The sequence below is a fragment of the Drosophila rhopaloa genome, unplaced genomic scaffold, assembly GCF_018152115.1.
Source record: "Drosophila rhopaloa isolate 14029-0021.01 unplaced genomic scaffold, ASM1815211v1 contig_203, whole genome shotgun sequence".
NCBI lineage: Eukaryota > Metazoa > Arthropoda > Insecta > Diptera > Drosophilidae > Drosophila > Drosophila rhopaloa.
Genome location: NW_025335088.1, coordinates 2,464,126 through 2,608,304, shown reverse-complemented (window position 1 = coordinate 2,608,304; position 144,179 = coordinate 2,464,126). Strand labels below are relative to the sequence as shown.

Sequence of the window (144,179 nt, the reverse complement as noted above, 5' to 3'; positions counted from 1 at the left end):
GATCTGAAACTTTCACACTCGTCCTAAAACAAGTGTACGCAGATCAAGTTTGAAAACCGCCCCGATCGGATGTCTATATCCTATAGCTCCCAAAGGAACAATCTGATATAACTTGCAAGAATGGAAAATATTTCGCGCAGTGTAAAAGCTATTGACATAAATCTTTCCAAATCTTATTTTTTTTATGCGTACCTTGATCAGGGTAAAAGCGCGTGACGATCGGACGTCTATATCCTATAGCTCCCATAGGAACAAAAGGGTAAAATCGGTTAAAATTTAATGATTTTTAGGATATTTCGCGCAGTATACAAGCTATTGACATGAATCTTTCCAAATTGTATTTTTTTATGCATACATTGATCAAGGTGAAAGCGCGTGCCGATCGGACGTCTATATCCTATAGCTCCCATAGGAACAATAGGGTGAAATCGGTCCAAATTTGATGATTATCAGAATATTTCGCGAAGTGTGTAAGCTACTATCATAAATTTTTATTTTTCATTTATTTACGCATATCTTGATTAGGGTAAAAGCGCTTGCCGATCGGACGTCTATATCTTAAAGGAGATAGGAAAAATTGTTTAAGGCTGCGAAAGTATCCCTTTTTTTCCATTTTTATATGACATTTTTGCAGTATAAAAGCAATTGACATCAAACGACGCAAATCTAGTTTATTTATGTATACCTTATTCCTTTCGCTACTTTTTCAGTTTTAGCAATTTCGGCAAAGTCTGCAAGGGTATTAAAACTTCGGCTTGCCGAAGTTAGCTTCCGTCCTCGTTATAAGTGAATTTGAAAATTTTGAGAAGAAGTCAAGTAGCTCGAGTCCGAACATTTTAATTTACGCTTGAATTTTTAAAGTGCTGCATAGGTATTGCTATCTTTTTGTTAGTGTGATCTTTTTTTTAAATTGAATTGAAGGTACTTAATGATAATCGAAACGAAAAAATTCAAGAATGCTGCGTGCATTTGTAAATTACTAAATTTTGGTTTATTTTGTATACTCTTGCAAAGGGTATTATAATTGTATTTAAAAGTTTGCAACGCAGCGACCCCATAAAGTAAAGTACATATACTCTTGATCAGCATCACTAGGACAGTCAATCTTGATTTGTCCGTCCGGTTCAAAAAATATGGTTAAATAAAAATGAATTATGGCAAAATTAATCTACGTAAAATAGTCCCTCTGTTTTAAAGCTATCTGCTTGAAACTTTCCCAAAAGTTGACTTTCTATTGCAGGTAGTATATAAATCAGAGTGAACCGGATCGGGCGACTATATCATATAGCTCCAATAGAATTAATAGAAAAAAATTGTCTGAAGCATAACTTTGTTATTTTTCAGTTTGTTTTTGTTCTTTGGGATTGGTTAAATTTAAATACTAAGCAATTACGGTTGTAAATAAATTAAAATCGAACATCTATATCATATAGAATAAATATAAAAATACAACAAATTTTTATTTTGCCATTTTTCTATTTATCAAAATATTCCTTTGACATATAGTAATTATTTACTATATCAGAATTACGCTTTTAGATTTGTCCAAATCTGACAACAATATCATAAAGCTGATTCTTTGTTTTTAGTAACATAGGCATAGAAATCGAAATGAAGTCGTTTTGTAATAACTACAAGGGTTTATAAACTTCGGCTTGACGAAGTTTACTTTCTTTCTTGTTAATAATGAGAAAATGAAGTAAGCATACCTAACGATATAAGGCAGACGTGATGTTAAACCACATTCAAATAAATTTTCAGTTTAAAATGAATAATCTCGGTTTTAAGAAAAACTACAGGTTAGTACATTGTTGCTGTCATCAGGTTACCGTGCTTGTTGGTAAATTAATCATTTAAAATTATGCATAAATAATTTTAAGTATAAAACGCTATAATTATAGTGCGCAAAAATAAACAACCAAATATTAATTACAATCAAAAACAAAAAGTTATGATTTCAATATATTTGCGCAGTTGTAAGTACATGTTTGTATGTGCTCAGCTAACAGATGTAAATACATTTACATGTAGATATGAACAGCGCGCGCAAATCCTTTATCACTTATATTTCAGCTATTTAAATAATAAAAATTAAAACTTAATTATTACTAGAAATTTTCTGTTAGGAATTTAAGAATTAAATCATTTTATTTATTTATAATAATATATAAGTAATACACAAATAATAAGTAAATAAAATATGTATTGCAATTTTAATGGGAGCAATATGTATTCTGTAACATTTCACTAACATAGCTTAAAATGTATACTACATCTGGCTAACATAGTATTTTATTTATACTTAATAGTATGACAAATAAACTAGATGTGTCAGTATGAGTATTCCGAGTGAATTCGAATCCTATACTCGGGAGTATAAAATTAATAACTTCGAAAGTTTAATTTGAATAATATCGAAGATATTTATTTAATATTCATCCACATGATTTTACTGGATCTCTTTGTTTAAAAAAAATGGTTCAGTTAAAATTTTTTAAGGTAACTTAAGATTAAAATTTAATGAAAATCTGTTTTCAAGAACAACTTTTATATTCAGAATTGGATGCGAAGTGCACTTACAGAAATAATAAAAAACACAGAAATAAATATGTAAACAACAGTATGGTAAAATGAATCCTCTGCTAAGGTAAGGTGGGGCTGTGGTACAAAATCGGTATTTTAACGAAATTTTATTGGCTTTACGGAGTCTCAGTTAAATTTGTATTTTCCCATGATAAAATAACATTTAAACAATACAATCACAACGTGAGTGGGTATAAGCAATCTCCGCCGGCATCGTAACTAATCACAGAATCATCTGAATTAAAAAATCAAATGTAATTTTTAAAAGGAAAATTTTTCCCAGGTAACGCTGTCGAGTTTTAATTTTTCTTTAGGAAAAGTCAAAAACCTCGATTTTCTCACAAAAATCCGAGTTATTTGTTGTTGTAAAAATAATATATTTTCACAAAAACCAAAAAAATTCGACAGGAATTAAGTAAAAAAGTACTGTGTAAAATTTTAAAACGATTTACCCATTGGATTTTGCAGGATAGTCTACGCCAACTTTGAAAATGTCACCTTTTCAGGAGAGCGTTTTAAAGTTTTGGTCACTCAAAAGTCGAATATAAAACGCGCTAACTTCCTACGTGTAACTGACCATAACTTCGAAAGTTTTCTGATCAATCTAATTTTAATTTTAAGTGTGTAATTGTTTTTTGTATATAAACTTAAGGCCTACGAAGGTTTCAACTTACAAATCTACGAAAAATCAACGAAGGAGATGGCTATCCATCGCTCACTTACTAACAGACTGCCATAACTCAAAAAAGCTATTAAAAGTCTAAATTTACATAGGTCTCATGTGAAGATGGCAGAAGTGAAGCCAGTTTTAACAAATGTATGAGCAGTATATTCTGCACCGTAAGCCATTAGGACAGTCTGGCAGTAAGTGAGCGATATATACATATATACGTATTTATCATTACGGGAAGCGGTAAGACTTTGGGGGCGGCACCTTGGGCGCTTCGATGTGTGCACAACAATAGACGGTTTTCATGTCTTTTGAACGGAGAACGGCCATTTGGGTTACGGAAAACAATGATCTTCCTATCGCCATCAATGGTACTTGTGCCCGTGGTGGTTCATGGCACTGTTGCTCGGGTTCTCCAGCTCCTCGAAGTACTTTCGGGCGTTGCGAATGTTGACCAGAGTGGCCTCAGAGGGCAGCGTGGGATCCGACATGACCACCATTACATAGGTGTTGCTGGTGAAGGTATCAATGAAAGCGGCGAAAGCACTATTGCGCACCTCCATCGATTGGAACTTGGCGCCCAGCTTAGAGCAGCTAAGCTTAAACTGCTTAATGATGTTTGACACCTTCTCGAAGCGATGCGAATCGCGGTTTTTCTTGCTCTGGCAATGGGAAATCACCAGGAAAGTGGCCTTCTCGAACAGCAGCACCTCATCGGCCTCAATCACATTGGCGAAGTGAGTCACTGAGTTTTCCAGGGCGGCCACATTTGGTATTAGCATGGTGACAATGGAAGACCAAGCTTTGTATAGTGTTTCGTCCCAAATGCTGGTGCGGAAACAAGTGACATTGCCGGGTTTCGACAGCTTGATGAGATCTTCCATGCGCTCCGTGAAGACGTTCTCGCGATGCTCCTCCGGGACCAGATCCATTTTGTGCACCAGGCAGAAGATCTTGGCCTCCGGCGAGTTCTGGAGCAGTGCCTCCAGGCAGCTCTGATAGTAGTGTATGTCGCGCTCGATCTCCTGGCTCTCCACGTCGAACACATAGATGAGCACCTCCACATTGCGAAAGATGTTGTCGCGCTGCTGGGCAAAGTACTGCTTCATGAAGCCCTCCTGACCACCGCAGTCCCAGAGATTGAGCACCAGGTTGCCCAGAAACCGCACATGCGAGTGCTCCACATCGATTGTTGCTCCAAGGCGTGTCGTATCACGGGCGATATAGTTGGCGAAGATAATGGAGCGCATGCTGGTCTTCCCCGATCCGCTCTTCCCCATTAGCAACACCTTTTTCTTCATTGTAGTGCCAGTTTTTTAGATCTCCAGGAAAATAATATAATCAACAATAAAAACAAATAGTAGAGAGAGTAGAGATGTCCCACCTCCGATGACCCAGTCGAAAATTTAACACAATATTCTTGAAATGTTGTGCATACAAAAAAAAATGAAAAAAAATGATTACTGTAAAAGTATATACTCGTAAAAGTTTCAAAGGCATTCTGGTTTAACAAAATTTAAATTTATTTTTTTAAAGGGTGTGGTATAACATAAACTAGGCAATCAAATAATACTTCCTTCGATTCGAAACACACAAAAAATGTTCTACCATGGTAGAAAATTGGTTTTAAGCTTCGGGAATACATCTAATGTTAATTTGGTCTTAATATATGTAATTTCCAGACTTGAAAACTAATTCAACAATTCAAAAAAATATTACTTGCCTTTAGTAAAAAACCATTTTTAAGATACCAACGCTGGCAGCGTTATTCTGTTTGTTTGATTAAGCATGCAGCTCCCCCAACTAAAAGTTATTTTGAATGATTTAAGTTAAATAACAAGAAAGGAATGCTAGCTTCGGGCGGAGCCGAAGTTGATATACCCTTGCAGAATATTCTGTAAATTGATTGATTGGCCAAAAATAAAACCACTTCCTAACTTTAAAAACACAAAAGTTATGGCATTTCCGTTCGTTCAGTTATATAGCGGCTATAGGATATAGTCGACCGATCCCGGCCGTTTCGACTTATATTCTGCGTGCAAAGGATCAAAGGGTGTGTGCAAAGTTTCAATTCGATATCTTTAAAACTGCGTAGAAACAGACAGACGGACATGCTTATATCAACTCAGGAGGCGAAAAATAAAATAAAATTTTTGAAAAAGGTTTATCCACAAAGCTCAGAAACGGACAGGTGGACAGACGGACTTGGCTAAATCGATTGTCCTGGCTATGCTGTCTGTCGCACAAGTGTTCTTTACTGCGTTGAAATTAGCAACACTCGAACTTTTCGAATTTCGGATCTCAAAATGTTGCCTAAATTAAATTTTAAATTTAAATTTTATTAAAATCTATTTCAAAAATAGTCAAAGATCGCCGTATATTAAAAAAATAATATAACAAAAAACCGCGAAAGAGAATAATATTTTATTTGTGTACAAAAACGTGTCTGTATTCTATGGTCTCAAAAAAACTACAGCTTTTTATTACATCGCCGTATATTATATAGTCAACGATTAAAAAAAATTGCCTCAATGTAGGTTAGCAATTTAAAAATTTAGAATGCCGGAGGAGTCCAGTGCATCCCGGTCCATGATCTAACAGTACCGCGCTGGCCCGTGGATCCTCACACGACAAGGATAAAGAAGTCGAACGGTTTATTAACCGCACAAAGAAGAGGCACCATGACTTAACGGTACGGCAGGGGATCTCGAAAATCAGAACGTGTTCGTGAAATCAAGTCAAGCCAAGGGACAAGTGCCCATGATCAAGACAGGAGGCCGAGTAATGATGCGTCTACAAGGCTGAGGCTACAACTCTAAAATCTAATGGTGTTAGGTCATGGTTAAATCTAGTTTTAAGTGTTCTTGCGTGGAGTCAGTAAAAAAGGTGTCTGAGCGAAAAGGCGAAACTTAGTTCTACCTGCTTAGCGACGAAATCTAGACCGAACATTGAAAGCCTGCAGATACCTAAAAAAAGTTCAAGTCGTTATTCCCGCTAAACTATAAAAGATAACAGAAACATTTAAATGCAGTATTTTAATAGGGAATCTTAACATGTTTATTAAACGAAACCGATTTTCAAAAAATTGAACATTTAGTCTTAATAATTACATAAAAAATAAAAATATATATTTTACGAGTTTCCGAGCTTGGTCATACTAATATAAAGAGATACCGGGGAATTACTGGGATACATATTATGAAAGTTATATATTATTCCCTCTTCCCATACGTTCGAAACGGTTGGGATTTTTGACAAATGTAAAACTCCGACTCCCACAGAGCACATCCACCATCCGATAACAGCTGATCTGAACAGCTGTGGCTAATCATTCTAGCATTTTTCACAACATTTAAAATGAGCACAACAGCGCTAAAAATTTTACCTGGCAACAGACTGCAAGTGATCTACGCGAACAACCAAATCGGACTAATATGTCTTCAGATTTTTGCCAGCCTGCAGAAAACATTGTCTAACTGGTAACAAATCAAGTTCATTCAATATAAATATGTTTGTTTTTGGTTTTATAATAATTTTAAATTTCATTTCATTTTGACTGTCATGGATAGCAGACAGCCAAGCTCAATTCAATGACATGATCTTGGTCTGCGCTTGCTGATCCTCCAGCCTTTCTCGAGTGCTATCTCCATAAGCTCGGCCTTGTGGTCAACCTTTGCGCGCTTTGCAAGGGCGTTGACTTCCGCTGCAGAGGCTCACAGATCAGCGGGGTCCACATCTTAGGCCGTCACAAATTATTCCCGAGTACTAGAACTGGGAATTTTCGAAACGACAAAACCGTTCAATGGAGGGTGGATGGATCTCTGTGGGAAGACGGCATTAGAAACAATTTTTAAGCTCTTATGCCGTTTTCCCTCAGAGATCCATCCACCACCCGTTGAAAAGATGGTCCATAAGGGTTTGCCGTTTCGAAAATTCCCAGTTAGTTCCCCATCCAATTTTGACGGACAAAGGAATTTTTCAAAAGTTCGAATGCCTATCATATCCTGATTTGGCATACGCTCTGAGAGGGGCGTAGGAATTATTCAAAAGTTAATCCTAGTACTCAGATCGAAAAACGAGTTCGATAGCGTAAAAACATTAATCTTTCAAGTGTGACCAAAATTTCGAGAGTTCATCAGAATTAAGTCTGCTACGGTCGTACTGCTAATCAGCTGGGTTTGTTAACAATCAGTTGGTATTTTTTCGTCGATCTGAATTATCGAGGTTAAATAAAACGTTGACGAAAAGTGTACGCCAGCTGTTTGCCTGTCGCTCTCTCTCATGACTGGCGGACAGTTTTCGTCGATCTGCGTACTAGGCTTACTGCTGTACTAAACTTACTGCGTTTCTTGTTTTGCCGCCGCCAAGTCCAGCTTAGTTTATGTTGGCGGAACAGTTTTATTATAAGCTCATCTTAAATTATTAATAAATATATGTATTAGCAGTATAGGTACAGTTTAAGCGATAGAAAAACCAAAACAATAATAATTTTACTATTTGCTAATATTTTTTCAGAAGTTTTTTTATTTTAAACAGATTTAATTGAATTTCTCCAACCTTTTAACATTCTGTAAATATACAAAAGGTTTGTTATTAATTCTTTGTTGTTTACTTTTATTTTATTTTTTTTATGTTAAAAGGGGGAGAGCATTGCAAATTTAACTGTTTAAATAAAAAACACTCACATAAATTTCTGATAAATTTAGTTTATAACATTTCATAAAAAATCTCACCTTCGATATGTTCTCTCCGTTCTCTCAAATGCAAGTGCAAGTAAAAACCGCGAAAGCAACTTCGGTTAAAAACACGGGTACCGTTAATCCTATTGTTCTTTCCTTTACCTAATTTGTCTTTACCTGTTTTGCTTCGTGTCAACGCAGGTGATGTAGGGGGGCGATCCTGCCATTAAAAGACTCCATTGTAAAAAATACCACGGCGCGAACACAAAGTGAAGGAAAATTAAAAGGTCGGGTTCGACCTGGTACTTCAAACGGTGGTCAGCTTTATTACGCTTTACTACGCTGAAGCGAGATCGGCAGCGGCCGATCGAGGAGTTCAGATCCGAAGCCCGAAGCTCGCGCTCCGAGGCTCCGGACGTTGCGAGAAAGCGAGCGAGGGAGGGCAAGAGGGGCGAGAGCGAAAGCTCGGAGAGCTCAGTGAGCAGCGGTGCTGCAGTGGGCCACTGACCCAAACATCCCGCCCCCTTGCAACTACTCGGGTTGCAACATAGGCTGGTTACTCTTCTCACGGCTGGTGGCAGGTTCCGGACACAACCCACCCAAACACGGTGCCCTGGGACACCGGTTCACAATCCATCCTGTATTTTAAGGAAGCCCGGCGGCATCACGCTCGGATACATATCCGCGCCCAGGATAATGGAGATCGTCGCGGGGAGGTAGAAACGCTCGTCTGCCAGCGTAATATCCCGGAAGTGGGTCCGCACCGCGTCGCTCAGCTCCCGGATTGGAGTGCGGGTGCGCACGTGAGCCTCTATTTTGAAGATGAGGTCGAGCCGGACAGCGCTGTCGATCTTAGAAACCACGGTTGTCGAACAAATCTGATCGCCCCCCACGTTGGTAGTCGGCAAGCGGAAACTCTCCGCTAGCGAAGCGTCGATGCAGCTTGTAGGAGGTCACGGGTGCTCCGCGACCGGCGTACCGCGTGTGGTGATCATGGCCGCACGTTTTGCAGCGATCACCTCGTCGACACGCTCCGTCGGAGTGTTCGTGGGCCAAACAGCGATGGCAGTACCGGTTGCCATGGATAGCTCGGAGCCTCTTCTCGGCACTCAGACGGAGGAACCGTCGACATTTCCGAAGCAGATGGATCCCGCTGCAGACTTGGCAACGGTAGGAATGCATACCTCGAGTACGTCTGTTTTCCAATGCGACAATGGAGACATCATGTAAGATCTGATTGGCGGAATAGGACAAATGAAAAATTTGGATCAGTACTGATAAGAACTACGAATTGGAACTACGGGTTGAATTGAAGCTACGAATCGGAGTGATGAATTAGAACATCGGAGTGGAGGGGCGACTGGTTGTTGTCCCCGGCACGGAGATTTCTTGTAGGGGTTCGCCACTTATTCTGCTTATGGAGTTCCTTGAGGTACTCCTCCTTCCATTGCAGTCGAAATTGTTGATGAAGAGCCTTCAAATGTTGGCAGGGGTTTATAATAGATGTGGTGTCGATTTCAACCATGGCGAGGAGGGGCCCTCCAACAAGAAAGTGCCCAGGCGTAAGTGCCAACAGGTCAGTGGGGCGCGAGCGGACGCGAATTCAGGCATGCTTCGATCCTAGCCAGAAGCGTGGATAGCTCTTCGAACGGGTATTTTCGCGTCGCCGTAGACTTGTAAAACAGGGTCTTGAATCTCTTAACACCTGCTTCCCACAAGCCTCCCATGTTGGGGGCTCCCGGAGGAATGAACTACCAGAGCAGCTGCTGGTGACTATAGGCTTCTTTGAGAGCTTGGAGAAACTCGCGAAGAAGTAGGGCAGCCGCACCCACAAAGGTCTTTCCATTGTCCGACTGAACTCGACGGGGGCATCCTCTTCGGGACACGAAAGGAGCGAAGGCGGCGAGAAACTTCTCAGTCGTAAGGCTCTAAATGAATGGCCTTAGTGGCGAAGCACACGAACACCAACACATACAACACGTGTATTTTTTGATGTGGAAGGGACCGGAATAGTCCACACCAGTATATGTGAAAGGGCGCGACCGTTCTTTGGATAAGTCTCCCATGAGTTGCTATTGCAACTTATTTTTGTGAATGAATGCACGAATATATGACGGAGTTGACCAAATTACTCACCTTCGGGATCCAGTGCTTGGAACGGATCAGACGGATCATCAGCTGATTCCCACCTTGCAGCGTTATGCGATGCGTAAAATGGACGAGGAGTCGAGACAGATGGCAGTCGTATGGAAGGATAACAGTAGGCCGTTCATCATACTGGAGAAGTTTGGAGTTCGTGACCCGGTTTTGGACAAGGCTGGATGCTGGCACTGGCCGTTTTTGGCTTAAGTAGCCAATCTCAAGGACAAAATTTTAGCCGTGCTCTCTGCGTCGATTTCAAGGAAATCAGCGCGTAGGAGATGATCACTCTGGATGTTGGCCCAAATCGCCTTGCTATTGGATGCCCATCCAAGGGTCAAATTGCCCATCCCAATCCCAAGTCTCGACTTGAATAGAGGACATATCTAAGGCTGCCAGGCAACTTTGGATTGTGCCTTGCAGCTATTTCAGAGCGGCTTCGGACTCTTGGGGTACTGCCTGAATGTTGAATAGGATTTTCAACTGGCTATTGACTAATAACCGCCGATTTTCGAAACGGTTTTCAAAACACTTGTTTTGTTTGTTTTCTCCACCGGTGTAAGGCGCGAGTTGTGGATGTGAAAAGATCTCTAAAGGTGGGCCAAGATAATGGCCAAGGATAATGACCAGCGAAAACATCGGTGTCCACTGGTGGTAAACGACAACCCATAGACGGGGGTGTTGGAAAGCAATAAACTTTTTGAGGGCGACGTCTATCGCAGTTTGAGCCATCTTGGACACCGACCGAGAAAGCCTTGACGGGGGACCGGGGATAATCTCGACGGACTCGTCGCTTTTTGCCCTTGGAATGGCAATGGCAGCCTTTGGCGTTCTTTGAGACGGCCGCGGAGACGTGGATTGGGACCTATCCAAACAGATTGATGGGATCGACCGCGGTTTCTTGTCGTCTCCCGATGAGATTCTCGGACTCGAACTCTGCGGATCAGCTCTGGTCGACTGACCTGAGCAAGGGGCGTCTCGATCGAAACGTGAGGATATTCACAGTTAAGCGATCTGGGTCGCCAACGAGTTGGTCGTTGCTGCAAATGAACGAACGAGAAAAAAACACAAGTCGAATGCTGGCACTGGAGGAGCTATTCGGCGTATTTGACGCCGGTTAATTTTTTTTAGTATGAAACAGAGCTTAAAACGCAACCAGAGATGGAAAAAATCCCTCACAGAGAACAGTCACACTGTTAATTTGTGCGGAGTAAAAGGCACAGTGCCGTAAAAACAAGAAGAATCGGAACATATATTTGGAAATCGACGAAAATGCGAACAGGGAAACTCCCGAAATTAGTTAAAAAACAAGAGAGAACGCTATAGTCGAGTGCCTCGACTATTAGATACCAGTTACTCAGCTAAAAAAGTTCAAATTATCAATTTGAATTCGGCGATCTCTTAGAGCTGGCAGCTTAACAGCACGAGCATCAGCACCAGCGCTGCTTTAGCGCAGGCAGCTTTTGTCCTGCACCAGCAGCTGTGTTTATGTTTATGTTTTTGAGTGCAATAAATTGACTAGAAATATTAAACATACATACTTATATTGGCTAAACACATACATTCTTAAATAGTATTATGTATATTAAAGTCTAAATGTTTGCACAACACTAGTAACGGGTATAGTGAATAGCTTTCTTTGAAAGGAGTTATCTTTGCCGGGCAATTGCAACTGTGTACAATGTAAATACATACATATGTATATGCTTACATACATACACACATACGCCATTGTTTGACTCAGACCTCCAATTTTGCTAACTTGATTTGATTTGCATAGTTCTTGGGATATAGTTCGGTATTGACAAATGAAAACCATCGCAATTTCCTTTAAGGGGGTATATACCTTTTTCATTTTCAAAAAATCGAAATTTTTTTTTGCTTTATCTTAAAGAACAACTTCTTGAGAATATTTCCCAAAATTTTCATAGAGATTTGAGCTGTAGAAAAAAAGTTACAGCGCTCCTAGCCGCGCGCCTCGTCCCCGCCCAAACCCAAACTTGAAACTTTAAACGCAAATATCTCGAAATGGTTTTTTTATACCCTTGCAGAGGGTATTATAATTTTGGTCAGAAGTTTGTAACGCAGTGAAGGAGACGTTTCCGACCCTATAAAGTATATATATTCTTGATCAGGATCAATAGGAGAGTCGATATAGCCATGTCCGTCTGTCCGTCTGTCCGTCTGTTTCAATACCGTTTCCGAGCTCAGTTTAAAAACTAGCGATCTGAAACTTTCACAGTCGTCCTAAAACAAGTGTACGCAGATCAAGTTTGAAAACCGCCCCGATCGGATGTCTATATCCTATAGCTCCCATAGGAACAATCGGATATAACTTGCAAGAATGGAAGATATTTCGCGCAGTGTAAAAGCTATTGACATAAATCTTTCTAAATCTTATTTTTTTATGCGTACCTTGATCAGAGTAAAAGCGCGTGACGATCGGACGTCTATATCCTATAGCTCCCATAGGAACAAAAGGGTAAAATCGGTTAAAATTTAATGATTTTTAGGATATTTCACGCAGTATACAAGCTATTGACATGAATCTTTCCAAATCCTATTTTTTTATGCATACATTTATCAAAGTGAAAGCGCGTGCCGATCGGACGTCTATATCCTATAGCTCCCATAGGAACAATAGGGTGAAATCGGTCCAAATTTGATGATTATCAGAATATTTCGCGCAGTGTGTAAGCTACTAACATAAAATTTTCCAATTCTTATTTATTTACGCATATCTTGATTAGGGTAAAAGCGCTTGCCGCTCGGAAGTCTATATCTTAAAGGAGATAGGAAAAATTGTTAAAGGCTGCGAAAGTATCCCTTTTTTTCTATTTGTATATGACATTTTTGCAGTATAAAAGCAATTGACTTGAAACGATGCAAATCTAGTTTACTTATGTATACCTTATTCCTTTCGCTACTTTTTCACTTTTAGCAATTTCGTCAAAGTCTGCAAGGGTATTAAAACTTCGGCTTGCCGAAGTTAGCTTCCGTCCTCGTTTAAAAATGACTTTGCGGTGATATGGATTGGCGAAAAACTACTAAACCGATTTTCTTCAAATTTTTTTTTAAATGTTCGTAATGAATTTTATTAGTACTTGAACGATCGTTTTTTCATGTAAAAATTTTTATTTCGCCGAAATAAATAGTTTTGTACGAATTTTTGCGTCCAAAAACGTCATTTTTTGCATTAAACGTTCCCGTATGCACAAAAAAAAATTTTTTTTTAAAACGTTCGTTCAAGTACAGGATACTACTTTAAACTAATGAAATATTTTTAATTTTTCGGTATCAGTTGACCCATTGACCCATTGAATTATCACCGCAAGGCTCTTTAAAAAAAAGGCGTTTAAGGGAAACAGCCACACCTTAAAAACTATTGAATATTTTTTCAAAAATTTTTGCATAAACATTGTCAACAATCTAAACTTTCAGAAAATATAATCATTCATTTAATAAAAACAATAGTTACATACATAAAAAAAATCCAAACTTTCCTATTTTTTCGACAAAAAAAGGTATATACCCCCTTAATATAAATCCTTATCGAGAATTAACGTTGACTCTGTTGAGCATCCGTTAGATGGCGTTATTGTATTGTACCATCTACCGCAAGACATTGGTACCACGGGCCATGAAAGGCGGAAATGTAGGCGCTAGCCAGGCTTAAGCGTTTAATGGGTTTTTGGGCGTTAGAGTGGGCGTGGCAAATTTTTATTAGGCCAATCGATAACCTTTTACTCTACGAGTAACGGGTATAAAAACGGCAAGGAATATGGCGACGCACATAAAGCGGAGACGGTATAGAAAATTTGTTGGAATCGAAGGAATATAAATTTCTCGACACGAAGAAATTGATCTTGCAGCAGTGTGAACGAAATTCAATGTTCGGACCACTGCTGAAGACCGGCAGCGAGAGAGAGAGGATTTCGGATACGAAGCCCGAGGCTCACGCTCCGGAGCGCGGACGTTGCGAGAAAGCAAGCGAGGGCAAGAGGGGCGAGAGCGAAAGCTCGGATAGCTCAGTGAGCAGCGGCGGTGCAGTGGGCCACTGACCTAAACAGCGGGGTATTAAAAAGCATGTTGAACTATTCAAAATAATTACATTATTTAAATTTATCTAATAAATAAATCCATTTCTTTAAAACTTATATCCATAAAATAATATAATTAATAAGTATCGATAAAATATTTATTATTATTTTTTAATTGCAAGGGTTTGCACTGAGCTCATTTTATGGGGAGAGAGACGATCGTCGGTTTCATGATACAAAAAAGGGAGTCTCTTCGCAAAATCTGGTACCTCTACAATCATGGCAATGAGTGCACTGTTTAGTAAGTGCGAGCAGAGCGACAATAGAATGCATGGATTAGCCCTTAGATGTTTCAGGGTTTCTTTGCCTTTCATAATAAAAGAGGCTTAATTTTTTTCATAATTTAATTTTTAATAGTTTTGGATTTGAAATTGGGGGTCGTTTTTGTTTTTGAATGTTCAATCTTTTGTTAAGATTCTTAATCTTATATGCCAAAGAATCATATTGCACAAGGGTTAATTCTTTAAAAATTTCGTCCGCAGACAACCTTTCTCTTCAAAAAACGAACACGCACTGACTAGACTACCTTAGGTATTGTATCATAGTCGGTTTTCAAGACTTGCCTTTGGCTCTTTCCCTTGAAGGAAAAAAAAATATAAAACGATATCATTATTTCGATTTGGCACCTCGTAATACCCTCTTCCCAAAGAGTCCATCCCTTTGAAACAGTTGGGATTTTTGACTCCCAGAGAGCACATCCACCATCCACCATCCGATAACAGCTGTGGCTAATCATTCTAGCCTTTGCAGTTTGCACAACATTTAAAATGAACACAACAGCGCTATAAATGATACTTAATAAAATACTGCAAGTGATCTACCCGAACAACCAAATTGGACTAATATGTCTGCAGATTTTCGCTAGTCTGCAGAAAAAAAATATAATATGAAGATAGTGCCCAATATTGTCTAAATTGTAACAAATCAAGTTCGTTGAATATAAAAATGTTTCCATTTTATTATTAATGTCAAGGATGGCAGACAGCCAAGCTATGAGAAAGAGCGTGAGGAATACACTTTTCGTCAGGTTCTTTTTTCACCCCGATACTCAGATCGACAAAAAAATACCAGAAAATTACATCGCGGTGTAAAATTTAAATTGTATTGTTTTTTTTTAATTTTGTAGACCGGCAGACTTTTCTTGCCAAGGTAGTTGATAATATCTTTAAAAGGCTCTTTTTTTGCAAATTTAACTGCAAAAACTTGAAACTTTCCCAAAAGTTGTCTTTCTATTGCTGGTTTTAATTAAATTAAAATTGACCATCTACATCTGATATTGATAAAATCTGTTTAAATTAAATAAGTTTTTTATCCAAATAGACGAAAAAAGGATGTATAGCCAAGTAATGTGTTTCATTATCTTTTTAATGGAAGAATTTACAGTTCTCTTAACATGGATTACAATAAAGTTGAGAATATTATATATATTAATAGCGTTTTACATATGTATATTTTCTTAGTTGCATTTAACACAGAGAGCAGCGTACATAGTTATTAATAACAGAAAACTAGCTGCAAATAACTAAAATTTCGTTGTTTATTATTATTTGTACATATTCGCAAGCGATGACCTATCATGTTCAAATATGTATTCAAATACAGATTCAAATATGACTACACGAATGGGATACTAGATTTAACTTGAATGTGGCTCGTCTAAATGTGGCGAATAAAATATTTTGTTTCTAAAAATTCTCATTTGCATTGACAAATGTTTATTTTCTTCTTTAGCTAAAACATCTACGTAATAAGCTCAGTAAAAATCTTATTTAGAGATGGATGTCTTATCTTGGATGCTAGTAAACAATACATGGCGAGGGCGTCAGCGGTGTAAGTTCATTTATTCACAAAGAACGCTGGATTTGGTGATAAGTTGGGCGGCATAGTTATCATGTTTCCCTGCTGCTGCTGGTGCATCTGCTGTTGTTGCTGGCTCCTGGTGTTGGTTGCGTATAATTGCTGCTGGAAGCTGTGATATTGCTGCGCATACTTTAGATCATTTGATGAGGGACCCACGAAATTAATGCCAGAGACGCCGTTAGTAGGACCAACACTTCCGGAAGCCGACATTAAGTTATTATTGCTGGGTCCTATTAAAGATTGACCCTGACCCTGGCCCTGACCTTGACCTTGTCCCTGCAGCATCTGTCCTTGCGCCACTGCTGGGCCTACTCCCATTCCCGTTTGATTTTGACACATTCCGCTGGGCATAGTTTTTAGGTGTTGAGGCTTGGACTGATTAGACTGTTGTGATGCTGCAAACATGGCTTGTCCAGTGCTGTTGCAGGCAGTGTTATTAAAAAATGCTGTGGGATCCCCGACGCAATCCAGACCATCCGATGCATGTGCAAACTGAATCTGCCTGTTGACCGAAGCTTGCATTCGTGGACCCATTGTATGTGGTCGCATGGTATGCGGACGCATGCCCCGTATCATCGACGGTTGACCAATATTCATTGCCACGTCATGGCCTCCCTCTTCGTCCATGATGGCCAGTTGATTACAGTTCTGGAAAAAGTTAATTCCACTGCCTGCCCCAGGGTTGTTTGTGATCTTGTTGTGGTGCTGCTCGCCTGGAGAGTTCATTAGCATGGCTCCTGATCCAGATCCTACCATCATTCCGGGCATTCCCGGACCAACATCGCCAGAGGGCGGACATATGGAGGAACCATTTCCTACAGCAGCCATTTGAGGATTAGCGTACCTCTGCAAAAACTCAAGACTAGGTGGCATTCGCACATTGCTAGCTCCATTGTTATTGTTGTTACTGGCGTTCTGCGGCCTCACTGGCATGTACTGTATTGTGTTTGGTGTACTCGCCCTAACTTGTATATTGGGATTGAAATTTGAACCAAAATTGACTGGCATTCGACCCATCATTCTAGCACCAGGTGGTACAACGCCTTGGAAGTTTGGAGAGTTTGCTTGCCCAGGACCAGGAACTGGACCAGGACCCAAAGGACTATCTCTTAATACACTATTGGGAGAATTGGGGTTAAAGCCAGAAGGACCACTTGGACCACCTGGAACGCACATTTTAGGATTCAACATTCGCTGACCCATAGAGTTCATGACGGCATTCATTGGATGGCAGTTATTTTGATTAATAGCATCAATTCCTGGTCCATCTAATCCCGAAATTATTGCATGCTCAATGTTAATGTCTACCGGTCCCGAACCGCCCATCATAGCCACCCCACCAGTACCGGCTGGACTCCCCATACTGGAAACACAGCTTGTTAACTGTTGGGACATCTGCGCCAGTGAAGAGATTGGATCGAAGTTCTGTGTCATCTTGTTTGGTGGCGGCCGATTGCCACTGTTGGGATTTAGCGGAATATTATCGGAACGCCGAGAAAATTGTACGGATCCACATTGGGACGAAGCTTGGCGCTGAAACCGAATTAAATTAGAAACAATTATATAATTAAAATAAACTTAATTTGTACCTCCATCTGCATATTGGGAGTGCCTATTTTATAGGCATTTAATGTTGAATTCGGATTGCTTTGCATATGAGGATGTGGATTGAAAATAACGCCAGGACTGGAGTTAGCAAATCTAGATTCTATATTTGCCTCTATAACAGCATTTCCTGGCGACCGTTGACCCTGTGGGCTTGTCCGTCTACTTTTTATGTTATCACCTGTAAGAAGAAGTTTGATTAGAAAATATTCTAAAATTTGATTTTGTTTTAAAAATGTTCCTGAATAAAAAAGAATATGTTTTTGCGACGTTAGATTAGTCCTATTATGGTTTTCAATATATGGGAAAATAGCTTAAGAATAAGATTACTTTGATAAGGGGTAATTATAAGTAAAAGCAACAAAAAACTATATTTAAATTGAAATCAAAAATTCCTAACATAATTTGCGTGGATGTATGTTGTTACACATATTCATTGTACAAACTCTTATTGCTGTTACAGTATATCAAATCGGTTCGTTTGAACAATCGAAAAGACAAATGAACCGATTTTGCCGAACCCTTGTAGTAAACCCCACATATCTATCCGTAAAGCTGACCCTCTGTCTATCCATTCTACCTATTCTAAGGAATACCAGAAAAATTGTGTTCTTCTAAGTTACTCAAACGACCTGTTTTGTTTGATCAATTTTTATACCCTTGCAGAGGGTATTATAATTCAGAAGTTTGTAACGCAGTGAAGGAGACGTTTCCGACCCTATAAAGTATATATATTCTTGATCAGGATCAATAGGGGAGTCGATATAGCCATGTGCGTCTGTCCGTCTGATTACCGTTTGCGAGCTCAGTTTAAAAGATAGCGATCTGAAACTTTCCTAAAACATGTGTATGCAAATCAAGTTTGAAACCGATCGGACGTCTACATCCTACATCTCCCATAGGAACAATCGGATATATCTTGCAAGAATTGATGATATTTCGCGCAGTGTAAAAGCTATTGACATGAATCTTTCCAAAAGCGCATGCCGATCGGACGTCTATATCCTATAGCTCTTAGGAACAATAGTGTAAAATCGGTCCTAATTTGATGTTTTTTAGAATCAGCAATGTATTAGCAATTGACATACATTTTTTCAAGTCTGCAAGGGTATTAAAACTTCGGCTTGCCGAAGTCAGCTTCCGTCCTCGTTATAATTGATAACATTTACTCAACCAGACATACAATTTACATGTATAAAATATTTTTACGTTTCATCACGAGTCGTAAAGATTTATTGGTCAATAATATTAAAATGCCTAAACAATGTAAGTTCAACCTTTATAGGTTTGGGAACACATAACTTTCAAGGTGTTCTTAAAGTCAAACGATTAAATATTTTCATGACCGTGAAGAAGAAATTTGAGACTTAGGAAACATGTTATGTTACGAAACATATTGTTTCTATAGCAGCAATACTATATAGTAGTCCGATTTTTATAAATGTTAAACCGTAATTCTGAAAATGTCTATCTTTCGGTGTATGCGGGTATATGTTAAGAAACAAGGAAGTTACAATTTTGTTCCTCTTTTCTCCCGGTTGTTCCTATGGAAGCTATATGATACAGTAGGCCGATCCAGCCCGTTCCGAATTATATACTACCTAATACAGAAACTGGACATTTTGCAAAGTGTCATCCAAAAACTTTGCATTAATTTGGGTAGAATCCGTCAGACGGGCAGGGATATATATACTTTATTGCGAATGTAAACTAACTTTTTAACGAAATTTTTAAAGTTCGGTTTTGGTCACAGTTTTATATCTTTTGAGTTAACGTGTACGGAGTTTTGGAATACTCGCTTTTGCGAAAAATGCTTTTGTTTATTTGTCATTTGGTGTTCAACAATACAAATTTTCGTATTTTAAGCCAATTTTTTTTCAAAAACAACAAGTTTAAACCCGATCGCACAAAAAGACGTGTCCGATCAGAGTCGATTTAAATCATGATGTGCAAACACATTTATAATGACGATTGCAAAAGTCTTTAGCTTTTATACTGACCTTTCAATTGGAATAGAGGGTCGGCAATATCACAAACTTATGAGCAATGTTACAATACTCTCAGAAAAATATATCTTTTTTATACCCAAATAATAAATTTTAGAATTACCAGCAGAGGACTGACCGAACGGCTCCAATTCCTTCGGGGATAAATGGGATAGCGGTGTACTCGGGTTACTATTAAAATTATGAGTGGGTACGCCTGATGATCCGCTATTTCGATTTCGATTTGGATTTGATGGCGATGGGGTGTCTGCCTGAAAACAGTTTTTGCTTGCAGAAATCACTCCCGTTGTGCCTGCCTGGGAGGATGATGTGATTGCCGGGGGAGCCGATCCCGACAGTGATGCCGAACTATCCATGCTGGGTGAGTTTGTTGGCAAACCCATAACTGCGCCAGTTGTGCGAGGTGACGGCAAGGACAGGTTGTTTGGACTCGACGGATTCGGCGATTGAGTAGCTATTGGCACTGAAGCAGATCGCTGAGTGGAATGGTATGGCGGTGGAGGTCCCTGCAGAGAACGCACTTGGCTATTTGACGAATTTCCGCCAGTTCCAGATGGCGGCTGTTGCGGTGCGATAGGTCCCGTCGCTTGTCTGGCTTTCCCACCCTTGAGGCGGTCCTCGAAAAATTGCTGTTGGATCTTCGTCCACTCCATTTGAGCTAGTCCCCCTTGGTGTGGATGCGTTAGGCTATCTTGAGTCGAAAGTTCTTTAGACATATCTACTGATACTGATCCGATGACATTAACGTTGCAGTTCGTGTTGCCAAACGAAGCTAGCATATCGGTTGAGTTTCCCATCATACTGCTATTTGAAGCCCCAGAGCTTGAGCAATGCATATTTACATTTAACGCGCCGGCAGCATTTCCAGTTACAGTCCCAGCTCCGCATTGCATGCCGCTTTTTTGACTATTATTGCATCCCATTACAGCACCGATATCCGATATCACATCACTGGGAAGTATTACCTCCTCGGGAAGTCCTGATGTCCCCGCTAAGTGCTCCGGTTTCACGTTTCCGGGTAAATGCATTTGTCGCAATTGCGGATTTATTATAGATCCTCCTCCACTCGGCATGCCCATAACCAGGTCTCCTGGTATTTTCGGCATTTGTGAGCTTACATTGGCTCCTACTGAGTTTTCATTTTCGGGAAAGAGAAATTGGTTCATTTTCTTTATTTTTGCCAGCTGCTCTTCCCGATGCTGACGCTGTTGTGGTGTAAGGTTTTCGTCTGGGACCTTAACTCCTTGCAGCGAAACAATGTTGTTTTCGTGAGACAGACTTTGATCGCTTCCCTTTGTGACCTGCCCTAAGTCAACACCAGCAGCTTCCAATATCTTTATTGCCTGGGACTCGCTGGAAGCGCTGATACTGTCTATATTGTTTCGCGAATTTGGGGCAGGGCCACCACCACCACTGCCCCCGGCTCCGCTCTCCCAGCACATAAGTTCATTTTCATTGGCCAAGGGATCGGATTGGTCGACAAAAGTGTTGCTGGGCACATTAACAGAACTGCGTTTGCTGTTGTCATTTTGATTGAACTGGCTTTTCAAAAGGCTTACAGGTTTTGAATGTGACGGCTGCTGTGTTATCTTTGATACAGAATTGGGTGCACTTTGTGCCATCGGTCCTCCCGGTCCCATGCCTAGCCACGGCATTCCCAAGTTACTGTGCCGCTGCAACTTGTTCATCTTCAGGGGATTTTTCATAAAAAAGTCTTCGAGAAAGTTTTTTGTCGCTGGCTGGGTACAGTGATATGCAATAATGGTTTGGAATTGACCGCTTAAAACCGATTCGGCCCCTTTGTTTGCAAGTTGAGTTGAAAACACGAATATGTGATTCTGTTGTTGCATGAAATCCAAGCAATTGCCACCACCGGAAGTGGGGCCATTGCCATTACCCGCCAGAAGATTATTTGTTGCTCCAACTACCGTTCCTGGTCCTCCTCCACTTACGTGAGACGCATTCATTCCTAGAGCTAATATGCTTGAGATAGGCGGGTTACCTAAAGATTCACTGATAATATCGCTTAACGGATTGCAGCTAACGCCTCCCATTTCATCATTACTTATAGCCAAGGATGAATTCTTTTTTTCCGTGATGCTATCGGTTGTATTTCTTTCTATTTTCACTAAATGAGGTAAAGGGTACAGATTTTTATTAAACATACCTAGGCATATTCAACCATGCTCTTCTTATCGCAAATTTAAAATATTTTTGTTTGGTTATCGAATTGGGCAATTATAAACTCATAAGTTTACTTGCTCTTAAATATATTTTATGTTTGTGACTATTAAAAAAATAAGAGTGGTTTTGTTTAAGTACGCGCATTTATGAATAATTAACTAGAAAAGAAGCAAACTTCGGCAGGCCGAAATTTATTTACCTTTGCAGTTGTTACAACTCTATTAGATTTCGATTTCTCTGCCCATATTACTAAAAACAATGAAGCTGTGTCGATTTTGCGCTGCATTTTGCCATCGTTTCTATGGCAGCTATATGATATTGTTTTCCGATTTTAATTTAATTAAAACCGCAATTCCATAATATTTAAATATTACCAAATTCCAAAGAATAAAAAAAAATTGAAGACAACAAAATTATTATTTTTTTTTAATTTTTTTCCGTTTGTTCCTATGGGAGCTATATGATATAGTCGCCCGACTTATATACTACCTGCAATAGAAAGAAAACTTTTGGGAAAGTTTTAAGCAAATAGCTTTAAAACTGAGAGACTAGTTTGCGTAGAAACGGACGGAAGGACGGACGGACGGACGGACAGTCGGATATGGCCAGATCGACTGTCCTGGTGATGCTGATCAAGAATATATATACTTTATAGGGTCGGAAATGTCTCCTTCACTGCGTTGCAAACTTTTGACTGAAATTATAATACCCTCTGCAAGGGTATAAAAATTAGAAAGGCTCGATAAGTTTGTGTTACAACTATCCAATAGCTTACAAAGGGTGATTGTCTAAAACTTGCATACATTTTGAATCATCCCAATTCGATTTAATCGGTATATACGATTTTAAAAATAGATTTTTAATTTCATATCGGATACTGTAACATTAAAAACAAGAAAGAAATCAAACTTCGGCAAGCCGAAGTTTATATACCCTTGCATTTATTACAAAACAACTAAATATCAATGCTTATATTACTAAAAACAATGAAGCTTTGTGGATTTTGCGATGCATTTTGCCAGCGTTTCTATGGCAGGGTATAAAAGAAAGAAGCAAAACTTCGACAAACCAAAGTTTATATAACCTTGCAGTTATTAGAAAACACAATTTTGTTTGTTCGGCATATATTTTTATAGCCTTGCAGAAGGTATTCTAATTTCAGTCAAAAGTTTGGAACGCGGTGAAGGAGATATTTCCAACCCTATATATATATTATATATATTCTTGATCAGCATTGGCAGGAGAGTTGATCTAGCCGTGTCCGTCTGTCTGTCCGTTTCTTCGCAAACTAGTCCCTCAGTTAGCTTTAAAACTGCTTGAAACTTTCCCGAAAGTTGTCTTTCTATTGCAGGTAGTACAAAAGTTTGAACGAGCTCATATAGCTCTCATAGGAACAGTAGGAAAAAAAGTATAACTTTGTAGTTTTTTTTCTTGTTCTTTGGGATTTACATACTATGGAATAACGGATTTAGATAAATTAAAATCGGACATCAATATTGTTGCGAGGCTAATAAGAAGGTTTAGCCGCGCGCTAACTGTCCAATTTCAAAAGTCGATTTATTTGAATTTATCTGTTAGTTTAAAAATACTCTTAAGTTGTTCAACACTGTTAGTTTCATCATTTTATTGTTAGTATTGGAAAACTTAAGAATTTAAGGAGAAGAAAGTGTCGCTATTAAAGCCTAGTATCCAGATCGACAAACGAGTATGCTAGCGTAAAAACTTTAATCTTTCCAGTGTGACCAAAATTTCGAGAGTTCATCGGATTTAAGCGTGCTACGGTCGTACTGACAATCAGCTGGGTTTGTTGACAAGCAGTTAAAATTCAAATATCGTATTTGCGGGAAAGAGCCTTTAAAAGATATTATCAAATACCTTGGCAAGACAAGTCTGCCGCTGTACAAAGAAGTTAAAAAACAATACAATTTAAATTTAACAGTTGTTTTTTTTTAATTTTATGATAATTATTTGCTAATTTAAAGTTCATAGCTGCACTTTTATTGTGTTTTTTCGTACATTCTGGACCTAAAAAACATTTTGCTCTGACAAGAGGCACCCCAGATAGTATTAATGTTATTTTGTCCTCACATGTAAACACCTGCAATCGACTTTTGTGAGTTTTTTGAGTTTTTCCCTCCATTTCTTATAATGGTTAGTGAGAAGCGCACGCCAAAAGATTAAATTTTTTAATCTTTCCGCTAGGGTTCACCCAAAGTTCATTTCCGCAGACTGGCAACGCTATGCAATTTTCTGGTATTTTTTTCGTCGATCAGGAGACCGAAGTGAAAAAAAGGCCCGACGAAAAGTGAACGCCAGCTGTTTGCCTCTCGCTCTCTCTCATGACTGGCGTACGGTTTACGTCGAAGTGGATACTAGGCTTAAAAGCTGAAGAGTGGCAAACCACAAGTGTAAGAAAAAATGTTAATAATTTGATTAATTGTGAATCCATTTGAATTTAAATAAAGATGTCAGCTATCTGTATGCTGTGAACCAAAGCTCGAAATAAGTGGAAACCCTCTTGGACCGTGAATGTCCCAACAAATATCATATATGTAGCTCCCATAGGAAAATCAAAAAATGAAAATAAATTAAAATGAAAAAAAAATGTTTTTGCTGTTTTTCTATTTATCAAAATATTCCTTTGAGATATAGTAATTATCTACTATATCAGAATTACGCTTTTAGTTTTGTCAAAATCGGACAACCATATCATATTGCTGCCATAGAAACGATGGCAAAATGCAGCGCAAAATCGCCATAGCTTCGTTGTTTTCAGGCATAGAAATCGAAATGCAGTCGTTTTTTAATAACTGCAAAAGCATATAAACTTCGGCTTGCCGAAGTTTGCTTCCTTTCTTGTTGATCTAAGAAACACTATACTTTATCAACAGAGGCTTCAAAAGATAAAGTAAAGTTTCGATAGGGCCTTAGGAATATCAGGAGGAATTCTATTCAAAATTTCCTCTTTAATATAAATTTGTTCAAATCGGACCGATTTTCCTTTCTGTAGTCTTCCAGGCACATTTGTTATTACGTGGTCATCAGGTTAAAAAAAAATTTTTTTTTTTAAATATAAAATTTTGAAAAAATTAAAAAATTATCTCTTATATCGTATAAACCGAACAAGCTTAAAAAATTATATTCTACTAAGAAAAACAGAATTATTAAAGTTTTTATATGTTTGTTTACCAAGCAAGTCTTTTTGGGGATTTTAAAATTTTCGGTATTCTACAGAATTCCTGTTTTGAAAAATCTTCGTATTCGATAACTAGAGCATGGCTGATAACTTTTTTTTATAAAGTACTAGGTACATGTACAAGACAATAAGATTATCAATTTACTTACCGGGAGTAGCGGAATTGTCCTGCGCATTACCAATTGAACCGAACCCAACAGGGGACATGTTTGGCGATTGATTTTCCCTTTCTTCCCTTTTCATATTCACTAAGCTGCTCAGCACGTCGGCGGGTTCTTCCTTAATGGCAACGCCTATGGAAAAACCGGAAGCGGATGCTGTTCCGCACCCTGCGCCGGCAGGTAAGCCTTTCGGTTTATTAGATCCTTTTTCTGTTGAGAGGCATAAATAGGTGAGCTTTCAATTAAGTTTTTAGAAAACCTCTTATTTTGATTTTATAACAAACTACTGTTACGCGTACCTTCTAGCCTGTCCTATTGAAACCAAACCAAGCAATGATTTCCATATATTGATGCAAATGTAAGTGCAAAATAGAAGGAAAGTTTCTCTAGTCGATCTAGCCATGGCCTATCGCTTAAACAACTACACCTTGGAATAATTTAAATTCAACCCATCTATTAAAAAGTAACCATGTGTGATCTAAGTAGTAATATTTGCCTCGCGTAAATAAGATTAGATCGCGTTTTAGCTTTACGCCTGCGTACTCCCGGAACATTTTTTCCCCGTTACAACGTAAATTTGAGTACTTGCGAAAGGGAAAGCCAGAGCCGTCTGAATTCATGTTTAGACTGCCTTACCGACATCCTCATCCTTCACACTGGGCTTCTTTTTCTTCGCCTGCTCGTCGCCGTCGACCATTTGCGTTAGTCCAACTGTAGCAGACACACTACTGCTATTCGAGTGTTCACTGGTGTTGTTTGGAGAGGCGACCAGGCACGAATTGATGCTGGTTGAAGAGTTCTGTCTGAGCATCGGCGGACCAACGGCAGCGCCTACGGAAGACGACTGCGATGGTTGTGCGTCAGTCGAAATACCTCCTCCCATTCCGCCTCCGCTGCCTCCAGTTGGAGCGGATATGCCTTTCTCAATACTTGATAGGCCGTTTTTCTCTGCCACTTCTTCTGGCATTATTTTTATTTGATCTTAAAATAGAGCGAATTGATATTAACACATTAAGTGTAAAATAAAAGCGATCGACTTACCCGGAGACAGAGTGGAAAAGGGTTCGCTTTTCATACTCTTTGGAGAGCTCCTGCTAGAGCCTGCCACCCCGTTCCCAATCCCTATTCCAGCGTTAGCTCCAGATGCACTTGTTGAGGCATCGGTGATTAATTGAGTCTGTGATTGGGTCGGACTGCAGGGCATTGTTGTCGACATCATTGTAGTTATGCCTACATGGAACCAATATGTTTGCCTGTCCAAATCGGTTTAATGTATAAATGCTTACATTAATTAAAAAGTCATCGTTTACCTATTTGTGGTTTCTGGCAATCGCATCCACTAAATGCCAGGCTTATGTACATCAATACAGACCGCACGCACACTACAACACGTATGCATGAGTTTCGAACTCACGAATTATTCGCGAAACCGAGCCCATTAGTTCAGGTGCGATCATTATAACCATAGGCACTTAATCTATTTTCTTGTTTGCTTTGAAATTATTTCGTGTACAACTTGTTTCACCATGTTTCACAATTTTATGTATACATATTTACTATTAACACTTATGAACAAATCATTCCCTCATAATAGTTGTGTGCTGTAAGTTGATGAATTTCGTATCTCGACTATTAGTTAAGAGTTGGCATTGCCAAATATTGTTTAGGTTCTTCGGAAAAAATATATTAATGTGCATAAGTAACGAAATAGTATCATATAAAAATAAGAAATTACTGCCGCTTAGAGTAACCAGACCGCGGCAATTCCACACCAAACTTAAATACTGAAAGAATAAATCTGGTAGATTTCAGTAAAGCAACGTACTCGGCCAATGGTAAGGAAATAATCGGGTTCCACTGCAGCATTACCACTAGGTTGTTCGTGACATTCGAATGCATATAAAGCAATATATAAAAACGATTTTAAATTTGACAATAGGCTTCTTTCGGCAAGCCATTTAGTTGTTGATTTCTTACCTTGCTTTTTATAACTGATTCAACTCCATCGACTGCTCTGTGAGCTTGCAACACAATTCCATTCCATTTATTCCATGCTATTTACAAAATCAAATAGTCTTAAAAAAATTATTTTATTTTAAGACTGCAGTACTGATCTGAACAAATATAGGTTATTGAAAGACATCCGTCCAATTATACCCGTTACTAATAGAGTACTAAAAATCAGAAATCGTCAAAAATTTCCAAAATTTATTTTAAAATTGCTTAGCTGAGTAACGGGTATCTTATAGCCGTGTCGTTTCTTCTTAATATATTATTTTAATAAAAAGATTCATCTAACATAGTTTCATCAATACAGCAAACATCTATTTTCGTTCTATCAGCCAAGCTACACGATTAAGAATAGTTACTTGGCGATAGGCTGATTTTTGCACATGTCGCTTGTGCGCAGCCTGCCCGCCGTTCATGCTTTGGCGGTTAGATTTAAATTCACTTCTGTCATTTGTTTTATAATACGTTATGAAGTTTAAGAAATACAAATATGAAAAATCTAAAAAAATAGGATGAGAGACGGCGAGCCATTTTATAAACATCCTTATAAAAATAAAACTTTATTAGGGGAATTTTAATATATATGAGTGCAAATTCGTTATTCAATAATCTCGAGACTGGAAATCTTTATAAAACCAAAATTTATTTGTTGTGTTTCGGGGTAAATATTTGCGCTGTTTTTATATTGGCTGAATAATTTGATTGCCTGATGGCTTAAGAGTACAGGGAAATTAAAGGCAGACATTTACAATAAAAATTTTAATGACGAGTTCCGCACGGAATCAGAGATAGTTAGGAATTAAATCAGCGCGTTAACAAAGTAAGATCCCCATGTGGAAGTCCTCAGGCTATAGAAGGGTGACCTCTGACCCTAACATAAAATACGAGGTTAAAATAGTTATCGTGAAATTACTTCCAACCTTCAATGGACGTCAAATACGTATCGTGGAGGCAAGTTGCTCTTGATACATAAAAACTCACCAAAAGATACACACACTATCACTGAGCACGACAGCACGAGCGTTGCTCACGTCTGATAATACAGCTTGAACGTGAACTAAATCACAGCAAGGATTGATTGCAAGGACGCGGACAAATTTAATGTACTGCGTCCAAATTTAGAAATGGTCACAAAATTGGACGAAAAAAAACACATTTCATAAGACAATGTAGCCAAATGTAAGAAATGTATTGCGACAATAAAGCCTCTTTCAACTCTGAAAGCATTAAAATGACAACAAAAATGGATGATACCGTCGGTCATAGAACGATGTTTTTATATTCTTGCAGAGGGTATTTTAATATTGGTCAGAAGCTTGTAACGCAGTGAAGGAGACGTTTCCGACCCTATAAAGTATATATATTCTTGATCAGGATCAATAGGGGAGTCGATATAGCCATGTCCGTCTGTCCGTCTGTTTCAATACCGTTTGCGATCTCAGTTTAAGAGCTAGCGATTTGAAACTTTCACAATCGTCCTAAAACATGTGTACGCAGATGAAGTCCGAAAATCGGACGTCTATATCCTATAGCTCCCATAGGAACAATCGGATATATCTTGCAAGAATTGATGAAATTTCGCGCAGTGTAAGAGCTATTGACATGAATATTTCCAAATCGTATTTTTTATGCATACCTTGATTAGGATAAAAGCGCGTGCCGATCGGACGTCTATATCCTATAGCTCCCATAGGAACAAAAGGGTGAAATCGATCAAAATTTGATATTTTTCAGAATATTTCGCGCCGTTATCGCTTATATCCGATTTTAAAAATTTAAATATTTCGGAAAAATACAAATGCAGTTTTATTTTGTTTATCAATACCTTTCGAAATGTAGAAAAAATTTTTCAAATCGGAACATTCGTTAAAAAGTTAGGCGTGATCAAAGTTTCTATCTCCATCTCCCTCGCACTCCCTTTACCTGAGTAACGGGTATCTGATGGTCGGGGCACGCGACTATAGCGTTCTCTCTTGTTTTTTTTTGTAGATATTTAAAAATACTATTGTTAAGTTTAAATTACTCCCACTAACGTTAACACCTTTCTTGTACTAAATAAAATGAACTGCCTTTTTTAAATATTAGTTTAATGTGTAAATTAATAATGACTTGATAAAATTATACTACGGGGAACCTGGCGCAAAAGAACAATGACATAACTTTTAACGGACGACATTGCAATTGAGGATCACACGAAGACAGATGACAAACGAACCAGAAGATTCATCCAACTTTTCTTAGTCACGAGTCCACAAGAAACAGAATACTAATTTCTGAAATTTAAAACATAATGCAGTATAAAAAAAAAATATTTAATCAGAAAAGTGCCCATAGTTACCTTAATGGGATTTATTAATGTATTTCAATCTAATAACTTTATACACATTTTACCCCAAGGTAATGGTTAACTGTAAGAAAATTCTTTTATTCCCCGTGGAGCGAATTCGAAGAGGAAATCCTAGCGAACGAACGAGCATAGGCAACAAAATATAAAGGAGCTCAAAAACGAAAAAAATCTGTTTTGGGAGTACCCTTTACATAGCCTCTTGTAAGGCGCTTTAATCGAGACCAAAAGCCACCAACGAGTTAGGCATCCCCGAGGACCATGTTAAACTTAATAGGGAAATATTTACAAAATATGAGTAGCCTGCCATTTACGTCTCAGATAGTTCATTTAAGTTAAATTCTGTATGGGAATATATTTTTTTTATGCTGCTTTTCGGTATACAAAATAAATTTAATAAGATTATGCGAGGTTCGTCCGTTCAGTTGAGCTTTTATTTCCTAAAAAACTATAGTGTATAGTAACTGTAGTGTAGTACTTGGATCGACGTAATATGATTGTCAGCTCTAAGATCTCATCTTGCCAAGGTACTTGAGAATATAAGATAAATTCTTGAATTTCAACTGCTCGTGCAAAGCTCTGCATTTTTCTGGCATTTTTTTCCGTCGATCTAGGTACCGTAATGCAAGCTGGGCTTGTTGACCAACAGTAAAAAATCTAAAATCTTGTTTGCCGGAAAGAACCTTTAACGGATATTCTTAACTACATAGCCACGTGTCTGCCACTAACCAAAAAAAATTAGAAAACAATATAATTTAAATTTAGCATTGGGTCTTTTTAGTTATTGATAATTCTTTGGTATACCGGAGGTACCGGTATACTCATAAAAAACGCATAAAACATCATCCCTTGGATACATTCGCTACTAACTACCTGCAGGCCACATCCCTACGTATAAACCTAATTGGCGCCCCACCTATCCGCCATATATTGCCCCCCACGCTTCAGTATTGCAGAAAATGAGTTTATGAATTTCTACAACTCACTAGGACGCTGCTTTATAGCTGCCGGTGATTATAACGCAAAGCATCCCCACTGGGGATCTCGTCTTATCAACCCCAAAGGCCGCCAATTATACTACGCTATCATCACTTCTGGTAATAAGCTTGGCTTTGTCTCATCAGCTAGGCCTACATACTGGCCCACAGATCCAAATAAACAACATGACATTATCGATTTCGCTGTTATTGGAAGAGTTTCGCACAGGCTGATAAACGTAAAAACCTTAGAAGAGCTTACATCGGACCATTCGCCAGTTCTCCTCTGTCTATCTGAACAGCCGCAGACTCATCGTTCCCCAGCTACTAAGAAAAGAATGAAGCATCTCGAAAATTGTCGGAGGCTCTCTCTACCGAAAAGAACCAGGCCCAACGGGCCTACATTGCGAAACTATCCCTAACGGGTAATAAATTCCCACTATGAAGAGCTCACCCAAACATGCAACCACCAATAGATCCCGATTGGCCAATTCTATCACAAACAGGTGCCTGGGCGCACAGTGACGAAGAAAGAGCTAACACCTTTGCCCATCACTTGGAAAACGTCTTCAAGTCTCACCCGCCATCCAACCAATTCACTCTACCGAGTGTATCGCCAGCGTCGCCGTCCTCCCCAGTTACCCTTGAAACCAGCACAATACTTAAGGCCATTAAAGAACACATAGACCCAAAAAAAGCGTAATACATCTTCAAAACAACAGAACGATCCCTCTGCACAAATTCGGATTTAGGAAAAAGCATGGAACTATCGAACAGGTAAACCACTTAACATCTGAAATTCGCACGGCTTTTGAACACAAGCAATATTGCAGTACCTTATTTCTGGACGTAACACAAGTATTTGATCGCGTCTGGATCGACGGTCTGGTATACAAAATTAAAACCCTCCTACCGGAATACACCCACAAGTTGCTTGAGTCATACCTCAGAAACAGAGCTTTCACCGTGAGACGTAAAACCTTTACTTCAACCATCCGTAACATAGAAGCTGGAGTACCCCAAGGAAGTGTGCTTGGACCAATCTTGTACATCCTTTACACGGCAGACATTCCAACAAGCCGCCAGACCCTCATCTCAACCTTCGCTGACTACACTGCCATTATCAGCCGCTCGAAATGCCCAAAAACAGCAAAAGCTCATTTAAAAGAACACCTGGTAGCTGTAGAAAAATGGCTCGCAGACTGGCGTATCAAAGTCAACGAGCAAAAGTGTAAGCACATTACATTTACACTAACCTTGCCGAAATGCCTACCACTGGTGCTAAACAACAAGCCGGTTCCACAAGCAGACGAAGTCACCTATCTCGGCATACACTTAGACAAAAGGCTTACCTGGAGAAAGCATATAGAAGCAAAGAAGACCCATTTAATATTAAATGCCAGCAGCCTTTTCTGGCTCATGAACTACCGCTCTCCCCTTCCACTCGAATATAATGTACTACTGTATAACTCGTGCTAAAAGCCGATCTGGACCTACGGTTCCGAGCTCTGGGGAAACGCAAGCAGCAGCAATATAGAAATTATTCAAAGAGTACAATCAAAGACCCTACGAAAAATAACTGGAGCCCCTGGTACATCCGCAACGCAAACATTCAGGGAGACCTGGATATAAATCCCGTAAAAGAAGAAATTGTTTCCAGAAAAATTAAATATGAAGCCAGACTATCAAATCACCCAAACCTGCTAGCCAGACAACTCAACCGGCTGAGCTATCATTCCCGTCTACAGCGGAATGATTTCCCATCCCTTTTCAATAACATAAATTAACGTAACATAGATTAAGATTTGAAAACTTATTGTTAGTCTCTTAAGTAATAGAGAAGATCCAATAAATAATAAAGTATAAAAAAAAAAAAGAAATCATAGCATCTTGTAGGTGTGCATCTTGTAGGTGTTTTCTGTGTTTTTCAGTCTATTTTTGACATAAGAAACACTCTGCTCTAACAACTTTCTCTAACAACATCTCTTCGCTGAGCTCGACGAACGTTCACGCCATGACATGATACAATAACATAAGGTAGTCTCGTCGGCTGTCTAAACGTTCGGGTTTTGATCAGTGCGTGTTCGTTTTTCGAAGGAAAAGGTTGCCTGCGGACGAATTTTTTAGAGAATTAACCCTTGAGCAACTTTTTGCAATTTGTGCCGCAAACACGTCGATGGCGTAACATTTTTAAAAGCACCGAAATGTTTGGAAAAAAGAGCGCTGTGGGAGGAATTAAGAATCTTAACAAAAGACTTAGCATTCAAAGACAAAAACAACGCATATTTTCAAATTCCAAATTATTAAAAATAAAATTATAAAAAAAAATTAAACTCGTTTTATTATGAAATGCAAAAAAAAACCCTGAAACATCTAAGGGTTAATCCACACATTCTATTTTCGCTCTGCTCGCACTTACTAAACAGTTCTCATTTCACTCGCACTCATTGTTATAATAGTAGAGGTACCAGATTTTGCCGACGAGATTACCTTATGTTATTGTATCATGGTTCACGCAATGTGCTGTTTTTGGTTTTTTTTTTCGTCGATCTGAACTACTAAGCTCTTGCCCATGATACAATAACATAAGGTAGTCTCGTCGGCAAATTTTGGTACCCTACTATTATAACAATGAGTGCGAGTGAGATGGGAACTGTTTAGTAAGTGCGAGCAGAGCGACAATAGAATGTGTGGATTAACCCTTAGATGGTTCAGGGGGTTTTTTTTTGCCTTTCATAATAAAAGGAGTTTAATTTTTTTTATAATTTAATTTTTAATAATTTTGAATTTGAAATTAGGCGTTGTTTTTGTCTCTGAATACTGAGTCTTTTGTTAAGATTCTTAATTCTAAAATATATTCTAATCTTAAAATAAAACTTTTTTATGTCTAAACTTATATTAACATTTTCGGCTGCGATTATTAAAGTTTCGTTTACATTCTTTGTTATTTTAAAAGTATCACAGCGATTCCTCCCACAGCGCTCTTTTTTCCAAACATTTCGGTGCCTTTACGCCATCGACGTGTTTGCGACACACATTGCAAAATGTCATGTTGCTCAAGGGTTAATTTCCTAAAAAATTCGTCCGCAGACAACCTTTCCCTTCGAAAGACGAACACGCACTGACCAAAACCCGAACGTTTAGACAGCCGACGAGACTACCTTATGTTATTGTATCATGCTCTTGCCTAGTACTCAGATCGAAAAACGAGTTCGCCAGAGGAATATTTTTAATCTTTCCGGGGGCATCATTTTTGAGAGCTCATCAGTATTGAGCGTGCTACGGTCGTACTGTCAATAGTCAGCTGCGCTAGTAAACAAGCAGTTACAGTGCAGTTAAGAATAAGTACTGTACTTGCAGTTCAAGGATACTGAATGAAAAGTATTAAATTGAATTTAATAACTTATTTTATAACATAAGAAAAAGCATCTTGTCCATCACTAAATTTGTACAATACAAGTAAAATCGCCTTGCTAAGTAAATTAAACTACAAGAGATTTCCGTAACAGCGAGATTTTATTTTGTGTTGAAAAAAGGTTGGAAGAGATTTTTGAGACACCCACAGATAACCGATATTGGGATGGAAAATATAACTATCGATAGCGCAGTCTTACTTGGTGCATTTAATTTAGTCGAAATTTAGCTTTTTTCGACGTTAAACAAGCTGGCTTGGCAACACTGCAACAATGGTTGCGCCAGCGCCTGAATAAAATCAATAAATCAATACTAAAAGTAATTGTAATTTTTGGCGTGTGTGCTGTTTAATCTAAGCATCATTGAGCTGCAATGCACAAATAAATGCACGCCATATGCTAATCCGGGAGTGGACTACAAAATCGTGATTTTGATATTCTTATGTTTGTATGTAAATACTGAACTCGAAAAGTACGTACAACGAAATGTAAAATACTAATATTTTTTTTCAGAGAGTAGGCTTAAATTTTTGAAAATCAATTTGTTTCATTAAGTATTTAACAAGTTTTAAATTGCGAGTACCCTGTATATACACTTGCATAAACATTAGGAGTGAAAGCTTTCCTCAAACGCTTAAATTTTTCTTTTAGCCAAATGTATTTGCTCTAAACAACGTTGGACTTAAATGTTTAATATTGGTGTTATTTATTGAAACGTTTTTCCGATTAAAGACTGTAATATATAAACATAGGTGTGTGCGTTTTAACTTAAACAGCTGTAACCTTAAATAAAATTTTGGTTAATATAAAACTCCAAGAATTACTGGAAGATGAAAATACATAAATGTAATTGGGTACACAACTATAAATGTACATACATATGTCTATACATACATCCGTACACACGTATATTACAAGCTTGTTGTATTCGACCACATAAGGTAATCAGCTAAAATTTAACCTTTGGCAGCAGAGCTCATTAGCTGCTGAGAACATTTAAAGCCTGAAACGAAAACAACTGCATTGCTTTGTGTCTATGTGTTTATATGGCTGTGCCGCGTTTTTTGATAAGGTTCATGTCATTCAAATCTTTTTAGAAATCAGTAAGAAGTCTGACTAGAACTGTCGAAACGACAATAACTATGCGCCATTTGTGTGCATTTTGACAGTTACCGTCTTTAATAAATCAAAACCAACTTCGCTAAAAATGCCATTGTTTGGTAAGAAGGATTCCGGCAAGAAAGCCAAGTCGAAGGACATTAAAGAGATGAATAAACAAGTGTCAATCGAGGAAAAATACAATCTTCATGGACTTTTGGGAACGTACGTAAAAAAAAAGTTAAAATCTTAACGTGTATTAATTAATAACCTGTTCTTATTCTAAACGCATCCAAAGTGGAGCATTTTCAGAAGTCCGCCTAGCCGAAAGCAAAGATACACCGGGCGATCATTTTGCAGTGAAAATAATAGATAAGAAAGCTCTAAAGGGCAAGGAAGAATCTCTGGAGAATGAAATACGTGTTTTAAGAAGGTAAGCTGGAAAAAAAATTAAGTTGTTTAAGGTTACAACAAAATTTCTTTCCCGTTTTATCTGAACGTACAAGTTTATAAAAGTTAAAATGTGAAGTACATCGAATTTAAAATATTTTGAACCAGTTTTTCTACGAACATAGTTTTTTAAGTCTCTTCACCGACTAAACCCGTTGCAGTATGATGATCACCACAAGATAAATATTTTTCAAATTAGCTTCGAAATTGGCCGAAATCTGTTCTGCAGCTATAACAGCGAACACTTTTCGTCTGACCATTTTTTCATCGACGAAAAAATACCAGAAAACTAAATCGCGTTGTTAAAGGCTAGTACTCAGATCGACGAAAACTGTACGCCAGTCATGAGAGAGAGCGAGAGGCAAACAGCTGGCGTTCACTTTTCGTCAACGTTTTTTTTCACCTCGGTCCTCAGATCGACGAAAAAAATACCAGAAAATTGCATAGCGTTGCCAGTCTGCAGAAATGAACTTTGGGTGAACCCTAGAGAAAAGATTAAAAAATGTAAAGCCTAGTATCCAGATCGACAAACGTTTACGCTAGCGTAAAAACTTTAATCTTTCCAGTGTGACCAAAAGTTTGAGAGTTCATCAGATTTAAGCGTGCTACGGTCGTACTGTCAATCAGCTGGGTTTGTTGACAAGCAGTTAAAATTCAAATATCGTATTTGCGGGAAAGAGCCTTTAAAAGATATTATCGAATACCTTGGCAAGACAAGTCTGCCGGTGTACAAAGAAATTAAAAAACAATACAATTAAAATTTAACAGTTTTTTTTTTTAATTAACTGATAATTATTTGCTAATTTAAAGTTTATAGCTGCACTTTTATTGTGTTTTTTCGTACATTCTGGAACTAAAAAACATTTTGCTCTGACAAGAGGCACCCCAGATAGTATTAATGTTATTTTGTCCTCACATGTAAACACCTGCAATCGACTTTTGTGAGTTTTTTGAGTTTTTCCCTTCATTTCTTATAATGTTCAGTGAGAAGCGCACCCAAAGCTCATTTCCGCAGACTGGCAACGCTATGGAATTTTCTGGTATTTTTTCGTCGATCAGGGGACCGACGTGAAAAAAAGGCCCGACGAAAAGTGAACGCCAGCTGTTTGCCTTTCGCTCTCTCTCATGACTGGCGTACGGTTTTCGTCGATCTGGATACTAGGCTTAATCTTTTAGCGTGCGCCTTTTACTGAACATTTAAAAAAAGGGAGGGGAAAAATAAAAAAAACCAGCAAAAGTCGATAGAAGAAGTTTATATATGAGGACAAAATAACATTAATACTATCTGGGGTGCCTCTTGTTAGAGCAAAAATAAAATAAAAGTGCAGCTATGAACTTTAAATAAGCAAATAATTAAAGTAATTACTCGTTTGTCGATCTAAGTACCAGGCTTAACCACCAGAAGTTAAATCCGGGTGAATTGAACTGAAAAGAGCAGTTTAAATTCAAAAATATTATTTGCGGGAAAGAGCTTTAAAATGATATTCTCAACTACTTTGGCAAGACATGTCTACCGCTATTCAAAGATTTTAGAAAACAATATATGTTAAATTTAATAGTGGTTTTTTTAAATCTATATATATATAAATGCTTTGTGCGTATGTTCGTGGCCGATGTATAGGATGGCATAGGAAAATCGAAGTATTTTTTTTTATTATGCTTTGCTATCTATTTATTGAAATTCTCCTTTCGGATACTAACAACATCTTATAGTAATCTAACTAACAGTCAGTTATAGTACTGAGTTATGGGGCCCTAAGAACTATTGCTGGAATAACTATTCTGCTGGAAATCCGAGTCAAGCCTCTTGCGAGATGATTTGGGTGCACAGCTTTTCTTTGTAGGTCGTTTTCTGTTTGTCTAGTTTATCTTTTACTGCAAGAATGCCGAGGTATCTGAGGATGTTTCGGTTGCGAATATATCATGGTGTCCCAGTGATAGTCCTCAGGATTTTCGAATGTGCGCGCTGTATGATATCAATGTTGCTGCTGCTCGCGTTCCTCCATAGCTGGAAGCCATATGTCCATATAGGCTTGAGAGCGGAGTTGTAGAGCAAGACCTTGTAGTCCAGAAGCAGGGGCGATCGAGCGCTTCATATCCAGTGAAAGCTGCTGGCTTTTAGTTTAGTTTCTTGCATTCGATGTGTATTCTTCAGGTTAGTCGTCTGTCGAGGTGGACTACAAGATACGTTACTGCGTTGACTTGGGGAATCGGCGTACTATGCAATGATTGTGGAGGGGGTGTTTGTCTGTTGAGAGTAAACGTTATGTGTTTACATTTTTTGTTCATTTATTTTACAACGCAAATCAGATAGCCACCTCTCAACTGAGGTGAGGTGGTTGTTTAGTTGTGTTGTTGCTTGCCGTGGGCACTTCGAGCGACTTGGGATTGAAGTGTCGACAGCGAAGGTAGATGTTGTTAGCGGCTCGTATATAGGACAGTCAGAGTAGGCCCAAGTGCTCATCCTTGCAGGACTCTAGCTTCGATAATGTGGTCGTCAGATGTTGTGCTGCACGTTACTGCGGAGACTCAAGTAGCTTATGAGTGCATGTAGGCAAGTGTGTTTTGATCTTATGCATGAGGCCAACGAGCCAGACTCGATCAAAAGTTTCAAATACATCAAAGAACATTGCGCAATATTTCCGATGTGCGTAATCTAACTAACAGTCATATGACTGGTACTGAGTTATGGGGCCCTAAGAACTATTGCTGGAATAACTATTCTGCTGGAAATCCGAGTCAAGCCTCTTGCGAGATGGTGCACAGTTTTTCTTTGTAGGTCGTTTTGTGTTTGTCTAGTTTATCTTTTACTGCGAGAATGCCGAGGTATCTGAGGATGTTTCGGTTGCGAATATATCATGGTGTCCCAGTGATAGTCCTCAGGATTTTCGAATGTGCGCGCTGTATGATATCAATGTTGCTGCTGCTCGCGTTCCTCCATAGCTGGAAGCCATATGTCTATATAGGCTTGAGAGCGGAGTTGTAGAGCAAGACTTTGTAGTCCAGAAGCAGGGGCGATCGAGCGTTTCATATCCAGTGAAAGCTGCTGGCTTTTAGTTTAGTTTCTTGCATTCGATGTGTCTTCTTCAGGTTAGTCGTCTGTCGAGGTGGACGTTACTGCGTTGACTTGGGGAATCGGCGTACTATGCAATGATTGTGCAGGGGGTGTTTGTCTGTTGAGAGTAAACGTTATGTGTTTACATTTTTTGTTCATTTATTTTACAACGCAAATCAGATAGCCACCTCTCAACTGAGGTGAGGTGGTTGTTTAGTTGTGTTGTTGCTTGCCATGGGCACTTCGAGCGACTTAGGATTGAAGTGTCGACAGCGAAGGTAGATGTTGTTAGCTGCTCGTATATAGGACAGTCAGAGTAGGCCCAAGTGCTCATCCTTGCAGGACTCTATCTTCGATAATGTAGTCGTCAGATGTTGTGTTGCACTTTACTGCGGAGACTCAAGTAGCTTATGAGTGCATGTAGGCAAGTGTGTTTTGATCTTATGCATAAGGCCAACGAGCCAGACTCGATCAAAAGCTTCAAATACATCAAAGAACATTGCGCAATATTTCCGATGTGCGTATTTCTGATGTTATTCTTTTAACTAGTTCGGTTGTTCCATGGCCTTCACGGAAGCCAAATTGATGTGCGCGGATAATAGTGTGCTTACAGATATTATTCGTGTAAGGAGGCATTTTTCCAACAATTTAAACAAACACGATAATAACTTATTGGTCTGTAGGATGACGGAATTGTGTGGTCTTTTCCGGGCTTCGGTATCACTATGATAGTAGATTTTTCCATTTGCTCGGATAGTAGCCAATACGTATTATCCCATTAAAGAGTTTTAAAATGTGAATTTTCAGCGGGTTTCTTCAGGGCTCTTTTTAGTGTGCAAGTTGCTTCCTTAAGTCGTTGTTTTGAAGATGGCGATCTGTTGGTTTGCCAAGCACGTCCCAGACGCCTCTTTTCCGGTACAAGCCGTTCCAATTGCAGATTAGTTTTGTAATGGTTGGTTTGCACGTCCTTCAATTGAGGTGTTGAAATAGTAGCTGCAACGAGTACATCTTCAAGAGAATCGGTGGAGCAGTCGATGTCCGCTTCGATGTTGAGCTGCGGGGTTAGTTAGTTCGAGGTGGCCTGCAAGTAATTAGTTGCAAACCTTTGGTGAAAGTGGTGTTTGATGCGTTCTTGATCCTGATTAGGATGCCGAATCCGCAGTGGGCTTCGCCGTCTAGATGATTTGTGCTGTAAAAGGTGTAGCCACTTATTTGGAAGTTGTTAAAGTTAGGAAGTTGTGATTTTTTATGAGTATTAAGAATGCATCATGGGAATAATTTTGGAGAATATAGTTTACGGAATATTCTGCAAGGGTATATTAACTTCGGCTCCGCCTGAAGCTAGCTTTCCTTTTTTGTTTTTATACCCTTGAAGAGGGTATTATAATTTGGTCAAAAGTGTGCAACTCAGTGAATGAGACATCTCCGACCCTATAAAGTATATATATATATTCTTGATCAGGATCGCACCCTGAGTTGATATAAGCATGTCCGTCTGTCTGTTTCTACGCGAACTAGTCTCTCAGTTTTAAATATATCGAATTGAAACGTTGCACACGGAACGTGTGCGGATATATATTACTATGGGTTTTCTAGGCCAATCAATCCGACCTACCGAATTCCATAAGGATCGGCCGACTATATCCCATATAACGCTATAGTCGAGTGCCTCGACTATTAGATACCCGTTACTCAGCTATAAAAGTTCAAATTATCATTTTGAATTCGGCGATCTCTTAGTGCTGGCAGCTTTACAGCACGAGCATCAGCACCAGCGCTGCTTTAGCGCAGGCAGCTTTTGTCCTGCACCAACAGCTGTGTTTTTGTTTATGTTTTTGAGTGCAATAAATTGACTAGAAATATTAAACATACATACTTATATTGGCTAAACACATACATTCTTAAATAGTATTATGTATATTAAAGTCTAAATGTTTGCACAACACTAGTAACGGGTATAGTGAATAGCTTTCTTTGAAAGGAGTTATCTTTGCCGGGCAATTGCAACTGTGTACAATGTAAATACATACATATGTATATGCTTACACATACGCCATTGTTTGACTCAGACCTCCAATTTGGCTAACTTGATTTGATTTGCATAGTTCTTGGGATATAGTTCGGTATTGACAAATGAAAACCATCGCAATTTCCTTTAAGAGAAATCCTTATCGAGAATTAGCGTTGACTCTGTTGAGCACCTTGGCCAGCTGTTCCAAAGTCATCCGTTAGATGGCGCCATGAAAGGCGCAAATGTAGGCGCTAGCCAGGCTTAAGCGTTTAATGGGTTTTTGGGCGTTAGAGTGGGCGTGGCAAACTTTTATTAGGCCAATCGATAGGTATTGACGAAACAAATACATATCAATTCAAATTTTCATAATATCATCAAAACTGTGGCCACAGCTTGTGGCTTGTGGGCGTCAGAGGGGGCGTGGCACCATTTTGAAACAAACTTGCGCTGCGTAGGAACTCCTAAAATCTACATGCAAAATGCCAATCTTCTAGCTTTTATAGTTTCCGAGATCTTAGCGTTCATACGGACGGACAGACGGACATGGCTAGATCGACTCGGCTAGTGATCCTGAACAAGAATATATATACTTTATAGGGTCGGAAACGCTTCCTTCTACCTGTTACATACTTTTGCACGAATATTATATACCCTTTTACTCTACGAGTAACGGGTATAAAAATTGTAAAGTAAAGGTTAATATCCTAAAGGCATTTAACTAAATGTATCTCTTTGAAATGACGTACATCAAAAACAAACGAAAGTTTGAATTTAATAAGCCTGAAACTATAGAAAGTTTTAAAGTATAAGTATTAATTCAATACTAAATATGTTAAGGGTATACTTTATAGTTTTAATTATACTCTAAAAGTCTACAATTATGATCTGAGATTATATTTTAAAACCACATACAAATAAATTTTCGCCATAGACAGGAACAGGAAGTAATCACCTGGTATTAGGTTCAGACCTAAGATAGATCCGGCCACCAAGCTCCCAGAACTTCTAGCGACGCACTACCGATGTGTGTGGCCTGGCATTGTCCAGAAAAACTATTTCACTAATACTGGCCAAAGCTGAATGCTTTTAGTCTTCCTTCTGATTGTCCAAACGTTGGCAGTACAGGGCCGGTTATGAATTTGGCAGGAAAGCATCTTATACCTTCCTGTCCGTCAATCCTGGCTTAGCCAGATTCGATCTCATACACATTCATTTCTAGTAGAAACACCACGTCAGGAATGTATCAATTTTGTTGCGATTTGCAATCGAAACAGAACTTATATTTCGGGCGAATCCAACGATTTCGATTATTATACCGATATTTTCGACAATGGAACTTTGATAGCGTGCATCCCTATTTTTTCCTTTTTTCAAATTGGTTACTATATCCTTAAGCTGTCGTATTAAAATTTGTGTACGCTCTTCATATCAAAGTTTGCGTAACACACACTCTACTTTATGCAAAAGCTTTAGTTTTCCTTTTAACAAAAAAGTTATCGGAGTTATGTTTGTCAGAAGCTATTCCTTTTAACTGAGTGGTCAAATGAGTATATCTGTGTTTAGTATAATTTAATAATTTAGCCTGCCAAAAAGAGATTATTTTGTAGGGTATAGTCTGTCAAAAGTTTGAGACATTTCCAACTCTATAAAGTTTGCTTCCTTTCTTGTTTATTTTTACTAACGATTAAAATAAACAATGTTACCATTGTCTAAATAAAAAAAAAATTATTTATAGTAAATAAAATAATTTATTAGACTTTTAAAGAATTGTTTATCTCTTACAAACGGGAATAAAGCCAGTCTTAACTTGAATAGAGCGTGAATGAATATTTTTATTTTTATGTTCTTGCCTTTTAAAAAAAAATTTTTTTTTTAATAAAAGTAAAATAATTTATTAAATATTTTATTAGATTAAAGCCAGTCTTAACTTGAATAGAGCGTGCATGAATATTTTTATTTTTATGTTCTTGCTTTTCTTTTTTTACGAACTCTTTCCTGTTGTTTGCTTAATTTATTTTCTTTTCATGTTTAGGTTCAGTGCAAATCATTTCGATGGCAAATGTCCGAACGGAACGCGGTGAGTTCATATCCCGATCCCATTTCGAACTAGCTGTGCAGTCGCATATGTACATAGAAATATTTAAATGAGTTTTAGGTTAGTTGTTGATGAGGTTTCCATTCAGGAATCTACATTTCCCTTTTCTTATTTACCTAAAGGTGGTCCCGAAAATAATGGAAAATTAACATTCTTAAATTATTTAAATAATTGCAAAGCTACACACAATATGAAGTGATTACAACTTTACTTTCAGATTAACTCATCCAAATATAGTGCAACTCTTGGAAACATATGAGGACAAGTCGAAGGTGTACCTAGTTATGGAGTTGTATGTGACTCTAATCTATATCTGTCCCTAGTGCAGCAAAACTTTCCGTTTATTCTTATCTTCGGATTTCGCAGGGTTACTGGAGGTGAACTCTTCGATCGCATTGTGGAAAAGGGATCTTACACTGAAAAGGACGCCTCTCATCTCATAAGGCAGATTCTAGAAGCAGTTGATTATATGCATGAGCAAGGTGTCGTCCATCGTGATCTTAAGGTAAAACAAAAAATCTTATAAAAATAAATTCACAAAATAAATAATATCTGTTAACTAAACAAATTCTACAATTATCATAAGTGACACAGTGTTTTGGTAGAGAGATAACAATTTTGATAAAGCGTGAAAAAAATAAAAAGGAAACACATTTTCACGCTGTATGTACTATATTTACTTAATCAGTACATTCAATTTTCCTCGTTACTTAAGGCAGGCTTGCACCTTGTTGGCGCCCAAAACCTGATTTTTTTCTGGAATTTATTTCTTGGGAAGTATGGTAGGTATGGGAATAAAATTTTAGCCAGTTGTAGGGTACAGTTTATTGAAGCTACACAATTTTTTTGAGTGCGATCCAAGCGAAGGTGGGAGGGGGAGTACCCAACAATGGCGGCATGTCTGCGAAAAACTCGTCCTCATGGCGGATTTTTTGGAAATATAAAAAATAATCTGAAACGCAAAAAACGAATATATTCTTAATCTGTACACTTGTTCGCATGGCTTGAACTAGGATAATTGAAAAAACATGAAAAATGCAAAAATTATGAGCTTTTGAAAAAAATCGGTTTTTTCCTAATTTTTTCGTTACTCATTATTTTTTTAAATAAACAATTTTTAATATTTTCAAAAGATCCTAGTTCTAGACATGCACATTCTTCTGAGGAACATGTATAAAAAATTTCATGACGATTGCTCAATTTTTGCGACTTGTACGACTTCCGCCAACTCGGAAAACATGGTTTCGAGAAAAACGCGTTTGAAAATTTGCCCACGCGCTTGACACCGGTCCACCAAACGGCCGATAACTTTCGTAATTCAAGAGATTTCGAAATTTTAGGAGACTAAAATTGAAACATGTATCTATCCGAAACTGCCAAAAAAAAATAGATTTTTTGACCTCACAAGGTGCAAGCCTGCCTTAAATACTGTGCAGCAGGTATAAAATAATATTTCAACAACATAAAGTTTATGTGGGCCAATATTCTTGTGGTACCCTTGCCGAGGGTATTATAATTTCTGCCAAAAGATTGCAACGAAGTTAAGGAAAAACTTTTGACAAAGCTAGTCCCTCAGTTTTAAAGCTATCTGTTTGAACTTTCTTTCTATTAGCCGACTATATCAAATAGCTCGCCTATGGGAGTATAAATTTAAAAAAAAAATTGTATTTTGCTGTTTTAATATTTATCAAAATATGACTTTCATTATTATAATTTTGGTCAAAAGTGTGCAACGCAGTGAAGGAGACATCTCCGACCCTATAAAGTATATATATTCTTGATCGCGTTTGAGTTGATATAAGCATGTCCGTCTGTCTGTTTCTACGCAGTATATAAGTCGGAACGGCCGGGATCGGTCGACTATATCATATAGCCGCCATATAACTGATTAATCGGAAATGCCATAACTTTGGTGTTTTTAAAGTTGGGAAGTTGGGATTTTTTATGAATATTAAGAATGCATCATATGAATAATTTTGGAGAATATTACTTACAGAATACTCTGCAAGGGTATATCAACTTCGCTCCCTAGCCAACCGTAGAACGATGCTTGAATGAAGAGCTTGAAGAAGAACTTCATTTATAACCTTATACATGGTGATATTGACTCCCCCGACTTGGTAAGTCGGTTAAACTTTTCTGTGCCAAGTAGATTAACTAGAAATTATATTCCCTTAATATTAAATCATTGTAGATCTAACTATGCCTTGCATGAGCCTTTCAGAGCATTATGTTCTGACTACAATAGACTTTTTCCTATAATCTCAAATCTTTACAGAGAGTCGAGTGCCTCGACTATTAGATACCCGTTACTCAGCTAAACAACTTAATATAAATATGCCTTCTTGTAATAAATTGACTAGAAATATTAAACATACATACTTGTATTGGCTAAACACATACATTCTTAAATAGTATTATGTATGTATATAAAAGTCTAAATGTTTGCACAACACGAGTAACGGGTATAGCGAATAGCTTTTTTGAAAGGCAATTGCAACTGTGTACAATGTAAATACATACATATGTATATGCTTACATACATACACACATACGCCATTGTTTGACTCAGACCTCCAATTTGGCTAATTTGATTTGATTTGCATAGTTCTTGGGATATAGTTCGGTATTGACAACTGAAAACCATCGCAATTTCCTTTAATAGAAATCCTTATCGAGAATTAACGTTGACTCTGTTGAGTACCTTGGCCAGCTGTTCCAAAGTCATCCGTTGGATGGCGCTATTTTATTGCACCATCTACCCCAAGACATTGGTACCACGGGCCATGAAAGGCGGAAATGTAGGCGCTAGCCAGGCTTAAGCGTTTAATGGGTTTTTGGGCGTTAGAGTGGGCGTGGCAAACTTTTATTAGGCCAATCGATATTTATTGACGAAACATATACATATCAATTAAAATTTTCATAATATCATCAAAACTGTGGCCACAGCTTGTGGCTTATGGGCGTCAGAGGGGGCGTGGCACCATTTGAAACAAACTTGCGCTGCGTAGAAACTCCTCAAATCTACATGCAAAATGCCAATCTTCTAGCTTTTATAGTTTCCGAGATCTCAGCGTTCATACGAACGGACAGACAGACAGACAGACTTTACGAGTAACGGGTATATTAATTAAATTTAACCAATTTAACATGAACGTTCCTATGGCAGCTAAAATATTAGGTTGTCAAATAACTCCCTTCCTCTTTTTATAGCCGTTACTCGTAGAGTAAAAGGGTATATTGTATTCGTGCAAAAGTATGTAACAGCTAGAAGGAAGCGTTTCCGACCCTATAAAGTATATATATTCTTGATCAGAGTCACTAGCCGAGTCGATATAGCCATGTCCGTCTGTCTGTCTGTCCGTATGAACGCTGAGATCTCGGAAACTATAAAAGCTAGAAGATTGGCATTTTGCATGCAGATTCTAGGAGTTCCTACGCAGCGCAAGTTTGTTTCAAAAAGGTGCCACGCCCCTTTTAACGCCCACAATCGCTTATATACGATTTTAAAAATTTAAATATTTTGGAAAAGTAAAAATGCAGTTTTATTGTGTTTATCAATACCTATCGAAATGTAGAAGAAATTTTTCAAATCGGACCATTCGTTAAAAAGTTATGCGTGATCAAAGTTTCTATCTCCATCTCCCTCGCACTCCCTTTACCTGAGTAACGGGTATCTGATAGTCGAGGCACCCGACTATAGCGTTCTCTCTTGTTTGCTCTTTATTCAATGCTTTATAAAAATTGATACATTGAATCCGCTTTAAAAATGTGTCGAGATCATTCCGTTTCAGCAGCATATCGCAGGAATTGATTCTGTCCAACAGGTTTTTTTTTGCGTCAAATTTGCACCCAAACATCCAGATTTTTTGCTCTCCAGCCTTCTGCAGATGGTTTAAAACGGTTTGGTGACTAACTCCTATCTCCTCGGCGATGTCACGAGATGTCACATGCCGGTCAAGCTCGATCTTTTCCATGATTTTATCAGTATCATCATCGTCATCACAGGTCTTCCGCCGGCTGGCTAATCCATGGTGTCGTTTTCGCCGGCTTGAATCGTCGAAACCATTCCTCCGCTGTTCGAAGTGATAGATCACCTAAAACAACATTAATCTCACGGAATGTTTCTCTAGCGGATTTACCTTTTACGAAGGAAAACTTTAAAACAGCGCGAATTTCAGCGTTAGCGAACTCCATGTTTACACATATATAACTTTTCAACGCAATAACCAAACTTGTTATGAATAGTGTCGTTTTGTAGGTTATGTCGAGACCTTTCAATCGATATATAGAATTGCCCGATACCGATATGTAGCGCTTTGCACAAAGCCGCCAAATTCAAAAACCAAAAAAAGCGGAAGGGAGATATTTGACAACCTGATATTTACTTTATAGGGTCGGAGATGTCTCCTTCACTGCGTTGCACATTTTTGACCAAAATTAAGAAGCAAGAAATTAAATAATTTTTTCAAAAATAGTAAACTAATTTTAAGTAGAACTTCGTTTCTATTGCAGCTATAGGATATTAACGTCCTATTTTGCAAACCTGCTCTGCGTATGTATTCTGTTCTATTTATTTTTGGGGAATTGAAAACTATTGTCAGTAGCTAAAATGTGGCAAACCCTTAAGGGGACCCCCATTCTCGATTTTAAATTTTGACGGTTTTCAATGGGCTGAATATTATTTTTTAGGCTTCTAACTTTGAAATAAGAACAAAAAAATTTAACATAATTTTTTTTTTTTTTCGGCGTCGCATGGGATTTCGATTACTGGAACATCTGAAACCAAAAATTCCAACGGGATTAGGAAGAGTACATGTATGGCTATAGCATTAACTAGGATTATTAAATTCGCACAAAAATTAACAAAATGGCGGACCTTTGAACATTTTTTTTTTTAATCGCCTTCTTTTCAGCCACAAATCAAGTTGAAAAGTAAAAAAGATCTTCGCCGATTTGATTTATCCTAGTTCATGCTATAGATATATATGTATAGAATAACGTATTAAAATTTGCGCCAGTCGTAAAAATACTGTTTCGAGAAAAACGCGTTTAAAAGCGCTTCCACCATAAATCGGCTATATCTTCAAAAGTTTTTGAAAATTTCACTCGAAATAATAAAAAATCGATTTTTTGAAACCCGTGCAAGTTATGGGTATATCCATCGTGATCTTCTCGGGAAGGATACGGGCGGACGTCTCCTGTCTGGCTACTTCAATGTCGTCTTGTCCAGCCACCCACAATAGGCTGATACTGAGATTGTTTCTGAGGTTCTCATGTAAGACTCAAGAAAGAGTAGGCCATTTTGGAATTTCTCTACCAACTGTTCGAGTCGCTTCCGCGGATCTCATAGTGCTCTCTGCCAATAAGCATTGAGACTCACAAATGCCTAGGTTGGTCAGTACTCCGTTGAAGACTGCTACTATGTCAAGAAAAGACGTAACAATGTATTTTTATACCCTTGCAGAAGGTATTGTAATTTCAGTCAAAAGTTTGCAACGCAGTGAAGGAGACATTTCCGACCCTATAAAGTATATATATACTTGATCAGCATCACCAGGAGAGTCGATCTAGCCATGTCCGTCTGTCCGTCCGTCCGTTTCTACGCAAACTAGTCCCTCATTTTTAAAGCTATCTGCTTGAAACTTTCCCAAAAGTTGTCTTTCTATCGCAGGTAGTATATAAGTCGGAACGAGCCGGATCGGGCGACTATACAACATAGCTCTTATAGAAACAAACGGAAAAAATAATTCAAAACAAGAAAGGAAAGCTAACTTCGGGCGGAGCCGAAGTTGATATACCCTTGCAGAATACTCTGTAAATTATATTCTCCAAAATTATTCATATGATGCAAAAAATCCCAACTTCCTAACTTTAAAAACACCAAAGTTATGGCATTTCCAATCGTTCAGTTATATGGCAGCTATAGGATATAGTAGGCTGATCCATATGAAATTTGGTAGGTCGGATTAATTGGCCAAAAATAAAACCCATAGGAAATCCCAACTTTCTAATCAATCAGTTATATGGCAGCTATAGGATATAGTCGGCCGATCCCGGCCGTTCCGACATATATACTGCGTGCAAAGGAAAGAAGGGTGTGTGCAAAGTTTCAATTCGATATCTTTAAAACTGAAAGCCTAGTTCGCGTAGAAACAGACAGACAGACGGACAGACGGACATGGCTATATCAACTCAGGAGGTGATCCTGATCAAGAATATATATACTTTATATGGTCGGAGATGTCTTCTTCACTGCGTTGCACACTTTTGACCAAACTTATAACACCCTCTGCAAGGGTATAAAAATTAGAACCTTGTTGTTTAGTCGTTTTTGTAATAACTGCAAGGGTATATAAACTTCGGCTTGCCGAAGTTTGCTTTCTTTCTTGTTTATTATGGTATCATTATACCCGTTACTCGTAGAGTAAAAGGGTATATTGTATTCGTGCAAAAGTATGTAACAGCTAGAAGGAAGCGTTTCCGACCCTATAAAGTATATATATTCTTGATCAGGGTCACTAGCCGAGTCGATATAGCCATGTCCGTCTGTCTGTCTGTCTGTCTGTCCGTATGAACGCTGAGATCTCGGAAACTATAAAAGCTAGAAGATTGGCATTTTGCATGCAGATTCTAGGAGTTCCTACGCAGCGCAAGTTTGTTTCAAAAAGGTGCCACGCCCCCTTTAACGCCCACAATCGCTTATATCGGATTTTAAAAATTTAAATATTTCGGAAAATTAAAAATGCAGTTTTATTGTGTTTATCAATACCTATCGAAATGTAGAAGACATTTTTCAAATCGGACCATTCGTTAAAAAGTTATGCGTGATCAAAGTTTCTATCTCCATCTCCCTCGCACTCCCTTTACCTGAGTAACGGGTATCTGATAGTAGGGGCACCCGACTATAGCGTTCTCTCTTGTTTGCTCTTTATTCAATGCTTTATAAAAATTGATACATTGAATCCGCTTTAAAAATGTGTCGAGATCATTCCGTTTCAGCAGCATATCGCAGGCATTGATTCTGTCCAACAGGTTTTTTTTTGCGTCAAATTTGCACCCAAACATCCAGATTTTTTGCTCTCCAGCCTTCTGCAGATGGTTTAAAACGGTTTGGTGACTAACTCCTATCTCCTCGGCGATGTCACGAGATGTCACATGCCGGTCAAACTCGATCTTTTCCATGATTTTATCAGTATTCGTCATCACAGGTCTTCCGCCGGCTGGCTAATCCATGGTGTCGTTTTCGCCGGCTCTGAATCGTCGAAACCATTCCTCCGCTGTTCGAAGTGATAGATCACCTAAAACAACATTAATCTCACGGAATGTTTCTCTAGCGGATTTACCTTTTACGAAGGAAAACTTTAAAACAGCGCGAATTTCAGCGTTAGCGAACTCCATGTTTACACATATATAACTTTTCAACGCAATAACCAAACTTGTTATGAATAGTGTCGTTTTGTAGGTTATGTCAAGACCTTTCAATCGATATATAGAATTGCCCGATACCGATATGTAGCGCTTTGCACAAAGCCGCCAAATTCAAAAACCAAAAAAAGCGGAAGGGAGATATTTGACAACCTGATATTTACTTTATAGGGTCGGAGATGTCTCCTTCACTGCGTTGCACATTTTTGACCAAAATTAAGAAGCAAGAAATTAAATAATTTTTTCAAAAACAGTAAACTAATTTTAAGTAGAACTTCGTTTCTATTGCAGCTATAGGATATTAACGTCCTATTTTGCAAACCTGCTCTGCGTATGTATTCTGTTCTATTTATTTTTGGGGAATTGAAAACTATTGTCAGTAGCTAAAATGTGGCAAACCCTTAAGGGGACCCCCATTCTCGATTTTAAATTTTGACGGTTTTCAATGGGCTGAATATTATTTTTTAGGCTTCTAACTTTGAAATAAGAACAAAAAAATTTAACATAATTTTTTTTTTTCGGCGTTGCATGGGATTTTGATTACTGGAACATCTGAAACCAAAAATTCCAACGGGATTAGGAAGAGTACATGTATGGCTATAGCATGAACTAGGATTATTAAATTCGCACAAAAATTAACAAAATGGCGGACCTTTGAACATTTTTTTTTTTAATCGCCTTCTTTTCAGCCACAAATCAAGTTGAAAAGTAAAAAAGATCTTCGCCGATTTGATTTATCCTAGTTCATGCTATAGATATATATGTATAGAATAACGTATTAAAATTTGCGCCAGTCGTAAAAATACTGTTTCGAGAAAAACGCGTTTAAAAGCGCTTCCACCATAAATCGGCTATATCTTCAAAAGTTTTTGAAATTTTCACTCGAAATAATAAAAAATCGATTTTTTGAAACCCGTGCAAGTTATGGGTATATCCATCGTGATCTTCTCGGGAAGGATACGGGCGGACGTCTCCTGTCTGGTTACTTCAATGTCGTCTTGTCCAGCCACCCACAATAGGCTGATACTGAGATTGTTTCTGAGGTTCTCATGTAAGACTCAAGAAAGAGTAGGCCATTTTGGAATTTCTCTACCAGCTGTTCGAGTCGCTTCCGCGGATCTCATAGTGCTCTCTGCCAATAAGCATTGAGACTCACAAATGCCTAGGTTGGTCAGTACTCCGTTGAAGACTGCTACTATGTCAAGAAAAGACGTAACAATGTATTTTTATACCCTTGCAGAAGGTATTGTAATTTCAGTCAAAAGTTTGCAACGCAGTGAAGGAGACATTTCCGACCCTATAAAGTATATATATACTTGATCAGCATCACCAGGAGAGTCGATCTAGCCATGTCCGTCTGTCCGTCCGTCCGTCTCTACGCAAACTAGTCCCTCATTTTTAAAGCTATCTGCTTGAAACTTTCCCAAAAGTTGTCTTTCTATCGCAGGTAGTATATAAGTCGGAACGAGCCGGATCGGGCGACTATACAACATAGCTCCTATAGAAACAAACGGAAAAAATAATTCAAAACAAAAAGGGAAAGCTAACTTCGGGCGGAGCCGAAGTTGATATACCCTTGCAGAATACTCTGTAAATTATATTCTCCAAAATTATTCATATGATGCAAAAAATCCCAACTTCCTAACTTTAAAAACACCAAAGTTATGGCATTTCCAATCGTTCAGTTATATGGCAGCTATATTATATAGTAGGCTGATCCATATGAAATTTGGTAGGTCGGATTAATTGGCCAAAAATAAAACCCATAGGAAATCCCAACTTTCTAATCAATCAGTTATATGGCAGCTATAGGATATAGCCGTTCCGACATATATACTGCGTGCAAAGGAAAGAAGGGTGTGTGCAAAGTTTCAATTCGATATCTTTAAAACTGAAAGCCTAGTTCGCGTAGAAACAGACAGACAGACGGACATGGCTATATCAACTCAGGAGGTGATCCTGATCAAGAATATATATACTTTATATGGTCGGAGATGTCTCCTTCACTGCGTTGGTATGTAACAGCTAGAAGGAAGCGTTTCCGACCCTATAAAGTATATATATTCTTGATCAGGGTCACTAGCCGAGTCGATATAGCCATGTCCGTCTGTCCGTCTGTCTGTCTGTCTGTCTGTCCGTATGAACGCTGAGATCTCGGAAACTATAAAAGCTAGAAGATTGGCATTTTGCATGCAGATTCTAGGAATTCCTACGCAGCGCAAGTTTGTTTCAAAAAGGTGCCACGCCCCCTTTAACGCCCACAATCGCTTATATCGGATTTTAAAAATTTAAATATTTCGGAAAAGTAAAAATGCAGTTTTATTGTGTTTATCAATACCTATCGAAATGTAGAAGAAATTTTTGAAATCGGACCATTCGTTAAAAAGTTATGCGTGATCAAAGTTTCTATCTCCATCTCCCTCGCACTCCCTTTACCTGAGTAACGGGTATCTGATAGTGCTTTATAAAAATTGATACATTGAATCCGCTTTAAAAATGTGTCGAGATCATTCCGTTTCAGCAGCATATCGCAGGCATTGATTCTGTCCAACAGGTTTTTTTTTGCGTCAAATTTGCACCCAAACATCCAGATTTTTTGCTCTCCAGCCTTCTGCAGATGGTTTAAAACGGTTTGGTGACTAGCTCCTATCTCCTCGGCGATGTCACGAGATGTCACATGCCGGTCAAGCTCGATCTTTTCCATGATTTTATCAGTATTCGTCATCACAGGTCTTCCGCCGGCTGGCTAATCCATGGTGTCGTTTTCGCCGGCTCTGAATCGTCGAAACCATTCCTCCGCTGTTCGAAGTGATAGAGTACCATCACCTAAAACACCATTAATCTCACGGAATGTTTCAGCGTTAGCGAACTCCATGTTTACACATATATAACTTTTCAACGCAATAACCAAACTTGTTATGAATAGTGTCGTTTTGTAGGTTATGTCAAGACCTTTCAATCGATATATAGAATTGCCCGATACCGATATGTAGCGCTTTGCACAAAGCCGCCAAATTCAAAAACCAAAAAAAGCGGAAGGGAGATATTTGACAACCTGATATTTACTTTATAGGGTCGGAGATGTCTCCTTCACTGCGTTGCACATTTTTGACCAAAATTAAGAAGCAAGAAATTAAATAATTTTTTCAAAAACAGTAAACTAATTTTAAGTAGAACTTCGTTTCTATTGCAGCTATAGGATATTAACGTCCTATTTTGCAAACCTGCTCTGCGTATGTATTCTGTTCTATTTATTTTTGGGGAATTGAAAACTATTGTCAGTAGCTAAAATGTGGCAAACCCTTAAGGGGACCCCCATTCTCGATTTTAAATTTTGACGGTTTTCAATGGGCTGAATATTATTTTTTAGGCTTCTAACTTTGAAATAAGAACAAAAAAATTTAACATAATTTTTTTTTTTTCGGCATTGCATGGGATTTTTATTACTGGAACATCTGAAACCAAAAATTCCAACGGGATTAGGAAGAGTACATGTATGGCTATAGCATGAACTAGGATTATTAAATTCGCACAAAAATTAGCAAAATGGCGGACCTTTGAACATTTATTTTTTTAATCGCCTTCTTTTCAGCCACAAATCAAGTTGAAAAGTAAAAAAGATCTTCGCCGATTTGATTTATCCTAGTTCATAAATCGGCTATATCTTCAAAAGTTTTTGAAATTTTCACTCGAAATAATAAAAAAACGATTTTTTGAAACCCGTGCAAGTTATGGGTATATCCATCGTGATCTTCTCGGGAAGGATACGGGCGGACGTCTCCTGTCTGGCTACTTCAATGTCGTCTTGTCCAGCCACCCACAATAGGCTGATACTGAGATTGTTTCTGAGGTTCTCATGTAAGACTCAAGAAAGAGTAGGCCATTTTGGAATTTCTCTACCAACTGTTGGAGTCGCTTCCGCGGATCTCATAGTGCTCTCTGCCAATAAGCATTGAGACTCACAAATGCCTAGGTTGGTCAGTACTCCGTTGAAGACTGCTACTATGTCAAGAAAAGACGTAACAATGTATTTTTATACCCTTGCAGAAGGTATTGTAATTTCAGTCAAAAGTTTGCAACGCAGTGAAGGAGACATTTCCGACCCTATAAAGTATATATATACTTGATCAGCATTACCAGGAGAGTCGATCTAGCCATGTCCGTCTGTCCGTCCGTCCGTTTCTACGCAAACTAGTCCCTCATTTTTAAAGCTATCTGCTTGAAACTTTCCCAAAAGTTGTCTTTCTATCGCAGGTAGTATATAAGTCGGAACGAGCCGGATCGGCGACTATACAACATAGCTCCTATAGAAACAAACGGAAAAAATAATTCAAAACAAGAAAGGAAAGCTAACTTCGGGCGGAGCCGAAGTTGATATACCCTTGCAGAATACTCTGTAATTTATATTCTCCAAAATTATTCATATGATGCAAAAAATCCCAACTTCCTAACTTTAAAAACACCAAAGTTATGGCATTTCCAATCGTTCAGTTATATGGCAGCTATAGGATATAGTAGGCTGATCCATATGAAATTTGGTAGGTCGGATTAATTGGCCAAAAATAAAACCCATAGGAAATCCCAACTTTCTAATCAATCAGTTATATGGCAGCTATAGGATATAGTCGGCCGATCCCGGCCGTTCCGACATATAAACTGCGTGCAAAGGAAAGAAGGGTGTGTGCAAAGTTTCAATTCGATATCTTTAAAACTGAAAGCCTAGTTCGCGTAGAAACAGACAGACAGACGGACAGACGGACATGGCTATATCAACTCAGGAGGTGATCCTGATCAAGAATATATATACTTTATATGGTCGGAGATGTCTCCTTCACTGCGTTGCACACTTTTGACCAAACTTATAACACCCTCTGCAAGGGTATAAAAATTAGAACCTTGTTGTTTAGTCGTTTTTGTAATAACTGCAAGGGTATATAAACTTCGGCTTGCCGAAGTTTGCTTTCTTTCTTGTTTATTATGGTATCATTATACCCGTTACTCGTAGAGTAAAAGGGTATATTGTATTCGTGCAAAAGTATGTAACAGCTAGAAGGAAGCGTTTCCGACCCTATAAAGTATATATATTCTTGATCAGGGTCACTAGCCGAGTCGATATAGCCATGTCCGTCTGTCCGTCTGTCCGTCTGTCTGTCTGTCCGTATGAACGCTGAGATCTCGGAAACTATAAAAGCTAGAAGATTGGCATTTTGCATGCAGATTCTAGGAGTTCCTACGCAGCGCAAGTTTGTTTCAAAAAGGTGCCACGCCCCCTTTAACGCCCACAATCGCTTATATCCGATTTTAAAAATTTAAATATTTCGGAAAAGTAAAAATGCAGTTTTATTGTGTTTGTCAATACCTATCGAAATGTAGAAGAAATTTTTCAAATCGGACCATTCGTTAAAAAGTTATGCGTGATCAAAGTTTCTATCTCCATCTCCCTCGCACTCCCTTTACCTGAGTAACGGGTATCTGATAGTCGGGGCACCCGACTAAAGCGTTCTCTCTTGTTTTTTATTTGTAGTGAAAGCAAATACTCTATAATTTACAAAGATTAATAACGAGCAGGCACATAATGTCCCAAGTTGCTTGTGGCTTCGACTAGAACGGCCCGGGTTCTAATTCTGTATGACGCATTTTTTTTTAAATATATATACATTTAATTTTTTGTAATACAATTTTTGGCACCCTGAATTTAAAGTAAATAATGCCTGCTGTTTATGTCGTCTATGATTAAAAAAGTTAAAAATATACTTACATTGCCAAAATTTTTTATTTGTATTTCAATTAAAATACAAAGAAATTTTTGTTTTGGTTTTTTATTTTTATTTATTAGGTAAAACACAAAAAAAACAATAAATAAACAAACAAAATTAAATAAAAACAAGAAAGAAAAGCTATCTTCGGGCGGATCCGAAGTTGATATACCCTTGCAGAATATTCTGTAAATTATATTCTCCAATACTATTCATATGATGCATTTTGATACTCATAAAAATCCCAACTTCCTAACTTTAAAAACACCAAAGTTATGGCATTTCCGATCGTTCAGTTATATGGCAGCTATAGAATATAGTCGGCCGATCCTTATGAAATTTGGTAGGTCGAATTTATTGGCCTAAAATAAAACCCATAGAAAATCCCAACTTCCTAACTTTACAAACATTAAAATTATGGCATTTCTGATCACTCAGTTCTATGGCGGCTATAGGATATAGTCGTCCGATCCTTATGAAATTCGGTAGGTCGGATTGATTGGCCAAATAGAAAACCCATAGATAATCCCAACTTCCTAACTTTTAAAACTCTTTAAAACTGAGAGACTAGTTCGCGTAGAAACAGACAGACGGACATGCTTATATCAACTCAGGATGCAATCCTGATCAAGGATATATATACTTTATAGGGTAGGAGATGTCTCCTTCACTGCGTTGCACACTTTTGACCAAAATTATTATTCCCTCTGCAAGAGTATAAAAAAGAAAAATTGTATATGGAGTCAGACTCTTTGTCGTTCTGTTTCATAGATATTTACCTTAACCACGACTCCTCAGTGGATTTACTTGATGTAAGCTTACCAGTTTGATTTGAGTATTCAAAAAACACAATCAAATTTTGGGTCCACATCGAAAATTCACACTGAAAGTTTGGCTTTACATTCGGTTGAAGCTTGCGCATCTTAGTATATGACAATGTCATAATCGATTTGCCCTTGTGGTAAGCGTGTTGTGCATTTAAGAATAGGTTAGGATAGTATTTTATGTAGAAATGAGAGGTTGGTAGGTTTGAACTCGTTTAGTGTGGTGTGAGAGGGCTTACCTGCTTTACTTTTACTTTTGTGCCAGTTAGAGAGTATGTGGCTAAGTGATAAGCAGTTTCTAAAGATAACGGTAATATAACGCAAAAGCGTCGTTTGTAATTGTACTTACTTTACTAAAATAGTTTTAATGAAATTCAAATATTAATAATAATTACTTACAGCCGGAAAACTTACTGTACTATAGTCCTGACGATGATAGCAAAATAATGATTAGTGATTTTGGCTTATCAAAAATGGAGGATTCTGGAATTATGGCTACAGCATGTGGAACCCCGGGATATGTTGCTCCTGAGGTGCTGGCACAAAAACCATATGGAAAAGCCGTTGATGTATGGAGTATTGGAGTTATATCCTATATTCTCTTATGCGGCTATCCACCGTTTTATGATGAAAATGATGCCAATCTTTTCGCTCAAATTTTAAAAGGTACTATTAAATATTTAAGAAAGTAGTCGGCCGTTTTCATATATAGTTAAAAAGGTTATTTTTAACTGAAAAATAAGAAAGGAAAGCTGGCTTCGGGCGGAGCCGAAGTTGATACACCCTTGCAGAATATTATGTACATTATATTCTCCAAAATTATTCATATGATGCATTCTTAATACTCAAAAAAAATCCCAACTTCCTAACTTTAAAAATACCAAAGTTATGGCATTTCCAATCGGTCAGTTATATGGCAGCTATAGGATATAGTCGGCCGATCCCGGCCGTGCAAAGTTTCAGTTCGATATCTTTAAAACTGAGAGACTAGTTTGCGTAGAAACAGACAGACGGACAGACGGACATGGCTATATCAACTCAGGAGGTGATCCTGATCAAGAATATATATACTTTATAGGGTCGGAGATGACTCCTTCACTGCGTTGCACACTTTTGACCAAAATTATAATACCCTCTGCAAGGGTATAACAACACAGTTGTACTATTAAGTAATGTATTAACATTTATACATTTTTATTTTCGATAGTTCCTTTGTAATTTATAGTATGCATAACGAAAAGATTTTTTTGACTGTCCCAGACTAATGCCACAGCTCCAAACTGAGGAATGGTTCCGACACAATTAATGCAGCTTTTGGAAAAAAGAAAAATCAAATCTTTAAAGCCAACGGTATAAACTGGGTGGTTTATCTAGGCCTTCATCAATACTTATATAGATCATTTGCATACAACTACATTGTTCCGGTAGTTCATTCACACTTGTCTACAGTCAATTTCAGCTGCCTCATACTGAAAAAGTTTATACTTCCATATTTTTTAATTACCTCAAATAGTGTTGGACCAATTTTCGTAGGAGAACCTTGATGACAAATCTTTGCTCTAAATATGCAAATCCATATAGCAAATTTCTGGATTTTAGTCTGGTTCTCTATATTCAATTAATGCAAGTGTCATGAAAGCTAATTGAAAATCTTGTTGTTATAGAAATATTATAACCAACCATAATCTCCAGTTTTGCAATATAATAAATAACATATTTTTTAACCTTAGGTGAATTTGAATTTGACTCACCCTATTGGGATGAAATAAGCGAGTCCGCAAAGCATTTTATTAAGAACCTAATGTGCGTAGCAGTAGAGAAGCGATACACATGCAAGCAAGCTTTGGCCCATGCTTGGTAAGTGAAACATTTTTTAAATTAAGAAACAAAAATATGTAACTGGAATTTGAAACGTTTATCCATCTGAATAAGGATTTCCGGGAACGAGGCCAGTAGCAGGAATATTCACGGAACCGTGTCTGAGCAGTTGAAGAAAAACTTTGCAAAATCGCGTTGGAAGGTTTGTAGATCAGTTTATTTAATTAAGGCATTACAACTGTTTTTTTTTAGCAAGCCTACTACGCGGCAACAGTTATCCGACAGATGCAGAAAATGGCGCTAAGCAGCAATAGTAGTGCAAATATTGACTCCACTTGCAACAGCAGTAACCAAAAAGACACTACAGCAGCTTCTGAAGCATCTATTTCTAATGTTTTGTCAGCACAGCAATCTGCACAAAGTCATGCACAAGAGGTCAGCGAGCCGGTACGCAGCACAAATGGAGCTTTGCAGTAGCAAAGTTAATATCAAAATTATGTTACATAAATGCTGTTTTGAATTACATTTTTGAATTTTAACGATTGTTCTAGTCTAGTAAATATGTCGTATTTACTTATCGGATAAATTTTTCAATCGAAAATACAAAAAAAAATAATGATTGTGAGTACACCTGCACTCTCATTTCTAAACAATATTCGTGTCGCAAGTTTACTGCTTAGCCAACCGAATACACTATTCAAATTCAATCCGACGTTTTAAAATAATTTATTACATCCCTTAAATATTCACTGAAAAATATGCTGTCAAATCGAAAAATTTCGTTAAAAACCTATCATATCACATTTTTAGAGGGATTTTTTTTGGTGTCTCTCCTATAACTATCTGCCATACAACAACTTATTTTGTATTTTATTTCTGGCGTCGGTAAGAGGTTTGCAGGAACTAACTCATTGAAATAATTTACTCCCTATTTAAATAAATCTGAATAGCAAATTTGGATGCTCATTTGGAAGCCATTTGTCAAAAAAATCATTAAATCTAGTTAGTAAGTCTTAATTTTAACTAAACAAAATCAATCAGAAAATTAAAAATTTGTTTTTGTTAATATCCTTTATATTACAAATGACCGTGCTGGTTTTATTGTCTTATTCTTTTTATACAAATCCAATAATATATAATATTATCCTAAAAACTATGTATATCTAACAATTTCCAATAGGTCAATTATATAACGACACTATGACCACTGGTTCACAGATGTAATTCTGAAAATCGAAGATCACTTCGTAGCGTGATGCGGAAAGGTAGATCGACAATCCTTAATGTCGGAAATTATTATAATACCCTCTGCAAGGGTATAACAACAAAATGATATTTAAAAAAATGTTTTTTTCCGATTGTTGCTATTGGAGCTATATAATATAGTCGCCCGATCCAACTCGTTTCGACTTATATACTACCTGCAATAGAACGACTTTTGGGAAAATTTAAAGCAGATAGCTTTAAAACTGAGTGACTAAAATCGACCCAGCTTCATTGTTTTTAGTAATATAGGCATAGAAATAGAAATAGTTGTTTTGTAACAACTATCGTCGGCCTGACGATGTTTGCTTCCCTTCTTGTTTTAAAGAAGGAATTTGTCCTTAGTCGCCCCGGATCAGCCAAGACGTACAAATATATACCATATTGTTTGTTGTTTTCTATATAAGTCGCAATTGGATTTTAAAAAGTCTCCACACATTATTATTACACAATACAAATACTGTTTGCTTTGTGCTTCTCAAGGTAAAGTAATTGGGCGTTCTTTCTAAATAAGTTCTTTCACTATTCTTCAATATTTAATACAACATAGTTTCAGAAATTTACTGGTGTATTCAGGTAACAGGTACATGTAAGTAAATCAACTGGAATTATCATTGAAAGTTTGAGACGATCTTGAATGTTTCAACATGTTGGCGACATCTTTCGATCCACTCATTTTTTTAAAGAAACAATATAATTTTGAGTGCAGTTTAGTTTTAACATTAAAGTAAAACATAAAGAAAACAAAAATGGCAAATTAAATTTTTTGAAATTGATAATTTATAAATATACTTATTGAAGCCTATTTGCCGTTTCAAACTTTATTCTTTATTTTATAGGTTGGACAATTATCTATCATAGTCCATTTAAAGTAATCGGTTTTTTCATTCGCCTCAAAAGATATGGTTTTTGCTAAAAAAAAATACCTAAACACCGCCACTTTGGGTCGGATCCCACTCCTGTTAAGGGACGTTAGTTTTGACCTGGTCATTTCCCTGGCCCTCTTTTTGCCAAATATATATATTTTTATAACCGTGCAGAGAGTATTATAATTTTGGTCAGAAGTTTTTAACACACTGAATTACACTTTTACGACACCATAAAGTATATATAATATATTCTTAATGAGCATCACTAGGAGAGTTAAAATAACAAAGCCAGTGGACAGTCTTTCTGTTTCTATACCGTTTGCGAGCTCAGTTTCAAAGCTTGAGACTAGAAACATTTGCAATATTTCAAAAGCGTAAGCAGATCAGATTCAATTCTCCTTGCTTATGTCGTGAGGATATACAGAATCTAATCAGCGTTCTGTATAGTGATCTAGTCCGGTCGAACTTACGTATATCTATCAATATATAAGTCTTTAATTATTTTGGTCTCGACTCTTATCCTACCCTGGTGAAACATTCTGCAATGTTCCCACCAATTGGTACACGTTTTTTTGAGGAACCTGCGTAGTATAGGTACCAAATGTGCAGCTGGTTTAATCCCTCCATCATCGTAGTGTTGAGTGAGACTCCACCAAGTTTTTGCGGCTGCGTCCAACACCGAAGCTTTCCCGGCTTGTTGGCGTTGATCACCAGGTACCAATTAGGCAATAAGGATATGCAAGGCCGAACTCAACATCAAAGAGTTCTGATGTTGTGTTCGGTATTGTATATCCTTTCCCAGTTTTCGACGCATTTCGTCGTCCAGATCCGGTTGACGCAACAGCTTTCTATTGAGGAAACGTCCGCGCTGAAGGGCTGTATGTGTGTGTTTTTGTTTTTGTTATCTTAAGGGGTTAAATTCCATTTTTTTTTCCAAAAAAATAGGAATGTTTAGATTTTTTAGGTATGCAGCAATTTTTTGTTTATTACATGAATGATTATATTTTTTGAAAGTTCAGTTTGTTGACAGTGTTTGTGAATAAATGTCGAATAGTTTTTAAGGGGTAGCTGTTTCCCTTAAACGCCTCTTTTGGATAATAATAATAGTTCCCTATGTCGAACTTTCTTTCTACTGCTCGAATCTCTTGAAAATTTGGGGAAATGTTGTCAAGAAGTGGTTCATCAAGATTAAGCAATAAACAAATTTTCTGATTTTTGAAAATGAAAAAGGAATATAACCCCTTAAATCTTTTTAACATTTCTACACCTTTAAGTGCTTTCAACATCTCTCCGGTGGCTTCGCGAGTGCATCGTGATTAACTTGTGTTTGGAATAAAAAACTTTTAAACATTATTTCGGTGCTGGTTTGCTTTTATTGTTTTTCTATTGCCTCCATTTTAAGCAGTTCTCCTCGTCGTTGGGCGCTGTTGGAAAGGCACGCACTCCAACGGTAATATCTCTCTCTGTCTACCTCTCTGAATATATCTATGAGGAGTTAAACATCGTTGCGGAGTTGTTGGAACGGCAAAACTTAACTTTGTTACGGTCCCGACCTATCACTTTCTCTGTCTATCCCGCTCAGAGTGTGTCTAATATCTGAGTTAATCGGTGTTACGGTCCCGCTGTCTCCCTTCTCGTTTCGAGGTGCCCAACATCAAAGTTAATCGGTGTTTCGCTTCCGCTCTTTTGATTTTTGTCCGCTATAGTTGCGCAGTGGTCCGAGTGATAATGTCTTTCTGCTCATTAAAAAATTGCAAGGAAGTTATCTCGGCTGAACAGCAGAGTATTCCCTACCATACATGTGATAAAATTTATCACGCAAAGTGTCTTGGCTATTCTGGCCTGGTGGCGGTGACATCGATAAGAGGAGTGGCGTACGATACTACTGCGATGAGTGTATCATATATGAAAACCAGGCAATATTTATTAGGCGGCTCACAAAAAGCAGTGTTACAGAATTAATCCGCAACTGCACTAAAAATACCGACCTGCTTGTGGCGCATGAATCTCAGCTCATTAGTCGCATGCTAGCTGAGCCCGATTTCTATGGGCCTTCTATGGAAGGTGCCGCGATTCGCTTCCAGCTCAGCTGCTAATATTAGGTGCCACTCAAATGGTCCTAAGATCGGGGGCAAAAAGTGATTCAGTAACCGAAGTTGCTGGACCTGATGTGCGCCGCCAGGAATTTCCGCTCTGCCCGATCAAAATAAAGTAGTGGCCCAACACTTCATGTTGACTTGACGGTTTACCGGACGATACAGGTAGTGCAGATACAAATTCTGGAATACCAAAAAAGTCGCATGTGTGGTACCAAAAACGGTAACTTGTGTTCGGGTGCTCCAGCTAAAGCATGTATTTGTTTCACGGCTCGCCCCAGACCTCTCATCAATGGATATTACGGCTTATATCCGTAACAAAATCCAAGTTGATGATCTGGAGTTTGAATAATTTAAATTTTCTTATGCTAGGAAAGTATCATCAATTAAGATCTTTATTTCTTGTGCTTATTTTGCATCTGTGTGTTCTGCCAGTTTCTGGCCCGAGGACATATTTGTAAAAGATATTTGTCTTGATTGCTGTCGACTCAACCCTTTCGTCTAAATTACTAACTTTCGAAGAATTTAATGACATCGAATTTCTATGTATAAAATTATCGTTTCCTGGTAGTTTTGTATATATTACTTGTTATATATCTTAGTTTTGTATTTACGCAAATCACCTTTCCGTTATTCAAAAAAAACTGTCAGATCGAGATCAGTTTTTAGTATTAAATGATTTTAATATACCTAGTATGACATGGTCCTCAGACGAAAACTCTAATATTTTAATTCCTTTAGCGCAGCATGACTTTATTGACGGCTTGCTTGACATTGCGCTATCCCAAATAAACCATGTTCAAAACTCCTTAGGTCGTTTACTGGACTTGTGTTTTGTTTCAAATCCAGAAGGCGTTTGTCTATTAAGAACATCACCACTTACACTACCGGAAGATCCCTATCATCCAACTCTAGAGCTGACTGTAGATGCGAGAAAAGAGCTGAATAAAAAATGATAAAATGAATGAATAAAAGGAGTTGTCGCATATAAAAAATGTTAAGTCCAGTCTTTTCAATAAATTTCAAATGTGCGGTTCACAATCTGCCTTCTCTCGATACCTAAGGGGTTTGTCAAATTTTACCGTGCCTAACGCTTTTCACAAGATCCAAAACACTTTTATAGTTTGGTTAACACTAAGCGTAAATCAGCCTTTTACCCAGCATATCTATCATTTGAATATTGTACGGCAAATACTGATCAGGCAATTGAAGATCTATTTGCCCAGTTTTTCAAGACAACATATTCCGTCTCATCCCAGCCATATCCAAGTCAAACTTAATTGTTTGTCCGAGGTTAAGCGAAAGCTCCCTTCTCTTGGATCTCCATAAAGTTAAACCAGTATATTCACCGGGTCCTGACGAAGTTCCAGGCTGCGTGCTTAGATACTGTGCTGAAACTCTGTGTAGACCTCTGCACAAATTGTTTACCTTATCTTTGTAAACTTCTCACTTCCCCTTTGTTTGGAAGGAGTCATTCGTTATTCCCCTTCATAAGAAAGGAAGTAGATCGAATTCAAGCAATTACAGAGGTATATAGAAATTATCTACCATCCCAAAGATTTTCGAAAACGTTATTACACCCCACTTGCAAGATTGTAGATAAATTTTATCTCCATGTCAACATGAATTTATAGGGCGAAGATCAACGACGACAAACCTTTTGTAATAAATGGCTTCTAAAAAAAAAACAGACTGACGAGTTTACACTGATGTTAGTAAAGCGTTTGATTCAGTAAATCACTCGCTTCTTGTATTTAAGCTAGACTTATTAGGGTTTCCATGCGACTATCTAACATGGATCTTAAGTTCTCATTGTGGTAGGACTCAACGAGTCCAGCAGTTCTGACTTACAAGCGGACCTAAATGCTTTTCAAACATGGTGTTGTGAAAATCTCTTGGATTTAAATAGCGCTAAGTGCAATGTAATGACATTTTTTAGGGTGAATACCCAATAAATACGAGGCAATACGGTGGGTGGTGATGCGTTGTCTAGAATCACGCATGTAGATGACCATGGCGTCCTTTTTGACCTAAAACTTAAGTTTTGTGTTATATAGACCGGATAGAGTCTGTGCAAAACAACTTTTTATTATTTCCTGTACGTTACTGGAAAAATGCCTGCTCACGCGCATTACACCATATTTAAGAGAACAAAACTTAATCCCAGCACATCAATTCGGGTTTCGTGAAAGCCACGGAACCATCGAGCAAGTCAACCGGATAACTCCAGAAATTCGTACAGCCTTCGAACATCGGGAATATTATAGTGCGATATTCCTCGACGTCTCTCAGGCATTCGACCGAGTGTGGCTTGAAGGCCTTATGCATAAAATCATAACATTACTGCCAGAAAACACTCATAAGTTACTTAAGTCGTACCTCTACCACAGAGTCTTTGAGGTTAGATGCAATACAACGACATCCAACGAGTATAACATTGAAGCCGGAGTCCCACAAGGTAGCGCACTGGGCCCTAGCCTGTTTGTCCTATACATAGCAGACATCCCTACGAACGAGAGGCTGACTACGTCCACATTTGCTGACGACACCGCAATCCTCAGCCGCTCGAGAAGCCCAACTAGAGCAACAGCTCAACTGGCTGATCATTTGGTGGTAGTTGAGAAGTGGCTATCAGACTGGCGAATCAAAATTAATGAACAAAAGTGTAAACATATAACGTTTACCCTTAACAGACAATCGTGCCCCCGCTAACTTTGAATAGTTCGCAGATTCCCCAAGCCAGCGATGTAACATATCTCGACGTCCACCTCGAAAGTCGCCTAACCTGGCGGAGGCACATTGAATGCAAGAAAGTACATCTCAGACTTAAAGCTAGCAGCCTACACTGGATTATAAATTCTCGATTACCCCTGTGTCTGGACTTTAAAGTTCTTCTCTACAACTCCACCCTTAAGCCCATTTGGACCTACGGCTCCCAGCTCTGGGGGAACGCGACCAACAGCAACGTTGACATCATACAGCGCTCACAATCAAAAATCCTGCGAACAATCACTGGGGCACCATGGTATGTTCGGAACGAAAACATCCACAGGGATCTGGGCATACCACCGGTCAAAGATGAAATAGCAAAGCAGAAAGCGGCCTACCATAACAAGCTTACACTGCACCCAAATAATCTCGCAAGGAACCTAAGACGGGTTTCGAACAGAACTCGTCTGCATCGTAACGATCTACCAGCCCAGCAATAAATTTTAGGGCCCGTTAGTCTAAATTCAGTCTACGTGACATAACAAGTTAAGTTATATTCTTAAGATTTGATATACTTATTGTTAGTCTCATATAGAGAAGATTCAATAAATAAAGCATATATTAAAAAAAAAAAAAAAAAAAATTTGCTGTACGCGGCCTTAACTGGAATGCAAGCCTTATTTTACCATCCTACTCTAGTAGACTTCTTCTAATTAATCTACGATCCGTATTAAACCGTAGAACGATGCTTAAGCCGGATGCACTACTTTTATTCATAAACTTATTCACGGGGATGTGGAGAATAGAATTATCAGGAACTTTATTCCTCTTACTTTAAATCATTATAGATCAAATATGATATGCATTAACCTTTTAGAGTACTGTGTAGTGACGCAGATACATTTGTTTTCCGCGCAGCCAGCTGCTTCGCTAACACTCGGACTATTCTTTCCGTCTGATAAGGCTAAATAATTAACTGGTTTTCACCATCCACGCATAATGCGACGATCTATGAACGTTGCGTGTATGTTTATTATTTATTATTAATTAGAAGGTTAGATTGATTTCCCAAGCATGCTCAATAAATGTTAGAAATGGACTTAAACCAAGTAGACCCGTCTTGCGGCCGCCCTAGCTGAACAAGAGCAGAGACAAAGCCGTATTTTTCGGAAACCATTAAATACAACAACAGGTCAAAATTCTTCACTTGGCTGCGCCACAATTTGAAGTGTACCGGCGGCAGTCAGCCACAAATGCATGTGAACTTTTCAAGCCATATAAAGGCAGCAGTTCGAATTATAAGGCTGTCCGATTATTAGTAACAAGATTAAAAGACCAGTGTCGTATAACACGGTACTTAATTTCGATGCTATAAAAGCCAAGACAGAGTCCAAGTGTAAACGGGGCCTTAAATGATTCGTCACTGAAAGCACTTAATGAGTGCGATTAAAGTACTTTTCTGATTAATGTGAGCATAAAGCTCAGAACGAACAGGAGTTAGACTACGAATCTACAGCATGAAGAACTCTGCAAAACTGAAAGGAAAAACCCTGTTCATTATCGGGGCCTCCCGTGGAATCGGCAAGGCAATCGCTTTAAAGGCGGCCCGGGATGGAGCCAATATAGTCATTGCAGCCAAGACCGCTGAGCCGCATCCAAAGCTGCCCGGAACTATATACACGGCAGCGGAGGAGATCGAACGGGCCGGAGGTCGGGCGCTTCCCTGCACTGTCGATGTGCGTGACGAGCGGCAGGTGCAGAAAGCCGTAGAGGCGGCGGTGGTGAACCACGCCAGCGCCATATCCATTACGGGAACCCTTGACACGGAAATGAAACGCTACGATCTCATGCAGAACATCACCGCCAGGGGAACTTTTCTAGTATCAAAGACTTGCCTGCCTTATCTGCTGCGCAGCGAGAACCCTCACATTCTGAACCTTGCCCCCCCACTGAACTTGAGTCCCAAGTTGTTCGCCAACCATAAAGCCTACACAATCGCCAAATACGGCATGTCCAAGTGCGTTCTGGGCATTGCGGAGGAATTCCGTGCACAGGGCGTGGCCGTAAACGCGCTCTCCCCGCAACACGATTCACACCGCAGCCATCGAAATGCTCAGCGGATCAGGAGGCGCATTGTACTCTCGGAAGCTCGAGATAATGTCCGACGCGGCCTACGCTATATTTCCAAGGAATACACTGCCCAGTTTTTTGTGGACGACGAGGTACTGCAAGACGTGGGCGTGAACGATTTCGCTGGATATGCGTGACATCCGGAGAATGTATGTACACCTGTTGGCTACGGATATTTTTCTTGACGAAGCTGGCCCTTCGACCAACCTGTAAAGCCAGGAACACATGTATAAATATTCCTTTAAAACAACAGAATGAACAGCTGAAAAAAATTGTTGTTTGCGAAACGCAATGGATTTAAAGTTTCTTAATGATACTCACATTTGCTTTTGCTTACATTTTTACTATCATTTAGATGCCGTCGATTTGATGTTATTCTTTGACACTATCAAAAAGTACAATTCCAGTATTCTAATTTTATTCAAAAGTATTCAGTGCAGTGAAGGGCACATTTCCGAACCTATAAAGTATACATATTCTTCATCAGATCAACAATCTACAAAAAAAAAAAAAAAGACATGGTCAGGGCGGCACAGCGAAAACTAACTCGTGTCACAAATAAAATTGTCATCACCCCAGCGACTTACGCCGCCTTGTCACTTAACGAAGAGTAAAATGCGACACGTTGCACGCGTTTATCTCAGGACTTAATACGTTTTTGAGTGCAGTGGTATTCCAAGCTCAACCTAAAGACCTACCATCCGCCTTAGGATTGTAGGAGGCTAAAGCTATTATCGAACGTATGCCATTGAGAAAAATAAAACTTACGTCATAGTTATGGCAAAAATCAGGGTCGATCTAAACAATAAAAAAAGAAAAGAAGAATGGATGCAACCGAATAGTGAGCATGCTCCAAAAATAAGATTTAAACCTGCTTACAGATACATCTTCAAATGCAGCCAATTAACTATGGGTGCAATCAGACCGGTGGCAAACAAGCACAAAAAAGACAGAGCCAATCTAAGCTGACAGGCCAAAAAACCCAACGAATAAATAGTGCTGGTCAAAACAACACTGAAAACAAGGACCAGAATTATAGGGCCGCAGCAATTGCCGAAATGACAGATTTGGATGATGACAATGATTCCGCTGACAAAATGACTTACTGAATATTTTTAGATGGCGCTTCCTTTCATTAAATCCATGTGGCGACTGGGAAAAAATTTTATATTTTTATTATTTTTTTTAATCCGGGACGGCAAAGAATTTCGTGAGCAGGAGAGACGAAACAGAGTTCCAAGTTACTGTTACTACAGTTATCAGAACAGTTACTTCACACATGTATACTACATTGTACCTCAAACATATGATACTGAAGCGAAATGAGCCGTTTTCGATCTCACGCCACATACAGAAGATAATAATCCGGTTTATTATAAGGTGTATGAGTGTATCAGATTTCATTAACAATGAATTCAAACAGTTATTGAAAGATGAAATTATTCGCCCATATTCGACCCATATAACAGGTCAACATGAACTGTAGAGAAAACAGAATCGACGCCGCTGCGAAGAAAAATCAACGGGTTGTTGATTCAGAATACTGAATGAGCAACTGTCGCCGATCGATACCCAGTCCCGAGTATTCCCATGATTCTAGCAAACCTGGGAAAAGCCAACTTTTTTTCCTCTCCTAGACTGATCGCTGGTATACCACAAATCTATATTCAGTTCAGTCCAGTTCTCAGTCAACAGTGAATAAAACGAATTTTTTTTAAGACTAACGAAGAACACGATAGGCATATTGACGAAGTATTAAAATGCTTGTGCCCATATGAGGGCTGCACAAGGCTGACATAAGTTTAAATGCGAAGAACGGGACCAAAACAGACCCATGATCCAAAAAACTTATGTAGTATCAGATCGTTCCTTGGTTTGGCAAGTTATTATAAAGCTTTTGTGAATGACTTCGCATCGATTAACACGCAGCACCTAAAGTAGTGCCAGGACCTCAGATGCCTCAGATATTACAAAATTTAGATTTAGATATCTATAGTACGGCTTCAGCTCAAGAGTCTGATTATACTGAAACTCTGTGAAATACGGTAGAAGCAAGCAAAACACAAAGGTCGTGCTAACGTAAAGTCCTTCTGGGATGTATACCAATCGCTGGTCTGTCTGTTATGCAATTGTTTTAATGGAATCAATAAAACGAAGTCATTTGAGCACTAACTACAACTATGCTGACTAAAACCAGAAAATGTAATCTGGCTAATTAGATGTAATGTATTTTTCTTTAGACCCCACTCACAACATATGAACATATTTTGTTCACAAAAGTCAATTTTTAACCGATTTATAGACTGCAATAAAAAATTATTGGTATTATTATCCTCAGAAGGGTATCGCAGCGTTAGTGATCATTCAACCAAATATTCAGTTTTATCAAGAAAAACCTGTTGTTGATTAGATTTTAATAAGTTACATAAGTGATAAATTCGTGGCCTTAGCAAACAGTTTAGTGAATGAGACACCTGTTAGTGTATTAAAAAACTTCGAGGAATTAAGCAAAGAGAAAAAGTGTGGAATTGCTTGGTGTGCTAAATTAATGGCCACCATGTCAAAAAATCTATATTACTTAAAAAAGATGACCGATAAAAATGAGATGTGAAAGCCCCTTTAAAATGTACCATTAACTGGTTCTATACTTGCCATCGCTGAATATGGACGTTTTCCACCGCTCAATACCAATAATTAACGCTAAATCAATGCGTTTCGCAGATCCAAAGAAATTGTGCATTTCGTCCTTTCCTCTGATATGATAAAAGCTTATCAAATAGTTAAGTAATCAAAGTGGGGATTATTTAACTTATATGTATAATTTTTCCGGTAATCAACTCTTCAAAAGCCTATATCCATTCACCTGCGATCTCCTTTGTGAAAATGAATGGCGATTTCCTTCCAGAGATGGCGATAGAATTCTAATTATACGATAAATATGGACTATAGATTACGGATAGTATTATTATTGAATTCACTGAATACGTTTACAGGCCAAGAGCTATCGAATGGATGGCTTAAAAACAATGTTTAAAATAACAAACACAATTTTTATTAAGGCATTAAATTGTTTTATACGACAAAGAAATCCCGCTACGGGTTATCTAGGTATAAATTAAAAAATTACGAATATAAAAATTTACATTTACATAATAGTGCTAAAATAAGTTGTTTTTAACATAATTAAAAATCACTTTTTCTTGTTTCGTTTCTTTTTCTTGTCTGACCCATGAACTCTTTTTTTTGTAACGCAAACGCGGCAGAACCAATCATCATTGTCCTTAGGTGCAAAAGTAATACCTACACAGATCCTAAAATTAAATCTTTTTGTAAGTAAATTTTAGGATAGCAGATTTGGATTACTATTATCATACCAGTGGTACCACGCATCGCAGCCATCACATCCAATCATAGCAGAACCATCGTCTACCTTTCCACAAGCAGGGCATATCCATATACGATTCCCTTCGGCGTCAACATATGATGACGGGCGACTTGTTTCTGCAACTTTCAAGCTATCTTCTGGAATATTTGTGGCAGGACTGAAAGAGCCCCTCCTTGGTGCGGGCCCTGCACTATTGGTCATTACTGATGAAAAGTTATTTATAATCGGATTAGGATTTAACATCAATTGCTGTGGTAACAAAACAGAACTAGCCGAAAGCGTAGACGAAGCAGCGTTACTGTTATTAGAATTCGACAACCAACCGGCTGAATTAGATGAAGTTTGTTGATGACTTATCGGAATCTGTGTTGGCCTCGTAGCTATTGGGGTGGGTAACGGCGCGGAACTATTAGAACTGTTGTTTAAAGAGGGTGCCGTGCTGGAGATGCTCAATAAATGTGTATCAGCTGAAATCAATTAATTTTTGTATTAGAAAACAAAATAATTCAAATAATTACCCGACTTACATTGTTTGTTTTTAGGTGGCCCAGTGACTAATGGGGAAAAGCGAGCTAGCTCCGGAGAATTATGGCGTTCACGCTCAATCTTGTCTACGGGAATTGTAGTGGTCTGTTTTTCTATTTCTGTATCAGAAGCCTCTGTGTTGTTTTCCGAAATTGGAAGCGGTGTAGATTTTCCACAAAGTTTCAGTGTTAGTTTTGGTATTTGGTTTGGAGACGGCTGTAACTTAGGAGACATTGCACGTGTGACCGTTACCGTCGGTTTTATAATCATTGGACTTAGTTTCAACACAGGTGCACTGACGAGTACACTTTGAGCAGATCCAAGTTCAACATGCTTTATTAATGGCACCCTGGGAAACTCTTCTGCTTCATCCGGTATATGGATTAAAATCTAAAACGATATTTGAAACAATGTTAACGAAGCGCGTGGGAACATCATTTTGGAATCGTGATACAAAAACCCGTCTGTGTTAATACACAATTGTATCAAGAATTAGCACTTCCTAAACCGAATTCGGCTTAGGAAATACTTATAACCATTTTTTTTTATAATGGAATTGTGACCAACCTGCTTATCCTTATCCTTTTTCTTTTCCTTTTTCTGTTTTTTTTCAAGCCCTTTAATTTTTCGGTCGGTCTTATAGGACGTTATGCCGATTCGATCTTTTCTCTTTGATTTATCTTTTTTGTCCTTTTTTTTTTTAATTTTGCCGTCCTTAATCTTTTTAAGCTTTTTATGATGTTTGCGACCTTTAAGATCTATCGACATTGCTCCAGTTGGTGTGATTGTAATATCTTCGTAGTTTGCAAATGTTGGCAAAAATTTCTGCTCCTCTGAAATGTTCATATGATTTGTCAGAATGGGGTTTATCCCCGATGTAGCGGCCCCTGTCAAGCTACTAGATGGCACCTTATGAGATGAATAAGCAGATCCACAATCCACTCTTGACAATGGGATGAGATCGGCTCCCCCAGCTAAACTGAACTTGTCACCACCTCCCATAAAATTTGGCAAGTTGAATTGCGGAAATGATGAAGATGAAGGAGATGCGTGAATTATGTTTTTAACATCGGGAAGGGTCATTTTAACCGGCTTCTTCAATTTTTTGATTGATTCACTGGAGCTTGAAAGCAAGTTATTTCTTATATCCAGATGGGAATCATCTTCACATATAGATGTAGACGGTGCAAACGATAGAGGCTGTATCAAGCTTGATCTAGGAAGGATTGGAGATGATAATGGGGATTTTCTTTGAGCCAGCTGCCTGTTTTGTATTGATTCATCTGAGTCATCGGAGACCTCAATTGGATCACCAAGATTTCCAGAAGCCTGCACTAATGGTTTTTTCATAAATTTAGGTGGAACCAAGTCATTGCCACAAGTTAAAGCTTTACCTAAAGTCAAAACAAGTTAATATTACATTGATATTTTTATTTACCCTTAAACTTACAATCGGCCAATTTCATTGAGTCTGGAACCAACGGGGCAACGTTGCAGTAGTTTCGATCCATTTGCAGGTCCGTCTGGGTAGACGATCGTCTCAGGAACTGATTAGAATCAGTATCTTGAATATAGTAAATAAAAAGGAAAGTTATTTTAATGTTAAAGCAAGCGGGTTGACTAAAACACGGTTCGTCCGAGCATTATTGGGCCTTCAATGTGTTAATTGTAAAGCCGCCTGAACTTTCCTTTCTCACCTGCTATGGCCAATATCAATAACTGTTAATACATTTTTCCAGATTTCTAACTTTTGATTTTTATTGCACATAATAGTAATAAGGTAACCCAACCCGGTTCATGTGTCGTCTTATATTTGAAGTAAATCTAAGTCGCGACTTTATAAAAACTCACCCAAATAGAACTACGAGCCTAAAACGGATATGCATGTTCCACGATTATCACCGTAAAAATTGCTAACATACCTAGCCTGATAGAAGCGCTTGCCACCAATACATTGCTAGAATTCAGGAAGTTGAACTTAGCATGTCTGGTTAAATTCCAGAGAAGTGGTTGTTTTTAGTCTTTATTCTTTGGATTTCCATCAGTGTTTATAATGCCAATGCAAATTCATACTTAAAGTTAAACAATAAATTTGATGAATATTGGTATATTAATATTTCCTTCATGTACTTAAAAAATTGTGGCCAATGAAACAAAGTCAATTTATGTTTTCACCTAAAAACATCGACTTGTTTGGTTGCCTTTCTAAAATGTGAATAGCTTGTTAGAAATAAGAATAAAAGATCCATGGATCTCTGATACTTGGGTACACTTAAAATAATAAGGCCTAGGTAAAAAAATTTGTGTTTTGCTAAAGCATACACACATTACATACAAATTTGAGATATCTGTTTTTTCCCGACAGTAATCAAATTATAAAGTAATTCTCAATTCTCTAGACTCTCAGTTTTGAAGCTATCTATCTGGATGAAACTTTCCTATTGCAGTCTATAAGACGGGAAAGATCGGACGATCATATCATTTAGTGATTTTCTAAAATTTCAGAATTAGAGTTTTAGTTTAATAAACATCGGAAACTATCAAAAAATGTATTTGAAAACCGACTTCGCTTATAACAATTCAAATAAAATAATTTGATAGAATATTTAATTTTTGAAATATCTGCTATAATATCAGATTCCCTTTCTTATGGCATTTTTAAAAAATTAAATTTTTTAGTTTTTTGAAGTTATTACTAACCGACTACATTTCGATTTCTATGCCTATATTGCGCTGCATTTTGCCATCGTTTCTATGGCAGCTATATAATATTGTTGTCCGATTTAGTTTTAACAAAACTAAAAGCGTAATTCTGATATAGTAAATAATTACTATATCTCAACGAAATATTTTGATAAATAGAAAAACAGCAAAATAAATTATTTTTTTCATTTTATTTTTTTTATTTTTCGATTTTCCTATGGGAGCTGCATGATATAGAGGTCCGATTTTAATTTAATTAGCCTGCATGTGTCTGTGCCGACCGCGGTTTTCAGATCGTATTGAATAATGGGTGAATATGATTTTGTTTTTGCATTTCTAAGCAGGGTTAATTCAGTGTAAAGTTTATAAATGAAAAATTAATTTCACTTTTAAGAAAAAGAATTAACCAATTTTGTTTACAATTCGAATACTTACAGAGGTGGAACAAATAATAGAACCAAATTTTCCTTTGCACTTTAAACCCAATCAATTGCTAAATGTGTACAAATACAAACTAACAGCTGATAGAGCACTGATATCCATACTTTATTTTGCGCTCCTTTTTGAGTCGCGCACGCTTCTATTACTTACAGAGTCCATCTTTTTAAGATAGACTACTTGTTTTGGCTGAAAAATATAAAAACGCGATCGATTTAAACCTAAATTTTGGATTAGAATCTGTTTATTTCGAAAATAAAGATTTACTTTAAATACTTTAAGGTAAGCTTAGCAGAAAATTTAAATGTTGGTAAAAACCCGATTATATTCAGAATGGGTTGCAAAGTGCACTTCACAACTAATTTAAATAATATAAAAAAAAGGGATTTTGCCGTTTACCAAGGCGATGAAGAATCTAGGCATAATGCAACCTACATTTAATTTTTTAAAAGGCCTCTAAACACATTGACAGCATCGTTTTCCAGTTGCTTAATAAAAAAATCTTTTGAAGGCAAATTCAATTCGTCAATATAAATATCGATAAGCTACAGCCTTATAAGAGCACCGAAATCTAAATAATACTTTGTGATCTAACAAACTAAAAATAATTTTTTGTTGTTGTTGTTGTGGTTAAATGCGCCCAAAAAAAATTAATTAAAAACACTCCAAAAAAATGTTCTACAGATTTAAAGGGAAATACCATGCTAGAAAGTTGGCTTTAAGCTTCGGTAATTGATCTGATGTTCTGGATATTAGAACACATGTAAGTACCAGACCACTCTAATATAATAATAGTTAAAAGAGGACTATAAGTAGGATAATGACCTTAACACGAAAAGCCCTTATTAAAAGAATTTGGTATCTTTAGATACTCAAAAAAATTGAGTGGGGTGCCAGTAGTCTCCAATTTTGATATAATCTAATTCAATCAACCTGATTTTGCGATCAGCTTTAAAAACTACCACTAAATATAAAAAAACCGCTAATACAGTTTAAGCATTTGCAAGAAATCTTTGTTTTTTATATTTAAGAATATCGTTTGTACAATTTTCCCCAAAGACAAATATTCAATTTTTTTGCAAACAAATTTTTATAAATTCATTTTGTTCTATATCAGTTTTTTTCAGTGAGAAACATTTGAAAAAACGAACGATTGTAAATTAGAATTTATAAAAGATTTTAATATACTGTACTACTAGTTTTTTTTTATAAAATGATAAAGTTTAAAATTTTCATTTCAAACCTTAAGGAATAGTTAATAATCGCGGAAAACCGAGCCTGGCTTGTTATCATTTATATTGTGTGTATACATTTATTAAGACAATAAAAACCTCAATCTTATTTGTTCAATATACGTAAAAGCATTTTGCAGTTTACAATTTTGTTTTGGTTGTTAATAAAAAAATATTTATTATCTTAAATTATTTCATCAATATAACGTACCAGCAGAATCTTTATTTGGTGGACATCTAACGGCATCAGGAACCGATCCATCTTGACCTGAGAACGCTATAAACGGCGTAATACCGACTCTGTTACTATTATTGCCAAATCCGACCAGACCAGTTACAGCAGGAAAAAGACCAGGTCCCGAAGGTATCAGGCCCGGTCGCGGCGGAAAGTGCAACAACGGAAGCAGAGGAACCATTCCGGGTTGGTTACCTGAGTACATTGATGTGTTTGATAATGTGCTGGAAACTGCCATAAATGGATCTGGACAGGGTACAATATTCTTTTTTTTAGGAGCGTAAATAGAAGAAGTTATTGTTGCGGTTTTTTTTTCTGTGGAATACACGTTGTTAGTGAATTCCTTTATATTTTCTGGTATGCTAGTGTCATATTTTGATTTGTTCTTTTTTCTTTCCTTTTTATCTTGTGCATGAAAATTTTGTAAAGATTCACTCGAGACTTGTTCAGAATTGCATAGGTTAAGAGGCTCTGTTGGTATTGGGACGTTCAAGATATTTTGGGACACGACCATCACAGATGAGGAAGGCGGGAGTAAGATTTCATTCGTAGATTTTTCCCTTTTTGCAGATTCAACCAGGGAATGTGATGTAAAATTGGTTTGTTTTAATAGATTTTTACCGCCAGGTTTGCGGCCTCGTTTTTTTGGCTTAACCGAATCAATAATTGACATTTTAACGTCTGCTTTAGGTGAGTGTGGTGTTTGATTCAATATACCAAAATGGTTTATCTTCACACTAGGAACGTTTATGTTCTCTGTATTCAGCCCTAACGGAGGTGTAGGTGTTATTGTAGTCCCAGATGGAAGACTTATTAATGGCGAACCGGATATTGAGTTACCAAAAACACGTACTCCCATTCCTGGCGGTCCCGATATAGCGCCACCATCCTGACGAATGGTTCGGGGTTTGGAAATTTTCTTAAAGATATCCAACTTATTTCGTTCCGGTTCGCATGTGTTTTTTTTGTCCGATTCAGAAATTGGAGATGGTTGTGTTGCACCGTGCTGTACAGAAAAAATGGAGTTTTGGGAATTACTCGCAATCTGCTTTATAACCCCAGATTCTTCACTAGGGATATTAACTGAAAGAGGATTTTCTGTATTTAAAATCGTATCAGAAGGAAATGCGCTCATGGTTTGAGAAGTTTGTAAGTAGCCAAAGCTTTTCGCGTCATTTTCAATCTGAAGACTTTTTTGCACATGTTTAGCCTGCTTTTTTAGCATCTTTTCTAGATGTATATTACTGAGATCAGATGAGCTGTTACCCCGGTTAACTCGCTTCTTAGACTTTTTTAAGTGGAGCATTTCACCATTTGAATTATCACATTGGTTTTTTGAAAGTTTTTGATACAATTTTAAAGCTTTTCGCTGCGATTTTTCCTCAGTTTTACATACATTATTGAATTTATCTTTTCGGCCGAGTTCGCCTGTTAAATCTTGTTTCTGTTTTTTACTCTTCTTAGATGTTGTAGAAGACAGTGCGGCTGACATCGGAATATTCTTAGAATGCAATAATAATGAGGCCTCGGTGCTTTCACTTGTCAATAATGCAATGTTTTGGTTACAGTTTTTTGTTTCTGAATGTTGGTAAGGTATTAATTTTTTTGAGCTTATCGCTCCTTCTGTTTCAGATTTAACCAACTTTGGAGAATATTCCAAAGGGTGGACAACTATCGACGCGGGAGACGGCGCATCCAGACCTTTGTATTTTTCTAGAAACATAAAATATGAAATTGTCTTAAGCTAATTTATTAAGAATAGGTCGTACCAATTATGTCCGGTATGAAAGCTTCTGGGAGTTTCCCTTCGATAGCTGGACTAATAAATCCGCCTGTTGTCATTACCACGCTGCTCATTTCTCGGACTGAGCGACCAACATCCGAGTCAAAAGCATTTGACGGAAAATTTTTCATTGCGTTGGGAGAAAGAGAATTAATGTGATTGTTGCCAGGTTTTGTCATCGAACTCGTCACATCAAACTCTGAATTTAAACCAAATTCACGTTTTTGGGAAAATCCCTTTTGAGCATCAGCTTGAATCTCCCGTGTTTCAGGGTCCTGCATTGGTGGCAAATACTCAAATATGTATACAGGTCGGGTTAGGGTTTCTGCGCTTCCAGGCTTAAGGAAGTTCATATTCACAGCTTTTCTAATAGGGTATTCGGGAACATCCCGGGTGAAACCCACTGGCTCGACATTTCCAATATAATCCAAAAGCTCTTGAACATTTATGTTCAAACTTTTCATACTAAGGCGTGCGTCCTTAATATTGGGCCTTATTCGATTTGCTAAAACAATGAAATAAATTACGAATTATGTTATGTGAATAACCTTTTTCCGATATCTATCAACTTGTAGCTCGGTTCACTTGTCGAGTTTTATTCTATACGGTCTATACGGTCATTTCATTTCAAACGTGACACCCATTTTTTTTTAATGAAACATAAAAAAATACATATTTCGATAGATAAAATTACATGGAATGGCTCTCTAGAGTTTAATTTGTATAAACATACTTATAAATAAATAATTAAACGAAAATGGGCGATTTTGAATGCATTGGTTTGGTTAACTACACTTACCGTGCTCCATATGACCATGGAGGTCTCTGGCAAACTCCTGCGTAAATTTTTGCATTACATCTTGTAACAACTCCAAAGGTGCACTCAGTGTGCTGCTGTACCCAATAGTTTGTGCTATCTGCGCAATAACAACAAGGGTCAAATCTGAAGAATATTTGTCTGCCATTGTTATTCTTCCACATCTATTTTTTCCGTCAACGGTGGTTGTTAGGCAGCGACCAAGAAACGATGTATCGTCAACATCGGTTACACTGTAGATTGTTTTCACAATTAAGCTGCTATAAGAATCGATGTTAACCAATACTATCGATTTATCCAAATACAATATTTGCCCTGAAGCATTCGATTCACCTCATCTACGAAACTGTAATACGCCGTTCGCACTAGGCATCACTTTTTACCGTTCGTTACGAAAACGTTAAAACAAAATGTTATTCTTTTGGATTTTATTTTATATTCAAAGATTTTAAATTGGTTTGTGCCAATTCCTAATACGATAATCAACGTACAAAATCACACTAATTTAGATGAAGAAGGCCTATAATTCTAATTATGCCATCTAATAGGCTTTTGACACTGTACTGGTGTTGTTGTTAAAGCCAAGTACTCAAATCGACGAAAACTGTACGCCAGTCATGAGAGAGAGCGAGAGGCAAATAGCTGGCGTTCACTTTTCGTCAACGGTTTTTTTTACCTTGGTCCTCAGATCGACGAAAAAACACCAGTCTGCGGAAATGAACTTTGGGTGAACCCTAGCGAAAAGATTAAAAAATATAAACTTTTGGCGTGCGCTTTTCACTGAACATTTTAAAAAATGGAGTGAAAAAATAAAATAAAACCGCAAAAGTCGATTGCAGGAGTCTACATGTGAGGAAAAAATAACATTACAACTATCTGCCTCTTGTCAGAGCAAAATGTTTCTTATGTCAAAAATGTACAAAAAAACATAATAAAAGTGCAGCTATGAACTTCAAATTAGCAAATAAATATCAGTAAATTAAAAAAAAAACAACTTCAACTTAAATTGTATTGTTTTTTTAATTTCTTTGTGCAGCGGCAGACTTGTCTTGCCAAGGTAGTTGATAATATATTTTATAGGCTCTTTCCTTTTCTTTCTTTAACTGCTTGTCAACAAACCCAGCTGATTGACGGTACGACCGTGGCACGCTTTATTCTGATAAACTCTCAAAATTTTGGTCACACTGGAAAGATTAAAGTTTTTACGCTAGCGTACTCGTTTGTCGATCTGAGTACTAGGCTTAATAAAGAAAATTTTTCTGACCAAGAAATTGAAAAATCCCATAGTTCTAGATTTTAAAGCCTAGTACTCAGATCGACGAAAAATGTTCGCTAGTCATGAGAGAGAGCGAGAGGCAAACAGCTGGCGTTCACTTTTCGTCAGTCTTTTTTTACCTCGGTACTCAGATCGACGAAAAAATAAATACTTCGAAATAATAAATTACTTCGCTTTGCCAACCACCTGAAATGAACTTTTGGTGAACCCTAGCGCAAAGATTAAAAAATAAAATCTTTTGGCGTGTGCTAGCCACTAAACATTTTAGTCGAGTGCCTCGACTATTAGATACCCGTTACTCAGCTAAACAACTTAATATAAATATGCCTTCTTGTGTTTTATTTTGTTTTTTTTTTTAACATAAAAAGGACAAAAAGTTTAAATTATCAATTTGAATTCGGCGATCTCTTAGTGCTGGCAGCTTTACAGCACGAGCATCAGCACCAGCGCTGCTTTAGCGCAGGCAGCTTTTGTCCTGCACCAGCAGCTGTGTTTATGTTTATGTTTTTGAGTGCAATAAATTGACTAGAAATATTAAACATACATACTTATATTGGCTAAACACATACATTCTTAAATTGTATTATGTATGTTAAAGTCTAAATGTTTGCACAACACGAGTAACGGGTATAGCGAATAGCTTTCTTTGAAAGGAGTTATCTTTGCCGGGCAATTGCAACTGTGTACAATGTAAATACATACATATGTATATGCTTACATACATACACACATACGCCAATGTTTGACTCAGACCTCCAATTTGGCTAACTAGATTTGATTTGCATAGTTCTTGGTATATATTTCGGTATTGACAAATGAAAACCATCGCAATTTCCTTTAATAGAAATCCTTATCGAGAATTAACGTTGACTCTGTTGAGCACCTTGGCCAGCTGTTCCAAAGTCATCCATTAGATGGCGCCATGAAAGGCGAAAATGTAGGCGCTAGCCAGGTTTAAGCGTTTAATGGGTTTTTGGGCGTTAGAGTGGGCGTGGCAAACTTTTATTAGGCCAATCGATAGGTATTGACGAAACAAATACATGTCAATTAAAATTTTCATAATATCATCAAAAATGTGTCCACAGCTTGTGGCTTGTGGGCGTCAGAGGGGGCGTGGCACCATTTTGAAACAAACTTGCGCTGCGTAGGAACTCCTAAAATCTACATGCAAAATGCCATGCTTTTATAGTTTCCGAGATCTCAGTGTTCATACGGACAGACAGACGGACAGACAGACGGACAGACAGACGGACAGACAGACGGACAGACAGACGGACAGACGGACATGGCTAGATCGACTCGGCTAGTGATCCTGAACAAGAATATATATACTTTATAGGGTCGGAAACGCTTCCTTCTACCTGTTACATACTTTTGCACGAATACAATATACCCTTTTACTCTACGAGTAACGGGTATAATTATATTATGCTTATGAAAAAAATATTGAGAAAAATGCTAGAGACGATATTTGTTCAATGCGACATCGGTTTCAAACTATTTTAAAATTAAGCTTCGTCGAGTTATGGTGTTATTTTGCTAAGGGCCAAAATTATTTTTTTTTTTGTTGGACTAAGGAACACCGATGGAAAAAAGACCTTTGAAGAGAACTCGTACTCCTGAATGGTTTCCGAGTCACCAAGCAGTGTTTGTTACGCGCAGAGCCCTATTCCCCATTGGGCGTAAAAACTATGTCGTGAGAGATGAAAAAAGGACAATATAGAAACGGACAGACAATGTTAAAAACATTATACGGAACTGCCCTCACGCAGTGAACCCACCTGCCCAGTCACCAGACCTTAACGTCATTGAAAATTTGTGATCACTTTGAGATCTGGCCATCCGCAAGAGGTCAATATCTAATAAAAACAAGACAGGAAAGCTCACTTAGGGCGGAGCCGAAGTTGATATACTCTCCCAAATTTTTCTGTAAATTGTATTCTCCAAAATTATTCATATGATGCATTCTTAATACTCATACTTCTTTTGAATTTGGCATATCTACCCTGTTCGTCCTCTTTTATGATGCTAGGGAGTGACATTAACGGGCAGTAAGGATCATAGAATTAATTATATAGGATATAGTCAGCCGATCTTTATGAAATTTGGTAGGTCGGATTGATTTGCCAAATAAAAAACCCATAAAATAAAAATATAAAAAATAAAATTTAATAAAATATAAAATATAAATCCCAATTTCCTAACTTTACAAACACCATTTCCGATCAATCAGTTATATGGCAGCTATAGGATATAGTCGGCCGATCCCGGCCGCACAGCGAAATAGGTCTGCAACAGAGCGTGAATGCTATGCTGTGTTAGAAGCATTGGAAAAATTTCGTTGTTACATTGAAATGCAAGATTTCGAGGGGATTACAGATCACTAGAGTATTGTCTGGTTAAGAAAATAACCCAACTTGAAAGGACGACTTGCTCGATGGGCTATGAAACTTCAGCATTCCCAGTTCGTCACAGAAAAGGTAGAGATCATGTAGTACCAGATGCACTGTCGCGCATACCAGAAAGCCATATTGCAGAAATAATAGATGCAGGACTTAAAATCAACTTAGAGTCAGCTCATTTTTCAGATGAAGACCATCAGTTACTTAAAAACCGAATAGTGGATTAATTTTATATGCACGGCGTGAACATGTTTCGGGTAAAACAGAACAAGGAACCCTATCCTGGAAGTTATGGGTTCCTCAAAAGTTACGTTCAGAATTGATAGGTAGAGCACACAATCCACAAGTAGCAGCTCATGGAGGCATTGGAAAAACTAACTAGTTAATTCGCATTTGGTAGGTCGGATTGATTGGCCAAATTTAAAACCCATAAATCACAACTTCCTAACTTTAAATACACCAAAGTTATATGGCGGCTATAGACTAGTTCGCTTAGAAACAGACTGACGGACAGTCGGACATGCTTATATCAACTCAGGACGCGATTTGGATCAATACTTGTATATATACTTTATAGGGTCGGAGATGACTCCTTTACTGCGTTGCACACTTTTGACCAAAATTATAATACCCTCTGCAATGGTATAAAAAAAATGGTCTTCAAATATTTGAACAAAAAATATTTTTAAGAACTACGGGAAACGATAATTTTATACTCAGGAATTATACTAGATTCAACATCAATCAGGACTTCACCTCCTCGTCTGGACTGATGATCAGGATTATAAGTTGTGTACCTACCCGGGAAAATTTCGGAGCTAAGAAAGGTAATAGAACGAATAGACACCCTGAATTAACCTTATGTAAACTCCTGAGACAAGCGATGCTAAAAAACCTCCCACGCAAGATTATACATTTAGGACTGATACCACCCAAACTTGGCAAAACTATTGCTTAATATCCTTCCAATAATAGCGACCAGCAGAGCGACCTTGCAAATCCACAAGATCGTAGTTAAAGTTGCCGTCAAGCAAGCTAGATCAAGTTTAGAGTTATATCCCTCCTGAAAATTGCGCTGCTTGAAGTTTTTTCTAAACACTTCGTGTCCCTCTGCATACGGCACTTTTCACGACCTTAAATTATAAGCCCGCTCGTTTTTATCTCGCCGCTTTCCAAAGCCTTGCTCCTTACCAAATCTAACGAATCTTCTTTTGCAAGCATTATCGATCTATCGTCTAACAAGCGAAGAGCCCTTAATAATTTGTAAGTTGCGCCTGAGCGGACAAACTGCTGCCCATAGACCATGTAATATGGAGGCGTTTCTATACAGCTGTCCTTAAAAAGCAGCAGATGCTACTTGCCCCAGTTTTTCTGGTCAGGTTTCACGTATGAGCGGTTTGCTACGATCACCGAACGATTAACTTTTTCCGAGGCGTTTGCCTAAGGAGAATATACCGAAGTCAGAGTGTGTAATACCTTGTTAATTCTCAGAAAAACCTCCGCCTTGACCAAGATTATGGTATCCGGAACTCCAAAAGTATGGAAAAAATCATCCTGCAGATATTTTTTTACTACATCGGCAGTCAGTTTCTTCACGGATTTCAAAAATACAAAATTGGAATAATGTTCTAAAACAATAAACATTGGCCTTTATTAAATTTGTGAGAGGCGAAGAAACCGAGGCGAAATGTTTAATAAATTTGATATTTTTATGATTTAGGAGTATTGGGTAGCGGGAATTCAACTATGGCAGCTCGAACACACTCTACAACCTACAAAACTTCCTTATCCACGTTCAGAGTGAATCCTGGAGCTCGCACTGTTAACACTTAAAAGTGATTCGAAGATGTCAGACACAATCAACAAGAAAAAACACGAAAACTTTATTCCGAAACTTCTCTGGAATAACCTTACCCATAAGTCAGGCCATGGCATGACATTATATTGGTATATTATATTTTGGATCGAACATTATCTGTCAAGCTTACCCAAAATCCCATCCGGGAAAATTCCTTTGCTTGACGGGGTTGGCATCTCCAACATCTAATCAAACCTAAGAAAACGATGTTTTCCTAGTTTAAAACCCAAGATACAAATGTTGGCTAAAGACTAGCACTGAGATCGACGAAACCTGTTCGTCAGCTATGAGAGAGACCCAGAGGCAAACAGCTGGCGAACACTGTTCGTTATGCTCTTTTTTACCTGGCTACTCAGATCGACGAAAAAAACATCCACCTGAATTAAAGTCTGGATGAACGTCCGTCAGGCAAGGATTTAAAAATTTAATATCTTGGAATTTCTGTTGTCAGACAACAGTGTTTCATAGGTCAAAAATGGACAGAATGCGTTTCTACGGACAGACGGATGGACAGACGGACATGGCTAGATCGACCTGGTGATGCTGATCAAGAATATAATACTTTATAGGGTCGGCAATGTCTCCTTCACTGAGTTGCAAACTTTTGACTGAAATTATAATACTCTCTGCAAGGGTATACAAATTTGCCTGCTATGTAGGTGCAGGTTGTCCGTCTGTCTGTTTCTACGCGAACTAGTCTCTCAGTTTTAAAGATATCGAATTGAAATTTTGCACACACCCTTCGTTCCTTTCGCAGTATATAAGTAAGAACGGTCGGGATCGGCCGACTATATTCAATAGCCGCCACATAACTGATTGATCGGAAATGCCATAACTTTGCTGCTTGTAAAGTTAGGAAGTGGGATTTTCTATGGGCTTTACAGAATATTCTGCAAGGGTATATCAACTTCGGCTCCGCCCGAAGTTAGTTTTCTTTTCTTGTTTTTGTTTCTATTTATGCGGTTTTTAGCGGCTTGACTGGCATACTAAAACTTGTGCCTTGACCGACGACCCTTACAGATGTAGATCCAGATTTTAAATGCAGAGCCTCTGCCACCAGCTAGAACTTTTGGTTTCCGGGATGTAATTTACCTCCTCCAGCACGGTAGATGAAATTTTGACGAACTCTTTTTAAAACTACCTAATCAGAGGGCTTGGCACTACAAATACTATTTTTTTCCCGACCCAATTATCAGATTAAAACCACTTGCGAACAAATTGACTTTTATACCCTTCTTCCCATCCGTTCGAAGCGGTTGGGATTTTTTACAAATGTCAAACTCTGATTCCCTCAGAGCTACCATCCGATAACAGCTGCCCTAAACGGCTGAGAATAATCATTCTAGCCTGTTGCAGAGCTATAAATGAGATTTGGCAATAGACTGTAGTGACCTACGTGAACAACCAAATCGGACTAATTTGTCTGTAGATTTAAATGATTAAATGGGAACAAATAAAGTTCATTAAATACAAATATGTTATATTTTGTGTCATTATAATTTTATATTTCATTTTATTTTTAACGTCAAGAATGGCAGTCAGCCAGGCTCAATTCAAATCAAAAATCAAAGAATTCAAAAAATGTTTCTACATTTTTTTTTTGCGCAGCGGCAAACCACTCCAACTAAAGAATCACTCATTTCTAAGCGGCTCCTCTTATCTCTCTATTAATTGGACTACTCAGTCTGAGCCCGCCTCTCAACACCTACGGTCCGTCGCCAGAGCATACATTTTGTTGTTGTTGATTGCAAGCTGCGGTGTTCGCAAAGCCCGTAGCCCTTACATACATATAAAAGTTAATAAACTGAAATATTTAATTTATATCGCCTTTTAATTTGTTTTCAGATAGCTGACAAAAAGACTTGTTAGCTCAACAATAAAAATATATTATTTTTACATCTTTTGAATTCTTTGATTTAAAAAAATGTTCACAAAGTTTTCCATAGTACCTACAATAATTACATTTTATTAGTTAATTGTTATACCCTCTTCCCATAGAGTCCATCTGTTCGGAACGGATTGGGATTTTTGCCAAATGTGAAACTCCGATTCCCTCAGAGCACATCCACCATCCGATAACAGCTGATCTGTACAGCTGTGGCTGAACATTCTAGCCTGTTGCACTTTGCACAACATGCACAAAATGAGCACAACAGCGCTATAAATGATACTTGGTAACAGACTGCAAGAGATCTACGCGAATATACAAATCGGAATGTCAGCCAAGCTCAATTCAATGTCATGATCTTGGTCTGCGCTTGCTGCTCCTCCAGAATTTCTCGAGCGCTATCTTCACAAGCTCGGCCTAGGGTCCACATTTGCGCGCAGGGGACGTAGAGCTGTCCGAGCGTTGACTTCCGCTGTAGATCAGCGGGGTCCACTTCTAAGACCTTTACAAAGTATTTACTAGTTCTGCAATAAATATAATTTATTAGTTAAGCCTAGTATCCAGATCGACAAACGATTACGCTAGCGTAAAAACTTTAATCTTTCCAGTGTGACCAAAAGTTTGAGAGTTTATCAGATTTAAGCGTGCTACGGTCATACTGTCAATCAGCTGGGTTTGTTGACAAGCAGTTAAAATTCAAATATCGTATTTGCGGGAAAGAGCCTTTAAAAGATATTATCAACTACCTTGGCAAAACAAGTCTGCCGCTGTACAAAGAAATTAAAAAACAATACAATTTAAATTTAACAGTTGTTTTTTTTAATTTACTAATAATTATTTGCTAATTTAAAGTTCATAGCTGCACTTTAATTGTGTTTTTTCGTACATTCTGGACCTAAAAAACATTTTGCTCTCACAAGACGCACCCAAGATAGTATTAATGTTATTTTGTCCTCACATGTAAACACCTGCAATCGACTTTTGTGAGTTTTTTTAGTTTTTCCCTCCATTTCTTATAATGTTCAGTGAGAAGCGCACGCCAAAAGATTAAATTTTTTAATCTTTTCGCTAGGGTTCACGTTTCCGCAGACTGGCAACGCTATGGAATTTTCTGGTATTTTTTTCGTCGATCAGGAGACCGACGTGAAAAAAAGGCCCGACGAAAAGTGAACGCCAGCTGTTTGCCTCTCGCTCTCTCTCATGACTGGCGTACAGTTTTCTGGATACTAGGAATCTGGATCTGGATCTGGATCTGGATACTAGGCTTTATTGTAAACCACAAATATAAGTCTGGAGACATACTCTCGTTCTCCAAGGTGTTCTGCTCCATGTTGTGAGAACTGCCACACGGATAGAGCAGTAATTAATTAATGATTACAAGTATAAACAGCATTTATTGATTTGGCGCCTTAAATTTTCAAAAGGTACCCGTCATTATTGTTTACGTTTTCGTAGTGAATGTTAAAATTTTCACTGTCAAGAAGAAGAACTCAGAGTGGCACCGAAAAAACATTGTCTAACTATCGCATAAAAAAGTCAAATTTGGATGGGGAACTAACTGGGAATTTTCGGAACGGCATAACCTTATGGACCATCCGTTTAACGGATTGTTGGATTGATCTCTGTGGAAAGACGGCATAAGCCATAAATATAACACACTCTTTCTCCAAGGTGTTCTGCTCCATGTTGCCTAGGAAAGAGTGAAGCAACTCGTAATGCTGCACACGGATGGAGCCCCATCGCTTGGCCCCATTTTTTTTCCTGCCTGCACAAAATAATATCGTGAAAATGGTTTGCCAATATATTGTTGCTCGCATATAAGTTACTTGTACTTTTTGGTGAGGTTTTCACTTTTTGTTCGGACATTAAGGACTGAGCCATCTCCATGTACACATGGACCTTTTTTCGGGCTCAATGTTCTCCTGCCACCTCAGCGGTGGCGGTTTGCGTATTATCGACTGTAATATCAAAAACAATGAATCATTACAAATATATACAGCATTTTTTGTTTATACCTATTGCCTCGGCGCCTTCCATTTTCAAAAGTTCCCCGTTATCTATGTTTACGTTTTTGCACTGTCAAGAAGAAGAACTCAGAGTTGCACAGAAAAAACTATCGCATAAAAGAGTCCATCCAATTTGGATAGGGAACCAACTGGAACATTTTCGTTCAACTTATGGTGGGTGGTGGATGGATCTGTGTGGGAAGACGCTATAACTGGGAAATTTTGGGAACGGCAAAACCTTATAGACCATCCGTTCAACCGATGGTAGATGGTAGATGGATCTCTGTAGGGACGCTATTAGCCAGACTTTTGTTTATAATAATATTTGAGTTAATTCAACTGAATTCTAGATCCGCCACTTCCATTGTGGAACACACTCCTAAGGGTGAATTTTATTCCTGAAATATTCGGCTTTGTTAATTGATCTTGCAAGTTAAGCCGCTGACACTTGATGGATGTGACTCTGTGAGAATATGATTTGTCAATGGAAACGCATACAAGCTAATATGTTTTTTTCAATTTTTGATTATAAAACACGATCATAATACGGTCACTTAAATCAACTCGAAGAAAAAACTTAAAATTAGATCCAGTTTTGATTGAAAACCTATTTTTGCAGCATTATTATAACTTTAAAAGTATATTAACAATTGGTTTTTATGTGTGTTCGTACATATACGGACAGTTCAAATTTAAAATACCTTCACCGATTCAGGATAACACTACTAACGAATTTACGATCATATTCTTCTGCGATTTATTGTCATGCACAAATGTTCAAAATTGGAAGAAACCGTTTTTTTCTAACTCTGTTGTCGACTTCGTAACCCAGTAAATCCATTTTCTTTTTACTTTAGAATACATGTTCAGAATACATGTGTATGTATGTATGTTCTTGATCATCAAAAGTATTATGGAAATAAGAATAAGCTGTAAAAAAAATAATAGCACCACCAACTCAAGCTATGTTTAAACGGTCACTGTACCTATATTTTTATACCCTTGCAGAGGGTATTATAATTTTGGTCAAAAGTGTGCAACGCAGTGAAGGAGACATCTCCGACCCTATAAAGTATATATATTCTTGATCAGGATCACCTCCTGAGTTGATATAGCCATGTCCGTCTGTCCGTCTGTCTGTCCGTCTGTCTGTTTCTACGCGAACTAGTCTCTCAGTTTTGAAGATATCGAATTGAAACTTTGCACACACCCTTCTTTCCTTTGCACGCAGTATATAAGTCGGAACGGCCGGGATCGGCCGACTATATCCTATAGCTGCCATATAACTGATTGATCGGAAATGCCATAACTTTGTTGTTTGTAAAGTTAGAAAGTTGGGATTTTCTATGAGTTTTATATTTGGCCAATCAATCCGACCTACCAAATTTCATAAGGATCGGCCGACTATATCCTATAGCTGCCATATAACTGATTGATCGGAAATGCCATAACTTTGGTGTTTGTAAAGATAGAAAGTTGGGATTTTCTATGGCTTTTATATTTGGCCACTTAATCCGGCCTACCAAATTTCATAAGGATCGGCCGGCTATATCCTATAGCCGCCATATAACTGATTGATCGGAAATCCCATAACCTTGGTGTTTGTAAAGTTAGGAAGTTGGAATTTTCTATGGGTTTTATTTTTGGCCAATCAATCCGACATACCAAATTTCATAAGGATCGGCCGACTATATTCTATAGCTGTCATATAACTGAACGATTGGAAATTCCATAACTTTGGTGTTTTTAAAGTTAGGAAGTTGGGATTTTTATGAGTGTTAACAATGCATCATATAAATAATTTTGGAGAATATAATTTACAGAATATTCTGCAAGGGTATTTCAACTTCGGCTCCGCCCGAAGTTAGCTTTCCTTTCTTGTTTAAACTACGTTGAATACCATTTTGGAATCGACAAACAATGATAAAATGGTAATGATAAAAAAAAGTAAAAAAAATTATTTAATTTCTAAGGATATGTTAGACACTTTATTGAAACTAAAGAAATTTAACAAAAACAAGAAAGGAAAGCTAACTTCGGGCGGGGCCGAAGTTGATATACCCTTGCAGAATATTCTGTAAGTTATATTTTCCAAAATTATTAATATGATGCATTCTTAATACTTATAAAAATCCCAACTTCCTAACTTTAAAAACACCAAAGTTATGGCATTTCCAATCGTTCAGTTATATGGCAGCTATAGGATATAGTCGGCCGATCCTTATGAAATTTGGTAGGTTGACTGATTGGCCAAAAAAAAACCGTTAGAAAATCCCAATATCCGATCAATCAGTTATATGACAGCTATATAATATAGTCGCCCGATCCCGGCCGTTCCGACTTATATACTGCGTGCAAAGGAAAGAAGGGTGTCTGCAAAGTTTCAATTCGATATCTTAAAACTGAGAGACTAGTTCGCGAAAAAATAGACAGACGGACATGTTTATATCAACTCAGGACACGATCCTGATCAAGAATATATGTATATACTTTATAGGGTCGGAGATGCCTTCTTCACTGCGTTGCACACTTTTAACCAAATTTTAATACCCTCTACTAGTAAGTAAACAATTCATAAGTTTGCTATATTTATACATTCATGTATATTCTCCATTTAATATTTGGTAGTGCACCCTTTATTGGCAATAACAGCCTCACAGCATCTTGGCATGGAGTCAACCAAGTTCTGGCACCGTTTAGTGGAAGTTTAAGTTTTTTAGTTAATTCGATGAAAAATCTGAAATTTTTAAAAAAAATTTATTTGCGATACGGATAGTCTCAGCTCAATTTTGTTTTTGCATGTGATTGGGCAACATTTAAACAATATGTGTGATTTTTTTCATCCAAAAATATTAAAAATTGACTGAGATACAGGCAATCTCCGGCGGCGTCAAAAACACCGATTTTCGCCCAAAACGTCGAGATATTTGTTGCTCTAAAAATAATAAATTTTCAAAAAAAAAAAAAAACTCGAAAGCGTTACCTTAGGAATTTAGTTGAGAACAACTGTGCAAAATTTCAAAACGATTTTGCAGGATCGTGTACACCGACTTTGAAAATGGTAACTTTTCAGGAGAGCGTTTTAAAGTTTTGGACACCCATACAAAACGAGCTAAATTACCTACGTTCAACTGCCCATAAGTTCGGAAGCTTTACTCGGATCGATCTAAAACTTTAACACAATTTTACAAGATGTTGTGCATTCAGAAAAAAAAATAAAAAAGAAATGCAACAAAAAAATTTAAATACTATACCCCCCCTTTAAAAAAAAAGGAAACTTTGTTTTAGACTAGAGCAATACTAAACCTTATAAATTATTTTTACAATGTGAGGAGCGCGATGTAGTGGTGGTATTATTTTTTTTCTCAACTGTATATACATACAGTGGTTCACAACTTATTTCGTGTGTAAACTTGAAATGCAAACTCATATAGCTGGCAAACTATACGGAATATGAAAAAGATTTGGTAGTATTTTGGCATTTATTAAGACACTTCATTATTGTTAAACTCCATTAGATAACACTTAAACTAAGAAAAACTAAAGATACTGACTTTTTTAATGTCACAGCTTATTTCGTGCAAGACACTCAATGTTAAATATATTGACTATTAAATAACTTAATACTTCGGGTGGCCTCCCTTCTGTTTGATGACATCCTTTTATCGAGTTTGCAACTTTTCTGTGGTCTGTTTTGGAATCGTGGCCCATTCTTCCAAGAGGGCCTTTTTAAGATAATTTTAATTAGATATTGATGGCCAGATCCAAAGTTTCCCACAAATTTTCAATGACGTTAAGGTCTAGTGACTGGGCAGGTGGATTCATTACGTGAGGCAGTAGATTTTAGGTGGTTGTTTTCTAGCTCTGTATTAGGGACAAGGGAGCACGTTCTTCTTCCGATTTTGTTTTGGTATAACGTGTTATTTGCAGACGAGTCAAAATGTAACCTTTTTGGTTAAATATGTTTGGCGGGAACCTAATACAGAGCTCGAAAACAAACACCTAAGAGCTACGGTCAAGCATGGCGGGGGTCATGTTAAGGTTTTCGTCTGTCAGCTTCTGGCGGAGCAACCTCGTTTTTATTGACAGGATCATGGATGGCCAGCAAACTGCTGAAAAACTGGGCATAAGCGATCGATTTCGGTACTACCAGGATAACTATCCCAAACACTCAGCAGCAATTGTGAAGACTTCGCCTGTCTGGAACTGCCCTCACGTGGTCATTACGTCAGCACAGTCCCCAGACTTGAATGTGATCGAAAGTTTAGGGAAATATTGGACGTAGCCATAGGGAAGAGGAAGATTTCTAACAAAAAAGACCTAAAAGGAAAGGAAGAAAGGGGAAAATTTACAGTCGAGACCACTAAAAAAATTTGTTTTTTCCACTGGAAATCGTCTCAGAGGTGTTCTGAACCAGAGAGGAGGACACACAAAATATTAACTTAGTATTTTTAGTTTTTTTTTGTTTTAAGTGCTATCTAATGGAGTTTAAAAATAATGAAGTGACTAAATAAATGCAAAAATACTATTAAACATAATTGCATTTAAATCTTTTTTATATTCCGAATAGTTTGCTAATTAAATAAGTTTTAACCTCAAGTTTACGTCTGCACGAAATAAACTGTGAGCCACTGTATATATATTCATGAGAGCGAAATACCTGTTAATGTTGGGCGGTGGTGCTGCTTGCTCTTTGCTTTTTGTGTTCACACTGAAGTTCGGCAGATGATGACGCCATTTTAATATTTAATTCCCTTTCGTTATATGTAAGTGTTTTGAACAATAAATCGGTGTCACAGTGTTGTCAACTTTTAAAATTTCGAATTAAAAAAACTAATTTTTAGTAAAATGTTTCTAAACAACAAAAAAGCCTTTTTTAATTGGTGCGAAATGGCATCTTATTTCATTTAAGACGGTTTAAAAAATGCTTAATGCTATAAATACGCTGTAAATGTAAACATTTTTTTGTGAAGATATATAGTGTTAAATTAAATACATTTTTATTGTCGTAAAATGTTTTTATTAGAAGTAATTCATAAAAGCGTCTTGCAAAGAAAGATTTTTGTGACACCAAGATTTGACTCAGTGTTGAAATTTGGTTGGAGATATATTAAAGACATAATTGACAATGCTCAGTAGATTTTGAAGTAACAAATCATTTTTTATATATAAAACTAGTAAAAAATTTTCAAATTTATTCTAAATCGAATAATAAAGCAAAAAAAATGCAATCTTTGAATTCAAATATTGATAAAGCAAAAAACTTTTTCGAGGAGAGTGGGATCTTAGGACCAACCAACTTTAAAGATTCTAGTGATTTGATTCGGAAAACATCAACCATTCACCTTGATACGAGTCTAAAAAATCAGGTGAGGGCTTATCTGGCTTAGATTCTAAGTCTAACACAATCTTTATTACAGATCAGAAAAACTTCTTCATGTCTGCGATATAGGGCATTTAATGAAAAAAATACATTGAATAGTTACGACGATTCACTTATTAATCTTCAAAACGAAATCTATAACATGAGAGATATCTTAGTCCACGGCGAGACAAAAATTGTAATTCTGCGTACTGAAATTGGCAAACTAAAGGTAATAAATCTTCTATACATACATGGGCAACTCAGACTTTAGATTTACGAATTATCGAACAACATAAACCACTAAAACTTGAGTTTAAAATGTTTGCTTGTTTTCTCAAAGTTTTCTAAACGGCAGCTATCCATAATTTTTCTCTAACAGCCACAAATCGCAAAACTCCGTCATGTAACTCTGAGACATGGTCTGCCGGGGCATAATTATATTGAAGTTGGTTAACAGAGTAAGGGACATGTAATAGTCGGGGAACTTAACTATAAAGTTTATTCACTTTGTTTTTTTTGGATTCAGTCTTGAATACGTGCCAATCATTTTTATACTCTTGCAGAGAGTATTATAATTTCAGTCAAAAGTTATAAAGTAAAAGTAAAAGTTCAGTCAAAAGTATAAAGTATATATATTCTTGATCAGCATCACCAAGTGAGTCGATCTAGCCATGTCCGTCTGTTTGTCCGTCCGTTCGTTTCTACGCAAACTAGTCCCTCAGTTTTAAAGCTATCTGCTTGAAACTTTCCCAAAAGTTGTCTTTCTATTGCAGGTAGTATATAAGTCGGAACGAGCCGGATCGGGCGACTACATCATATAGCTCCCATAGGAACAATCGGAAAAAAACAATTCAAAAAATGTATACCTTTGTTGTTTTTAATGTTTTTTGTTGTTCTTTGGGATTTGGTAGTATTTAAATTTTTTGGAATTACGGTTTTTATTTAATTAAAATCGGAAAACAATATCAAATAGCTGCCATAGAAACGAAAATCTACATAGTTTAATGAAACAATGGTTTTTAGTAATATAGGCATATAAATCGAAATATAGTCGATTTGTAATAACTGCAAGGGTATATAAACTTCGGCTTGCCGAAGTTTGCTTCTTAAAGAATTCACTATTATGTATACCCTTGCAGTTGGTAGTTTGGTCATAAGTTTGTGTCGCAGTGAATAAGAAATTTTCTACTCCATAAAGTATTTACACTTTCTGAGTAACTAGCAAGTCGGTGTACGTAATTATAATCGCAAATCTTATCGGACGTTTCGATAGAAATTCTCTGTTGGGAGAGAATGGTATACGTTTATAACTTCACCTAGTTGAAATACTCCGATACTCGATAAGCAAGTTTTTGATTGACTACAATTATGGACTACAAAATTAGAATTATAATTTTTTTTTAAATTCACTTTTATCTTTTTTTAATTTTACAGCAAGCACTTCAAGCGATAATGCATGTCCAGATACAAGCCCGAAACTACTCTGATGAGATAATCATGAAAATAAAGCATCCGATGACGAGTCTGTGTTTATTTTGCCAGCCCATAAAAGGATCACCGAACAGCAGCTCAACTCTTGTCAATAGAAACAAAAATAATAACCCGAATAACAAATTTGTAGGTGAAGATTTTAATGGCAAATAAAAGTATTTTTATATTTCATACTGGATTTTTGAACTTTTATTCGGTATGTCCGTTTTGTCAGGCTGTAATAGAGTATTGAGTAGAATTATCAGAATTAATATTACACTTTATTGAGGTTAATTTTATCAATTACATTTGCGATAGTAGCGTAATATATACAATAAATCAATAACGGTATTATAACATATTTTGTGTACTTAAACAATATTAAAAACTTAGTTTCATAGAAAGCACTTCGTAAGGTTAATGACAAACGAGAATTTCACACATCCCTGAAATTAAAATTACAACTGGATCATTTTCAATTAATGTATAACTAAATAACAAAATTCAAATTTTGGAGCATTCTATTATTGACGTTAATTTAAATAACTACAAATTTGCAACATCTAGATTATCTGCAACTTGATTACAACAATGTATTCTATACTCTATGATTTATAAATTATAATATTACATATGATATTTAGCTAGAAGAGAAATCTGTTGAGGCCTCCAATACTTGTGTTACGATAGTCTAAACCGGTAGATATTAGTTCCAATTATAGTTAACGACCTTTTGTGTTTTCATGAATGCATTATTCTTTCATCGGACTGATCATAAATCCGACGGTTTAAATTATGGTTCTGTTTTAGACTACATAAGGATGTTAAATCATAATAAATGGCACCTGCTCGAACTAATTTCAAAATAAAATATTAATTATGTATTCAACGTTATTGATAATACAGCCGTTTGACAAATAAAATAAACGTTCATGAAAATGAATTAAAATTTTTTAAATAAACTTTAATTTTAAAAATTAAATTTTCTTTATCTCACTTTTGAAATCTAATTTTCACCGTACAAATCATTATGACAAAGATTGAAAACACAGTTGTATATTATTTCCTATAGATTCCTATATACACAAATGTCCATGTCGCTATTTCCGTATGGTTAATTAGTTGATATAAAAAAAATCTACCTAGTAGACATCATTAAATATGGTAATTTGGGTTAATTTCAAGAAATCCAGAAAAAACGAAATAACGAATTTGTTTATGTCGTAAAATTGTCAGTTCTTGACCAATTTGTCTAATTGGGTACCACTAGAATTGTAACTGGATCCAATAAAAATTGCTTATTTCAATTTATTAAAAACTATATTAAAAAAATTATATATTAGCATGTAGTTTTATGAACATTATAGTCTTATATTCTTATCTGACAATAAAAATAATAAATATAGTTAAACCAACATATTAGCCATCGGAAGTATTATTATAACGTAAGTTTTTATAAGCATAGCTTGTCACTTTTGTTACATTAGCTCTGGTACTCGCGTTATTTTAAATGTGAGGAAATTACTTTTTTTATTCGTTCGTTTGATTTAACGTCCCTGTTCCAGTTTTCAGTTCAGAAAAAAACTAAAGGTCTGATAAATGCGTTGATTAGGCCTATTAAAATTTATTTTTAAATAATTAAAATTATTTATTATAATTATTTGCTTTGAATAAAATCGGATCAGCTCTTATTTAAGACCAAAACTAACATTCTCTAAAATAAAATCCTTAACAAATAATTATATGTTTTATATTTTTTTTCGTGTTTTATTTCGGACAATTTTAAGACTTTTAATAATTTTAAACTAATTAAAAAAGTCATTTTCTAACATTTCAAAAGTGTGGTGACAAACTGTGCTTAAGTAAGGCTAAATCATCATTATCGGGTGAAAAATATGATTTTTTGTTGGACGTAAGAAAACATAATTTTTTAGAGCTCATAAGTATTTATAAAATAAAGCCAAAAAATTATTTCTTATTTTCATGAAAGCAAAATATGATATAAAGCTGAAAACCCCTAAAAAATGTCGCAATTTAAAACCTACTTTTATTCATCCATTAGGGCTAGAAAACGAAACTTAAGTTACCAAACTTCTATTCAGTCTATTAAGGCCAAAGATTTTCTCAGTCGACTGAATGGAAGTTCAAGTTTAGAATATAACATTGGATAATTTTCCCAAAAATAATTGTTTTTTCTTTTGTCCGTACATTACGTTTTTTAATTGGTCGGTTTTATTTGTATCATAAAAATAAAACCATGCTAATATATTATATAAATAATATATATTTCCAACGAGCATATCTTGGATAACAAACAGTTACAATTATAAAATTCAAAATTTTGAATTTGCCTCCCCAATGGTGGTTAATTTACTACTGGTTAAATTCCATCTCTAAAACAAAATGTAAATTGTTGCAGTGGCAAAATAGGTTTACATTAAACAATTTTAAGATGTTAATGGCACTTCTTTTGTTTGCCAAACAGCTATATTAAAAAAAGTATACGTTGAGAGAGTTTGATAGATTCACTGTAAACCTGAAGTTAATTGATTATTCTAAATTATGTCTATAACGACGAAGCCGCGCACTATTTTCCATTTTGGGATCCCCCGGTGGTGGCGAAATGTTGCATTTAGGTTGTAGCTCAGCAGAATATTCACTCGTTGGTACATTATTTGATTCATCGTTTTGAACAAGTTGGGCTCCAATACGTCTAGTCATAAGTGTACCGTTATCATCAAAATTTCCTAACATTGAATTGGAAATGCCACGGGTCCTTTAAAGATATGCAAGCTTAATTAAAACTTAATGATCAATTTTATTTCACGACATACCTGCTAGAAGTTCGTGATCGGGGCCTTTGGAATTTTAATTGCAGTTGAGTTGGGTCTGTGACATACTTTCCGTCGGTAGATTCCCTCCGTCGACGTAAACCTAAATTATTAAAACAAAACAGTGTTAAACGAAGTGAATAACAGCGTTTTTATGTCTGTAAAGTAAAAATGTCCAGTATAATAAGCAGCATCAACAGAAGAGTCTATCTGTCCGAATGTTTCTGAACCTTAAGCTAGATATCAGGAATTGAACATTCAGATTCTTGTGATGTCCATGCAACGCAAGTTGGCTACACATATTGACAACGTGGGAAGTGGGCCGCAAATCGTTCTGTTTTTAAATAACTATTATAATATACTTTTCTATAAATATTTTTAAGAAATAATAATAATAACTTTTGTTTCCGAACTTTAAATTTAAAACCATGCTAATATATTATTTAAATAATATATATTTCCAACGAGCATATCTTGGATGAAAGCATATCTCGAAAGAAATTATAAAGAAATCTAAAAATTTGTATGCTGACACACAGCCGACTTTAATTTTCATAGCATATTATGAATATACAAAAACATCGAATTTTAAACTTAGAGAAGCCGTAAGTCCTTTTATAACATTATTAAAATTAAATTGTATATAAGTGCTTAGAAAGGGCATTAATACTTCTTAGTGATATGATTCTTCAGAGATATTACGAAATGTTTTTCTGTATTAAAATGCGACATCTGCCAAGAATCAAAATATTGAACAATTCATTTTAAACAACGGCACAAGGAACAAAAATACAGAGCGTTATTTTTTCCGTATATATTTAAGGCAAAAGGGATTTTTTGTGCGTAAAAGGAAATTTTAAAATCTGCATGTTTATTCACACTTATATAGCTTTTATAGCATACAAAACCATTTATAAGTAGAGCTGACATTTAGGACAAACCTGGTGTAAGATCCGTTATATTAGGAGGATATTCTAAAGCAATGGAGTATGTATTTTTACGAACTGGTGTAATATCCTTTACGGAATTTGGCGTGTCATTTTGTGGATTGTGAGGGATTTCCTGTGGTGCTTTTATGGACTCAAATGTTTTAGAAACACTTATTGTAGTATCAGCCCCCGCCCACGATGCACATTTTGATTGGCGTACTGGTATTTTGCTAGGATTCAGTAGTGGAAGATCGCATCCTGAATCAGTTTCCCTGTAACCGTCAGTACAGTCTCTGGCCAATGGAGTTATAGAGTCACCTGCATTGACATTTTCTTGATCATTCATTGCGTTAGAAGTTTCACTATTTCCGTTTAACTTTAGTTTATTGACATCGGCAGAATGTACGCTACAGCAATTAGCTTCGATTGGCTTTTCGGTAGTGTGTTTGTGGATTGGTGTCGTCAAATTATTAGCTGTATTTGTTGGGGAAGCTATCAGTTCAGCTTTTTTTTTTAATTCATCACAGTAAATATGGGCTTTATCAAAAAGGTCGTGGGCCTGATTTGTGGTTGAAGTATTTTTAACAGCTGCCAATGCATCATAGTAAACAGAGTCATCCAGATGAGAAGTTTCTAAATAAAGAAATACAAAATAATTTGTTGTTCTTTATTAACACCCAAAATTAATTGTTGAATTAATAAGCAGTATAAATTTTTATGTTTAAACCATTTTGTCATTCTAAGTGTTAAGAAAATGTATTATTTTCTTACTTATTTCCTTAAAAAAATGTGATATGTACTTGTCTAGGAAATACATTATATAAGGAACAAAATTATTATATCCTTTTGAGCTTTGATTCCACATTGAAGTACTTATAAAGGTAAAACGCATTGGACCAATAGTTCAACAAGTGCAATGAAAATGCGTTGCAAGAAGTCTTGCAAAACACTGCGGATTTGAATTTAATCAAAAGCGACTTCTGTTGGACCGAAATTTGGTTTTGGATTGAAATTTGGTTTAAAACAATTTCCGGACTCAATGATCTTCTTGTTGGCAGAACCTTCTATGTGGATGTTCGTTGTGTAAACATGGAGTTCGCTAACGCCGAAATTCGCGGTGTTTTAAAGTGTTTCTTTGTAAAAGATAAATCCGCTGGAGAAACATTCTGTGAGATTATTGGTGTTTTAGGGGATGAATGGTTTCGACGATTCAGAGCCGGTGAAAAGGACACCATGGATAAGCCAGCCGGCGGAAGACCTGTGACGACGAATACCGATCAAATCATGGAAAACATCGAGCTAGACCGGCATGTGACATCTCGTGACATCGCCGAGGAGATAGGAGTTAGTCACCAAACCGTTTTAAACCATGTGCAGAAGGCTGAATACAAAAAAAAGCTGGATGTTTGGGTGCCGCATGATTTGACTCCAGTTGGACAGAATATCTTGGTTGAAGGCCGGTGAATCGTCCAAAACAGTGGCCATGCCGGGATTGGCGGCCAGGAAAGTTTTGTTCTGTGTTTGGTGGGATTGGAAGGGAATCATACACTATGAGCTGCTCCCATATGGCCAGACGCTTAATCTTACCATCTGCTGCGTACAACTGGACTGCTTGAAGCTGGCGATCGACCAGAAGCGACCGGAATTGGCCAACAGGAAGGGTGTAGTGTTTCACCAGGACAACGCCAGACCACACACTTCTTTGATGACTCGTCAGAAGATACTGGAGCTCGGATGGGAGACTTTATTGCATCCACCATATAGCCCGGACATAGTGCCATGTCCATGGCGAATGCCCTTACTGGTGTAAAGTTGGGCTCAAAAGAGGGTTGTGAAAAGTGGCTGTCAGAGTTTTTTGGAAATAAGGAGTAAATTTTCTACGAGGGGGCCGTCTTAATGGGAACACGTTATCGAACAAAACGGCGCATATTTTAGCTAAATCCGTTCACTGTATCAATATTTATGAAGCATTGAATTAAGCGCAAAAAAGCGGAAGGGAGTTATTTGACAACCTTATAATTGCTAAAGTCCCTTAAATAAGTGTGATAGGCCCTGGTCTTTTACGAAATACACATCAGGCCTTCTTTTGCCCATCAACAGACATATGCAGATAACACTGCATTTCTGGCGACAAGTGCACTCCGAATTGACAGCCGAATTACCTGGAAGCAGCATATTGTGGCTGCCTGAGCTTCCACTCGGCAAAAAGCTCGAAAGATGAGACGGCTCCTTCGTTGGGGCAGTGGTCTCTCCCCTTCCCTTTCTTAGGAAATTCACTTTATGGTACTGCCACCATAACACTAACTGAATCATGCCAAGCAAAATTTTAAGTCTAACGATAAACGCCCCATACCACTTTATTTCGAGATCTCAAAATAAATGCTGTCTTTACATCTAACACTATTACTGCCACACGTTACAGAACAACCCTTCTCACACATACAAACAGACTTACCCTGACACTATCGAGACTTATGAACAGAAGAAGACTGACAAAATTGCGCATAGCTGACTATTGGATACTTGGAAGACCCGTTCCTAGACAGCACGCAACTCCCTCGCCCAAATGCGAAGCGGCCAGAAATTACAGTTATATAACATAGTAGGGAAAATTTCATGCAGTTCGCTTCAAAACTGAAAAGACTACATAAAATTTCGTAATGATGCTGATCATGAATATATACTTTAAATATATATGCTTTAAATTCCCTTTGGCATATAAATAGGATATTATATTAATATCAAAATATGTTAAAAATATACATTATGTACCAAATACTTAACTAAAATCCGTAAAGCCTAGAAAGCAAAATAATGAGTTAGAATATAATAATTACCTTTTGGAATAACCCGAATTTCCAAACGACCACTAATACAACCATTGTTTTCCTGGATTTCTGCGCTCAAAGGTAAATTACTTCTTTGACAAGATGTTGTCTGTACCTGCCAGGGTTTAGTGGAGTCTTCTATAAGCATAGCGTCAGAATTTGATTGCATCGGCTGGTCGTCAAAAATATCAGTAATTGAAACATTAGGAAGGCTGCTTCGATGTTTTGATTTGGTTCGGTCATCATTTGATGTATTTAGCTGAAATGCAGTGTCCTCTTTAAAATGGAAAGGTAAGACATTCCTGGAAACCAAGGAAGTGGTAGGCACAACTTTAGCCAAAGGAGTGATTTCCGAATGAGCTTCCCTCACGCAAACATTTCTCGCTATATCCATGCGATAAACCTGAAAGTTTAAATAATTAATATATTTACAAGTTCAGTTTTTGCGAGCATAATTGACAATGAAATTGTTTTCACGTTATTTTTTTTGCCTGGTTTGGCCTTAAGATACTTAAAATGTCTTCCGATAAAGTTATACAAAAATCACATCAAAAAAGTTTTTGTTTTATTTCTGAACGTGGGTAATTATTTAGTATGCTTACTGTGTCATCAAATGCGGCTTGTTGCACAGCCGGTGGTTCCAAGTCTTTTCGTAATACATTACCCATTGCGGGCTCAGACCAGCAGTGTGGTATGGAGATTCTCAAAGCTTCATAGTTTTCAATTCCAGTTATGTTCAGTGTGTACCTAAGGTAAGTTAAATCAGGAATCACATTTTTTAAAATTATAAATACCAAATATAAGTCATTTAAGAAATAGTTAAATACATATTTTACGAAGACCTCGTTCCAGTTTTCACTCCCGAAAAATTCTTTTGGAATCGCAAACAAATATAAACAATATAGATTTGTCTCTATATATAAAGCAAAAAACACTGAGCACGTTAGGAACTACTTTACTTAAATTTTTACAATTTTAGCACTGTCTGTAAATCTTTAATGGAAAAAGGTGTGAAAAATAATTTAAGACAAGAAAGGAAGTAAATTTCGGCAAGCCGAAGTTTATATACCCTTGCAGTTATTACAAAACGACTACATTTCGATTTCTAAGCCTATATTTGCGTAGAAACGGACGGACGGACATGGCTAGATCGACTCTCCTGGTGATGCTGATCAAGAATATATATACTTTATAGTATGTCTGTAAATGTAAACTTTTGACCGAAATTGTAATACCCTCTGCAAGGGTATAAAAAAGAAACAACTTAGAGAAACATAATAAATTTCACATGATAGAAACTGCTAGTCATCCTATGACCAATAAAAATGGAAGGTGAATATCTTTTTATTTGACTTTTAATCACATTCCTTTTCTTTTCAACTTTTACTTATAAACTTCTCACATTCCTCTTAAAACAACTCATTTTTATACCCTTTCAGAGGGTATTATAATTTTGGTCAAAAGTGTGCAACGCAGTGAAGGAGACATCTCCGACCCTATAAAGCATATATATTCTTGATCAGGATCGCCTCCTGAGTTGATATAAGCATGTCCGTCTGTCTGTTTCTACGCGAACTAGTCTCTCAGTTTTAAAGATATCTAATTGATCGACAATATAACCTATAGCCGCCATATAACTGATTGATCGGAAATGCCATTTCTTTGGTGTTTGTAAAGTTAGGAAGTTGGGATTTTTCATGGGTTTTATTTTTTTGGACAATCAATCTGACCTACCAAATTTCATAACGACTATATCCTATAGCTGCCACATAAGTGAACGATTGAAAATGCCATTAACTTTGGTGTTTTTAAAATTAGGAAGTTGGGATTTTTTATGGGTTTTATTTTTGGCCAACCGATCCGATTTACAGAGCATTCTGCAAGGGTATATCAACTTCGGCTCCGCCCGAAGTTAGCTTTCCTTTCTTGTTATATTTGAATTTCTTCTATAACAGAAGTTTGTTTTGCACTTAGCTTTCATCACAGTTACACTCATAATGAATGCATTTAATGAGAATATAAAAATACTAATATTGTGTATGAAAAAATAACCGAAATTCCAATATAGTCTCAATAATTTATTTCCAAATTTAAAGCCCGTAAAATGAAAACTAGAGTTCATGACAAAAAATAACGGCAATTCCGACTTATGTATACTCGGCCACTAAAGTAGTATTAATAATAATAAGGTGAACCATAAGTGCACTTACCTCTTCGGGATGTCTTTTCCTTTAATTAGGATATTAGATGTTTTGCCTGTATCAGCGTCGACATGTTTTGAAAATTGTTTGGCTTCATTAAAGGGCACTTTAATCAATTTCTCCAAATTGGGTTGCGACTGCGAGGCGAAATGTAGTTGGTATACTTATCATGTTTTTATATATTTGGGTTAATACATTTTGAAAACAATTGTAAGCCCATGCTAGCAATTATTAGTTTAAATATGATTATTAAATATTTGGCGAAAGTGACCAAAAATGGTCTTTACGACTACAGGAAGACATTTTAAGAGCTTCAGATATTTTTAGTAGGGGTTTTATTTTACCTGTGGTTCTCTGTTCCATTCGTTATCCGTAGTGTCCTCTGAGTCATCAAACTGACTCTTCCATTGGGATGCCAGCGTGAGGGCTCCGCCTTTGGTTACCTGTTGTAATGCTGACACGTTTTCGTCGTCGATTAAAGCAAATTGGGTGACAGAATGATCACCAGCAACACTGCTTCTGGCGGTGTTGCTTCCAGTGCCAACACCTCCACCACCGGTCGATCCGCTATTTATCCTTTGAATTGAACTGCTGTTTGCTCCAGAGGAAGATGGCCGTAAGTTGGTTGATGTTGCCGATCGTCGATTTACTGGCGGCATGCCAGCCATTCCAAAAATTTGACCATGGTGGTTGATGGCAAATTTTGAGGACGAGCTGTTCCCGGCCACGGGGCCAGCATTGGTGCTAGTCGAAAACTGAGCATTTGCTTCTTGTTTTATTAATAAATCAGACCCCTGTTGGCTATGGCCGCCACCCGCAGTTAGATCATGTACACTCATTGGGGGCGCTGTGAGCACACGAAGACGTCCAAACGTAGATTTTTGTTCTTCCAATGCCCTCTTGACTTCAGAGCCCTCCTCGTTTGTCACTTCTCCTGACTTTTGTATTAGCTTATTGGCTAACTCTGGCGAAGTGAGTTTTTTCATTAAATCTATGGTTTTCGGCTCAAATATACTCTTGGCAACGACGTCAACTATACTTTCGCACTCTGCATTTGATTTCGTTGGCAAAAACTTGATAGGTGCTTTATCTTCCAACTGTGGAAACTGTAAACAAATTATTAAAAAAAACACCTGCAAAGATGATATTTTTAAACTTACAGAATTTCCATACACCGGGGCAGAGTTGTTTTGATTTGTTGTTGAAAAGGATCCAGCCCCGTTTTGCGCCTGGGTGTTCTTTGGGTGAATTGCTGATTGTGGAACCATTACCTGAACATCGTTGCTTCCTATACCAACCATTGGTAAATTAATTGGCGCACTTTGAATATTAGGTAATACCACTTGGGAGTTTGTGGGTAGCGTAGAATGCTGTTGCAGCATCGCTTTTGGTGTAATGTTTTGATTATTTGTTGTATTACCGTGTTGTACGTTGACTTCGCCAGATCCCTTTGTTTTCGGCGCTAGTGAGGTTGCATTGCAGTTTTTATCAACCTTTAAAAGAAAAAATTAGGTTGAAAATATTTATTCATGAAAATAAATTAACATAATAATTTATTTTTATGCGCTTACTTTTTCCTTCATATTTAATGGTTCGGTCGCTGTAATATGAGCGGTTTCGATATCAGCTCGCTTTCGCACCTGTTCAAAAGATTTCCAATAAAGGAAATACTATCTGTATTCATTTTTGTTAATATAGCAAAGAACTAAAAAGGGTAATTGATTATAAAAATAAGTTATTATAACTTAAAAAATAAATCATGCATTCGATTTTGATCACTATTTGATAGGGAAAAAATTATTGAACCGCAATTTATTAAAAATGTACATGTCAAAAATCGGAACAAGCCGGATCGGGCTACATATCATATAGCTTCCATAAAAACAATCGGAAAACAAATTAAAACAAGAAAGGAAGCACACTTTGGCAATCCAAAGTTTATATACCCTTGCAGTTATTACAAAAGGACCAAATTTCGATTTCTCTACCTATATTACTAAAAACAATGAAGCTGCGTCGATTTTGGGCTGTCGATCCGCTATTGCTTTTAATTTTTTTTTTGTTCTTTGTGGTTAGGAAATATTTAAATACTATGGAGTTACGGTTATAATTAAATTTAAATTGGACATCTATATCATATAGCTCCTATAGGAAAATCAAAAAATTAAAAAAATAAAAATTAAAACAAATCTGAATAATAAAGGCATAGAAATCGAAATGTAATCGTTTCTTGTTTCTATTACTTTCTATAACAATGTTTGAAATTTATATGCTTTTCTATCTTAATTAATGAATCAACACTTCTTGCTTGAAAATGCGAAAAAGTCTTAGGATCTTAAATTTGTTTAATCATTTGCAAATCTTTGGATTTTATACCCTTGCAGGGGGGTATTATAATTTTGGTCAAAAGTGTGCAACGCAGTGAAGGAGACATCTCCGACCCTATAAAGTATATATATTCTTGAACAGGATCGAGTCCTGAGTTGATATAATCATGTCCGTCTGTCTGTTTATACGCGAACTAGTCTCTCAGTTTTAAAGATATCGAATTGAAACTTTTCACACACCATTCGTTCCTTTGCACGCAGTATATAAGTCGGAACGGCCGGGATCGATCGACTATATCCTATTGCTGCCATATAACTGAACGATCGGAAATGGCATAACTTTGGTGTTTTTGAAGTAAAGAAGTTTGGATTTTTTATGGTTTTTTTTCTTTCTTTTTTTTATATTTGGCTTTTCAATTCGACCTACTAAATTTTATACGGATCGGCCGACTATATCCTATAGCTGCCATATAACTGAACGATTGGAAATGCCATAACTTTGGTGTTTTTAAAATTATGAAGTTGGGATTTTCTATGAGTATTAAGAATGCATATGAATAATATTGGAGAATATAATTTACTGAATATTCTGCAAGGGTATATCAACTCCGGCTCCGCCCGAAGTTAGCTTTCATTTCTTGTTTCAAAGTAAACTTGTAGTTATTTTGCACATATATAGTGTTTCCTGTAAACATTTTTTTTTTTACAATTCAGCATTAAATTGTAAAAAAAAAAATGTTTACAGGAAACACTATTTACATTCCAATGTGTGATTTTCAAATGCATGTTCTAAAACTGCACGCGTAAACATTTTTTGCATTTTTTTAAATATTCAAATTTCAAGTAAACTGAACCAATTTAAATTTTATACGTAAATCAACTGTTTAGGACGAATAGTTTTTTTTGTTTTCCAGATATAATAAAAATTTAAATTTCTATAAAACGTCTAAAAATTGATTTTTATAAATATGTCTAAAGACAAAAAAGTTATGACCTTTATCTATTACTTCCCAATTAATTTTTTAATTCACTCTATAGTAGCTGTATATATATATACATCCGATATATTATAAAATTATGACAGAAGTTGTTGTATAGTTTTTACAAATTATTTTTCCGATTCTTATGGCACATATATAATATAGCCGACCGATCAGCTAATTTCGTGCAATGAACTTCATGTTAAATATATTGACTATTAAATAACTTAACACTTTGTGGGGCCTCTATTCTATTTGATGACATCCTTAAATCGAGTTTGAATCGAAGAAACCAACTTTTCTGTGGTCTCCTTTGGAATCTTGGCCCATTCTTCCAAGAGAGCCTTTTTAAGTTCATTATACCCTTGCAGAGGGTATTATAATTTTGGTCAAAAGTGTGCAACGCAGTGAAGGAGGCATCTCCGACCCTATAAAGTATATATATTCTTGATCAGGATCACCTCCTGAGTTGATATAGCCATGTCCGTCTGTCCGTCTGTCTGTTTCTACGCAAACTAGTCTCTCAGTTTTAAAGCTATCGACTTGAAACTTTGCACACACCCTTCTTTCCTTTGCACGCAGTATATAAGTCGGAACGGCCGGGATCGGCCGACTATATCCTATAGCTGCCATATAACTGATTGATCGGAAATGCCATAACTCTGCTGTTTGTTAAGTTAGGAAGTTGGGACTCTCTATGGGTATTATATTTGGCCAATCAATCCGACGTACCAAATTTCATAAGGATCGGCCGACTATATCCTATAGCTGCCATATAACTGATTGATCGGAAATGCCATAACTTTGGTGTTTGTAAAGTTAGAAAGTTGGGATTTTCTATGGGTTTTATATTTGGCCAATCAATCCGACCTACCAAATTTCATAAGGATCGGCCGACTATATCCTATAGCTGCCATATAACTGAACGATTCGAAATGCCATAACTTTGGTGTTTTTAAAGTTAGGAAGTTTGGATTTTTTATGAGTATTAAGAATGCATCATAGGAATAATTTTGGAGAATATTATTATAGAGAATTCTGCAAGGGTATATCAACTTCGGCTCCGCCCGAAGTTAGCTTTCCTTTCTTGTTTTTATTAGATATTGACCTCTTGCGGGTGCAAGAAGGGAGGCCACACAAAGTATTAAGTTATTTAATAGTCAATATATATTTAACATGAAGTTCATTGCACGAAATAAGCTGTGACATAAAAAAGTCCGTATTTTTAGTTTTTCTTAGTTTTAAGTGTTATCTAATGGAGTTTAAAAATAATGAAGTGCTTTAATAAATGCCAAAATACTACCAAACATAACTGCATTTAAACCAATGAAAAGTTTGTAAAAATTTTGTTGTATTATATGGAAATAAAAAACAATAAAAAAAAATTAATTAAATATAGCATACTTTATTTCAAATTTTCTACTTAAACGACTTTAATTCCAGGTATTAAAATAAAAGTTTTTGCACGAGAACTTACGTATTCCGTGCCACTTGCGTTAGATGCTGCCACAGTCATTTGTGTTATGTTCCCGTGCATGTAATCGTTTTTAACAGGAACTGATGGGTTTCCTGTTGTTGTACTTAAGTTGCCAATCGTCGAGGAATCCACTTTTTCCCAGTCATATGGATCAGACTCCTTGACGCCGCGTCGTTTCATACACCGCTCGAATAAACCGATAAGCATCTGTTAATGAAAAAAAACTTATATTTTATATTGAGTTCCTGTATTCTGCTTATCATTGGATTACCGCGTAGTCCGGTCGGTCTGCATAGGTAAGAGATTGAATATGTTCTAGAAATTGCTTTAAATCTGACGGCAAATGCTTTAACAGCACTCTGTGGTCATATTTCTCCTTTGTCAATCCAACTTGTTCCTTGTCTTTTATTTTTCGCCACGGTAATTGACCATTTACAAATTCGACAAGCATATAGAAAAGTGACCACAGATCGTCGTGACGTCCCATTTCCCTATTGCGATGTGCATTAATAGAAGCATAGCGAACAGTGCCGCGAAAACCAGCTGCAGCTCTTGGACACCGCACTTCACCAGTACCAGTGGTATACTGACGCGCCAATCCAAAGTCTAGCATATAGACACGTCGACAATTATAAGGCAAACGACCCACAGAAAAGTTGCTCTAAAATGAAAAAAGAAAATATATTCGTCACCAAAGCATTAAAACTTTAATACAAATAATAGGGCACAAAAAAACTATTACCGGTTTAATATCACGATGAAGAAAGCCCACAGAATGTATAGATTCAATGGCCTTGAGAATTTGTAACCCTAACCTAAGTGTTGTACTGAGCGAAAATGCGCCACGCGGCTGAGCACGACGGAGCTCGGCTAAATTCTTTCCTTGAAGCTGCATCACGACATAGTTAAATCGATCATTTCGGCCGCATCCAATAAATCGACATACGTGCTCCTTCCCCTGCAATTTCTTTAGAACGGCCACTTCCATTTTAAGCACCTGCTTGGGCTGGCGGGCAGATTCTACTTTGAGGGCGACCTGTTCACGTGTAATAAGGTCTTGTCCCTCGTAAATTTCTCCAAAACCGCCACCGCCGATTTTACGCACCACCTTCAAGGTATGAAAATAAAAAATATGTTTTCAAAATCAGTTAATGTTGCACAAATTGCCACAGTTGCACTCAAAATAATAGCACAAATCATTATCCCTATTAAACTCGAATATTTATGATTATAGGTACATCCTAATACAAATTTATTTAAATATCTAATTAAAACTAAAACTTAAGTACGTTATATATGGGTTTTATTTTTGGCCAATCAATCCGACCTACCTTTAGCCGCCATATAACTGAACGATCGGAAATGCCATAACTTTGGTGTTAAGTTAGGAAGTTGGGATTTTCTATGAGTATTAAGAATGCATCATATGAATAGTTTTGGAGAATATAATTTACAGAATATTCTGCAAGGGTATATCAACTTCGGCTACGCCCGGAGTAGCTTTTCTTTCTTGGTTTTGAAGTGAAAAATTTAAATTTAATCGCTTCCTTTAAACATTACAAGTAATATGTACAAGACCAGGCATTAATAACAAATAATAAATTCTTTGTTTGGAATTTACTAAATTTACCAATAATAGAAATATACCTGATACCAAGTATTCAAAATCATCTAAACTATTACTCAAAAGCATCAATAATTTAATCAAGTATCAAGTGATTATCAATCTGTAAGTGGTATTATTCTGACCGCAATTGTAGGTAAATATTAAATTTAGCACACACCTTCCAACGCTCTTTTACAACATGGCCCGGCTGCAACAAATCTTCTGAAGTCATTTTGCTAGATTCCTTTTCCTTAGGACCTACCACAGTTCTAGCAACCTGAATTTGGATTGGATCTGGAGTAGGAGCAGGAGTTGTTGACGATGGGACTTTAAAAGTCACGCGGCTGCGAACCCCTAAGCGGTTATGTTTCGCTGGCAAAGTGGCCGACCGTTGAAGGACATTGGCTCCTCTACAGTGCTCCTCTAATGCATCTGTTTCTGCTGAATTCGCGCCCAAGTTTATATGTTGCAGAAGGCGAGATTGCAGGATAGCACCCGCGAGAGGAGGTGGTTTTGAAGGCGGCGGTGGATGAAGCCTCAACAGATTCTTTTGACAATCACGGTTAAGACTTATAAACTGCTCATGATTGGAGGAAGGCCGACATGCATGATTATGATTACTGTCGTCTGGCGCAGACGCATTTTCTTCATTTCTGAAAAATAAGAGAGAATTGTAAAGTTTAAAGCTCGTTATTTGAATATGGGTTGAGAGGAAACTTACAGGACCCATCCAATCCTCATACTGCTTAGAATATCAATTAAATAACTATGGTCATAACTAAGGCGCATTTAAACACAGTTTGACCGGAAGATCTACAAAAGATGTATATGCATATAATTTTGGCCGCCTGGTAAGAGACCGAATCGCATAAGTCAACGTTTTATTCATTATAATTTTCTCAAAAACTCTTTAAAAGAATTCGGTACCAAAAGACAGACTAGGACTGCCATAGAGGTGGAGAAACATCGATACATCGATGTTTTTAAAATTTCTGAGAACATCGATTATCTTTTGTGACTATCGATGTTTTTTTTATAAAACACTAATGTAAAGGAAACGCATGAAGTATAACATAAAACTCATATAATAATGAATTATTAACTCTATTAACATATTTTCAGATGTTCAACTGGTAGTGAGGGCAACGGCGGTGAATTTCATGTGAGTCCGAGAGGTACTTCGTAAGTTTGGGAAGATTCTGTCGCCGTACCACCCTCAAGGCAGAAGTGATTATGTTTATAAAGCCTAGTACTCAGATCGACGAAAACTGTACGCCAGTCATGAGAGAGAGCGAGAGGCAAACTGCTGGCGTTCACTTTCCGTCGGGCCTTTTTTCCACCTCGGTACTTAGATCGACGAAAAAAACCCAGAAAATTTCATTGCGTTGCCGTCTGCGGAAATGAACTTCGGGTGAACCCTAGCGAAAAGATTAAAAAATTTAATCTTTTATCGTGCGCTTCTCACCGAACATTTAAAAAAAATGGAGGGAAAAAATCAAAAAACCCGCAAACCTGCAGGAGTTTACATGTGAGGACAAAATAACATTAATACTATCTGGGGTGCCTCTTGTTAGAGCAAAATGTTAATGTGTTAGGTCAAAAATGTACGAAAAAAACACAATAATTTGGAAAAAATTAGCAGTAAATTAAAAAAAAAACATCTGTTAAATTTAAATATTATTGTTTTTTAATTTCTTTGTACAGCGGCAGACTTGTCTTGCCAAGGTATTTAATATCTTTTAAAGGCTCTTCCCGAAAATACGATATTTGAATTTTAACTGCTTGTCTACAAACCCAGCTGATTGACAGTATGACCGTAGCACGCTTTATTCTGACGAATTTTCGAAATTTTGGTCACACTGGAAAGATTAAAGTTTTTACGTTAGCGTACTCGTTTGTCGATCTGAATACTAGGCTTTACTCGATAATCCTGTCCACATTGGGCCTACTCCATAACTTGAGTTACGAACAGCTGTTTTTTTAAACAGAAGGTAAAGCCTAGTACTCACATCGAAAAACAAGTTCGCCAGCGGAAAAACTTTAATCTTTCCAGTCTGACTGCATTTTGGAGAGTTCATCAGAATTATGTGTGGTACGGTCGTACTGTCAATCAACTGGGGTTATTGACAAGCAGTTAAAATAAAGTCTGTGTACAAAGAAATTAAAAAACAATACAATTTCATTGTTTTTTGTTAATTTGAAATGTCTGTTATCAGAGCAGAGGACGGAAATCCACAACAACAAAAAACCATAAAAATCGCCTGCAAGAATTTAGTGCAGGTATAAACTTTAAATTATCAAATAATTTTCATGAATAAAAACTATATATTTTATTTACTTTATTACAAGTGTCCCAGCAAGTCAAATAACCAAATTCATGAAAAGATATCCCTTGCAATTGATTAAGCTTTTTATTGTGTTTTTTTGTTAATGGTAATATGTGCCCATATAAGCCAAATATGGATTACAAATCTAAAAAAAAAGGTCTAAATTTCAAACAAACTCAACTTGAACGCAACATTTTTCTAATTTTAATTTTTTTTTGTTCTTTGGCATTTGGTAATACTATGGAATACATATATCATATAGCTCACATAGAAACACACAAAAAAATAAATTAAATTGAAAAAATTGTATTTTGCGGCTTTATTATTTAACAAAATATTTCTTTGAGATATAGTAATTATATACTATATAAGGCTGAAGGACTTCAGATTCCAGTGCCATTTTCTTTTCTATTAATTTAGTTTTAGTTTAATTTAGTTTAATTTAGTTTTCGGCAAGCCGAAGTTTTAATACCCTTGCAGACTTTGCCGAAATTGCTAAAAGTGAAAAAGTAGTGAAAGGAATAAGGTATACATAAGTAAACTAGATTTGCATCGTTTCAAGTTAATTGCTTTTATACTGCAAAAATGTCATATACAAATAGAAAAAAAGGGATACTTTCGCAGCCTTAAAATTAATTAATTAATTTTTCCTATCTCCTTTAAGATATAGACTTCCGAGCGGCAAGCGCTTTTACCCTAATCAAGATATGCGTAAATAAATAAGAATTGGAAAAATTTATGATAGTAGCTTACACACTTCGCGAAATATTCTGATAATCATCAAATTTGGACCGATTTCACCCTATTGTTCCTATGGGGGCTATAGGATATAGACGTCCGATCGGCACGCGCCTTCACCTTGATCAATGTATGCATAAAAAAATACAATTTGGAAAGATTCATGTCAATAGCTTGTATACTGCGCGAAATATCCTAAAAATCATTAAATATTAACCGATTTTACCCTTTTGTTCCTATGGGAGCTATAGGATATAGACGTCCGATCGCCACGCGCTTTTACCCTGATCAAGGTATGCATAAAAAAATACGATTTGGAAAGATTCATGGGAATAGCTTGTATACTGCGCGAAATATCCTAAAAATCATTAAATTTTAACCGATTTTACCCTTTTGTTCCTATGGGAGCTATAGGATATAGACGTCCGATCGTCACGCGCTTTTACCCTGATCAAGGTACGCATAAAAAAATACGATTTGGAAAGATTTATGTCAATAGCTTTTACACTGCGCGAAATATCTTCCATTCTTGCAAGTTATATCCGATTGTTCCTATGGGAGCTATAGGATATAGACATCCGATCGGGGGGTTTTCAAACTTGATCTGCGTACACTTGTTTTAGGACGAGTGTGAAAGTTTCAGATCGCTAGCTTTTAAACTGAGCTCGCAAACGGTATTGAAACAGACGGACAGACGGACAGACGGACGGACGGACAGACGGACAGACGGACATGGCTATATCGACTCCCCTATTGATCCTGATCAAGAATATATATACTTTATAGGGTCGGAAACGTCTCCTTCACTGCGTTACAAACTTCTGACCAAAATTATAATACCCTCTGCAAGGGTATAATACTATATTAGAATTACGCTTTTAGTTTTGTCAAAATCTTTTGTCAAATCAAACAATAGAAACGATGGCAAAATGCAGTGCAAAATTGACATAGCTCCATTGTTTTAAGTAATAATGCAAGGGTATATAAACATCCTTTCTTGTTGAAAGGGAGTTATGGGACCCCCTTCAAAAAATTGTGGTCACGGCACTTTTGGATTGGCTTCTGAATTCAGCTTTAATTTTATCATGTCGATAAATTCTTAAGGAGCGCTTAAAACAAAATTAGCCCTAGAACTGTTTTTAAGCCGGCTTCGAAAATTTACATTGAAAACGTTACCAGTTTTTGATTTTTTATCGATTTGTTAAATTGCATTTTCCTATTTGTATAACTATGAATATTCTAAGGTAATTGCAATAAAAATAAATTATGTAAGTTGTCGAAGGTTTTATAGAAAGCACTGAACACATTTTCTTCTAAAAATGACTGTTTTCGGTGTCATAGGAACGTATTTTGTTGTTTTTACCCTTCAAAAACATCCCCATTTTTATAATAGCTTACAACTCGAGCTAAAAATGGTTTAAAACATAACGTGAGGATGTTCCAGGACTGGATTTGTGTATTTTATTTAATGACTTTCTTTCACCATGATTTCTTAATTGCATTTCCCCTTGGACCTTATTTCAGGAAATAAAAAGTTATAATTTATATACACATTTAACATGTTGTATATGTATGTAAGCCTTAGTGAGCAATTAGTTGCTTGAAAGCGAAGCTTATTAAAAATAAATTTGTACATACCAAGCGAGTTTGAATTTTAGCATAGCAATATGTTCGAACGGTTTTGTTTATATTAATACACAACTATTTTTTACACATTTTTTTCTAATCCGTAGAATATAGTGTTCACAATTATAAAATGTTTTAATCCAAGAAATCCCTTTATTGGTAATGTTTAACAGAATTATACATTGGGCTTGCTTCTATTCACTTTGATGCTTTGATTTTGTGCACAACATATTACTACTTAATTCACATAAGATAAGTTTGCTATTATATATTTAAGCATTTTCACGGAAATAAAATACATGTATCGATTTGTTAGCTTCTGTGAGCTTTCCCGTCCAAGTAAAGTTTCCCTATTAATTTAACGCAAAGCCAGCTGACAATGAATAAGCTCCCATTTTCCAGGCGGTAATTGCGCAAAGCGCATGCTCCTTAATATATGTACATATAGGCGGCAGGACCTATTCGATTTGGCTTTTGCCTATCGATTAATAACGAATATTGCTCGATTATTATTTTGTTTGAATTTCTTTTTCTTTTGGAATCACTCAAGCTTAAAACATACCTGAGGTAATCCTGTAAATGCATGTTGGCTGCAGTCTGGGTTGTATTTAGTTGGGTGGATTGTTGTTAAAGTGCTTTGCATATATTTGTGCTTTGTTTTCACTTTCTATTCCTGGGTCTAATAAATTTAGGTGACGAAAAAATATTTCACTCCTTTGCATCTGTACGTTCACACCTTTAAAATACATATACAATTTATTAATTTGAGCACATACGTATGAATATATAGAGAAAAAACAATATGTATACGGTACTCACTCGAAAGATGGAACACTCAATTTAAAAAAAAATCAATTCATGACGACAATCTTTTATGCTCCAAATTTAAATTATAAAAACATGCCTTAGTTTTGAAACCGTTAAAGAATTATTTGATGTATTTGGGTCTTGTAAGTTTATTATTTTGAAATGCAGTTTTATGCACATTTATGTACTATTCATATATGTATACATATGTAGGTTACCCCCTTGCCAACACCACAGTGTGTATTTAAATCATTAAATATACATATATATATATATATATATATATATATATATATATATATATATATATATATATATATATATATATATATATATATATACATATATATATATATATATATATATATATATATATATATATATATATATATACATATATATATATATATATATACATATATATATATATATATATATATATACACTTAAATTCACATATGTACTTATACAATTGTATAGATCACTGCATATCGCGCACATACATACATATATGATTTTATTTATGATTACGTTTATTTACGTTAAGTAGGCAAGCATGTGGAATTTTGTTAAATCTATTTTTAAATCTCTGATTCAATTGTAGATGAGTTCAATACGAAAATCGAACGAATATCGCCGCGGGATTCACGTGATTCGAATTTTGTCCATTTTAATATATGTAAATACATTTGTACACATGAGCCACTACCCTAATGTTTAATATATAATTGTAAAACTAACACTATACACTTTTTAACTTTTTTACAGAAAGTTATATTAAAGTCTTGCGATTATAAAGGTTGGAATTTATCAAATTAGTCAAAACAAATATTTTAAGGCCACTATATTTATTTTGAATTAAAAAAATATATTCTTATGCAAAATCTTTAAAACAGTCAACAAATGCTTTCACCTGAAACGAAATTATTCTTTCACCGAAGACTTCTTACTAAATCTTTCGGCATTTCTGTGCACCATATGTATACATATGTATGTATATATATATACTGTTCGCGTATTCGCTTTTGTGTGTATAAGTGCATAACATAAACAGAAATTAAGAGCTATCTTTAGTCGGACAAAACTTGCTACTATTGAGATGATCGGCCTAACAAGGGCTATTCCAAGAGTTATATAATTTCTGATCGGACTTAATTATTTAATATGAATTACTTCTTTGTAATAGTTTTTAAAGCCAAACTGTAAAACGATTTAGAAGGTCCATATTTGTAGATAAAGCGGCCGAATAAAGTTCGAAACTATCACTACAATTACTATAGATAGCAACAGGTGAACTCGAATGAATGAATATGGATGTTTACTCATGGTATTCCCTTTATTGATAAATTGCTTTGTTGTGCATTAAGGGAACTACTTGAACTAAAATATTTATTTTCAAGTTTTTACTTGGCCTAGCTCGCCCGTTATAATTATACTTCGTTTGGAAGTTATGTTTAAATTCCCAACCCGCCTCTCGATTAAATTTATTGATAAAACTATTCAATGGCAGAGTACGATGAAAGCTTAATTTTAAATTTAAGGTCGAGATTAAAAAAACCATTGCCTAATTCGAAATTTATTGGCAAACATGAGTTGCCCTATTTACCTATAGTTTCTTCTCCTTAAGGAAAAAATAAACACCTTTTTATACCCTTGCAGAGGGTATAATTTTGGACAGATGTTTGAAACGCAGTGAAGGAGACGTTTCCGACCCTATAAAGTATATACATTCTTGATCAGAATCAATAGGGGTGTGGATATAGCCATGTCCGTCTGTCCGTCTGTTTCAATACCATTTGCGAGCTCAGTTTAAAAGCTAGCGATCTGAAACTTTCACAGCCGTTCTAAAACATGTACGCAGATCGAGTTGGAAAATCGCCCCGATCGGACGTCTATATCCCATAGCTCCCATAGGAACAATAGGGTGAAATCAGTCCAAATTTGATGTTTGAGCTATTGACATAAATTTTTCCAAGTCTTATTTATTTACGCATATCTTGATCAGGGTAGAAGCGCTTGCCAATCGGACGTCTATATCTTAAAGCTTCCGTAGTAATAATTTGTTAAGGCGGCGAAAATATCCCTCTTTTCTATTTTTATATGACTTTTTGCAGTATAAAAGCTATTGGCATGAAACTATGCAAATCTAATTTATTTATGTATACCCTATTCTTTTCGTCTGCAAGGGTATTAAAACTTCGGCTTCTCGAAGTTAGCTTTGTCCTCGTTCTATCTGTAATAGGAGGATCATCCTTAAAATTAGTATAGTTTTAGCCAGACGACTGAACGAGATATATAAAAACAACTATTGACTTTTTGATCAAAAAACAAATGTTAATTTGTAAGAATGCAATTATGTATGGTTGCATGTCACACTGGGGTCCTTTTTAATATAAATTAAGCTTAATTGCGCCAATATTTTTGTATATATTATAAACAAAACAAATACAAAATGTCAAACAAGAAATAAATCAGGCTTTGGCAAGCCGAGCCCTGATATTAAAATATTGAGTACTTTAAGTAAACGAAGTTTTGGCTTAACTAAATCTTTCAAGCTTGCTGGGATAGGTGGCGCTGCTAGCACTGAAAAGATTTCTATAGGTCAAGACGATGCAAGCTTTGCGGCCGCCTAAGCTTAAGAACCACCTAGCGGAAAATAATTGCTCAACAGAGCAATATGCTCAAATCGTACTAATTAAATGAATAATTGAATGTTTGACGTTCGAATAGTAGCAATTGTTCTGGAATTTAAACTACAGAACTCACTTCTGTGGGTACTTTCGCTATGACAGCGGAGCTCTGTTGAGCAATTATTATTTCCGGTAGATGGAACTTTAGATTGAGCTTATCGACAAGTTTTCAATGCTGGCAGCGCCACCTATCCAAATAATCGTTGACTAAAATTACTCAACACTACAATATTACAATACTACACGAGCAGAGCAGCATATTAACATCTGTTAGGACTGGAGGTAACAGTGAAATGGCAGCGCCGGGATGGGGCGGCTGGCAACGCCGGGGTGGGGAGGGTCTTGATGGGGGCAACACTGACGGTCTGGTAGCACTGTATTGCACAAGGGTAACACACGCGACGGGAAAACTGGTGTATTCGATCACTTTCCACGGAAAACTGATCGCTCCGATCTGCCCCTCACCCCCGGCTCACGTCGACAGCACTTTTTTCTCGCGGAAAATGCGGCGGAACAGAGAATTTCGCGACACACAGATTTAAGGTCCAGGCAGCGTGACCACCTTTGGGGTTTAACGCAAATATAGGCGTTGTCTTGCCACTTTCGCAAGGCCTTACGGGACTTTTTGCGTTTTCTCCAAAGTGGTCCTACAGTTTTGGCGCCGTTGTTGAAAGTTCTTAATTGTTGTGTTTTTAATAGAATGGAACATTTGAGGCTTAAATTCTTTGCTATGCTGCACCTGCGCGCCCAGGTGGACAAGCACCTCCAACAGGTTGAACACCTGGACGGCCGAAAACGGTTAAAGGATCACGGGAGGTGTTTCTACTTGATGCTAGACGTAATACGAGGTGTGTTCAAAAAGTAAGGTGACTTTTCAAATTTCGCGGGCAACATATTTTCGATTATCGATTTTTTTGTTTTGTTATATTGGTACACTCTTCCCTAACATCTGTACCAAGTTTCAATGGAACATCCTCTTTTGTTTGGTTGTGAGAGGCGTAAAGTTACAAGTTATTTTGCGAGCTCGGCGATTTTTTGCTATCGAAAAATATGGATCAAAGGATTTGCATCAAATTTTGTGGTTTCGATATCATAACCATATACCCATGATTCGTCACCAGTTATGACCCTTTTGAGTAAATCTGGGTCGTCGTTGACGTCATTCAACAGCTCTTGAGCGATGCTCATGCGACGGTTCTTTTGGTCAAAATTCAGCAATTTCGGAACAAACTTCGCTTCATACCCAAAACGTTTGAAAAAATTTCATGGCACGAGCCAAGCGATATACCGACATCTTCAGCAACTTCTCTGATAGTGATTCGACGATTTTCCAAAACAATTTTCGTCACTGCTTGAACGTTTTCATCAGTTGTTGACGTGCTTGGGCGTCCAGAGCGAGGCTGGTCATTGGCATCTTCCCGGCCATCTTGGAAGAGTTTGTACCACTTGTACACATTTTTTTACTCAGAACAGTTTCACCGTATGCCACTGTCAACATTTCAAGTGTTTCAGAGCACTTAATTTTATTTTTTACACAAAATTTGATGCAAATCCTTTGATCCATATTTTTCGATAGCAAAAAATCGCCGAGCTCGCAAAATAACTTGTAACTTTACGCCTCTCACAACCAAACAAAAGAGGATGTTCCATTGAAACTTGGTACAGATGTTAGGGAAGAGTGTACCAATATAACAAAACAAAAAAATCGATAATCGAAAATATGTTGCCCGCGAAATTTGAAAAGTCACCTTACTTTTTGAACACACCTCGTACACCTGACTGGGGTGGGTCCTAGTCTTATGAAAAGTAATTTAACAATTTAGCTATTATTTAAACAATTTACGTACCCAGCCGACGCCGGGACACAAGCTGGTCATGCTGTGAACCACAGATGACGGATCCGTGAATTAAGAAAGTTAAAAAAGGCTTGGTCAATTATAAGCACTTCTTTAGAAGCATAGTATCATAAATATTTAAGAATAAATTAAAAAATTATTCTTTTCTGTGGAGCAGAAAAATATTTAATTGATTTTTAAGTCCGACACACTATGGCTTGTTTGAACAAAAAACTATGCATATATATAACTATAAACCAAAGGACTGTAGTTTGTAGTTTAATTGGTCTCTGATGCACTTTTCTTTTTTTTGAGAAAACAAAGGAGAAATGTTTTTGTATACTTATGGATCAGAGGGCGAACTTCATTAGCGTTCGATTTAACATCATTATTCATATTTGTCGTACAAAGGTGAGCCAAAAAAACCAAAAGTATTCGAGTACAGGTATTAGTTCAATTCTAAATAATATAAGTCCCTTACTTTGTAGCTTAATACCGAAGAATGTACATATGTTTTTAAACGACATACAAAAAAATGTTTAGTTAAAGACATGAAAACATGATGTTTGGAACATGAGGGTTGCTTTTATTTTTTGATATTCTCGCCATTTAGGCACGTAATCAAAAACTTTAGAATGCAAAAATATTGAAAAACGAAAATTCTAATTATATATGTAAGATTTAATCACATTGTAGCTCTGCAAGTTTTTCTAAAATGCTTTTAAAAAATCGGCTCCCCACACTTTGGATAATATAAGTTAACACGCGCAAAAAGAATTTGGAAAAATTGCCAAATTGCAGACCGGATCCGACGGCCAACACGCGCAAGGGCGAAACTGCTGATCGCGCATTCCCGGGGCAGTTGCCCGAGGCTCGGTCCCAACACGCCTGCAGCGAGTGATTGTCGCTAGCTGGATACGGAATGCTGACATCGCACTTAGGCGACTGCGCTGCAGCGCAAATAAGGGCTTCATGGTGCGACCGGGACAGAGCTTTAAGTTAGTTCAACATTATAATTAACAATCCATTGTATGAATTAAAATATCTTTGGCTTGAAAAGGCTTAAGTGAAATAAAGAAATACCTTGGTATCTAAATAAATAAACACAACTAAATAACTGTCGCCCAACAGGAATAATTTTCAAAAATCCACCAAAATTAAATTAAAAAAAAGTGAAAAAGTGGAATCAATTGAAAATATAGAACCCAATAAAATTAAATCAAATTCCAAAAAGTGGAACGAATATTACAAAAGTGCAAGTGTTTATGTGAACGCAAATAAAACAGAACGCGCAACAAAGTTTGGCGAGAAAACAAAATATTTGCAAGTTTATAACCAAGAGAGGAACGAAAGGGAGCTGCAGGGAAACACCTCGCCCCCTCCGCGGGAATAATATTGAGCAAAATGGAGTTGTAGGGAAACCCCTCGCCCCCCTCCGTGGGAGTAACTGAGCAACAGGGAGCTGTAGGGAAACCACTCGCCCCCCTCCGCGGGAATAATTGAGCAAAAGGGAGCTGTAGGGAAACCCCTCGCCCCATCCGTGGGATCTACAGCAACAGCAGCAGAATCCAGCAACAATTATAAGAATATTTAAGAAAATGTAAGTAGGCTATTTGTCCGAATTATTATATTAAATAAAAACTCAAACATAAAACCGTTCGCTAAATCTGTGAGAAATAAAACGATTAAACTTAAATAACACTTACCGTGTCGTCTCGTATTTCAAAAAATACACCGGGAGAATTGGTTTAAATTTTTACCAAATATGAAATATTTTAAAACCAAAGTTTTTGTGTAAATTTTTTTTTTGGAAGAAGCCAAAATCGATAAATTCACCGAAAGAAATAATATAAAAAATACACAAGATAATATTTTAGAACTTAAAAACATTTATGAATAGTAAATAAAAAACAAGAAAGGAAAGCTAACTTCGGACGGAGCCGAAGTTGATATACCCTTGCAGAATATTCTGTAAATTATATTCTTCAAAATTATTCATATATTCATATATTCTTAATACTCATAAAAAGTCCTAACTTCCTAACTTTAAAAACACCAAAGTTATGGCAAAAACACCAATCGTTCAGTTATATGGCAGCTATAGGATATAGTCGGCCGATCCTTATGAAATTTGGTAGGTCGGATTGATTGGCCAAAAATAAAACCCATAGAAAATCCCAACTTGATAACTTTACAAACACCAAAGTTATGGCATTTCCGATCAATCAATTATATGGCGGCTATAGGATATAGTCGTCCGATCCTTATGAAATTCGGTAGGTCGGATTAATTGGCCAAAAATAAAACTCATAGAAAATCCCAACTTCCTAACTTTAAAAACACCAAAGTTATGGCATTTCCGATCGTTCAGTTATATGGCAGCTATATGATATAGTGGCCCGATCCGGCTCGTTCCGACTTATATACTACCTGCAATAGAAAGACAACTTTTGGGAAAGTTTCAAGCAGATAGCATTAAAACTGAGGGACTAGTTTGCGTAGAAACGGACGGACGGACAGACGGACAGACGGACAGACGGACAGACGGACGGACAGACGGACAGACGGACATGGCTAGATCGACTCTCCTGGTGATGCTGATCAAGAATATATATACTTTATAGGGTCGGAAATGTCTCCTTCACTGCGTTGCAAACTTTTGACTGAAATTATAATACCCTCTGCAAGGGTATAAAAATAAAACAAAACAATAATGACGCACGACGCCGCCGCGGCGTCTGTTTTAAACACACAATTTAGGAGCGACGCTTTACACGCGTTTATATCAGGTTTAAAAAAATCATTAAAAGTAGCTGTTTTTCCAGCACAACCACCTGATTTACCGTCGACATTAGCATTAGCTCAAGAAGCCGAATCGAGTAATGAAAGGAGTATTTTCGCGGCCACTTTCGCTCGGCATAACGACGAAAAGACTTATAGGCCAACTAACCAAAACAACCAGCGCCAGGCTGGTTGGAAAAATTCACAATACCAAGAGCAAAATCAAAATTCGGGGGCGATCAAAAAAAACCCTCATTTCATAAGACCTCAAAGAGGAGGCAATAATCAAACTGGTTCGTCCCGGCAAAAACTACACACTAATGGGGGAAATAATCAGGGACAAACTAAAACAGAACCGATGGAGGTGGACGCCACCTCATCTCGATTCAGGCAACCCACGACATGGCAAAAGGGACAGTCAGCACGAACACAACAAAAAATCAACTTCATGCCAGAAGAAGAATCTGGTGGAGAAGATTATGAGTCCGTTGCTCAGGCGTCCGCCACGGAAATTCAGGATGATCTAGATGCAGATGAGTCTTGTAATTTTTTAGGGTAAAGTCCCTGCTTCCATACGTCACACGTAGGCTAGCAGGAAGAGAAATAAAATTGTTAATTGACACGGGCACCTCGAAGAATTTCATCTCTCCACTCCCGGGGCTCAAAGGCATAGTGGCAGTGGATACCCCATTCGACGTAAAATCAATCCATGGCATTACTAAGATAAATAAAAAATGCCTGATTTCGGTATTCAAGGCTAAAACTCCTTTTTTTATCCTTAGCGCTCTTAAAGACTTTGACGGTATTATCGGGCTCGATTTACTTAAACAAGTAAATGCGAAACTCGATTTTACTGGAAATGTTCTACACACCAATAACGGAACTGAGAAAATTCAGTTTACAAGAGTTGAGAATGTAAATTTCATTAAAATCAATGATGGTGACGTGCCCCCCGCAGTAAAAACTGCTTTTGATAAAATAATAATAAAAAACCGATCCAGACGAGGCGCTACCTTTCAACATTAACACGGTAGCTACGATAAAAACGGACGGGGAGCCGGTATATTCCAGATCATACCCGCACCCCATGGGTGTAACCGAGTTCGTCAACGCAGAGGTTAAACAACTTCTAGCGGACGGCGTAATAAGGCCATCCAAATCTCCTTATAACAACCCAACCTGGGTTGTAGATAAAAAAGGAATTGACCAAAACGGGTTTAAAAAAAGCGATTGGTTATCGACTTTAGGAAGTTGAACCAAAAAACAGTGGACGATAGATACCCTATCCCTATGATTTCGACAATACTGTCAAATATGGGAGAGTCCAAATTTTTTACCACTCTTGACCTCAAGTCAGGTTTCCACCAGATAGAACTGGCTTTTTCGATAAATAACGGCAAATACGAATTCTGTAGACTGCCTTTCGGACTCAAGAATGCTCCAAGTATTTTCCAGAGAGCCATAGATGATGTTTTAAGAGAAGGAATATCTAAGATATGCTACGTTTATGTCGATGATGTTATAATATTCTCCAAAACCAAAGAAGACCATATTAACGATATCAATTGGGTATTACAAAAACTTCTTGAGGCCGGCATGAAGTATCCCAAGAAAAGTCAAAGTTCTTTAAAAAGAGCGTTGAATATCTGGGATTCATAGTGTCACAAGGGGGGCTGCGGACATCACCTGAAAAAGTGAAGGCTATCAAAGAGTTCCCCCCCCCCCAAAAACTTTGTTTGTACTTAGATCCTTTCTAGGACTAGCAAGTTACTACAGGTGCTTCATTAAAAACTTCGCGGCAATCGCCAGGCCCTTAACAAGTATCCTTAAAGGCGAAAACGGAAAGACGAGCAAATATCAGTCAAGGAAAATTAATATCGATCTTAACAAAGAACAAAGTGAAACATTCCAAACTATCCAGACTTTAAGAGACCGTTCGATTTAACAACGGATGCGTCAGGCTTTGGACTAGGGGCGGTACTATCGCAAGACGGACGCCCGATAACAATGATATCACGAACACTACGTGATAACGAAAAAAACTTTGCCACCAACGAGCGAGAACTCCTCGCCATAGTTTGGGCACTTAAAAATCTTCGTAATTATCTGTACGGAGTAAAATACTTACGGATCTTTACCGATCATCAGCCTCTAACTTTTGCTGTCTCAGACAAAAACCCTAACGCAAAATTAAAACGATGGAAAGGGATTATTGATGACCACGGGGCAAAGCTGATTTATAAACCGGGGAAAGAAAATTTCGTTGCAGACGCATTATCTCGTCAAAATATAAATGCATTGGAAGATACAGTAGAATCTGACGCGGCTACCATGCACAGCGAACAATCCTTGACCTACACTATAGAAACAACGGACAAACCGGTAAACTGTTTTAGGAACCAAATAATAATTGAAGAGGGGAACAGTTCATCTGTAAGCACACTCATTTTGTTTAAAACCAAGGTGAGACATATAGTAAACAATTTGCTAAATGTGTTACAGGATGTAGTTAATGCCAATGCAGTGAACGCAATACATTGCTCGCTCCCAATCCTGGCAAAAATCCAGCACCGACTAGTAGAATTGTTCCCAGGAACTATATTTAGACACACGAAATATTTCGTTCAAGACATAACGGACAAAAGCGAGCAGAAGGAAATTATATTAACAGAACACAATAGAGCCCATCGAGCGGCTCAAGAAAATGTAAAACAAATTTTAAGGGACTACTTTTTCCCCAAAATGCTTAATTTAGCCACAGAAATAACCTTAAATTGCAAAACCTGTTCTATGGCAAAATACAAACGCCACCCATCCAAACAGGCTATAGCACAAACTCCAATACCAGGTTATGTGGGAGAAATCCTCCATATCGATATCTTTTCCACAGACGGAATCCTCTTTCTTACGTGTGTCGATAAATTTTCTAAATTCGCCACGGTGCAGGCCATCGCATCAAGAGCTATTGTCGACATTAAGGACCCTATATTACACATAGTAAACTTTTTTCCAAATATATAAAAAAAATTAATTGCGACAATGAAAGGTCATTAAATTCCGAAACAATAAAATCAATGTTATTAAACAACTTTAATATTACTATTTCGAACGCACCACCTCTCCACAGTACCTCAAACGGCCAAGTGGATTTCATAGCACCTTGGCAGAAATAGCCCGATGCCTAAAAATAGAACACAACCTGAACGACACCACCGAGATAATCCTTTTGGCTACCAACAAATACAATAAATCAATTCATTCGGTAACTAACGAAAAACCCATAGAAATTGTCCATTCCAAGCCCTCAGAATTTGAAAGGGAAATTAGCAAGAAAATCCAACAGGCACAAGAAAAAACGCTCGACCAAATGAACAAAGATAGGACCCATAGGAACTATCAAGTCGGCGAAAAGTTTTTCTGAAAGCAAATAAACGATTAGGAAACAAGCTTTCGCCGCTATGCTCAGAGGGAATCATTGAGGCAGACCTGGGGACCACGGTTCTCATTAAGGGGAGGGTGGTCCACAAGGACAATCTTCGATAACGATCCTTACTACGTTTTTAGTTATTCTATTCTTTTCATATTATTTCTAGGTTAAGACAATATCTTTTTATCTTGGCACTAGTGGCTGTTAGGACAGACGCAACGGTGAAACTCAACGATTACACGAACGCAGACTATATCCCGATAGAAGACAACGACATCGTAATCTGGGAGACTTACGGATACTTACAACACGCAACGAACCTGACAACTTACGAGGACTACGTGGACCAGACAGAAGCAATGACGAAAACGTTCACTGACGATCACAGGACTTCGGTAATATTAACGGACCTCCGACACATTCGCAAGTTGGTAGCTACCTTAAAAATCCACAATAGAGCCGCTAGAAGTATTAACGTAATTGGAACAGCCCTCAAAGTTATTGCAGGTACGCCTGACTTTAGCGACTGGGAGCAGATAAAAATCAATCAAGAGATTTTAATGAGAGCAAACGAGGGACAAACAGATTTAAATATCAAATTTCAAGAACGCTTAAATGAACTCGCGAACGCGATGAATGAAATTCAAAAATTCGATACAGAAAAAGAAACACACCTTTTGGAAATTATTTTGGCAAAAATAGAATCGTTATCACAGATTTAGAAAACATTCTTATGGGCTTAACCCTGGCAAAAATAAACATTGTTAGTCCGGCTATCCTGGATAGCACTGACATTGGCGAATTTAAGGACAAACAGCCTATTAACATTAGTCTTGTAGAAATATTAGAAGTATCTAGCATAAGTGTCTTCCAAAATTCAGAAATTCTTCACTTCCTAATTAAATTTCCAACTCCTAAGTTCGTATGTAAGAAGGTAACGGTCTACCCGGTCCAGCACAACAACAAGATCCTAGACTTTGAGAACGGGAACTTAGTCGCCGAATGCCCAACACAGAACCTTAACATCGGCTACTGTAAAGCGACTGTAGGCGCCACCTTCTGCAAGGAACTACAAAACAACACTTGCGCACAGCAAATCGTTTCCGGAACCACTGCGCACTGTCTCACGCTCCCGGGTCACCTAGAACCGGTTACAATAGTGGATCATGGTACCCTCATCATCAACGACGTTAACGCAACCATTACCGATGATCAGGGCCGAGACCAGGGAATATCGGGAACTTACCTGGTGACGTACTCCGACAGGGTAGCCGTCAATGGAACCTGGTTCATAAACCAACTGGGAAGCTCGAAGAAGAAACCTGCAGTATCAGCTATGACCGTAGTAAACATCACTGGTCACCATAACCGGCTAAGTCTTCCATTTCTTCATGAGCTTAGCCTGAGGAACCTCCACCACATTGGAACCCTTAATGAGCGGTACTCGATGAGATCCTTCCTCAACAATTCTCTCATCATACTAGTCGCCATCCTGTTATGCTGCACTATCTGGCTCGGCAAACATTATCTGAAGAACAAACGTCTTGCCAGATCAAGGGCTGCCGATGACATAGAACAGACGGGTCACCGGGACGGCGACCATTTAAGGAAGGAGAAGTTAACACGCGCAAAAAGAATTTGGAAAAATTGCCAAATTGCAGACCGGATCCGACGGCCAACACGCGCAAGGGCGAAACTGCTGATCGCGCATTCCCGGGGCAGTTGCCCGAGGCTCGGTCCCAACACGCCTGCAGCGAGTGATTGTCGCTAGCTGGATACGGAATGCTGACATCGCACTTAGGCGACTGCGCTGCAGCGTAAATAAGGGCTTCATGGTGCGACCGGGACAGACCTTTAAGTTAGATTAAAACTGAACTCCGCAGCTATAGCTGGCGATCAACATTATAATTAACAATCCATTGTATGAATTAAAATATCTTTGGCTTGAAAAGGCTTAAGTGAAATAAAGAAATACCTTGGTATCTAAATAAATAAACACAACTAAATAACTTATATCCACCTAAAGAGCGTGTGCCAAGTTTTTATATCCCTTTAAACTACGAAAACTGTAAAGCGATTTTCACAAAAACTGTCGAGTTATCAAATTTTCCAGAAACATAACTAAAACATCCCAACATAGGCCTATATTCACGGCATTTTGCTACAAACTCTGTGAAGGAATTTATTTCTAATTTAAATTTTAAGTCCTTTTTTTGTATGGGCTGATTCAGACGCTGGACCACTGTTAAGCGATGTGCTCAAAAACTGTGGATACGATTTTTACAAAATTTTGAGTTTATATCCTTGAAGAAACGTCCTTTAAGCCGATGTAGCGTGCACACGCTCTGAGAGTTGCGATATTCTCCAAAGTGGGGGAGTCGATTTTTCAAATGGATTTTTGAAATACTTGCAGACCCAAAATATATATGTAGTTAGTATTGCAGGGTGTGATAGTTGAAGTGGACAGGTGAGAGACATCCTTTTAAAACTGAACGCATAACCAACGTTGGCCTCTTTGCAGGAAAGGCGAATTCGTCTTCCCAGTATCCTTTAAAACTTTCCTTAACAGCCTGATCCTAAATATGATAACCAAGACCAAGGAAGAACTTTAAAATCTGTTGGTCGATGAGGCGTTGGGCCACCGTACCCTTAAAAAGTTTAAAAATCATATTTATCATAAAATCAAAAGGAGCCGCATAATGAATTGGCAGCCGAGACTGAAGAGAAGCATGCTGCAAAAAGATCCAATAACAAGAAGTGAGTAGCGAAAGCTACATATTTAGATGTAACTCTTTAACTGTTCCTTTTAATATTTTTAAAGTGAGCTGCGCAACAATAACAACAGAGTCCAAGCCAACCCGGTCCAACTACGTCTTCGCAGGTACAAGAACTGCCCAGAGCTGAGTCTTCAGAGTGCGATATTAAAGAGTCTGAAGGTCAGATTGAAAAAACAGGTGTCATATATCCAATTTCTTTCAAAATCTTCAAAAGTCATGTGTGCAATCTCGCGGAAATTGTTAAAGAAATGAAACTATGCGATGAGCATAAAATAAAAACCAAGGATATTTGTCTAAGGGACTAGGTTTTTACTCGGCGCCAGAGATGCGAGAAAAGTTCATTTGTCGCTTTAAGCCATGTCCCGCCAAGATGAAAAATAATTTGGTTAGTTTTCCACGAAAACAAACAGATTGTCCAAAAGGGAATGCTTCTTCCGAAAATCCTGTGAATGAAAGTCGACAAGTCCCGTTTTCCATCCCTAGGGATAAGACAAATACAACTACAGAAAACCCTAAAGAAAGGTATGTAAACACTAGGGCAGTTTTGCAGATCTCATTATAAAATGTCATTAATTTCAGCAGCCAAGTTACTAAACGCAAAGACGAAGTGCCCGCGAGAACCACGTCCAAAAATAAGGATTACGACTTATACCCTCTTCCCATAGAGTCCATCCGTCAGAAACGGTGGGGATTTTTGACAAATGTGAAACTCGATTCCCACAGAGCACATCCACCATCCACCGATAACAGCTGATCTGAACAGCTGTGGCTCATCATTTTAGCCAGTTGCATTTAGCACAACATTTAAAATGAGCACAACAGCGCTATAAATGATACTTGGTAACAAACTGCAAGTGATCTACGCGAACAACCAAATCGAATTAATATGTCTACAGATTTTTGACAGCCTGCAGCACAAATATAAACCGCTTTTGCCCAATATTGTCTAAATGGTAAAAAATAAAGTTCATTATACTTAAATGTTTGTTTTTGTTATACCCTTGCAGAGGGTATTATAATTTCAGTCAAAAGTTTGCAACGCAGTGAAGGAGACATTTCCGACCCTATAAAGTATATATATTCTTGATCAGCATCACCAGGAGAGTCGATCTAGCCATGACCGTCTGTCCGTCCGTCTGTCCGTCCGTCCGTTTCTACGCAAACTAGTCCCTCAATTTTAATGCTATCTGCTTGAAACTTTCCCAAAAGTCTTTCTATTGCAGGTAGTACTATATCACTACTATATCATATAGCTGCCATATAACTGAACGATCGGAAATGCCATAACTTTGGTGTTTTTAAAGTTAGGAAGTTGGGATTTTCTATGAGTTTTATTTTTGGCCAATTAATCCGACCTACCGAATTTCCTAAGGATCGGACGACTATATCCTATAGCCGCCATATAATTGATCGATCGGAAATGCCATAACATTGGTGTTTGTAATGTTATCAAGTTGGGATTTTCTATGGGTTTTATTTTTGGCCAATCAATCCGACCTACCAAATTTCATAAGGATCGGCCGACTATATCCTACAGCTGCCATATAACTGAACGATTGGAAATGCCATAACTTTGGTGTTTTTAAAGTTAGGAAGTTGGGACTTTTTATGAGTATTAAGAATACACCATATGAATAATTTTGAAGAATATAATTTACAGAATATTCTGCAAGGGTATATCAACTTCGGCTCCGTCCGAAGTTAACTTTCCTTTCTTGTTTTATTATAATTTCATATGTTATTTTATTTTTAATGTAAAGGATGTCAGACAGCCGAGCTCAATTCAATGACATGATCTCGGTCTGCGCTCGCTGCTCCTCCAGCCTTTCTCCAGCGTTATCTCCACAAGCTCGGCCTAAGAACTGCAAAAATAATTCCCTAGTACCTGCAATAAATATATTTTATTAGAAATTGTAAACTACAAATATAAGTCTGGGGACATACTCTCGTTCTCCAAGGTATTCTGCTCCATGTTGTGAGTACGGTATGGACCTAGGAAAGAGTGGAGCAACTGTTAATGCTGCCACACGGATGGAGCAGTAATTAATTAATTATTACAAGTATAATCAACATTTTTTGATTTGGCGCCTTCCTTTTTAAAAAGTTACCCGCCATTATTTTTTTAAATTTTCGTAGTTAAAGCCTAGTACTCAGATCGACGAAAACAGTCCGCCAATCATGACAAAGAGCGAGAGGCAATCCCAGAAAATTTCATAGCGTTGCCAATCTGCGGAAAAGAACTTTGGGTGAACCCTAGCGAAAAGAACAAAAAATTTAATCTTTTGGCGTGCGCTTCTCACTGAACATTATAAGAAATGGAGGGAAAAACTCAAAAAACTCACAAAAGTCGATTTCAGGTGTTTACATGTGAGGACAAAATAACATTAATACTATCTGGGGTGCCTCTTGTCAAAGCAAAATGTTTTTTAGGTCCAGAATGTACGAAAAACACAATAAAAGTGCAGCTATGAACTTTAAATTAGCAAATAATTATCAGTAAATTAAAAAACAACTGTTAAATTTAAATTGTGTTGTTTTTTAATTTATTTATACAGCGGCAGACTTGTCTTGCCAAGGTATTTGATAATATCTTTTAAAGGCTCTTTCCCGCAAATACGATATTTGAATTTTAACTGCTTGTCAACAAACCCAGCTGATTGACAGTACGACCGTAGCACGCTTAAATCTGATGAACTCTCAAAATTTTGGTCACACTATCTACGGGGATGGAAGCAGAGCATCAGAAACTCACCAATGTTACGATCAGAGAAGCTTTTTTTGGCAATTGTGAGTTTCCAAAGTTCATTGGTTTTAACATAGGTGGTTCTGACGTTAAAGCTTCTATCAGTGTGTGAAAGTTTTCAGTGTTTTGTCCCCGTAGATAGCTGATGAGTCTGAGGTGACGTGCAGACGAAACTAGCTAGTCCTATCATAGTCGGGTTCACTCCCCAGGGAGTGTAAGTGTGATGAAAGTTAAGTGGAATAAATCGTTGTGTTATAGAAGAAATTAAAATATAACCAACGTATGACCTCGAGTAATTCAATAACACTACAATTATTGTTGAACAAGGTCGATACCAAAACCAACATAGATAATAATATTTGCAATCGATTTAAATATAATTTTAATGCTGCTTCTATGGAGCGGCGAAGTCAGTTACTAGAATTGGCTGAGCCCATTTCGTCGTTAGCACAAAAAAACGAAAAACAAATCCGGTAAATAACATTTTAAAAATCCCTAGGAAAAAAAGAACATCTCTATACCACACCTAAATAGGATCTGAAGCATAAGCCAAGGTCACATGAGATCCATTTGGCCCATACTCTACCAACTAACGCTTCAGGAATTCTCTGACACGAGTATCCACAATGGGGAGGGCTTGTATGAAAGCAGTGAACACTTGCAACTTTGCTACCTACACGTCGTAAGTTATGGCAACTGGCCAATAAATCTATGTGTCAAATTGCCATTTTTAAAGCAGCTGGACCTGAGTCGTTTATCGCCGAAGATAGTGAACTCCTGGAATTGGGAATTTACTCAAATTTCAACACAATCGTTGAACAGGTGTACACCCGACACTCCTAAAGAATATTGATGGTGTTGTGCAGTTGTTCCAGCAAAGGGAACAATTATATGCAGCCTGTTGGACACATAATGAGTGGATACCTCAAGTACCTGAGATTACGGATGAGTCACTAAACGTCGCGATTGAAGTAGTGGAGCGTGTTCTTGATAAAATTTCATTAAGTAATAGGCTCACTGTTTGGAATAATGAATGAGGTATTTGAAAATAGTTTTTTTTTCAGAGTCACTTTGTGGTGTGGAAAGTCGGGATGAGGGTAGCCCAGCAGAGATAGTCTCCATCGCATCTACTGTAGACATTGTTGAAGGTAAGTTATTGACCCAAATCTATAAAAATTATTATCATAATCCAATGATTCCCTTCCAGAAGAACCGAGTTGTCCACCCACTCAGTTTAACATAACGAATTTTATGGACATTGAAAATCTAAGTCTATTTTCCCAAGCGACACAAACAGCAGCCGATCCACCTATGTCGGCGAAGCATCACAGAGCCAGAAACTCCAACGGAGTGCCCAGCAAGCGAATAAGACTGGTAAACGATAATGGTCCGCAGCTAAGGCAACAGTTTCCACAGTTGCCGATGGGTGAATGTGGAGCGAACCAACCTCCCGACCCTGTGGATAACATCACTCCCTCGCTGGACTTCTCCGCTGTCAATACACTCCTGGAATCCAGTAATCTAAACGCACTTCTAGACTCTACGAATGTCAACACCCGCAAGGTAATTGGTTCCTGCTTCAAAGCCCGTTGACGTTCCTCGTTTCCATAGCAACGTTATATTCCGCAAGCTAGAACGCTTCTATTACGTTGACTCGCTAACTGTGTAGCAAATAATTAAGTGCCGCATTGAACGATACCTAGAGGGAGCGAGTTACCAGGACGCACTGGTCAAGATCGACGACAGGAACCTTCTTTTTCCAAGAGTCACTTACGTTGCGGTCTGATGTGCAGCAAGTGCTCCGCGATTTGGGGAAGTTAACCTACAAAAGACGCTGGCCAGTGAACAAAGATGCTACCGTAGATCTCCGGATCTACGGAAACGGAGGAGCGGGAAACCAGTTGTGACGTCGTCGAGTTCCTCAACCCTGACATCTTGGAGCGGATGAACGAATTAAAGGATTCAATAGATTGATTTAAATTAAAACAGCAATTTTATTTAAATTAAATATTAAAATCAATTTTAAAGAATAAATAATTAATGTTGTCCAAAATCGTTTGCTTCTATCTTTTCAGAGAGTGCCCTACGACAAAAACTGTATTATAAAACAAGAGAGAACACTATAGTCAGGTGCCTCGACTATTAGATACCCGTTACTCAGCTAAACAACTTTAGATTTTGCATTAACATAATGTGAATTAGAGTGACCACAGGAAAAAAGGACAAAAAGTTCAAATTCACAATTTACAGCACGAGCATCAGCACCAGCGCTGCTTTAGCGCAGGCAGCTTTTGGCCTGCACCAGCATACATACATACGCCATTGTTTGACTCAGACCTCCAATTTGGCTAACTTGATTTGATTTGCATAGTTCTTGGGATATAGTTCGGTATTGACAAATGAAAACCATCACAATTTCCTTTAATAGAAATCCTTATCGAAAATTAACGTTGACTCTCTTGAGCACCTTGGCCAGCTGTTCCAAAGTGGGTATTGACGAAACAAATACATATCAATTAAAATTTTCATAATAGCATCAAGGCTGTGGCCACAGCTTGTGGCTTGGGGGCGTCAGAGGGGGCGTGGCACCATTTTGAAACAAACTTGCGCTGCGTAGGAACTCCTAAAATCTACATGCAAAATGCCAATCTTCTAGCTTTTATAGTTTCCGAGATCTCAGCGTTCATACGGACGGACAGACAGACGGACAGACGGCTAGTGATCCTGAACAAGAATATATATACTTTATAGGGTCGGAAACGCTTCCTTCTACCTGTTACATACTTTTGCACGAATACAATATACCCTTTTACTCTACGAGTAACGGGTATAATAAGTATTAGTTTAAAAATGTTTACGTTCAATGGAAACAATGAAAATCGACACTAGTTCCTATAATTCCAATGCCTCTAGAATTAAATAGAAAATAAAGGATACAAGTTTGGAAAGTTTATATTTGTATTTATATGTTATTCTCTTTCTGGGGGACCCTAATTTTTGGGTAGGGACTTAAAACCTTCGCAGTCCTCTCAATTCTATGGCCTGCATAGGCACGATCGGTCGCACCTAAATCCTGTATCCTAAACATGCCCTACAAACAACCGTCAGGAAACAGTTACAAATATTTTTTTCTATGTGCGTCAAATTAACGTCGGTGGATACGAATTCATTAAAACTTTCCTCAAAGTTAGATTGATTTCCAATAATTTTTTTAAAATATTTCCTGAGTTAGCACACGCTCAGTGAGGGGCGTAGGAATTTTTCAAAAGTTAGCGTCGAATTGTTTTTTTATGGTTGCTGTTAGGACGGAATAATTTTGTGATGGTTGCTGTCTGGAACGGATCAAGTGTGTTTATCAGAAAGTTTCGATTCCAAGGAAACAGTGAATTGATTAAAACTTTCTTAAAGCTAGTACGATTTCCTAGCAATTTTTTAAAATATCTCCTGACTTGGCACTCGATCTGTGAGGGTCGTAGCTATTTTTCAAAAGCTAGCGTCTATTGTTATTTTAAACGAGAGAAAAGAAGTTGGTTCATGCCGTGGCTAACGATTGGTTCAAGTAATAGAGTGGGCGGCATTTTTATATCCCTTTAAACTACGCAAACTGTAATGCGATGTTCTCAAAAAATGTGGATACAATAATCAAATTTTTCAGAAACATCACTAAAACATCCCATATACACGTCATTTTGACACACGCTCTATGAAGGACTTTATTTATAATTAAATTTGTTGGTCCTATTTTTTGTATGGGCTGATTCAGACGCTGGACCACTGTTAAGCGATAGGAATCCTACAAGGGGTATATACGGGATTTTGGCACAGGCTCTGTGAGACTTTATTTTTATCTTGATTTTGTAGTCCTTTTTTGTACGATCTGACTCAGAAGCTTGCCCATTGTTAAGCGATTTTCTCAGAAACTGTGCATACGATTTGAATAAAATTGAGTTTGAGTTTATATCCTTCAATAAACGTCCTTAAAGCTGATTTAGCATGCAACTTGGCACACGCTCTGTGGGTAGATATATTCTCCAAAGTGTGGGGAGCCGATTTTGCAAATGCATTTTTGAAATACTTGCAGACCCCCAATATGCTCAAATCGTACTAATTGAATGAAAAATGAAATGTTTGACGTTCGAATAGTAGCAATTGTTCTGGTTTCACACCAGAGACAAATATCGAAACTGCGGTTTGGAATTTAAACTACAGAACTCACTTCTGTGGGTACTTTCGCTATGAGAGCGGAACTCTGTTGAGCAATTATAAGTTATTAAATTCTTAGTTTACACATTTTCCGGTAGATGAAACTTTAGCTTGAGCTTATAGACAAGTTTTCAATGCTAGCAGCGCCACCTATCCTTGCAAGCTTGAGAGTTTTAGTTAATTCAAATAATCGACTAAAGGTACCCAACACTAAAATATTAACAGTGAAATGACAGCGCCGGGATGGGGAGGCTGGCAACGCCGTTGTGGGGAGGTCTTGAGGGGGGCAACGCTGGCAGTCTTGAGGGTATGATTTCGGTCGTGAGGCTTGGGAGCGTTTCCTACGCTTTTCTGAGGGGGTCGTGGCGGATGTGGGGAAGCGGGGCGCAACTTTTAAGGGGTCTGACGCTGCGGTCCGAGTTCGGAAAACTGAGAAATTGTGGGAAAACCCGTAAAGTTCAGTTTGACGGTCTGGTAGCACTGAATTTTGCACAAGGGTAACACACGCGACGGTAAAACTGGTGTATTCGATCACTTTCTACGGAAAACTGATCGCGGAGATCTGCCCTCCACCCCCGGTTCACGTCGACAGCACTTTTTTCTCGCGGAAAATGCGGCGGGACGGAGAATTTCGCGACACACAGATTTCAGGTCAAGGCAGTGTGACCACCTTTGGGCTTGACGCAAATATAGGCGTTTTCTGGCCACTTTCGCAAGGCTTTACGGGACCTTTTGGGTTTTCTCCAAAGTGGTCCTACAGTCTTGGCGCCGTTGTTCAAAGTTCTTAATTGTTGTGTTCTTAACAGTATGAAACTTTTGAGGCTTAAATACCTTGCCATGCCGCACCTGCGCGGCCAGGTGGACAAGCACCTCCCACAGGTTGATGATCGGCACGAAATCCCAAGCGGGATTTTCAAACACCTGGACGGCCTAAAACGTTAAAGGATCACGGCAGGTGTTTCTACTTGATGCTAGACGTCATACAGTGGGTCCTAGTCTTATGAAAAATAATTAAACTATTTACCTATTATTTAAACAATTTACGTACCCAGCTGACGCCGGGACACTCCTCAGATGACGGATCCGTGAATTCAGAAAGATAAAAAAGTCTTGGTCAATTACCACTGGTCCTATTAAAAATTCATGCATATTTTTGGACTTTTCCACTTAACTATAACCACCATATGTAAATCATTTAAAATTAATTGTTTTACATAATACAGTTTTCAAAAAAAAGTTGTGGTAACTCAAATAAAAAAATTATATTTACCTAAGAAATTAAATTAAATACTAGATACTTAGATCTAAAAAAAATGCACTTGCCAAAATCTCAGAGTAACTCAACAATTAAAACTGAAGATGCTTTTGCACATTTTTATTCCTCCACTCTAAAATAGTACTTATTTTTAATAATTCAGAGAAAACTTCGATTTTTGTATTTCTTAAATAAAAACTTTTTACTGTTGAAAATGAGTAAAACATTAACAAAAATATTTAAGTGAAAAATAAATATTTAAATTTTATAATTTTAATTTATTGCTTGGTAAGCGCTAGGTTTTTATACCCTTGCAGAAGGTATTATAATTTCAGTCAAAAGTTTGCAACGCAGTGAAGTGATTTCCAACCGTATAAAGTATATATATTCTTGATCAGCATCACCAGAAGAGTCGATCTAGCCATGCCCATCTGTCCGTCCGTATGTCCGTTCCACCGTTTCTATACAAACAAGTCCCTCAGTTTTAAAGCTATCTGCTTGAAACTTTACCAAAACTTGTCTTTCTTTTGCAGGTAGTATATAAGTCGGAGCGAGCCGGATCGGACGACTATATCTTATAGCTCCGATAGGAAAATCAAAAAATTAAAAAAATTGAATTTTCCTGTTTTTCTATTTATTAACATATTTCTTTAGTAATTATTTACTATATCAGAAATATGCTTTTAGTTTTGTCAAAATCGGACAACAATATGCTGCCAAGAAAGGATGGCTAAATGCAGCGCAAAATCGACGTTTTTAGTAGTATAGGCATATAAATAGAAAAGTATTTGTTTTGCAATAACTGCAAGGGTAATAAACTTCCTTTCTTGTTAATTATCAGCAATTTGAAATTTTTTGCTTCTTAGAAAACCTATTCCCTGACAAAATAATATCAACAGAAATACCCTTGCGAGTCGCATGAATATTAAATTGTTGTAATAGCAGTAAGGGTATATACAAATTTTAAATTGTTTTTTTCCATGCTCAAGGTCTAATTTTTATCTTTGTGTCATTAAATTTAATGTTTGCTAATATAAGCCAACAAGGTGTTACAATTTTGATCGGAATGTAGTGGCAAATAAGCTTTTTCGATAGGACTAGCGGAAACAAGTGTTTCACAAAAATTATGTGGACCCCTAAATTACTAGGCATAAACAGGGAAAAACTGTTACAAGTCGCAAGGGTTAAAAACCGAAGAACGAATAGTTTTCCGCTTCAAATATCAAACAGAAAAAAGGGTTAGAGTGTTTAAATTCTTGTGACAGCTGAAGTGATTTTCCAAAGGAACATTTTCGGTGGTGTGGATGGATTTGCCGTAGAATGGGACTAATGTGCAGCAAAATCAATATTGAAATCAATATAAAAAACTGTACCCAGCAGCAGTTGTCACCCTCAGTAGTGCTAAAAAATGCACCCCCAATCAGTATGTATATACATATACATAAAAACATACTTACAAGTGCTTTCGTATACAGATATAACTGCGTGGCTGAATATATTTTAAATAATTGTAAACTTAAAAGCAAATTTTAGATTAAAATACAATATTTAACTTAACTTAATGGAATTTTTCAGAGTACATTTTTTGTTACCAAATTTTTATTATATGTATGTACATATACTATTTTAATCTTGCAAGTTAGCATTTCATATTTATTGAGATACCAAACTAAACTTCATTTAAATAAGACTTCAACCTAATTATATTTATTACTTTAAAATATTCGATTTCGGTTCGATTTTAAATTGAAGGATGTCTGTTTATACAAGAAGAATTACAATTACAATTACCACAAAATTATTAATTTTATATGCTGAATGTGGTCTTCCTAAAAAAGCGATGTACGTACGTTGTGTTTTGTAACACGTGAAAGACCTACATATGTATACTACATATTCATATTCATATTCACTGTTCGTGTATAACTAGATGTGTATGCAAATATTTAAATATTTTTTAATATATGTATTTGTAAATCCTTTACCTTTCAAAATGTTGTTTAATTACAATGCCTTGAACTCAATACATACAGCTACGAACAGTGGGTACTAAAAATGATAATCGGCAACACCGGAAAAAAACCGCTCCTCAAAACGCACCCAAATAAGCACATGCATAAATGTGCTGTGCGTACGTATACATATACATACTTCTTGTGTGGTGTGCGCACACACACATTCGAGGGTTCTGGGCTCTGGGGATGCTTCTGTTTCATCACCGTGGATGATCTCGTTTTTTATGTACATATGTATGTATGTATATGTATAACTCAGTTTTTTGTTTTTGCTTTTTTTAATTTTTCTTAGGGTGGTGACGGTGACTGTGGTGGGGTGCTCTTTCCCGACTGCACAAGCAGGCGGAAGGTGGCAACGAGTGCCCCTTCCAGGTCCTGTTTCCCGCTGCTGGTCGTGGTCGTCGTCCCTGCTTTACGACGCACACTTTGCTTCCTCCGCACCACCACCAACTTCATTATAATTTTGTCGGGGTAGTTTTTTTTGTGTGCTCGTGGCGGTGGTGCTCGACGTGGGCTCAGGAATACCCTACTTGGTGGATGGTGAGTAGGACTCGGCTCGTGTGGACGCGAAGCGAATTTACTCGCGACCAAGCCCAACCGGTAGAATGGCACCCCAAACTTTTTTGTCGGTCTGTGAAAAATTGGATAAAAAATTCTTGGCAGTTTTAGCATCTGAAATTTCTAACATTGAATTATGGAAAATCGATTTTTTCGGTTTTGCAAAAATGAAAGCACATCTACCCTCGTCACTTCAATATTTGTGTATTCCAAGGTACATACATACATATGTATAAATGTTAGGATATACAAACGTTCTTGATTTGTTTAGATTTTGCAATTCATCGGACTTATTTATGTAACGCAGTTTCTACTTATTAGCAAAGCTCCTGATATTAAAGAACTTTTCTGCCCTAACGTTTGTGGTAATAAGCACGACAGAGAGGAATGTTAGTAAGTCCGCTCGGCCGTTAATAAAAGTGGATATAATTTCATTAATATTTAGGAAGGTGGGTCGCGGAGCCCTTAATGAACACTAAATCAAATGTTTTGCGGTGGTCACGATTTTCCCCATTACATGAAAAAGATAATTATTGCCTAATAAATACTTACATATGTATGTACATATGTGCAAAAATTGGAAAAATGTGGATTCTTCATTAATTTCAAAGTTAATTAATTTTTTACATTAAAGCAAAAACCGTATAGAAGAGTTTGTTTTGTACCTATGTATAAGTAAAGAAAAGCTATATAGATAGGGGTTATAACCTAATACTAGCTTAAATTAAGGGTGAGTTTGGCTGGATTTTTTACGATTAGCAAGATTTTTGAAGTTGATAAGTTTGAAATACTGCGCATTAACGTGCGGAAAATGTGACTGATAAATGACAGCTTTATCTTATAGCTCCTATATACTCATAAGATTTTGATTAAGCTCAAAGGTATTAAGCCATTATATTAGGAATCAAGAAAGAAAGCAAACTTTAGCAAGCCGAAGCTTATATACCCTTGCAGTTAAAACGACTACATTTCGATTTCTATGGCAAGGGTATATCAACTTCGGCTGCGCCCGAAGTTAGCTTTTCTTTCTTGTTTTTATACCCTTGCAGAGGGTATTATAATTTAGTCAGAAGTTTGTAACGCAGTGAAGGAGACGTTTCCGACCCCATAAAGTGTATAAATTCTTGATCAGGATCGATAGGGGAGTCGATATAGCCATGTCCGTCTGTCCGTCTGCCCGTCTGTTTCTTTTTTTTTTTTTTTTTTTTCGCGCGTATTCCCACGGCCCACTTACCCGCCCAACCGACCAAGGGGCGCAGCCGTGTATCGTAAGGCAAGATTCGCGATAAGATAGACGCGAGATAGGAAAATAAAGGTAGAGGTCCGGGGAAAAAAGTAATAGTTAGATCAATCTTGTGCCAATGAAGCAAGTATCAATCGTTTTAGGAGCGGCAGAGAGTCAAGATTTGATATTACAGGAAAAAGTCTATTATAGTCAGAACATAATACTCTGAAAGGCTCATGCAAGGCATAGTTAAATCTACAATGATTTAAAATTAGGGGAAAATAATTTCTAGTTAATCTAATTGGCACAGAAAAGTTTAGCCGACTTAACAAGTCGGGGCAGTCAATATCACCATGTATAAGGTTATAAATAAAGATAGTACCAAGCATCGTTCTACGGTTGGCTAGGGATGGTAAATTAATCAAAAGAAGTCTTCTAGAATAAGAAGGTAAGATAAGATTTGCATCCCAGTTTAGGCGCCGTAAAGCAAAAAGAAGAAAGTTTTTTTGTACAGATTCAATACGACCAATATGTATTCCGTATTGTGGACTCCAGACGGGAGACCCATACTCCAGAATCGGACGGACTAGTGAAATAAATAAAGTTTTAGTCAAATAAGGATCATCGAATTCTTTTGACCACCTTTTAATAAATCCAAGCACTCCTCTGGCTTTATTAACCATGGACGAAATGTGATTAGAAAATTTTAGTTTAGGGGACCAAGAGAACGCCAAGATCGTTTACAAGAGTTATTCTATCCAAAGAGCTGCCACTTAACGTGTAAGTCGCGTATATCGAATTGGCCCGATAAAAAGTCATCAGCTTGCACTTGGAACCGTTTAAATTTAGTAAATTATCTCGGCACCAGTTTTGAAAATTATCTAGATCGGATTGCAAGTCTAAATGGCAGGAAATGTCCTTATACTGCAGGCACAACTTAACATCATCTGCGTACATAAGTACGCGAGAATGACTTATAATTGATGGAAGATCGTTAATAAATAATGTAAAAAGTAACGGACCCAGACGGCTCCCTTGTGGGACACCGGAGGTAACACGGAGAATTTGAATTTTTAAAAAGGACCCTTTGTGACCTGCCATTTAGATAACTGGAAATCCATTTAAGCAGATCAACTGGAAAACCTAAAAGGTCAAGTTTTTGAATGAGAAGTAAGTGATTTACAGAGTCAAATGCTTTACTAAAGTCAGTGTAAATGACGTCTGTTTGAGCTCTAGAAGGTTTGTGATTGTGGATCTACGTTTTATAAATCCGTGTTGACACGGAGAAATGATTGATCTGCAAAGGTGCTGCAAATGAGGAGTAATAATTTTTTCAAACAGCTTAGGTATAGCTGACAACTTAGAAATACCTCTGTAGTTACTGGCTTCTAACTTGTTACCTTTTTTGAGAAGAGGAATAACAAATGATTCCTTCCAAATATTTCGGAATTGGGAGGTTTCTAGAGATAAGGTAAACAACTTGTGAAGAGGTTTGCACAGGGCCTTAGCGCAATACCTAAGCACGCACCCAGGAATACCATCGGGCCCTGGCGAATATACAGGCTTAATACGAAGAAGATCCAAAAGAAGAGAGCTTACTGTTAAAGTGGGACAGAATATGAGGTTTGACTTGGACATGGTGTAAGAATAAGGCTGTGATGAATAATCTAAAGTAGAGTAAGTCGTTTGCAAAAATTGGGCAAATAAATCGGCTATTGCCTGATCTGTGGTTGCCGTCATGTTTTCGAACGACAGCGAGGAAGGAAAAGAATTAGATTTACGCTTGGTGTTAACAAAATTATAAAACTGTTTCGGGTCTTGAGAGAACTGGACCTTACAACGGTTTAAGTAACTATTATAACACTGAGCATTAAGCACGGTAAATCTTGACCGAGCACTTAAATATCTAGTAAAAACAGATTGAGAACCGGTATTTTTATATTTCCTAAAAAGTCTGGACTTTACATTTCTTAAGTGTGTCAACTCTTTGCTAAACCAAGGTGATTTATTGGAAGTTGACGGATAGTACCACGGAACACAGGAATTAAAAAATGAGTTTATTGTAGTGTAAAAAACATTAACTGCATCGGACATATTAATGCATAAGTAAAGATCAGACCAATTAAAGCCAGAAATGAAATTATTTAGCCTCAGAAAGTCTGCCTTGCGAAAACAATGCATTCGTTTGGATTTTTCTTCTATAACTCTACCCGTATCAAATGAAAGTTCGATTGTTGGGTGATATGGATCTTCAGGTTGCGTGAGTGGTGCTACTTTGGACAGAAACACACCTTCAGGATTTGATACAAAACACAAATCAAGTAGGCGACCTAATGAATTTCGAACATGGTTTACTTGAGATAGAGATATGTCAAGCAGGCCATCAATAAAATCATGCTGTGCTATAGGTAGTAAGACATTCGATCCATCCTCAGTGGACCAAGTAACTCCAGGTATATTAAAATCACCTAGAACTATCAACTGATCCCTATCGGAAAGCTTATTTGCAACGGACTTAATAACGGATAGGTGATTTAAATAATCAGGAAGTTCAGACAAAGGCGGAATATATGAGCAAGTTATGTATATAAAGTTACCAGGAAGCGATAACTTTACACAAATAAATTCAATGGTATTGAATTCATCAAAAAATAACTCCTCAGACGGGAAGTTTGAATCAACTCCAATTAAGACTCCACCTCCCCGTCTAGAGGGACGGTCATACCTATATATTGTGTACTTACCTGGAAAAACTTCGGAGCTAAAGATCTCCGGCTTTAACCAGGTTTCTGTGAACACAATAATATGAGATGCAAAGGAAAGGCTATCAGAATACAATATAGTGAGTTTGCTACGCAAACCTCTTGCATTCTGATAGGAAAGAAGGAGGTTAGAAGTTAGTTTTTTGAAATTGGTACACTGGTTTGGCCTCTTCTAGGAAGTTTTACTCCCACGGGCCCCTTCTTCTTTATCTTAGCCTCGAACTCTTTTACAACCATATTATCCGGCCAAAAGTCGCCCGAGCATATGACTTCAAAAAGCTCGTTAGGGACAGTTATCTTGAAAGATGAAATGTCTCTA

The 144,179-nt window shown here is 37.3% G+C and overlaps 6 protein-coding genes and 2 pseudogenes across 19 annotated transcripts; 4 read left to right on the top strand and 4 right to left on the bottom strand.

The window, feature by feature from the left end:
- Nucleotides 1–3,184: 3,184 nt before the first annotated feature.
- Nucleotides 3,185–4,643, bottom strand: LOC108040046 (ras-related GTP-binding protein A-like). The gene has a single exon (XM_017117273.2). It carries the CDS (start codon nucleotides 4,552–4,554, stop codon nucleotides 3,619–3,621), a length of 936 nt encoding a protein of 311 aa, XP_016972762.1. The 5' UTR covers nucleotides 4,555–4,643; the 3' UTR covers nucleotides 3,185–3,618.
- Nucleotides 3,224–3,579, top strand: LOC123037883 (annotated as a pseudogene).
- A 10,875-nt stretch (nucleotides 4,644–15,518) lies between the features above and the next one.
- On the bottom strand, nucleotides 15,519–26,947 carry LOC108040047 (protein BCL9 homolog). 2 transcript variants are annotated; one of them, XM_017117275.1, is made up of 7 exons: nucleotides 26,494–26,947; nucleotides 26,225–26,436; nucleotides 25,820–26,164; nucleotides 25,172–25,393; nucleotides 19,746–21,770; nucleotides 17,621–17,817; nucleotides 15,519–17,564 (listed from the first exon to the last, which is right to left on the bottom strand). In XM_017117275.1, the coding sequence occupies exons 1-7, from the start codon at nucleotides 26,517–26,519 to the stop codon at nucleotides 16,008–16,010; spliced, it is 4,584 nt and encodes a 1,527-aa protein (XP_016972764.1). In that variant the 5' UTR covers nucleotides 26,520–26,947; the 3' UTR covers nucleotides 15,519–16,007. The 2 variants fall into 2 exon arrangements, with proteins under 2 accessions (XP_016972764.1, XP_016972765.1); XM_017117276.1 differs by lacking the exon at nucleotides 19,746–21,770.
- A 7,221-nt stretch (nucleotides 26,948–34,168) lies between these two features.
- On the top strand, nucleotides 34,169–59,117 carry LOC108038870 (calcium/calmodulin-dependent protein kinase type 1). 3 transcript variants are annotated; one of them, XM_044460576.1, is made up of 10 exons: nucleotides 34,169–34,399; nucleotides 35,025–35,250; nucleotides 35,324–35,458; nucleotides 42,574–42,618; nucleotides 42,854–42,928; nucleotides 43,003–43,141; nucleotides 57,046–57,310; nucleotides 58,375–58,501; nucleotides 58,577–58,664; nucleotides 58,715–59,117. In XM_044460576.1, the coding sequence occupies exons 2-10, from the start codon at nucleotides 35,135–35,137 to the stop codon at nucleotides 58,937–58,939; spliced, it is 1,215 nt and encodes a 404-aa protein (XP_044316511.1). In that variant the 5' UTR covers nucleotides 34,169–34,399; nucleotides 35,025–35,134; the 3' UTR covers nucleotides 58,940–59,117. The 3 variants fall into 3 exon arrangements, with proteins under 3 accessions (XP_044316511.1, XP_044316513.1, XP_044316512.1); XM_044460577.1 differs by lacking the exon at nucleotides 34,169–34,399 and adding an exon at nucleotides 34,790–34,868; XM_044460578.1 differs by lacking the exon at nucleotides 42,574–42,618.
- Nucleotides 59,118–66,015: 6,898 nt separating this feature from the next.
- LOC108038874 lies at nucleotides 66,016–70,476 on the top strand (annotated as a pseudogene).
- Nucleotides 70,477–70,558: 82 nt separating this feature from the next.
- On the bottom strand, nucleotides 70,559–78,895 carry LOC108038873 (transcription initiation factor TFIID subunit 3). 2 transcript variants are annotated; one of them, XM_044460557.1, is made up of 9 exons: nucleotides 78,630–78,895; nucleotides 77,817–78,335; nucleotides 76,024–77,760; nucleotides 72,890–73,003; nucleotides 72,007–72,833; nucleotides 71,442–71,829; nucleotides 71,238–71,381; nucleotides 70,904–71,117; nucleotides 70,559–70,840 (listed from the first exon to the last, which is right to left on the bottom strand). In XM_044460557.1, the coding sequence occupies exons 1-9, from the start codon at nucleotides 78,793–78,795 to the stop codon at nucleotides 70,720–70,722; spliced, it is 4,230 nt and encodes a 1,409-aa protein (XP_044316492.1). In that variant the 5' UTR covers nucleotides 78,796–78,895; the 3' UTR covers nucleotides 70,559–70,719. The 2 variants fall into 2 exon arrangements, with proteins under 2 accessions (XP_044316492.1, XP_016971228.2); XM_017115739.2 differs by having other exon boundaries at nucleotides 70,904–71,381.
- Nucleotides 78,896–88,600: 9,705 nt separating this feature from the next.
- Nucleotides 88,601–95,111, top strand: LOC108038872. Of its 3 annotated transcripts, none has more exons than XM_017115736.2 (4): nucleotides 88,601–88,715; nucleotides 93,295–93,446; nucleotides 93,498–93,671; nucleotides 94,877–95,111. In XM_017115736.2, the coding sequence occupies exons 2-4, from the start codon at nucleotides 93,303–93,305 to the stop codon at nucleotides 95,084–95,086; spliced, it is 528 nt and encodes a 175-aa protein (XP_016971225.1). In that variant the 5' UTR covers nucleotides 88,601–88,715; nucleotides 93,295–93,302; the 3' UTR covers nucleotides 95,087–95,111. The 3 variants fall into 3 exon arrangements, with proteins under 3 accessions (XP_016971225.1, XP_016971226.1, XP_016971227.1); XM_017115737.2 differs by having other exon boundaries at nucleotides 88,616–88,715; nucleotides 93,256–93,446; XM_017115738.1 differs by lacking the exon at nucleotides 88,601–88,715 and adding an exon at nucleotides 88,938–88,956 and having other exon boundaries at nucleotides 93,334–93,446.
- A 55-nt stretch (nucleotides 95,112–95,166) lies between these two features.
- On the bottom strand, nucleotides 95,167–116,536 carry LOC108038871 (tau-tubulin kinase homolog Asator). 8 transcript variants are annotated; one of them, XM_044460684.1, is made up of 15 exons: nucleotides 116,503–116,536; nucleotides 115,345–115,518; nucleotides 110,270–110,744; nucleotides 109,228–109,593; nucleotides 108,757–109,146; nucleotides 108,486–108,692; nucleotides 105,273–105,341; nucleotides 104,862–105,194; nucleotides 104,046–104,807; nucleotides 103,711–103,838; nucleotides 102,103–102,247; nucleotides 101,510–101,903; nucleotides 98,685–99,305; nucleotides 97,747–97,846; nucleotides 95,167–97,688 (listed from the first exon to the last, which is right to left on the bottom strand). In XM_044460684.1, exons 2-15 carry the CDS (start codon nucleotides 115,365–115,367, stop codon nucleotides 97,463–97,465), a joined length of 4,239 nt encoding a protein of 1,412 aa, XP_044316619.1. In that variant the 5' UTR covers nucleotides 115,368–115,518; nucleotides 116,503–116,536; the 3' UTR covers nucleotides 95,167–97,462. The 8 variants fall into 8 exon arrangements, with proteins under 8 accessions (XP_044316619.1, XP_016971222.2, XP_044316621.1 ...); XM_017115733.2 differs by lacking the exon at nucleotides 116,503–116,536 and adding an exon at nucleotides 115,602–115,845; XM_044460686.1 differs by lacking the exons at nucleotides 115,345–115,518; nucleotides 116,503–116,536 and adding an exon at nucleotides 110,813–111,049 and having other exon boundaries at nucleotides 104,862–104,989; nucleotides 105,122–105,194.
- Between the last annotated feature and the right edge of the window lie 27,643 nt (nucleotides 116,537–144,179).

Coding starts and splice junctions, on each gene's coding strand:
- LOC108038871 (XM_044460683.1), bottom strand. CDS start 110,880: ATGCGCCTTAGTTATGACCATAGTTATTTAATTGATATTCTAAGCAGT. Junction 109,147..109,227: donor TTCATCGTGATATTAAACCG/GTAATAGTTTTT, acceptor TTTTCATTTTAG/AGCAACTTTTCTGTGGGTCG. Junction 101,904..102,102: donor AAGCCGCATTTGATGACACA/GTAAGCATACTA, acceptor TTAAACTTTCAG/GTTTATCGCATGGATATAGC.
- LOC108038870 (XM_044460576.1), top strand. CDS start 35,135: ATGCCATTGTTTGGTAAGAAGGATTCCGGCAAGAAAGCCAAGTCGAAG. Junction 35,459..42,573: donor GAAATACGTGTTTTAAGAAG/GTAAGCTGGAAA, acceptor TTTCATGTTTAG/GTTCAGTGCAAATCATTTCG. Junction 58,502..58,576: donor CAAGCTTTGGCCCATGCTTG/GTAAGTGAAACA, acceptor CATCTGAATAAG/GATTTCCGGGAACGAGGCCA.
- LOC108038873 (XM_017115739.2), bottom strand. CDS start 78,795: ATGGCAGACAAATATTCTTCAGATTTGACCCTTGTTGTTATTGCGCAG. Junction 77,761..77,816: donor TTTCATACCGGACATAATTG/GTACGACCTATT, acceptor TTATGTTTCTAG/AAAAATACAAAGGTCTGGAT. Junction 70,841..70,903: donor TGCGATGCGTGGTACCACTG/GTATGATAATAG, acceptor ATTTAATTTTAG/GATCTGTGTAGGTATTACTT.
- LOC108040046 (XM_017117273.2), bottom strand. CDS start 4,554: ATGAAGAAAAAGGTGTTGCTAATGGGGAAGAGCGGATCGGGGAAGACC.
- LOC108040047 (XM_017117275.1), bottom strand. CDS start 26,519: ATGCGATTGCCAGAAACCACAAATAG. Junction 26,437..26,493: donor TTGCCAGAAACCACAAATAG/GTAAACGATGAC, acceptor CGATTTGGACAG/GCAAACATATTGGTTCCATG. Junction 17,818..19,745: donor GTTCGGTCAGTCCTCTGCTG/GTAATTCTAAAA, acceptor TTCTTCTTACAG/GTGATAACATAAAAAGTAGA.
- LOC108038872 (XM_017115736.2), top strand. CDS start 93,303: ATGCAATCTTTGAATTCAAATATTGATAAAGCAAAAAACTTTTTCGAG. Junction 93,447..93,497: donor ATACGAGTCTAAAAAATCAG/GTGAGGGCTTAT, acceptor TCTTTATTACAG/ATCAGAAAAACTTCTTCATG. Junction 93,672..94,876: donor CTGAAATTGGCAAACTAAAG/GTAATAAATCTT, acceptor TTAATTTTACAG/CAAGCACTTCAAGCGATAAT.